Source organism: Pollachius pollachius (genome assembly GCF_949987615.1).
Source record: "Pollachius pollachius genome assembly, chromosome: 7".
Taxonomy (NCBI): domain Eukaryota; kingdom Metazoa; phylum Chordata; class Actinopteri; order Gadiformes; family Gadidae; genus Pollachius; species Pollachius pollachius.
In genome coordinates this window covers 16,082,449-16,226,627 of record NC_136940.1, presented here as the reverse complement: position 1 = coordinate 16,226,627, position 144,179 = coordinate 16,082,449, and the positions used below count along the sequence as shown (strand labels likewise).

The 144,179-nt window shown below is 42.2% G+C and overlaps 8 protein-coding genes and 2 long non-coding RNA genes across 10 annotated transcripts; 7 read left to right on the top strand and 3 right to left on the bottom strand.

The window, feature by feature from the left end:
• The first annotated feature begins 398 nt into the window (after positions 1 to 398).
• Positions 399 to 1,044, top strand: LOC307078499. The gene is made up of 3 exons (XR_013811991.1): positions 399 to 513; positions 602 to 835; positions 938 to 1,044. It is a non-coding gene; the product is annotated as an uncharacterized lncRNA (long non-coding RNA).
• A 3,149-nt stretch (positions 1,045 to 4,193) lies between these two features.
• Positions 4,194 to 16,490, bottom strand: LOC307078286 (uncharacterized protein; the record flags this gene model as incomplete). The annotated part of the gene is made up of 6 exons (XM_079740029.1): positions 4,194 to 4,501; positions 5,055 to 5,255; positions 5,373 to 5,492; positions 5,759 to 5,818; positions 5,945 to 6,023; positions 16,263 to 16,490. 6 exons carry the CDS (start codon positions 16,488 to 16,490, stop codon positions 4,194 to 4,196), a joined length of 996 nt encoding a protein of 331 aa, XP_079596155.1.
• A 27,563-nt stretch (positions 16,491 to 44,053) lies between these two features.
• Positions 44,054 to 54,531, top strand: dsg2.1 (desmoglein 2, tandem duplicate 1). The gene is made up of 14 exons (XM_079739150.1): positions 44,054 to 44,265; positions 45,475 to 45,600; positions 45,797 to 45,955; positions 46,180 to 46,321; positions 46,426 to 46,586; positions 46,826 to 46,960; positions 47,573 to 47,758; positions 48,049 to 48,500; positions 48,718 to 48,860; positions 49,051 to 49,272; positions 50,225 to 50,467; positions 51,258 to 51,388; positions 51,699 to 52,010; positions 52,310 to 54,531. The coding sequence occupies exons 1-14, from the start codon at positions 44,212 to 44,214 to the stop codon at positions 53,501 to 53,503; spliced, it is 3,660 nt and encodes a 1,219-aa protein (XP_079595276.1). The 5' UTR covers positions 44,054 to 44,211; the 3' UTR covers positions 53,504 to 54,531.
• A 2,038-nt stretch (positions 54,532 to 56,569) lies between these two features.
• LOC307078285 (desmoglein-2-like protein) lies at positions 56,570 to 75,755 on the top strand (the record flags this gene model as incomplete). Its single annotated transcript, XM_079740028.1, has 13 exons — positions 56,570 to 56,602; positions 56,902 to 57,051; positions 57,309 to 57,447; positions 58,145 to 58,314; positions 59,551 to 59,685; positions 59,895 to 60,080; positions 60,658 to 60,793; positions 61,031 to 61,190; positions 61,418 to 61,560; positions 62,620 to 62,841; positions 67,439 to 67,557; positions 68,346 to 68,521; positions 75,662 to 75,755. 13 exons carry the CDS (start codon positions 56,570 to 56,572, stop codon positions 75,753 to 75,755), a joined length of 1,863 nt encoding a protein of 620 aa, XP_079596154.1.
• Positions 75,756 to 78,473: 2,718 nt separating this feature from the next.
• On the top strand, positions 78,474 to 90,612 carry LOC307078284 (uncharacterized protein; the record flags this gene model as incomplete). The annotated part of the gene is made up of 12 exons (XM_079740027.1): positions 78,474 to 78,594; positions 78,741 to 78,910; positions 79,431 to 79,565; positions 80,011 to 80,196; positions 80,352 to 80,944; positions 81,863 to 82,005; positions 82,372 to 82,593; positions 83,750 to 83,995; positions 84,336 to 84,469; positions 85,017 to 85,337; positions 85,490 to 87,649; positions 90,598 to 90,612. The coding sequence occupies exons 2-12, from the start codon at positions 78,752 to 78,754 to the stop codon at positions 90,610 to 90,612; spliced, it is 4,314 nt and encodes a 1,437-aa protein (XP_079596153.1). The 5' UTR covers positions 78,474 to 78,594; positions 78,741 to 78,751.
• A 118-nt stretch (positions 90,613 to 90,730) lies between these two features.
• ttr (transthyretin (prealbumin, amyloidosis type I)) lies at positions 90,731 to 93,712 on the top strand (the record flags this gene model as incomplete). Its single annotated transcript, XM_079739508.1, has 4 exons — positions 90,731 to 90,796; positions 91,842 to 91,981; positions 92,736 to 92,871; positions 93,608 to 93,712. The coding sequence occupies 4 exons, from the start codon at positions 90,731 to 90,733 to the stop codon at positions 93,710 to 93,712; spliced, it is 447 nt and encodes a 148-aa protein (XP_079595634.1).
• Positions 93,713 to 99,579: 5,867 nt separating this feature from the next.
• Positions 99,580 to 104,468, top strand: lrrc41 (leucine rich repeat containing 41). The gene is made up of 7 exons (XM_079739479.1): positions 99,580 to 100,337; positions 100,622 to 100,858; positions 101,103 to 101,267; positions 101,650 to 101,748; positions 102,088 to 102,216; positions 103,277 to 103,349; positions 103,890 to 104,468. Exons 1-7 carry the CDS (start codon positions 99,608 to 99,610, stop codon positions 104,107 to 104,109), a joined length of 1,653 nt encoding a protein of 550 aa, XP_079595605.1. The 5' UTR covers positions 99,580 to 99,607; the 3' UTR covers positions 104,110 to 104,468.
• Positions 104,469 to 105,649: 1,181 nt separating this feature from the next.
• rad54l (RAD54 like) lies at positions 105,650 to 111,225 on the bottom strand. The gene is made up of 18 exons (XM_079740309.1): positions 111,104 to 111,225; positions 110,927 to 111,010; positions 110,729 to 110,839; positions 110,567 to 110,627; positions 110,352 to 110,487; positions 110,200 to 110,269; positions 109,645 to 109,933; positions 109,320 to 109,444; positions 109,077 to 109,227; positions 108,841 to 108,967; positions 108,378 to 108,452; positions 108,157 to 108,287; positions 107,680 to 107,790; positions 107,244 to 107,367; positions 107,075 to 107,153; positions 106,804 to 106,983; positions 106,233 to 106,396; positions 105,650 to 105,904 (listed from the first exon to the last, which is right to left on the bottom strand). Exons 1-18 carry the CDS (start codon positions 111,104 to 111,106, stop codon positions 105,703 to 105,705), a joined length of 2,223 nt encoding a protein of 740 aa, XP_079596435.1. The 5' UTR covers positions 111,107 to 111,225; the 3' UTR covers positions 105,650 to 105,702.
• A 15,900-nt stretch (positions 111,226 to 127,125) lies between these two features.
• artn (artemin) lies at positions 127,126 to 134,546 on the bottom strand (the record flags this gene model as incomplete). The annotated part of the gene is made up of 3 exons (XM_079740026.1): positions 127,126 to 127,535; positions 133,475 to 133,664; positions 134,538 to 134,546. The coding sequence occupies 3 exons, from the start codon at positions 134,544 to 134,546 to the stop codon at positions 127,126 to 127,128; spliced, it is 609 nt and encodes a 202-aa protein (XP_079596152.1).
• Positions 134,547 to 136,724: 2,178 nt separating this feature from the next.
• Positions 136,725 to 138,792, top strand: LOC307077744. The gene is made up of 3 exons (XR_013811953.1): positions 136,725 to 136,998; positions 137,585 to 138,123; positions 138,205 to 138,792. It is a non-coding gene; the product is annotated as an uncharacterized lncRNA (long non-coding RNA).
• The last annotated feature ends 5,387 nt before the right edge of the window (positions 138,793 to 144,179 follow it).

Genomic DNA, 144,179 nt, shown 5'->3' with positions numbered 1-144,179 from the left:
CTTTGATAACCCTATAGAACATGTTACTGTATAAAATTTCACTGTACTCAACATTTCCAGGTCAACCTTTTGGCAATTAGACAAAAAATTGCACATTTTTCGAAAATTTGCCAAAGTTCATGTGTTAGGTGGAACCCCTAAATCTCAATAGAATTCCTCAAAACTTTGCAAAAGTCATTTTTATGTTAATTGGAACAAAATGCAATGCCAGCCAAATTGATATTTTGAAATTAAAATTTCCCATTCAAATTTGATGCACCCTAGTGTCCCCCCCAATGTTAAACTCATTCCTACGCCCCTGCATACGGGCATCCTGAAAACCCGCACAGCAATATCCTCCAGATTTTACTGGCTTGGCATGTCAGTGGACATTAACAACTGGGTAGGCTTTTTGTTTGAGTTATGTTGTTTTGTGTTTTATTAACAGCTAGTTTCTTAAAGGTCTTGGAATGTGATAAATGCCAGAAGGTTGGAAAACCTTTGACTGCTGCCCAGCCATTACAGTGTATACAGGTACATGTGTGCAGTGGTATCTTATCCAACAGCTATTAATAAAGAAGTATTGAGTGTAAAAATAATTGTATTTGTTTTACCTTGATAGGTGTCTGCTGTCTGGGAGCTAATTGGTATTGACCTGACAGGACCTCTCCCAAAAACTGTGGATGGCTTCCAGTATATTTTAACAGCCACAGATTACTTCTCAAAATGGGTTGAGGCTTTCCCATTAAAGAAAAAAACTGCAGCTGAAGTGGGACGCCACATCTTCTCGATTATTTATAGACATGGTTGTCCCAAAAGAATCTTATCTGACCAGGGAAGAGAGTTTGTTAATGAAGTACGTGCGTTTTAATAATGCTATTGTGGTAAATACAATTCAGGAATTATTCCTTTCTGCTTGGAATGTATTTTTTTTTTACTGTAACTATTTTTATTTCAGCTCAACACCAGCCTTTGCAGTATTTTGGCTATTCAAAGAAGTGTGACAGCTGCCTATCATCCCCAAACCAATGGTCTGGATGAGAAAACAAACCACAACATAAAGTGGCAAGTTTTTTTCTCGCTTTTATAGTAGAGCTTTGTGGCAGCCAGGCTTGTTTCGTTGACGTTACTTTTAACATTCCACTCTGGAAAAGGAACTGTGTTGCTTTTAACCATGGAAGATATATATTTTTCACAGATTCAATCTATTACTATTTATTCACTATCGATATGTATTTCATATCTATATCTTAGTTGTATGTAGTGCATCGTTGGAGCCAGACATTTTTAACTATTTGTGAGACAGGCTTTGTTTAGTTTGTTTATCTTGTGTTTCTTATTTTATATTTTAGAGCTCTCACAAAATTGGTCAATGAGAAGCAAAACAACTGGGATGTCTTCTTAGATGCTACCTTATTTTCACTGAGTTCAAAGATCCAGACCACCACCAAACACAGTCCTTTCCTAATGATGTATGGGAGAGAGGCTGTTTTCCCTTCTGAGATTCCTGTTGAAATGCCGGTCAGTTTTAATCAGAAGTCCTTTAAAAAATAATCATAATAGCTTATTATTTCTTTACCAGTCAGAGCTACAGCACAGAATGCAAACATAAATTGTACATAAAGGTTGAAACTGTTTTTAATTAGATTAAACTGCTAATACTTGGAATCAAGTTACTATTTTTTTCTGTCATTTCAGCTTTCCACCATCATTTTGCCCGATAAGAGGACTTATTATTCATTTTTGGATGAGAAACTCAAGTCAATGGAGTCCGTAAAAAAAACAACTGCGGAAAACATCTCAAAGTCTCAGGACAGACAGAAGCAGGCATATAATGAACGTGTACAGAAGAAGCACCAAAATACACTATCATATTGGCGATGAGGTGCTTCTGTTCAACACAGAGCGGAAGAGGGGAAGGAAGGGAGGAAGAATCAAACCAGATTTTTCAGGACTGTATGTGATCCAACTAATCAGTGGCAAGCTTGTTACTTTGTCTAACTCCAAAGGGGCAACTTTAAAGACCAAATACAACGTCGACCACATCAAGCCATACATAAGGAGCCAAGCTGACGACAGTACAGCAGTCCCCTGTCAGGAATCACACACAATCCCTGAAGAGAACAAAAGCAGTAGCCCACACTCTTTGACCATGGCAGATAATTTGCAGACTAAAGAAACCTCCATGCCTTCGGTAATTCATTTTGCCCCCCCAAAAGATGATCTCACAATCAAGGTAAAATCAAAATCAATATCTGAAAAGCCTCCATACTTCTGATTTAATATAATGCCCCTTGTTCAATGTTTATTTAATATATTCTGCCATTATGCAGTTTATTCATGTATTAACATATTAAGTACACAATCACTGGAGAGTATGCCATGTTGAAATTTCATGACATTTTACATGCATGGTGTAACTATGTATTACTGTGTATGTGACAAATAATAATCTTTAATATTGAAGCATCCACAAGATTCCGCTTTGAAAAAGCTGAGCGCACAAGAAAGAGGTTTGAGTTACTGAGTTCTGACCTGTTGGTCATCTGAGTTCTGTCCTGTTGGTAATTTGAGTTCTGAGTTCTGACCTGTTGGTCATCTGAGTTCTGAGTTCTGTCCTGTTGGTCATTTGAGTTCTGAGTTCTGACCTCTTGGTCATTTGAGTTCTGAGTTCTGACCTCTTGGTCATTTAAGTTCTGACCGGTGGGTCATTTATTTAGCCTACCCAAGATTATTGTTTGCATGAAGAGGGTATGGCCTGTTCAAACTGTGCATGTGGACTGAAACTGATATCAGATATCTATCCGATACTGATTAAAAAGTATCCGTGGTTTAACATTCATGTTGTGCTTTCAGTTGAAATGCTGTGGGCTGCACAAGATCATGGCCAAGTGGAAGCAGTGGCTGGGCCATATAAAATATTTGATAAATCTTTCCTGTCACTGCATGAGTCTAACTGGCTGGCTGATGACGTAAGAGGCTGAACTGCACTGTCGAAGATGCATTAAAAGTTAACATTTAAAATTGTTTATGTATTTACTATAGTTCCTATTACTATTGTTAATGGTAACACTTTATATTAAGGTACACCTATTAACCATTAATTAGTAACATATTGGCTCTTCATTAGTCATTATTAAGTACTTATTAATGCCTTATTCTGCATGGCCTTATTATACAACCAGTAAGCCATTAACTAAGAGTTTTCCCTCAATAACCTCAGAATTATTGCTTATTAGCAGTAAGTAAGGAAGTTGTTGCATATGAATTATGATCTCAATATGCTTTGCTTAGTATGGACTTTATAAGGTGGTAGTACCACAAGAATAGTTATTCTCCCTTAATAACACTTAATGAATATGGTCTGTTCTTACATAAAAAATACACAAAACTACAAGTGTTAATAGTGTCCAAATAACTTAAATTAAGTCTTTGTTACTTAGAATATGTTCCCCATACTAAAGTGACATCTTGATCATTACTAATTCACTAGTAATTGAACACTTATTAACCAACACATGTTCCCTAATCTAAAGTTGCCTCCTTTTTACACTTAGTTAATATATTATAGCACATAACTACTGCAATGAACAAGCGATGGGTTACACCTTTGAAAAAAATGGATCTATCTATAGGTTCCCTCTCATTCAGTGGTAGAATAACAAAGACAGCACAAGTACAAATACCTCATTTATTAAACCACTGGTTCAGGTTTTCCCAAGGCTGACAACAAATACTGCCTGAAAATTCAAACACTGACAAGTATCAATGTTTATAAACATGTCATACAATATGGTATCAAATGTATAAGCAGGTCATACTGTATGATAATACAGGTACTCTATTGTTGAACATCTGTGTGATCCTTTAACCAAAATCTGCCTGCTTAAAAAAAACACAATATAAAATACTGCACAATATTAAGTACAAAAATACAATAAATTGCACAATCTAAAAAATATAAAACCTGCACAGCTCAACATGAACTTGCTCTTCATCAGCTAAACTACACTTGTCAAAGCTTAGAACAAATGTACTGAACTGTACAAACATTGCACTTTCACAGCCTAAACTTGCTCTATAATTACTGCATCAGGTGATTTATTTCCCCTGTGCACTAACAAGGATATAACTAAATCTGCACAGGTTAATATTTCACGTTTCCAATACAATACAACCGATCTTTAACTGAACAAAGCAGATCACTTAAGTCTTTAATATTTCATCAACAAGGGGAGGAGTTGGCCTTTGGCCTTCATGTCCTCTATAATGCTCTTCTTCTCAGGGGTAATGTGCGTTGCACACCTCTTAGCAAAGGACTGCAGGGTCTCAGTTGCAGGATCATACTTCAGGGTCTTGAAGGTTTCAGGATCCACAATGCTGAGCTCTGCAATTGCAGCAGTCATCTTGATGGTTCCCCGGTCCTCGCCATTGATTCTGAAGGCTTCAGTCATGGTGCGGACTTTGCTTAAGCTTTTCAAGACTTTTTTATATCTGCTGATAACCTCAGCTGGTCCTTTTGCTGAAAAATATATAAAACAAAAACAAAAGAACACGAGAAATGAGCACAAACAACGGCTTAAGGTCAGCTGAAATTGCTCAAACCGGTCACTTCTCTTTTGATAAAAGTATGAAGCATATTCTAGGAATGGGACAATCTGCTCATCTACTGATATGATTACATGCACAATATGTGGTTCAGAATTCAATACAAAAATGATACTCTAAGATCTGTTTAGTTGGTAAGTCTTACGGTTCAGAATTATGTTTACTTCTGAGAGACAAATCTTTCTAGCAATACATTTGACGTTGAATAATAATTAGTGTGAATGCTGCAAAATAAAATGAAGCTTTATTCTTGATGAAAGCCACATTTTTTACTTTAGACATTTAATTTTTATTTATCATCAAATTCCTAGTATATTCAGACTCTAGAACTGAAGATCTGTATTTTTGCCTCATAATTACTTCAGAACATATATTTTTAACAGCTCTTCCAATGCTTTTATTAATAATTACTTTTCATGACCACTTGTTGCTAACAGGGCAGGTGGTTCAAGTTATGCCATTCTTACCTCTCACATGAGCTTTTCCAAGCACAGCCACAGTTGCAGATGCAGGTGGCTGTGTCCAACGTTTCTTCCGTCTTTGGATGACAACATCACTGTCCGAGGACTCACTGATTTTTGGAGAAGATGGGGGAATGACGTCATCTTCATCCATGTTACCATCGTCATCCTCGTCGTCGTCCTCCAAAGTAAATACTTTTGGTTGAGCTTTGATCAAATAGGAGGATAGATGAGACAAAGATCAGATTGTTATGAAGACATATCACACCTTTCATTACAATTACATTACATTTTGCAGATACAAGTTGCTCCCAAATCACTCACATGATTTCTTCTTTCCCATGATTTGCTCACGCAAGAAATTGCGCTCTTGCTCAAGATCCTTTATTATTTTTTCTTGCCATTGGATCCTTGCTTCTAGGAACTCCACTTTGGAGATTGATCCTTAAAAACAAAAATGAGAGCAGGATACAAAAAATATTATGATTTGACAGTATTGAGTGAGTGAGTGAGTGAGAGAGAAAGAGAGAATGACATGCATGTAACAAAGGTAGTGGACCAGATATGGTGTGTGCGGCTGCCTCAACTTGATTTGTAAGCACATGTATACTGACAAAATCTGCCAACAACTTTAATCTCAGGCAGGAAAAATCCCTAGCAAAAAATGAAACTCTGCTAAGATACACTGCTAGAAAATGAGAAATCATTACCTGATCCAATGCTGCTTATGCTGCTGCGACTTGGAGCAGAGCTTCCTTCAACTTCAGGACCTACAGTATGGCATAGGTACAACAAAATCAACATATGAATAGAGGACTTTCAATGTTTAAACACATTTGGACAAGCTAATTATTTAGGTATTAAAGTTACTTGAAAGTTGACAAAGAAAAATTTACCATCCAAATCATTTTTGGTCACCTCTGTCATCGAGTCATTTTTAGGGACTTTAAGGGACATTTTCTTCTTGGCCTTAGGCTGTAAAAATATAAATAAATTCATGTCACTATAACCGGCAAAATGTAACTTAAATAATCTACACAAGATTCAAAAGCTCTTCTTGTTCGAATGACTGCATAGTGCATAATTTATTTTTCATTACAAAATATGGTTCATACTAAAGCATTACATATGCACCTACATTCACATTTTATGTTAATGTTAGTTTCTTTCCTAATATTCACCCAGCTCACGTGCACACTCACGCACTCAGCTAGCTTAACGTTACATTAGCTAATTAGCCTACACACTGCAGATAAATAGGAGGGTTTACTACTCTTTAACTATGTAAACGGCCCGAGGACGGGCGTTATGATGTGCTTACAAAACTCAGGGGGAGTTTCAATTAACAGGCTAGCGCTTAACTTGCAGGACTGCGAGACTGTTTACACATTTAGACATCAAAGAAGACGGGTGCGCGGGGCAATATTATGAGCTTTGAATCTAATATTATTCCATAGGTATAGGTTTAACAAATATGTTGTTGGGTTACGAGTTTTTGAGTCGAATACATTTTAGACGGTGCCCCAAGGAAAACTACAAGTTCACCAGATGGTTAATGAAAGAAGGCCTACTTCGAAAATGGATGAAATGCCCCTCTTGCTCTCATGTTATGAAGTTGAAACGGTCCTACGGCAAAAAGGAGGCAGCATGGTGAGTAGAACAACTAGACATGTGCCTTATTTATTAATTATTTCTTTGTGTGTAAGCATAGGGGAGTGTGCAGCATGCAGCCATCCAATTATATCTGCTAGAATTCAGTGGCAAATCCTATATTTTACGACAATTTTTTTAATACAGAAGTTATGAGTGGTGTACACACAAAATATGCTAAGTCACATCTAGACAGTCACAATACAAATCACACACACAGCTGCAAATTTTAATTTTTAAGTAAGCTACTGTTTATTTGGTAGAGATAGGGGTGTTAATGTTTCCACAAAGTTCTATATGTGTACAAAATCTGAAATGAAAAATGCCTTTTTACCAATTTTAGATCACATTCCTGGTCATATTGTTCACCTATTTAACAATACATGCCACCAATCAGCTTGACTTTAAACTTGTACATGCACAGGGATTAATTGATTGATATCACCCTTTTCATGCTGCGTGGCACGTAAGCACAAGTGGTGACAAGTAGAGTAGAGTAGACACAGCTAAATTTACTCAAATGTCCCAATTTAAGGTGTAACAGTTGTACATATTACTTGTCAAGTAGGCCTAGAAATGGGACTGTTCTGTTGTGCTTTGAGATTGCATGGGGGGAGGGAATCACAAGGACTACTACCTTGTTCAATCCCAATCTTAGCTGTTTCAACACTTATACATAAACATCTATGTCCCCCTCTCCATCTTCATTTATGTTACATTTTTATTAAGTGAAATCAGCACAGTATCATAGGTTTTTATTTTGTTACATTAACCTTTGGATTTAATCATCAGGACATGCCGAGATTCCTGTCACAAAGGGAAAACGGTGTCGAGGTCCATCCGAAGTGGCTCAATGTTTGAGAATTCTCACATTCGACTGCATACGTGGATGCATTACATCTACAGGTGCGTGGTTTTACATTGTATAATCACAAAAGCCATCAAAGGCAAACTCGGACCATATTGTTTTCTTTGAATGTTCTCACTATACTGTTGGTTGGGATGGGTCCTATAAGAGCCAATGCTTACGAGACATGAGTTTATACATTATATGGGAAGAATTCTGAACATTGGTCGAATTTATCAACTATGTGTAATTGTATAAGTACTGGGTTGTGAAGAGTCCAATGTAGTACAAAGGTCTTGTGGATTTTTAGGTTTTAGGTGGTTCCCGGAAATTGTCTCAAAATAACTTAATTCATTGGCGAGAAAAAAACCCACACAAGTTCAAAAGAACTTAACTTTTCTAAACAGACACTTCACTGTGCTAATTTACTCAGTATCCATTTTTTCGGTTGTTTCTTAAAACTCTTCAAAGATACAGCAGATTTAATTTGTTTTGGGATTTTATTCCATTCCTCCCCTCATACAGGGAATGTTCTTCACCCTACTTTGCTTTTGAGATTTGTTGTTTCCGGTTAAATACACTCTTGTATTCAGGCTATGAGTATCTGCTGTGTCTGCAAGTGGGACTGCAAATGAGAAATTATGGTTATAATTATGACAACTTAAGAAATTGGTTTTAACCCCCCACTTCTAAATTGTGTCATTGAAATATTTATCTGGTTGATCTATTACAGATTCGCCCAAGGCCTTCGACTGAGACAAGTGGACATGCTGCAGGAAGGAATTACTCAGAGTTCTGCAACTCTGAGTAAACTTGCAGACAAGCTGCGGAGAGTTTGCAAATCAGGAATGAAAAGAATGAGAAGAAGAGGCAAGCAGACTGTTGGACAAAGAGCAGAGATTGTTATGATAGATGAAAGCAAATTTGGCCATAAAAGAAAGGTATGAAAGTTACTTAAACAATTATGAGTATTACTTTGATGCCAAATACATGATTTTGTGTCTAAAAACATGTATTCGATGTTGGTTAAGTCTGAGCTAAACTCAGCTACTGAAAGTAGAGACAATACATACATTTAAAACCTGTTTTTGCCTGAGGTGCTTGGAGGTGTATCTGCTGTATCTCGAGAAGTAACTACTGCATTATGAAATAAGATACATTGTAGTTCATTGATGCAATAGAGGGGAATGTCAGTTTTAAGAAACCACATTATTCCTACACCCCAGAACAGTTCAATATTTGTAAACATGCACCACTACTCCAAAGCTAGAGAGAACTTTTGAATTTTTGACTTATGATTTATTCTCTCCCATTTCCCACCATTATTGCAGAATCATTGTATTGTGAGTGCCATTGTCCTCATTTTGAAATATTTGCTCTTGTGAATTTCAGTACAACAGAGGACGGGCAAGCAACAGGAGTTCCTGGGTGTTCGGAATGCTAGGGATTAAGAATGACAGGAGGAGACCCATTCTTAAGATTGTGCATCACCGTTCAGTCAGGCATCTCTTGCCTCTAATAAAGAAGTATGTTCGTCGTGGAAGCTCTGTCATTTCAGATGGGTGGAGGTCTTACCGCCGTCTTCAGGATGAAGGGTACAATCACCTGACTATCAACCATCAAGATTTTTTTGTCGACCCTGTTACAGGTGCACATACACAAAACCTGGAGAGATTTTGGGTTATTTGCAAGTCAACTATCTGGAGACAAAGAGGGAACCGCACACAAAAACTGTTGAGGGATCACTTAGATGTAATTGAGTGGACTTATTGGCGTGGAAAACATCACAATAACGGAACACTTGGAATGCTTTTGCATGACATTAGGAAAAAATATCCAGTATGAAACCTGTCTGAAATGTAGATGCAGATATCAAGTTGATATTTATACTACCAGTCAAAAGTTTCGACACACTAAATGTACTGTTACCTCTGAGAAAAATACTATTATCATGGACATGAAGGCCAAAGGCCAACTCCTTCCCTTGTTAAAGTATTAAAATGCAAGTGAGCTTCTTTGTTCAGTTAAAATTCTGTTATATTGTATTGGAAAAGTGAAATATTTGTGCACGGGAAATAAATCAACCTGATGCAGTAATTATAGAGCAAGTTTAGGCTGTGAAAGTGCAATGTTTGTACAGTTCAGTACATTTGTTCTAAGCTTTGACATGTGTAGTTTAGCTGATGAAGAGCAAGTTCATGTGGAGCTGTGCAGGTTTTATATTTTTTAGATTGTGCAATTTATTGTATTTTTGTACTTAATATTGTGCAGTATTTTATATTGTGTTTTTTTTAAGCAGGCAGATTTTGGTTAAAGGATCACACAGATGTTCAACAATAGAGTACCTGTATTATCATACAGTATGACCTGCTTATACATTTGATACCATATTGTATGACATGTTTATAAACATTGATACTTCTCAGTGTTTGAATTTTCAGGCAGTATTTGTTGTCAGCCTTGGGAAAACCTGAACCAGTGGTTTAATAAATGAGGTATTTGTACTTGTGCTGTCTTTGTTATTCTACCACTGAATGAGAGGGAACCTATAGATAGATCCATTTTTTTCAAAGGTGTAACCTATCGCTTGTTCATTGCAGTAGTTATGTGCTATAATATATTAACTAAGTGTAAAAAGGAGGCAACTTTAGATTAGGGAACATGTGTTGGTTAATAAGTGTTCAATTACTAGTGAATTAGTAATGATCAAGATGTCACTTTAGTATGGGGAACATATTCTAAGTAACAAAGACTTAATTTAGAGTTATTTGGACACTATTAACACTTGTAGTTTTGTGTATTTTTTATGTAAGAACAGACCATATTCATTAAGTGTTATTAAGGGAGAATAACTATTCTTGTGGTACTACCACCTTATAAAGTCCATACTAAGCAAAGCATATTAAGATCATAATTCGTATGCAACAACTTCCTTACTTACTGCTAATAAGCAATAATTCTGAGGTTATTGAGGGAAAACTCTTAGTTAATGGCTTACTGGTTGTATAATAAGGCCATGCAGAATAAGGCATTAATAAGTACTTAATAATGACTAATTAAGAGCCAATATGTTACTAATTTGCATGCTAATAAGCAACTAATTAATGGTGAATAGGTGTACCTTAATATAAAGTGTTACCTTGTTAATTTATTTTTTCAATGCAGGTTATTTATGATTACATGCACATCCTTATTGGAGATCATCAGGCAAGTGGAAATTATATTTATCTAACTTTAGATGTTTATTTAACTATAATTCAGCATTATAAACTTCTATTATTTTAAACAGAAGCCTATTCACCTGCTCAGTGCTGTTGTTGCCACGTCATTGTTTGGTGGACAATTCAAGCCCCTCAAAAAGGTAATTTATTTTTCACATTGTCAGGTGCTGCGACCCAATCTGTAGCAATATAGCACTATTGATTATCAATAACAATAACTAACATCATCATCATCATAACTTGGTATTAAACCCATTCCTCAGATGATGTTTCCAGTGGAAGAAATGTTGATGTGCCCTGTAAATCTTGGGGCTCACTGGATTTTAGTGGTTTGGTTACCTTTCTTTGCTTAATTAACAGTGCAATATTATTATTCACATCAATTATTTCATGATCATTGTTGCGGGCTACACCTACCAGACTCGTTCTAACTCTGTTAGCCAGCCCGTAACTCGGCGTCTCTCCCTACGTGTTGCAATCATGCATACAGATATTTCAATTGACCTCTGATGCAGCAGAGCTCATAGTAATTTAGTTATTAGGATCTGCTTAATCAATGTAAATGTCGTAATCTGATGAGAGAATAACATGAATGGATCCAATGGGAAACGAAGATCATCATGCTCGTAAACTCCTACAAAACTGGAGGTAACAGTGCTTGTGATAAAGTTCCAACTTTAAAAACATACAGATTGGTCTGATTTGATGAAGACCTATGCGATTTCAGCCCAGAAATTTTGAATCTTTTTCATGTTAAGAGAATTGGTCTGCTACACAAAAACAAAAATTAGGAATTTCTTGAGGATTACAGACTGTAGAGACAAGGGAGAAACATGGACGGTGCAAACAATGCAGCACAACAAGCAGCAAGATTCCAGCAGCTGTGGGATTTTAGTGTTGAGGGTAAACATGATTGTTCTAATTGTACAGCCATTTATAAGTAACTTACTTATTAACTTACTGTTGCCATCTAAAATGCAATTTTGCAGTTTGCAGATGATTATCTCCGTTAGGGAGACATCAGTGATGTCCAGACATCTCCACGGGCTGTTCTTCAGGCACGGTTGCATGTTGCTACTGCACTGCTTCAGTGTGAAGGTCAGTGGCATCAAACACTGCACGAGAGCAGTGCCATCAAAATAGTTTTGTAGTCAAAATCCATACAAATTCCCTCACCTCAGTCACATAAGGTGATCAGTCTGTGTGGGTAATGTACTATAAAGCAAGGCTACTTTTTAAATTGTTAAGCATAACTTTATTACACTTTTATTTCACGTCATTTGTTCAGTGCTACAGAAAACAAAATGCTTTTAGTGTCTATATAGCATAAACAATAGGGAGGTATTTGTGACACATGTATATATTTAAGTATAATATGTGTGTGAATACTTTTATGAAATGTATTTTCTTTTTCATTCACAAATTATACATTTGTAGTGCACGATGATTTATTTACTAACAGAATGATTGGAGTTTTAAAAGCTTATGAAAACCATTGTTTATAGGGAATGCAGAGGACTTCTGTGTGGGGTTCTCCTTTGCCGAAGAAAATGCAGATGAGAGCATGATTGAAAATGTAAAGTATAACGTAAAATATGTGCTTTGTATTATTAATTGACTCAAAAATGTGTGTGCATAATACCATACAATGTATCTCATTGTAAATTGTAATGCTCTTTTAATTGTTTTATTTGGTAGGTGCAGTGTGGATTGTGCAGTCGGTGGGCACATTTTGAGTGTGCCCAATATGCCCATGAAAATAAGGCTGTATATATTTGCAAGAAATGCCTTAAAATAAAATAAAGATTTGAGATCTTTTGAATAATTGTTATCTATTGCATATATAAACACACACAGAATCCCATTCACAAATATATACAAGTTTTAACAATACTTTGCTACACTTTTCTTGTTGAAGTTATTTATTTAGTTTAATTGATTATTGATGGGTTTTTTGTGTTGATTTTTTTTTACATTGCGTACATTGCACATACTGTACCGCTGAAATCTTCAATATACGTTATAAAACAGCATCAACCGTGTACATAGGGTTAGTGGTGTAAAATAACGTGATTCTGCAGTGGGAGCATTATTTGATAGAGGCGATTGGTCTATCCACATACGGTACTCCTGAAATCTTCAATAAAGACATTATAAGGGACATTCCAGAATTGGAGGACATTTTCTGTCCCACCCATGAAATATTCAATAATCCATGCACAAAATACTAAAACATGCACTTGTGTAAATTATACTTGTCCTGAGACAAAATGTAAATATAGTTGTAGAAAAAGTGGTTCCAAAATATTACTTAAAATACCAAATAGCTCTCGAGCACCCCCTAAAATGGCATTTTTCTCTTGTCCCACCTTCTTGATGACCAACTTGCGTGTCAAATGTAACAGTTAAAATAAGTTTTAAATCTACTTTTTTTGGTATGATTTTGTTGATATATGTCTTTTGCAATTGTTAAAGTAATTTGTTTAATCATCACCATAATTTAAATAATAGTAATTATGCACTGAAGTTGTGTCCCACAACATTCGTGCAACCCTGTTACCGAAACCAATGTAGCCTGACAGTGGAAGAGAAAAATCTTCCACTGATTGTGTCATGTTCCTCTGTGTCACATGACACAGAGGAAACGACATCATTACACCATTTGCTAGCACCATGGGTAGACCAAAGGTACGTCATTTCTTCTATTTTTCATATTTTTCCAATCTTTTCAGCCTTGATTGAGTGTGTCACTCTGACCAATGCAACCCTGCAAATCATATTATCAAAATAAGACAAATTAATTTCTAGTTTTCTTTCTTATTTCTATAACTAAGTTTGTCCTTGACCTTGACAGTAACATAGCATTCCACTTCTATTCCTTAAAAAAAGCTAACATTAGCATTGATTTGCAACCCTGTTACTGTAATTAGAGTAACAGGGTTGCACTACAGTAACAGGGTTGCATCTCCTTCAGTTCACTCAGAAGGGACAATTTATTATCTATAGTAAAATTGTATAATTGTATATGTATCATAGTTTGTGTATAATTTAGCATGATCATTATCATCATCAGCAAACGGTGACAAAAGAAAAGAAAATGCAGAAAAGATTACTGGTGGATTCAATGAAGAACCTCCATTTGAAGTTCCTGGCTGAGCAGACCAATCTCCATCTATCATACTCACTGTTCTGCACACTTCGCCCCTACTGGGTTGTGCATCCAACATTGGCAGATCGTGAAACATGCATGTGCAAACAACATGAAAATCTAGGCTTTCTTGCCAAAAAGCTTCACCAGATGCACATCATCGACACATCCAATTTGGAGTGCCTGACACAAGCCATCACGTGTGACACCAAAAGCAAGCAATATATGTATGGGGAATGTGGGGAATGCAGCAATAATACCTATGCACTCACAAGCCACTACAGAGCCACCGATCGTGTCTCCTACCTTCAGTGGGCCACTGTGGACAAAGAGCACAAAAATGATCCTGGAGCAGCCTCAAAGATGACTTTGAAAAAAGAATTTGAATGCTCCCAAGAAGAGCTGGTGGAAACGTTTGCCATTTTGCTCCAGAAGTTCAGGCGCCATCTCTTTAACATCAGGCAGCAATATGCTTTCTCACGGGCCCTGAAGCTGAACCTCCCTGCAAATGAATGTGCTGTCCATATTGACTTCTCAGAGAACTATGGCTGCAAGTACAGCGCTGAAGTACACGCTGTCCATTTTGGTGCATCACACCAACAGGCCCCTTTGCACACTGGGGTTTACTGTGTGGGGGGGGCATCTGCCCCTACCTCCTTTTGCACTGTATCGGCATCCAGACTGAAGGGATCACCTGCCATATGGCAACACCTGGAGCCCATCCTGAGGGAAATCCGAGAGAGATTCCAGGATGTGACAACCATCCATTTTTTTAGCGACGGCCCCTGCACACAGTACAAGCAGCGTGGTAATTTTTACCTCTTTTGTACTGAAATGTTCAAAAAGTGGTTTACAAGAGGAACCTGGAACTACTTTGAAGCCAGCCATGGCAAAGGTGCCCCAGATGGTGTGGGTGGCACATTAAAGAGGAGGATCGACAGGCTTGTCAGCCAAGGAGTTGATATTCCCATGGCATTGTCCATGTACCAAGCTCTGAGTGAGGGACAATCGAAGGTGAAATTGTTTTACATACTCTGGCAAGCTGTGGAGGATGCAGTAAAAGAAATGCCAGCTGACCTTCCAGCTGTACCGTCCACAATGAGGCTCCACCAGGTGGTCACTCTTTCACCTGGGAAAATTCTCTACCATGATGTCAGCTGCATGTGTTCGGCAACAGGGAATCTGGAGTGTGATTGCTAAAAAACAAAGTGCTTCAGTTTAATCCCACAGATGACCACACAGAAGACCCCATATACAGCACACCAGAAGAGGGGGAGTGGCACACTCCAGAGATTGTGGGGAAATGGTGTGCCCTGGTGTACGACCACACCATCTACCCAGGGATTCCCAAGAGGTGAATGAGACCCACTGCCAGGTGAAATGTATGCATAGAGTGGGGGAAAACCGTTTTTTCTGGCCGTTGAGGGAAGATCTCCATTGGTATCCCTTGGAGGATGTGCTGACCCTCATTCCTCCCCGAGAGAACATTACCTCACGCCACATGGCCATCACAAGAGAGGTATGGGATACTCTGGCCAGCCACGAAAATTAAATCTGAACATTATAGCATCAGCTTTTTAAAATATTGATCAGTTCATGACTATTTTTGATAAGGCTCATTCATTTTAATGCCAGGTTGTCTGCCTACTGTAATATGACATTCCTGTGGTCCTGAGTATTTATTTGTCACATTTATGTCATGATCTACAATCAAAATTAATGTATCCATTCAACCGTTACTTTGCGCAACACTGTTACCCTAATTTCAACCCTGTTACCCTATCATATTTATTAAAATAATCTTAAATTATTTTCTCAGCTCACAAGGGTTTAACCTATTGTCCTTTTAATAGTTTGAATGATCATATGCATAATGTATTTGAGCAAATATTTGAAAATAAATACCGAAATTAGTAAAAAAAAAACATGTGACTATTGAAAAGTTGGGCAAGGTAGATTTCAAAAGTTGCTTAAATTAATATAAGTCAACCCTTTTCTGAAATTAAATGAGCATTCAATGTGAATGTGACTTTCTTTACTTAATGGTAAAGGATTTATTAAACAATATTTTAAAATATACTTTTTTCCAATTCAATTTCGGCCACAGTTCTTTTAGTCTGTTATCAGTCCCTTTGATTTACCGTTTAAGTCCAATATGTTGTAACGGGATTATCTATCCCTTAGACCATTGTTCTCCAAGAAATCAGTTCACTTCTCAATGTCCATTTCACATTTCTTTTCAAGTGTCTGTATGCAGTATAACGACTCAGTATAGCCGACTCTTTACCTCAATCTCTGGCACTGTCCCAGGGCCGCCACAGTCTTCTGCAGGCTGGAGACATACTCACTTGCAGCTTCTCGACAGCAACTTCCACCAGCGTTGGTTCACCCAGGACTCCGTAGGTCAACCTCTTTGGTCGCCGTCTCTCTCGTTGCCGGTAGTTGACTGCAGGCGGGGGATCCGGATCATCGTCCTCTGATGCTGCTTCCTCCGATGCTGCTTCCTCCGATGACTCTTGCAGGCTCTCTCCAGGCTCAACCGCGTTGTCATCATCTGCTCCTGGAATGATGTCCATTATGTCTTCCTCTCTTGCCTCTTGTTCTTGTTCTCTCTCTTGTATGTCCAGGTCTGGAAAGAATGGCTCTGAATGTGGATTCATGCTTGCAGTTCTCTGACTTGGTTGTTGGTGGCATGGAAATCGGCATACCAGCTCGCCGTCTTCACTGCTTCCACTGTCTGACTTCTCCCCTTGCCTGCTTCTGTGATGTTTCCTCGTTCTTGTTTGTGTCTGGTTTCTCTTTTTGTCCTGTTTTGAGCCAGTTTCAGGTCTGTCTAGAGGCAGACTATCACATGGGAGTATGAGGTTTCGATGTAACACACGACTCTTGCCTCCTCCCTCTGGTATCACCTCATAGACTGGACTATCACTGCTCCTTCTCTTCACAATGACATGGACTTTACTTTCCCAATAGGCTCTCAGTTTTCCCGGCCCCCCTCTTTCTGACAGGTTACGAACAAGCACTCGCCCACCTGGTTGTAAGTCAGATCCGTGAACTCTTTTATCATACCCCCTTTTTCCTCGAGCCGCTTCTTGTGCCGCTGTTTTTGAAGCGATTTCGTAGGCTTGCTGCATTCTGGTTTGCCAGTTCCGAACATACTCTGCATAACTTTATTTTGTCTCAGTGGGCTGCAGGTTGAAGAGCAGGTCTATTGGTAGATGGGGAGAACGGCCATAAAGCAGGTAATAGGGGGAAAATCCAGCGGTGCCACTACGGGTACAGTTATAAGCATGCACCATCTTGGGTAATGAGCTTTTCCAGTCAGCCTTTTGTGTGTGTGTGAGGGTGCGTAGCATTGACAGTAGAGTCCTATTGAAGCGCTCCACCTGCCCATTTCCTTGTGGGTGATAGCAGGTGGTGTGAGAGCCTCGAACAGCACAACACTTTTGCAGCTGGTCCTGGTGATCAGGTGATTTTCAAACTCTCTGCCCATGACGTGGTGGATTTTCTCCGGAAACCATTTACATTTACATTTAGGGCATTTAGCAGACGCTTTTATCCAAAGCGACTTACAATAAGTGCATTTGTTACAATAAGTACATTTGTCATAAGAAGTGAAACAATATATCGCTGTCGGTACAGTAAAGATGTTCATAGAACCAAGTGCAAGTATTACAATCGCTAGGCTAACCCATTCCCCGTGTAAAGCAATGATAGCAACTACTGTAGATGCTACACAATTAAGTACCTTCAATAAGTGCAATGTGCAAGTGCCAGGACGTACAACATTCAATGGTGGCTGTGCATTGGTTTCTATGCAGAGTCGAGGTGAACTCTGAACAGGGGAGTTTTGAGTCTTTTGCGGAAGCTGGTGTGCGATCCTGACATCGGTAGGGATTGCGTTCCACCACTGAGGTCCCAAAACAGCAAAAAGTTGTGACTTCGCTGATCAACCTTTGCTTGCTCTTAGCGATGGCGGTACCAGACGTCCAGCTGAGGTAGTTGAGCGGAGGGATCGAGCTGGGGTGTGTGACTTTACTAATGCTTGGAGGTAGGCAGGGGCAGTTCCATCGACTGCCTTGTATGCCAGTACCATCATCGTGAATCTGATACGAGCTATTACAGGGAGCCAGTGGAGGTCTCGGAAGAGGGGGGTTACATGTGACAACTTTGGTAGGTTGAAGCTGCAAGGGTTTAATTGCAGAGGCAGGGAGTCCAGCCAGGAGCGAGTTGCAGTAGTCGAGGCGGGAGATGACCAGTGATTGGACTAGAAGCTGAGCTGCTTCCCTTGTGAGGAAGGGCCGGATCCTGCGGATGTTGTAAAGTGCAAATCTGCAGGATCAGGCCACCGCAGTGATGTTTGCGGTGCAGCATAACTGATTGTCCAACACTACACCAAGGTTTTTGGCAGTTGGAGAAGGAGATACAGTGATGTTCTCAACAGTGACCAGTAAGTCCATGTGTGGGCAATCTTTCCCTGGTATTAGGAGGAGCTCAGTCTTGTTGAGGTTAAGCCTCAGGTGATGGGCAGTTGTCCAGGTGCTGACTTCTGCAAGACATTCAGATATGCGTGTTGCAATCAGGGCTTTGTCAGATGAGGGAAAGGAGAGAAATAGCTGAGTGTCGTCAGCATAGCAGTGATAGGAAAAGCCGTGGGATGTAATTACAGAGCCCAGAGATCTGGTGTAGAGGGAGAACAGAAGAGGCCCCAGTACAGAGCCTTGAGGGACACCTGTATCAAGCGTGCAAGGTTTGGACAAGGAGCCATTCCATGTTACCTGATAAGTGCGATTCATCAGGTAGGATGTGAACCAGGAAAGGGCAGATTCAGCTATGCCAAGTTTGGCGAGAGTGGCAAGGAGGATCTGGTGGTTCACAGTGTCAAATGCTGCAGACAGGTCAAGGAGAATGAGAACCGATGAGAGGGACGAGGCTCTGCCCGCACGGAGGGACTCAGTCACCGCGAGGAGAGCCGTCTCAGTGGAGTGTGCTTTTTTGAAGCCTGACTGGTGAGGGTCAAGCAGGTTGTTAGATGAGAGATAGGAGGACAGGTAGTTAGCGACGGCACGTTCCAATGTTTTAGAGAGGAATGAAAGAAGAGATACCGGTCTGTAATTCTGGATGTCAGTGGTATCAAGGGTTGGTTTTCTGAGGAGAGGCTTTATTCTGGCAGTCTTGAAAGACGTTGGAACAATGCCAGAAGTGAGGGAGGAGTTAATAAGTGCGGTGAGAAATGGCAGGATGTCGTTTGACACAGCTTGGAGGAGGGAGGAAGGGATAGTGTCCAGGGGGCAGGTGGTGGCATGGTTAGATGTTATAATTCTGTTGACCTCGTCTGAGGTGAGAGGGATGAATTGGGTAAAGGCAGAGGTGGGGGTGGGGGGAGGGAGGATGGTGGCAGTGATAAAAGAGGAGCTAATGTCCTTTACTTTCTGGGTAAAGTAGTTAACAAAGTTATCAGCAGTGAGGCAGGAAGGAGGAGGAGGGGAGGGAGGGTTGAGGACGGAAGAGAACAAGGTGAGAACAGTTTCCTGGGGTTTGAGGCGGAGGAGTTAGTTTTGGTCCGGTAGAAGGCAGAATTGACTGTTGACACAGTGGAGGTGAAATCAGAGAGAAGAAAGAAATAGTGAGATAGATCATTAGGACAGTCTGATCTCTTCCATTTCCTCTCAGCTGCCCGCAAGTCTGCTCTATTGGTCCGCAGAGATTCAGACAGCCAAGGAGGGGGGGGTGAAGATCGCGCCGGTCTGGAGTGGAAGGGACAGAGGGAGTCCAAAGAGAAGGAGAGTTTTGAGGTTGCGGCGGGTGGTGAAAATGTGGGGACTAGAGAGGAGGGGGAGAGGACTTTAAGGGGAGAGAAAAAGCAACAAAGTGATGGTCAGACACGGGGAGTGGGGTAACAGAGAGAGCAGAGGTGCCACAGGACCTTGTGAATATCAGGTCAAGCTGGTTCCCTGCCCTGTGTGTGGGAGGAGAAGGGGATGGTGTTAAGTCAAAGGTGGCAAAACGTTGGTTAATTCAGGTGAGTGCAACTTCTCTGGCAGGATGTTAAAGCCGCCAAGTATAACGAGTGGTGTGCCATTTTCAGGAAAGCAGCTGAGAAGGGCATCCATTTCGTCATAGAAGTCACGAAGGGGACCAGGGGGACGGTAGATTACCACAATGAAGAGCTTGATAGGAAGGGTGACAGTGACAGCGTGGAGTTCAAATGCAGATCTGGCCAAGTGTTCTAGTGGAAGGACCTGATAGGACCACATCGGTAGATGAGAAGTCTCTCCCACAGAGAGACTCCCTTAGTCTTTGTTTCCCGGGTCTTCGTTTCCTGGGTCCTGACGCTAAAGCTGACTCTACTAACACTTAGCATTTAAATGCACATGGTAGCTCAGGCAGCCTCAGCTCCGCCCAGTCAATCAAGCCTATTGTTCACACCTTGTGACCGAAACTAGACTCAACGACCTTACTATCAACAACAACACAGCAGAAACTAGGGTTATAGTTAGTACAACCAATTGCAATGCCAAACACCATAATTCTTAGCTTCAAGACTCACCACTGCTAGATATGAGACGACCTTCTTAAAGACAAAATGTAATGTAACTGGGAACCCAAAGCGAAGAGCAAAATCGTTGAACAGTTTCTCAACCACAGTTTTTGCAGATTTGTTTTTAGTGGCGTAGGCATGGGCAAAACGAGTGTAGTGATCCACTACAACAAGAATATACTCAAATCCTTGCTTACAGGTCTCCAAATACAAAAAGTCGATGGACACTAGTTCAAAGGGGCGGATGGTGACAATGGATGTCATAGGGGCTCTGGTGGCTTTGTGCGGCCGCTTTGCTTTAAGGCACTCACACACTTGGGTCACAAAATGTCCAGTGTCACTGTACATCCTAGCCCAATGAAATCGGTCACATATCAGGTTTAGAGTCCTCCAACCCCCAGATGTCCCATTTCTTTGTGTAACTCATGAAACACTGTTTGATGATGCTCTTTTGGTAGGACAAGCTGACATTTGTCTCCTGCCTTTCTGTAAAGGATTCCATCATTAACGCACAGTTTTTGCCACTGCCTCAGTAAAGACTTTTACATCTGCTGATTCACGTTTGAGAGACTTTCTGGAAGGGCGCTGGTTGTTCTTTTTGTACTGCAGGACTCGACCAACGACAGGGTCTCTCTCTTGACTCTCTTTAATCTGCTCTGATGTTAATGGTTTAGTTAAGGTAGGTAAACCTGCATCACTTACCAAGTCCAATGTGTTTATGTGAGCTGTAGTTACCCAGGCTGGCGGAGTGTATTTTTGCACTATAACCCCCTGAACAGACGCAATGATCACCTCTTGGTTCACTTCCTCCGTACACTGTTGCATGAATTATTTTATGTCCAGTGGCATACGAGAGAGGCCGTCCGCATCAGCATTGTTTTTGCCAGGAAAAGTTGAAATCTGCCAGTTCAGCAACCCACCTGTGACCTGTGGCATTGAGCTTGGCTGTCGACAGGACGTAGGTCAAGGGGTTATTGTCTGTATATACCAGGAAGTGTGGGGCATGATACAGATAATCCCGAAAACGTTCACATATTGCCCATTTTAGTGCCAAGAATTCCACTTCCCTGAGTGCATGTGGTAATTCTTCTCAGGTGGCGTTAGTGTTCTGGAGCCATGGCCAATTACTGCCATTTTCCCGTTTTGTCTTTAAAAAAAGTACAGCCCCAAATCCCTCCTGGGATGCATCACAATGTAGGGTAAAGGGTTGTGTGAGGTCTGGGTACCTGAGGATGGGAGGCTCGATTAATTTATCAATGAGAAAGATCAGCGTCTCCTGATGTGTGGTTGTCCAGTGTAAGGGAGTGTTGGGGGGAGGTTACCTTTGCTTCTGGTGGTGTAGACTTTGTTCCTATACTTGGACTTGACAGGTGACACTTCCACAGAAGAGGCAGAGAGCAGCTGGTAGAGAGGCTTTGCAATTTTGGAGAAGTTTGGTACATATGCCCTGTAATATGACAGAAATCCAAGCATTTTTCTCAAATCTCCAACTGTTTTGGGCACTCTCTCTTTTAATGCTTTGACTGGCACCACTTCAGCCGGGTCCATTGTTCACCTCGCACTTCACTTCGAGTCGCGGGGGCTTGCTCATGGTTACTTTCTTCAGTTTTTGCTGTCTTTCTTGCTCTAAGTTCACAGCTTCACTCACTCGCTCAATAAGCACTTCATCTGTTACAGAAGGACTACTAAGGTAAGGCTTCAATTGGAACTTAACTGCATCACTCAACAGTCCTGTATCTACTGAGCGAAGGAATTTTCTTTGAATTAGCTCTGGGCTAAATTGCTCACCTTCATCTTCCTCACTTGATTTCCACAATATTTTTTCTTTCAGTTCAATGGCCCTGAACAGGAAGGTCTGGGCTGATTCTTTTGGGTCTTGTGATACGTTAAGCAGCCGATGCAGCAGATCTGAGGAGGTGTCCACATTAAAGTGACCTCTGAGGATGATCCTAAGTGCGGGAAGTGTCAGTCCTCTCTTTATTTCGAGCATCTCTTTCAGATGCAGGCCTGGACTTACTGCACGGGTGACTGCCTCAATAATCTCTGCTTCACAATGTTGTTTCCACTGCCCAGCATCTATCTGGTTGATAAGACTTGTATAGGACAGTTTGTCCTTCTGACCTGCTTCTCCAATCTGGCCATGGATCCGAAACTCTCGCCTCAGGGTCACTTCTGGCGGTTTGGTTAGTATTGGGGTGGTGGGCGTGACATCTGCTGACAGTGTTTTTGTTTTGAGTCTTTCCTCCAACAGCCCAAGAGACTCTAAGGTAGTCTCAGCCAATCTGATAAGGGCACGGCGAGCTGTGCCGTCAAACCCTCGTGATGGCTCACTACACTTTAGGTGTTCGCACACAGCGATGAGCTCCAACTTCTCCAATGTCAGTAGTGTTCTGCTTACTTTGTCCAGCAACTGTTCCATGGTTCCCTCCTCCTACTGTTGATCCAGGTTCGTCTCAGTCAGGTGGACCACAGGCTGGATCACCCTCCTGGCTAGCTCGCCAAAATATGTAGCGTGGCACAGAATGCAAACCCAAAGGCTCAGTCTGGTGCTACACATTTATTATTTGGGTTCCTGCAAAATGCAAGAAAATGAACTTTTAAGTGACAATGACTACACAGTATTCTTCAATTTTACTCATCTGCAGGGAATCTCATTGTCTGACGTAATCACGCGAGATTACTTTCCAGCATCTCTGCTGCTAATGTAGCGCATTTGCCACCTACTGGCGATTTATGGGTAGTACACCTTCACAATTACACTAACAAATATGTAGATGTGCATGAATGAGGAAGAGTGTAGACAGCGAACGGTGTTACACCAGCTTTATTAGCTCAGTTCAACAACCACGACCATCACCACCAGCGCGCCCCAGCATGCCGTGCGTCCACGTGACGTCAGCACGCCGTAGCAGTAACCATAGAGACTGTCAACATAGTCTACATCCCCCTTCTTAAGTTATATGCTAATATATGCACATAATAACAGATAATATAAAATAGCGCATAATAGAACATAGCACATAATAGAACATAGCACATAATAGAACATAGCAGACTTGCATATAATGAAACCCCAAGCATCTAATACAGAACATGTAACATATATCTGTTTGTCCTCCCTGTGTTCTTTTTTTTTTTTTTTTTAGAAAGAGTGTCCAACAGTCCACAAAGCCAGAACAGGCTATAACATGAGGGGGGGGGGGGGTCAAATGTCAGTGTGCCTGCACATCACAGAGCTGGTCTGTGACAAAGTCCTTGTAGCGAGAGCTGGGCCTCGACGCTCTCCCTGAGCGGGTAAAAATCACAGGCCGCTGCCCCTGTGACAATTCTGGTCCCAAACTGTCATGTTGTGGGCTTCGTGGATCTGCGATTGCAGCAACAGCAGGCGAGTCCCCTGCCATGGAGTCAGGAACATAGGTCTCAGGTGTCTGGAGTAGGTGGCGTCTGTTCCTGACATATGTTGCATCTCCAGCCTTGACATGGTAACTATTTGGTTGTGGTGCTGTTCCTAGCACTGTTGCCAACCTGTCGTGTCCTCTCTTTGTCTGCATTCTCACTGTCTGCCCAGCTCGCAGTGGAGCCAGTGGCCTAGCTTGTCGTAGTAGGCCTTTCCACTCCGTCTCGCCCGTGTCAGGGCCATCTGGACCTGTGTCTCCACTTCAGGTGAGTACATGGCCTTGGTCATGGGAATGAAAGCCCTGGTGCGCCGAGAAAGCAGGCATTGAGCTGGCGACGGCAACCCGTCCCTGGGCATGTTGCGTAGGCTGAGGAGAGCTGCATCTATGTCCGTTCCATCTCGTGCACATTTCTCCAGCAGGTGCTTTGCCGAGTGCACAGCCCTCTCAGCAAGTCCATTGGACTGAGGGTACAGTGGACTGCTGGTGACATGACAGAAGTCCCACTTGCGAGCAAATTCCCGGAACTCCCTACTTGTAAAGTAAGCAGCATTGTCTGTCATGAGTTGCTGTGGTACTCCGTGAGTAGCAAAGTGGCGTTTAAACTTGGCCACCAATGTGGCACTTGTTGTGCCCGGGAGCCGGTCTATCTCGAACCAGCCAGAGTAGGAGTCAACAAGCACAAGATGCTCCTTCCCCTCCCACTCAAAAGCATCGTCTGCGGTGAGGGACCACGGTAGGTCTGGGATGTCATGCAGTTGAAGGGGCTCCTTAGGCTGGTGTGGCTTGAGAGCATTGCAGGGGGCACACCTGGAAACTTCTCTTTCAATGTCAGTGTAGATGGTCGGCCAGAACATTGTCTCCCTGGCCCTGCGCTTCGTGGCCTCGAGACCAGGGTGGCCCTGGTGCAGCTGTTGCATGTAGTAATGTTGGAGGGAGTGTGGAATGACGAACCGCCGTCCACGGAGGAGCAAACCACCGTCACTCGTGAGTTCCTCCCTCATGGCATAGCACGGTCTCAGGTCACGTGGCACCTCCCTAAATGCATTGGGCCAGCCTGCAGAAACGATCTCAGCGAGACGCCGGCACAGAGGATCAGCCAACGTCTCACGCTTCAGTTCCTCAACCCTGTGTGAGGAGAGGACGTCCCCCATCATAACCTCGTACTCCTCCATTTCCTCAGCTTGGTCAGTAGAGGGCAAGTGTGCACGGGAAAGAGCATCAGTGACGTAGAGCTCCCTGCCCCTCTTGTAGATGACGTTGAGGTTGTAACGCTGCAGGCGGAGCATCATCCTTTGGAGTCGCGCAGAGGCTGTGTGAAGTGGCTTTTTTAGGATGGTAATGAGCGGCTGATGGTCAGTCTCGACAGTCACAGCCCGTCCATATATGTAGTGATGGAATCTTGTGCAAGCATAGACAAGGGCCAGGAGCTCCTTTTCAATCTGAGCGTAGCGCGACTCAGTCTCTGTGAGGGCCCTTGAAGCGAAAGCTACCGGTCTGTCGTTTTGGAGGCAGACAGCACCCAGTCCGTGCTGTGAGGCGTCAGCAGACAGCACAACAGGTTGGTGCACATCAAAGTACTGCAGCACCGGGGGACCTGCGATAAGTTCCTTGAGCTTTGTGAACGCCGCTGTGTGGAGCTCCAGCCAGCACCAGTCTACATCTTGGCGCAACAGCTCGCGCAGGGGTGCTGTGGCCTCGCTGTAGTCCGGTACAAATTTGGCCAAGTAGTTGGTCATGCCTAGAAACCTTTGGAGACCGTTTTTGTCCTCCGGCGGGGGAATCAGGCGGACGGCAGCGGTCATGGCAGGGTCGGGTTTCACACCCTGGTCGGTGAGCAGGTGACCGACATAAGCAACCTCAGTGACCCTGAAACGGCACTTCTCAGGGTTCAGTCTGAGATTGACAGCCCGTATCCTGTCCATGACTTGGCGGAGACGGAGGGGGCGGAACCTGCCCTGGCCTGTTGGGGGCAAACGGTTTGCCTGATCTGCAGCATCTAGAGAAGTGGTTCATTCTTCCACACGTGTTGCAGCGGTGTTGAGTGCTGGACATTTGTTTCGGTCTGGTGCGTGTTGGCCACCAGTTTGTGCATGGGTCGAATTGCACTGTGCACACCTCTGCTTCCTTTTGTAGTTCCCTGTTGCCCTTCTCAGATCGTTCGTGTAGCATGCAGATCTCAACGGCCGAATTTAGCGTCAGTTTCTTCTCCTTTAAAAGCTGTGCACGGACAGCGTCACCGTGAATACCACAGACCAAACGATCTCGAATCAGTTCATCATGCAGTGTCCCAAAATCACATTTCTTGGCCATGACCTTCAACGTGGAAACATATGACTGGATTGACTCGTGCCGTTTCTGGTCAGTCGTGTTGAATGCATGTCTGTCCATAATTACGTTCTTTACCGGCAGGCATAATTCCTCAAATTTCTTTACCAGCACGGCAGGGTCCTCGCGATCCTCGTCGGCGGCAAAATCAAACGTGTCGAGTTTATCCAATGCCTCCGGACCGGCGAGGTTGAGAAACGTGTAGGCCTGCACTTTTGTACTAGCTGTCACTAGCCCGGCATTGCTATAGACATGCCATTCCCGCTTGAATTTCTCCCAGTTGTGAGCGATATCCTCATTAACGACGAGCGGGTCGATCCGGCGGAGTCCTTGTGCCATCTTAGATTAGATTCGGCTCACTTCTGACACCATGTAGATGTGCATGAATGAGGAAGAGTGTAGACAGCGAACGGTGTTACACCCACTAGCTTTATTAGCCCAGTTCAACAACCACGACCATCACCACCAGCGCGCCCCAGCATGCCGTGCGTCCACGTGACGTCAGCACGCCGTAGCAGTAACCATAGAGACTGTCAACATAGTCTACAAAATATAAATACTGTACACTGTATTTGAACTCAAAATAATGACTCTCTATCCGTAAACACATATGAACAGATGGAAAATTTATACACACATTGAATTAAAGAGATACTCATTTAATGAGCGTCAACAGACTTATTGCGCCACACAAAGCGTTGCTGAAAATGAAGGAATGTAAAATGAATTGAAGAATCTGAAAGTAGTAGTAGTAGATGCTGAAGTAGTAGAAGCTGAAGTAGTAGTAGTAGTAGTACCTGAAGTACTAGTAGCCAGTGTTGGGAACGTTACTTTAAAAAAGTAATTAGTTATAGTTACTCACTTCTTGTTCCAAAAAGTAGTGAGTAACTAAAAAGTAAGAGTTAGTAACTGAATTACTAAAAGTAAGTAAATAGTTACCAGGGAAGGTAACTATTTGCGTTACTGTAAAAAAAAGAAAGTTGCTATAAGAATTTGGATTTTTCTGAGTAGTTTTCACTTGGCCTTAATGTGTAAAATGGTTGAACTGCCCATTCAAGGCCCTGATATGCTTCCAACTGAGGCCCCGTCCAAGTTAACCAGGGTAAATCTACAAACGCATAAATATTTATCCGTTTAGCCGTCCACACTAAAACAGAGAATTCCGACACTATTCCGACACCGCTCATCAAAAAAATGGCAGGTGTAATGTAAATGATGATCTCTCTGTACAATGTGTTACATCTGGCGATTCACGTGACCGTACCTGTTTTCAGCGAGTTGCGTTTTGGTTAATAAACGGAGAGCATGCTCCAAGTAAGCTCTGGCTTCAGTCTCCGTTATTCAAACATAACATTGGCGACGAGAGATGGCTGATTGCTCCCTACCACCACCCTCCCCCTTCCTAGCCCTACCGGGAGAACCACCGGTGCCGTGGCCTCGCTGGATTTCCTCGTTCGAAACATATATTCTAGCTGCCGGCTTAGAAGATGCTTCAACAGTAAGGAAACGTGCACTCTTGCTGCACTGCCTAGGAGCGGAGGGACAGCGCGTGTTTGGAACTCTCGGCAACGCAACAACTTACACAAATGCCGTGGAGCTACTAAAAGCACATTTCGCAGCCCCACAAAGTACTCTGCTCCATCGCGTCATATTCCGACGGAGGCACCAACGGTCGGGTGAGTCAGTGACGCAGTTTGTGGCGGATTTACGAGGTTTAGCTAGCTTGTGCAAGTTCGGGGCCTTACAGGACGAAATGATAAGGGACCACCTGATACTGCACACGAACTGTGACAAAATAAGGGAAAGACTCCTACTGGAAAATGATGATTTAACATTAGCAGCAGCTCTACACCTTGCAGTTCAGGTTGAATCTGCTCTGGAATGTGCAGCTAGTTTATCCACCTCTTCCAACTCTCTAGCACTGGCCAAGGCAGCGGGCCCACTCGAGTCACGGGTGCCCCTCCTCCACGTGAGTGTAGACAGCAGCGAGGAGAACATATTACTAGCCTCTCAGTCACGTGACCGCCCACACCAGCCATGTGGGAATTGTGGCTCTTCTGCGCACAATTCAAGAGCTCAGATCTGTCCTGCCCGTGGTAAAACCTGCTCCAACTGCGGGAAACTCAACCACTTTCACAAAGTCTGTAGGTCTGCCCCAGCTAGAGCCTCCCAGCCACCTACCACAAACATCCACAATGTTAGCTCAGGACGAGCGCCATTTAAAACATGCTCGTTGATGGTTGGTGATGTTACTCTACCGCTCCTCCTAGACACTGGAGCCACGGTGTCCCTCCTGAACTTGGCGACTTACACACAGTTTTTCTCCCACAAGCCACTGGGGCAGCCCACCACCACCCTGCGTGGCTATGCCAACTCAAAGATTGACATCGTGGGCTCCCTTCAGCTGCCTGTGAAATACGGAGAGAAGACACTGCCACTCTTCAGGTTCAATATTGCATGCCACGAGACCAACCTCCTTGGCCTCGACCTTTTCAACAGCCTCGGTTTCACTCTGCTAGACACCGCTGGCTCAGAGATTCACACTGTTACCATCCCCTGGCAGCAACAGTGGCCCATGCTGTTCAGCGGTGTGGGCTGCCTCGATGTTTTTGCCCACCAGCCCTTGTTAGACCCGCAGGTGACGCCTGTCATCCAGCCCCTCCGCCTCTCTCCTCTGGCCCTCCGCGATGACATCTCCTCTGAGCTACAGAGCATGCTCGATGGCGACATCATCGAGCAGGTGAATGCATTGCCCTGGATCTCCAACATTGTGGTGGCAAAGAAGAAGTCTGGGGGGCTGCAACTCTGCGTGGATCTAAGAGCGGTAAACAAGGCCATCATCCCAGACAAATATCCTTTGCCAACGATAGAGGAGCTCACCGCCCAGTTCCACGGGTCCACCACTTTCTCCAAATTAGACCTCCGCCAGGGTTACCTCCAGGTGCCACTAGACCCTGAGAGCCGCAACCTCACCGCGTTTATCACCCACAAAGGGGTCTTCCGTTACAAACGCATGGCTTTTGGTCTAAGCTCTGCCCCCAGCTGCTTCCAAAAGATAATGGCCTCCATCTTCGCTGGGATCCCGGGTGTGGCCATCTACCTGGACGATATCGTGGTTCACGGGGCCACTGTCGAGAGCCACGACGAGCGCCTCCACAGAGTGTTCAGTGCACTGGCCAAGCACCACCTCACACTCAACGGCGAGAAGTGTGTCTTCGCTGCCCCGGCCATTGAGTTTGTGGGGTTCCGTCTCTCGGCTGATGGCATATACCCTCTCCACTCGAACACAGAGGCCATCCACCGTGTCCCGGAGCCCACCTCAGCCACTCAGTTGGCCTCCTTCCTGGGTATGACAGCATTCTACCTACGTTTCCTGCCACAGTACTCGGCCACGACTGCACCACTGCGACAGCTGCTGAAACATGGTGAGCCCTGGTTCTGGTCGTCTGCCTGCTCGGGCGCTGTGCGCCTCCTGAAGTCCCAGCTCACCACACCACCGGTCCTGGCGCACTTTGACCCAGCCAGCCCCACCCTCGTCACATGTGATGCCTCCGCCATGGCCATCGGTGCTGTGATGTCCCAGCTGCAAGGGGGTGTGGAGAGGCCGATCGCCTTCGCCTCACGGGCTCTCAGCCCCACGGACAGAGGTACTCTGTAGGGGAGCGGGAAGCCCTAGCGTGCCTCTGGGCATGTGAGCGCTGGCACATGTACCTCTACGTACGCGCATTCACACTGAGGACGGACCATCAGGCCCTCACCACCCTCCTAGCCCGTCTGGCACCGGCCACAAACCACTCCGTCTCCATCGTTGGGCCGACCGCCTGTAGCAGTACAACTTCCGCCTGCATTTTACGCCGGGTCGGGACAACGTGGTGCCTGACCTTCTGTCACGTACAATCCCCAACTCACCCCCAGATCCATATCTGGCCCCCGGTCAGGACCAGGCCGAGCACGACCTCGTCCAGCTCCTCCACACACCCCTCCAGGAGACAGTGTCACTGAGGGAGATCCAGGACGCCTCAGCTGACGACCCCACCCTCTCTACACTCTCGACCTACATCAGACAGGGCTGGCCGGTGAGGGTACCAGATGAGATGCTCCCCTACTCCAGGGTCAGGGACGAACTGTCATGTTGGAACGACACTTGCATCGCTCGTGGGCTCTGCACTGTGTTCCCGAGTGCCCTTCGGGCGCATGCTCTTGCTATGGCGCACGAGGGCCACTTGGGCATAGTCAAGCTCCAACAGCGGTGTCGCGACATGGTGTGGTGGCCAGGCATCGATAGGGAAATCGAGAACCTGGTCAAGGACTGCACTGCTTGCCTTCTTAGTGGTAAGACCAGGGCCCCAGCCCCACCCCCGCCCATGCAACCACTGGACTGGCCATCCAAACCCTGGGAGCACCTACAACTTGACATCTGCGGCGAGCTGCATGGAGTACCGCATCACCAGAGGTTCCTCGTCGTTGTCTACGACCTCCACTCTAAGTGGCCAGAGGTAGCGCCTGTGGGCTCGGTCACAGCCAAGGTGTTGGTTGACATTCTCGAATCTCTGTTCGCGCGGTGGGGCCTGCCCAAGAGGATCACGACCGACAATGGTCCCCAGATGGTCTCCCACGAACTGTCCTCTTATCTGGAGGGGAAAGGAATACGCCACATTCGCACAGCATTCTACAACCCGGCTGCGAATGGGGGGGTGGAACGGCTGAACCAGTCATTGAAAAATGTCATCAGGGCCCATCTGGCACAAGGGTGCACACTCACCACCAGCCTCCTCCAAACGCTGCTGCATTACCGGGCCACCCGACACGCCACCACAGGAGTCTCCCCAGCCTCCCTTATGCTGGGACGGGAGCTCCAGCTGCCTCTGGATAGGCTCCGCCCTACAGCAGTTTGGGCCCCAGCCCACCCGGTTCGAGCCGCCGTCGACACACGCCAGCGTCGGATGAAGGACCATTTCGACAGGGCCCGACGTGCTAAGCCACCTGCCATCGCTGTTTTGGACTGGGTCAGGATTCGTCTACCTCATCGGGACAACAAGCTCCAGTCGTTTTGGTCGGACCCGGTCCAGGTCAGCCAACAGCTTGGCCCGGCTACATTCAGGCTCGCCGACGGCACACGCTGGCATGCTAACCGCCTGGGCAAGGTACACGCCCCCCCGAGCCCAGACCTGGTGGTGCCCGCTGCTAGAGTTCTGCCGGCTGCATGGTTAGAGGCTGCACCAATCTCAGCTCCTCCGGCCCAGCCCGACGGGCCAGTGGTTGTTGCTGCACTTGAACCCTGTCCAGCTCGGGCACGCAGCAGGCCCAGCACCTGTGTGACTTTGTGACTGAGTATCACTCCTAGTTCTGTGAGGGGGGGGGGGGAATTGTTACATCTGGCACTTCTGCGTCAGTGCAATGTGTTTTACGGTAACGTGCGATTCACGTGACCGTACCTGTTTTCAGCGAGTTGCGTTTTGGTTAATAAACGGAGAGCACGCTCCAAGTAAGCTCTGGCTTCAGTCTCCATTATTCAAACATAACACAATGTACTAATTTATCTCCAGAAACAACTCAACATAATGGCTCAAACATATTCGTTGCTCCAACGCCGGAGGCGAGCGCTGTACTTGATGTTCTTCAGTGATGGTAGAAAACCCGAAAGACAGTTCAAACCGTACTTGGAGCGGCGTTTCTGGGCAAGGCCGGGTCGAAAATGATTAACCAGCTGATCAACAGAGAGGCGTGGCAAAGTTACGTAACCATGACCACTACTGTTTATCAAAATAATTTCAGTGTGGAACGTGGATGCAAAACATTCCGAAAACGATATGAAAACGATAGTGTGGACGGAGATCGTTTTCATTGCGGATGTGCGTTTTAACATTTACCCAGGTTAGTGCGGATGGGGCCTGAATTTAAATTTGCTTGGTTGCAAAGGCTGTGGAACATCTGCCGAATACTACAGAAAATGCCAACTTTTCATCGGATTGCTCCGGCATCGCCATTTCTGCTGCTTCATCGAATCTGTTTGGTGTGTGCGTTTGGGTGTGTGTGGCGCGCGTGTCCTGGCTTGTGTGTAAAAACACTGGTTCCGATTGGCTAACATGAAACATGACTCTGCCTTAGCCAATCATAATCGCTTATCTCGTTGTTAACCCACCCGGTCTCCTCACTAGCAGTTTGTGTTTGGAGCCAGGGGTGCGTTCGGATTACGCAGTTTATTAATCAATTCATAGTAACGCACTGCATTTATCGTACAGTAACAGTAATGGCGTTGTAACGACGGAAAGAGTAATTAGTTAGATTAACCCGTTACTGAAAAAATAACGGCGTTACCTAACGCCGTTCTTTTAAACGGCGTTATTACAAACACTGGTAGTAGCTGAAGTAGTAGGTAGTAGCTGAAGTAGTAGTAGTAGCTGAAGTAGTAGTAGTAGCTGAAGTAGTAGGTAGTAGCTGAAGTAGAAGTAGTAGCTGAAGTAGTAGCAGTAGCTGAAGTAGTAGGTAGTAGCTGAAGTAGTTGTAGTAGTAGTAGCTGAAGTAGTAGAAGTTGTAGTAGTAGTAGTAGTAGCTGAGGTTGTAGTAGAAGCTTAAGTAGTAGCTAGTAGCTTAAGTAGTAGTAGAAGCTGAAGTAGTAGCTAGTAGCTGAAGTAGTAGTAGTAGCTGAAATAGTAGGTAGTAGCTGAAGTAGTAGGCAGTAGCTGAAGTTGTAGTAGTAGCTGAAGTAGTAGTAGTAATTGTAGTAAAAAAAAAAAAATCGAATTGGAATCAAGCTGTGTGTGTGGGGGGTGTGTGTGTGTGTGTGTGTGTGTGTGTGTGTGTGTGTGTGTGTGTGTGTGTGTCTTTAAGAGATTGGCGAGCTACTGCGCGTGTGTGTCTATGTCTATAATATGTCCATGGTCTGTGTGTGCCTGAACGTCCTCACTACTGACGTCAACGGAAATCACTGATAGCAACTGAAAACTATGCCGGTTTGAAACTAAAACTGTGATTCTGAAAAAAGTATAAATGCTATTGAAACTTTGGATAGTATTGAAGATACAAATGTGTAGATTTTTCTAACGGTTTGAACGATGGTGAACGGTTGAAATTTGACCGAGTTACGATGTCCTAAGTAATTTAATAGTCAGAATGGGCAGACGGCTTCAATGGGACCAACTGTAGAATATGACGGTTTGAAACTAAAACTGTGATTCTGAATAAAGTATAAATGAAATTCCGTTTGGATATTATTGAAGATAAAAGTGTGTAGATTTGTTAAATGGTTTGAACGAAGGTAAACGGCTGAAAATCAATTTAGTTAGGTCTTAAACAATTGAAGTTCCAGAGGAAATGGGAGGACGGCTCGGCCGTCCTCCCATTGACTCCTATGTTAAAAAAAGTGGAAAAAGCTGAATAGTTTAAAGAGTTGAAAAACGCTGAATAATAGCCACATGTCGTTAAAGAGCTGAACGTTTTACAAGTTTAATGGCTTCTTTAGCTGAAAGTATGGCGGAGAAGTTGAAGACCAAAAAACGGCGGAAGAAGAATAATAAAGATTTCAATATCTAGAGTGTGAATGCTACAGCATTCACACTAATAAAGATTTCAGTATCTAGAGTGTGAATGCTAATAATAATAAAGATGTCCATAGTGTGAATACTCCAGCATTCACACTAATAAAACTTATGAAGAACAATAGTTGAGCGCTGCATGCAGCACTCACCTAATAATAATAATTATTACACCGTTGGTCTCCCACCATATGCGCTGTCATCAGCACAAATGATCTGTCCCTAAAAGTTAAAATCCACCATCACGTTAAAATCCACCACCATCATGTACTGTATTGACAAACCCTACCCAACAAAAAACGAATGAAACAAACAAAAATTACATTTGCAGATTGACTTTTATTCATATAAATATATTACTTGGAATGCTAGATTTTCAAAACTGTCCGAAATCAATGCTTACCATCGTCATATATTTTTTTGACTCCAACGACTGCTTTCTCCATACTGGCACCTTTCTAAGATAAGAACCTATAGCCACAGGCTAAAAACTTTTTTTTTTTTGTGGTTAGATCGTTAAATGAGTTAATAAACGTATACTTCCATTCGCAAGCCAAGTGAAAGAAAGGAAAGAAAGCAAGCTTTCTGTCTGAGCGCCATGTTAGTTTTTAAACTGAATATCTGGCACCCCCTAATGATGTAGTTGTAGTTTATAATCTGAAGTAAACAAATGTATTGTCAATTGTGTTGTCTTTGCCGCCAATAGAAAATGTGGATAACTATTTCATAGGACAATATATTATATATCTCTATAATCATTGGTAAGTTTTTTTGCCACCACTTGGTTAAATATGCCTTTACATGACATATGACAGCAAAATACAGTATTCTCACATAACCTACTATCAGTTAAGTAGTTTTACCATATTCTGGTAAACTATGCATCAATGTATTCTTGAAGCCAAAATAAATAGTTTATAGTTAAACATAGTAGACAAAGTAGTACAAAGTAGTACAATTATAGCAAGTAGCAATTCATATTATTGTCAAATTATTTAGTTTGTTTTTTTATGAATACTTGTGCTATATCTTGTTATGTCAAAGTACTTATCTTTAAGCATTCTATATGATAAACCTACATGATTATTATGACTTTGTGTGAATGTCATTCATTATCAGAAATGGTCAACGTTTTGCAATCTACTGAGGAGGTGTACAAAGTCATGAACTTTGACCTACTAGTTTTTTCTTGCAAAAAGGCAGGTCGGTTCAGTCAATATGCTATGACAACATTGTTAAAGTGTCACGCCTGTCCACGTCCCCTAATGCAGAGAGAGTCATGTATGACTTTTTTCATGGTCATTGCTGGTATGTTCATATGCCTCTAGCTTTCTTGTTGTAATCTGCCACCTTTTGTGAATTTGAATGGACACTGCCTTATGTTTGTGAATAGTAAGATCCCTTGCATGCCATTTTCAAACACATTTGCTTTGCTCATTTCCTTAATTGAGCGCTCCTCTCACTGGAGGTGTTGTGTTGAATAATCTACCTGACATGTTGTTGCGCTTTGTAGCTGATTATGTCGTACATGTGTTATCGGTTGTGATATGAGAGTGGATACATAGGTTGAACTGAAGATATGCAGTATACACACACAACATTTCCCCTCCAACTATTAACATACGTCCGGGCCGCAAGAAAGCTGGGAATTTCTCCACTTGAAACTCGGAAGGCTGGTGTCCAAGGCATCTGGAACACACCATAAACTTACTAAACACAGGCTCTTTGTTTTCAATTGCTGAGCAGCTTCCCAGATTACAGTAGCAAGTCTACCGTAGCCTAGAGATTGTATTTCAGGAAAAGTGTTCAAAAAGGGGCAAAAGAGGAAGGGAGGGCCATGGGGCAGATGAGGAGAAAATGAAAGATAGGAATGTAAAAGAAGATAAAACCTGCTCCATTCATTACGCAGGTCAAACTGTCCTAGCGCTGTGTAAACAATATAACACACGTCTTCTCAACATTACCTTGCCGAAAAACTCCCTTCCCTTTTCTCTACCACTTTCTCTCCCTCCCTCTCTCTATCCCTCCCGCCTATCTCTCTCTCTCTCTCTCTCAGAACGCCCACACAAAAAAACTGACAACATTGCTGTTGTCAGGGTAACATGCAAATACAGGTTGCAAACCTGTCATGACCATTTTGAAATCGAATGGCTTTGTTCAGTTTCAATGTGATTTTTCTTTTAGTTTGATTGAATTATTACCGAAAATACATTGCACAATGCAGATCCTCTTTGATTACCTTTAAAAGCCTAAATCACAAGCAGGCCCACAGTTGTGCCCTTTGCCTTTTCTGCTCCACACAAACAATGTAGGATAGTAACAGCAATACTCTACGGCAGTTAACAATAGCTTTTAGGAGCAGATCCAGCTTGGTTTAAGGTGTGTCTCTCACTGAGAACTGGTTGTCTTTCAATGCAGGTAAGCTCCACCTGCTATTCGTTAATTTCCCATCATGGGACATGTCTAAACTCATTGCACCAACTCATATACTGTGGCATCCCGGCCCCCACCGGGAGGGTCTGGGGGCTTGTGGTGGAGGGCGTGTACCACCGCCATCCACCAGCCGGCGGCAGAGAGCAACACACCCCTCACCCCCATCAGCCGGATGAGGGACACCTGGCCGGAGGGAGGACACGTGGGGGCAGACCTCTAAAAAGGGAGCGGAGGGCTGACTCGAGGAGAGCAGGGATAAGAACGACACGGAGGCGCCCACAGAGGCCCCAGAGACTACGAGGCTCGCGGAGACCCTAGCTCGCTATTACCGTTCTTGTTTTGTTGAACTGCTCTGAATAAACGCCGACAACGGCTTTCACCCTTGCTTTCCGCGCTATTCTTACCGGGCACCTGACACTTGGGGAAACGGGCTGCCACATATGGTGGAGAATGCAGGCAATCTGACGAACCCCTCTACAACCCCCCTCGGCCGACATGCAGAACCCGGAGGAGAGTGCGGCGACGTCCGCCCAGCAGCAGCAGCGAAGGACCGCGGAGTGTCTGGCCCTGCTCCGCGAGGCAGTTCTACGGCTCACCCAGCAAACCGCCGCGATCGCCGCCGCAGCCGCCGCCGCGACCACCGCCGCGGCCGTCACCGCGACCGCCACCCCGACCGCCGCACCGGCCAGCCGGCTCTCCAGGCTGGGTCCCGACGACGACGTGGAGGCATACCTCGAGATGTTCGAGCGGACCGCCCAGAGGGAAAGCTGGCCAGAGGAGCAGTGGGCCCATATTTTGGCCCCGTTCCTCACAGGGCCCGCCCAGCAGGCGAGCCAGGACCTACCGGCGGAGGCCGCCCGGCAGTACCCGGCCCTCAAGCAGGCGATCCTGGCCTACTACGGCCACAACCTCGCGGCCCGCGCGCAACGCGTCTCCGACTGGCGGCTTGACGGCCGGGACGCCGTCCGAACGCAGATCGCCCTGCTCACTCGGCTGGTGAAGCGGTGGCTGACGGCGGGGGAAGGGCCCAGCCCCATCGATCGGGTGATCATCGACCACGCACTCCGTCGGCTCCCGCCGGACGCGCAGCAGATGATGGCCCACCACCACCCCGACACAGTCGACGACCTGGTCCGGCGACTGGAGAACTGGCAGGTGGCCCAACAGAGCGCTCGAACCGGGACCACCCCACGACGCGCCGAGACCCGCCGGGACCCACGAGGACCCGCGGCCGGGGCCACGGGACACCTCCCCGACCCGCCGAGCTGGAGGCAGGAGAGGAGCGAGTGGAGGCGCTGCTACGGGTGCGGCCAACCCGGCCACCTCGCTCGCGACTGCCCGGGGAACCGAGACGTGTCGATGCCGTCGGCCTACGCGGACCCGGGGACGAACCGGCCCTGCATGCTGGCGAACTGCTGGACGCAGGGGACGTCAGGAAGCCCGACCATACCGGCGCGGGTGATGAACCGGGACACGCAGGCCCTCGTGGACACCGGCAGTGTGGTCACTCTCCTCCGCCCCGACTTGGCGGGCGGGAAGGAAGGGGTTCCCATAGAGGTGGCCTGCGTGCACGGGGACACCCGGACGTACGAGACCTGCCACGTTGTCATCCGGACCCCGCACGGGGTGTTCACGACGCGGGCAGGGATCGTACCCCACCTCCCGGTACCGCTGCTGATCGGGAGGGACTGCCCGATTTTCCACCGGCTATGGGACCCAGCGCGCGAACGCCGGAGCCGGAGAGAACCACCCCGCAGAGGGCTGAGGGGAGCGCGACAGGCCTACGGGGCTACCAGGCCTCCGTCCTCCCCCGGAGGGCGAACGGAGGAAGACCAGGACTCGGCGGGGAACGGGCCCTCTCCACCGGGGTCCCCGATCCGAGCGGCGGGAGGACCCACCAGCGCCAGGCCGCCGGACCCCGCCGACACCCCGGAAACCCTCCCCGCCCCCTCCCGAACGGACCCCACGGAGGCGCCGGAGAGTTCCCCCCTCACCGAGTTCTCGGACTTCCTACCGGAAAGGTGGGAAGGCTCGACCCGACCCGGCCAATTCGCCACTGCCCAGCTCCGAGACGAGGCGCTAAAGCACGCATGGAGCCACGTCTTGGCCCACGACGGACAGGCACGGGACTCGGTGAGTCACCCACCGCACCCAAACTTCAGCACCAGGGGGGGGCTGCTATACAGAGTAGTGGCAGGAGAGGGGGGGGTGAGGGAACAATTAGCGGTCCCGCGACCGTACGTCAGCAAGGTGCTCTTTATGGCCCACACACACCTCCTGGGGGCCCATTTGGGCATGGACAAAACCAGGGACCGGGTTTTAGCGAGGTTCTACTGGCCAGGGGTAAAAAGGGACGTAGAACGGCACTGCCAGGCGTGTCCCGAGTGTCAGCGGGCAGCCCCTCGAGCCACGGCCAGGAGACGCAAGCCCACCCAGCTGTACCACATTAATATTCTGAAGCAGTGGAGGGGGGGAGTGGACCCGCCAGACCCGGCACCCCCGGCGCTGGCGGCCCGATGCCAACTCCCGGTGGTCCCGGTAGGGGAGGACCTCAGCCCGGCCCAGAAGCAGGACCTCGATGAGATAGTGTTGCAACACCGGGACGTGTTCTCGGAGATCCCGGGGAGAACAACGGTCGCCCACCACGATATCCGGACGGCGCCAGGGGAAACGGTGAGAGTCCCCCCGTACAGGGTCCCAGAAGCTCGGCGGGAGGCCATCCAGGAGGAGGTGGGACGAATGCTCAAGCTCCGGGTCATCGAGGAATCACGCAGCGCCTGGTCCAGCCCAGTCGTCCTCGTGCCCAAACTTGACGGGACGGTCAGGTTCTGCAACGACTTCCGGAGGCTGAACGAGGCCTCAGAGTTCGACGCCTATCCCATGCCCAGGGTGGACGAGCTTATCGAACGACTCGGGCCAGCCAGGTACCTCACTACCCTGGACCTAACCAAGGGGTACTGGCAGGTGCCGCTGACCCGGACCGCCCGGGAGAAGACGGCGTTCGCGACCCCGGGGGGCCTATATCAGTACACCGTCCTCCCCTTCGGCGTCCACGGGGCCCCGGCCACGTTCCAGAGGATGATGGACCAGCTCCTACGGCCTCACCGGGCCTACGCCGCCGCCTACATCGATGATATAATCATCCACAGCGACAGCTGGGATGTCCACCTCTGGCAGCTGCGGGCCGTGTTGGGGGAGCTACGGAGGGCCGGTCTAACCGCCAACCCGGCCAAGTGCCGCCTCGGGCTGGAGGAGACGGCCTACCTGGGGTACCGCGTAGGGCGGGGAAACGTCCGGCCGCAGGAGAGCAAGGTGGCCGCCATCCGGGACTGGCCCCGCCCCACCTCGAAAAAGCAGGTGAAGTCGTTTTTAGGGCTGGTAGGGTACTACCAGCGGTTCATACCCGGCTTCGCCACGCTGGCCAGCCCCCTCAATGACCTGACCCGGAAGGCCCTGCCCGACCGGGTCAGGTGGTCCGAGGCAGCCGAGAAGGCCTTCGGGACACTCCGGGAAGCCCTATGCTCGGAGCCGGTGCTCATAACCCCTAACTTTGCTCTCCCCCTCATTGTACACACAGATGCTTCGGAAGTAGGGCTGGGGGGAGTGCTGTCCCAGGTCCGGGCCGGAGAGGAGCACCCAATCACCTACATCAGCCGGAAACTCCTGCCCAATGAGAGGAATTACTCCACGGTCGAGAAAGAGGCCCTGGCCATCAAGTGGACCGTGGGTAAGCTCCGGTACTACCTAGTAGGTCGGGAGTTTACCCTGGTCACCGACCATGCCCCCCTGAAATGGATGGCCAGCGCCAAGGACACCAATGCCCGGGTGACGAGGTGGTTCTTGGCCCTCCAGGACTTCCACTTCAAGGTGGACCACCGACCGGGCAAGGAGCACACCAACGCTGATGTCCTGTCACGCCGGGATGCCTGCCTGGGGTGGGACCCAGCCAACCGGGGGCTTCATCAAGCGGTGAAGGAGTGTGGCATCCCGGCCCCCACCGGGAGGGTCCGGGGGCTTGTGGTGGAGGGCGTGTACCACCGCCATCCACCAGCCGGCGGCAGAGAGCAACACACCCCTCACCCCCATCAGCCGGATGAGGGACACCTGGCCGGAGGGAGGACACGTGGGGGCAGACCTCTAAAAAGGGAGCGGAGGACTGACTCGAGGAGAACAGGGATAAGAACGACACGGAGGCGCCCACGGAGGCCCCAGAGACTACGAGGCTCGCGGAGTCCCTAGCTCGCTATTACCGTTCTTGTTTTGTTGAACTGCTCTGAATAAACGCCGACAACGGCTTTCACCCTTGCTTTCCGCGCTATTCTTACCGGGCACCTGACACTTGGGGAAACGGGCTGCCACAATACCCATTGGTTTAGTGTGTATTTAGTGTGTTTTGTGTTAGTATGTGTGCGTGTGAGCGAGTTTGCGTGTGTGCGTGCGTGTGTGTCAGACATCTTGCCCTCATTTATGTATGATTCAGTGTTTTCGTGTCCACACAGTTTTGTTGTGGACACAAAAACACTGAATCATACAACAATTGCCAACGGAAGGATGGAAAGTAAAGGGTGTTACCTGTGGAACCTGTTCTCCAGTACAAATTTTAAGCATGCCAAAACCATGCCCTGGGAGTGTGATACCACAGTTTCTGTCTTTGGATTTATTTTTTCTGTTTGTCATTTGGGTAAATAAGATAATTGTATGACCAGACTATCATATGTGCGTTGATGAAACAAGCTACCTACAACTCCATACGATCTGCAGAGTCCTGACTGATCTGACAGACCCATATCCTCCCAGAACCTCTTGTTGAATGACTTCTTCACTTCGAGGTTGGAGCACTATGCAGATCATGTAAATAACCTTCCTGAGATGCATTCTGCACTTTTTTTAAAAGGCTTTTTTAACTAAGCCAAACCGGTTGAATGTGTTTGTTTGGGGTCTGCTAATTGACTACGTAAAGTCAACGTAACTTGGCTCAGGTGTTTTAAGTCATTCAAGCTATACTCTGAGTCTGAATAGTTACGATTGCAATGGTTGATTCGAGTACCCTTTGTTTTAAGTCCTTGTTACGTGTTTGGTTGTTGTCCTTGTGTTTTCCTGTGTCTCCCCTCTCGTTCTCTGCAGGTGTCACACCATTGGCTGTTCCTCCACCATCCTCCAACCCCCTGTCCAATTTGGGTGCTGTCTGTCGGCCAATTAGTGTCATCAGGCCTTGATAACTTGCACCTGTTTTCTCCATTGTAACACTCCGTTGTCTGCCTGTTTGTTTGCTGTGTCATGCGCCCTTATTTCCTTTGTGTTTGATATGCCATATGGGTTTAGGTGAATAGGTAAGATACCCTTGGTGTACATTACCATCAAATAGTTTTTCTCTGTTATCACATCAGGTTAGAAGCGGGCCGCCCTCTGTATGTATTAGCTAGGTTTTGTGTGTGCACTAGTTAGTTGTCACTTTATTTTTGCTTTCTTTGATTTGGCTCCGCTTATAGTTCCCTATTCCCCTTGGCGCAATACTTGCCAAATAAATACACCTGTGTATTTAGTTTGCTGTTGTGCCGTGCTTTATTGTTCTCCCAGTCAGTCCAACGGCAACATGTGTTATGGTTGCCCCCCTTAATAAGTCTTTCATGTGATAGAGGGATTAGATAGCATCCCATTCTCGCAAGTTCACAATTTGGTCTGCTTTGGGTGCTAGGTCTTATCAGAGCATCCGTTCACACACATCCAGACTGAAGGACAGTTTCTATTTTCAGGCCGTCAGGCTCTTGTCCAGACTCTGACTGCCAACTAGCTGTTACTGTTACTCTGCTCATTCACTTTATTGTCACTTTAAATAATTGTTATATTATTGTATATGCTGCCATTATCCACCCTATGCTGCTTGATATGTTGTCCGAAAGATATTAGTATATTTCTTTTCGATAGTAGTATATATTTATTTGTATATGTACTATATTATATGCAGGGGTTAGGAAAGGCATAGGTTTTCACCAAGTTGGTTTAGATGACATGGTGCTCAGGGCTTGGGGCCTAATGCTGGTGCGATCTGGTAGGTTGCCGGTGTTTTGCATCGTCTAAAGCTTTTCAGTGCCAAGTTTGATCCTGTGTTTCTCTTTGTGCCTGGCAATAAAATACTCAAACTTGAACTTGCAATGCTGATACCATGCTGTTAATTTAGAAGTAAGTAACTTACAGTAAATGTCCTTCAAGTTATACCAACAAGAATTAAACATATTTGAAAAATGTCTTATAGTAACCAGTCAAAATATGAACACAAAAGAAACTATAACACATGGCACAAAGAAGCCACTGGCATTTGTTGGGGTTGTTTCAACATCATCTGATTCAAAGCAGCTGACTTTTTATATTTCCACATGCAGTATGCATTATTGGCACTAACTGCCACCAAATGTGGCTGCGATGTGCTATGAAACCACAGGCACAGCTGTCTTGTTCAGAATTTATATCTATGCTTATTTTTTGCTCTATTTTTGGTCCCATTCCTCCACCCTTCAGTGGGGAATTGGAACCCAGCTGACTACTGCAGGTTTCACATGTAGGAAGCATTCTGAGATTCTCTGGGCTGAGTAGTCAATGGAGAACAGTTTACTACTTTTACTCATTGTTTTTTTTTTTGATATTATTCCATGGCTTTTCATTTTTAATAAAAAAAATATATTCTCTCTTTGTGTAGTAGGCCTCGGAGTGTCTGTTCACAGACATCCAGACTGAAGGAGAGTTCCTATTTTCAGACTGTGACTGCCCATTAGCAGTTATTGTTACTCTGCTCATTCACTTTACTGTCACTTTAAATAATGGTTATATTATCATATATGCTGCCTTGCAGCATATATTATCCAATCCATGCTGCTTGATATGTTGTTTGTAAGATATGAGTATATATTTTATTTGATAGTAGTATATATGCATATGTTTATGTACTATATTATGTGCAGGGGACATGGAGAGGAATAGGTGTTCACCGAGTTGGATTATATGACATGGTGCTCAGGACTTGGGGCCTGATGCTAGTTCAATCCGGTAGGTTCTCGATAAAAATGTTACTAGTTTTACTCATTAGTTTTTTTCAATAATATTCCATGGCTTTTCATTTCATTGTTAGTGAATATATATGTATACATTTGATATACTCCTAATTCAAGGAGTGCAACTTTTGTTCACCCTATATTTTAAAATATTTGATAGCTAAACGTTTTTCCTAATACATTCAAAGAAAGAATGTGCTTTATGCCCAGGAGTATCTGTGCCAGGCCTTCTGTATCTGTTTTTCAACTCTCTCTCTCTTCCTCTTTCCCCCCGCCCCCCCCCCCCCCCCCCCCCCCCCGCCCCCCCCCCCCCCCCCCCCCCCACTTGCACGAAACAGTGCCAGGGGTGACTCATCCTTGCCTTTCCAGACACGCCATCAGCTAGAACCACACCTCGCCACGCCCTTCTTTCTCTTTCTCTCTTTCTGTCTGTGCCAAACTAACAAATGATCAAAGTCAATATTTCAAATAGGTTTTATGACATATCCATACCATTGATATGTCATTATGAATATATCATTATTAATATTATCTTACTGTAAAGCACAACATCCATTACATTAGGCCTACTTTGGAACAAAAGAAGACTTAACGAGAAAGATTCACACGCTATAGCATACCCCCTTCTTTGGCGTGACCGAGTTTGTGCCATGCCTGAGGGCCATGATGAATGACATGATTATTAGATGAGTATGTCTGGATGTTTAAAGTTATCTGTACACAGACTACTATGCCTCTCTCTCTCTCTCTCTCTCTCTCTCTCTCTCTCTCTCTCTCTCAGAGACGCACAAACCCGTTCTGCCCCACAGGTGAGGGTGTGTGTCGAGAGTCCGTGACGCTGTTGACATGACAAGCGGGTGTCCTCATATTACCGTCGTAGCATCACTACCTGCTCACACACTCTGCACTGACTCCTCGGGACTTCTGCACTAAAGACACAACTGTGGAGTAAGAACGGCAGTGGATTTCCGATTGGACCCTGTCATTTCTTCAGACGTTTATAGGACATCCTTTCGGTCATGGTTAGAGTTTTTTCGTTGATTTCTGTTTTGTCGGTGATGGCGGCGCTGGCGGTGAGTTTCTAAAACATTTGAATTGAACCAGAAGTAATAGGCTCATGTTTAACTTGATCGTTTGTTCTGTTGTTTCTGTTTAATACATGTCTTACATTCAGCGACTTTAGTTATTTAGCCTGTCGATCGATGACAATAAGCGACTTTATCGATGTCACTTCGTCGACACGGAATCCCTTTCAGGCAGGTTGGTAACGCTACCTGCCGGAATCCAATCCCTCTCGTCCTGTTGTACGCTCAGTGAAAGGTTGCCATAGCAACGCAAGTGAAGGAGGCCTGGAGCCAGAACATAAAGCATATTGTACTGCAGAAGACAGTGCTCAACACGTCCTCACCCAGGGGAAAACAGCAACCCCTGCTTGGAAATGTTAGCTGTTGTTCAGTGTGTATTCTGACTGTGGTCCATGGTATCCGGCATACTTCTAACGAGAAAGAATTCTCCAATGGATAATTTAGATCAGTGTTACTCAACTGGTGGGCCACGCCCCAAATTTCGGTCAGGGACTGTGTCTGTGACCCACATTTGTATGCAAAAAAATAATAGGCCTAAAGAGATTTATGTGCTTTGAATGCAGGTTTGAAAGTGTTTGTTTATGTTTAAATAATGACATTGTGTATGAGCGTTTACTAACCCATTTTCTGATCAAAACATTTACTTGGTTTGAATTGGAGAAAAGTGGGTCGCGACTTAATGAACATTGTAAATTGTGGGTCCCAAGCCCAGAACAGTGGAGAACCACTGATTAAGATGATAAAATAAATGTAAAACTAGCCGCAACTTTATGCCATGCTGCAGACGATATTTCCGTTGACCAAATACCACACGACTTCCCTTAAAGTTGCCACTCCTTAACTTAACCCACAACCAGTTTTTCTTTCTTTTGTCATATTCAAAATGTATGGTAGTCGAGAAATAAGCCCATAATTTTTAGGAGTGGCAGGGTGGTGCCAGACATGCCTCAAAGAATTAGTCGATCAGGAAGTGTTTTGACTAAACAAAAACTTCTTTGTGTTGAAACGGCATTCTGATATATATATATCTATAAATGTATCTTACCTATAAAATTACCAAGCACTTTTATATAACATAAGACATAAATTAATAATGACACGCAAATACATTTGTTGCCCCATCTAGGAGTCATCCTTATCAAGATGATCTCAATCAAGGCATATCTTAACCTATAACATTTTTCTCCATTGTGGCAGATTCTTGCCAATGTGGTAAAGGGTAATTTCCCAGACCAACTTGTGAGAAATAAAAGAGAATGGATCATTCCTCCAACCAAACTCTGGGAAAACAAAGACTACAGCAGAGAAAAGTATATTGCCAAGGTAGTAAAAAACACGTTCATTGTCATTCCTAGTGTGTGAGGTGTGTTTAGCAGCAGGCTTTAACCACTCAAGCTGGCACTGCCAATTTTAAGATAAATCTGATTAAAATATGAAACCTGTAAACATGTAAAAGAATACTTACAAAACACTGACACAATACAAAGAATGCATCAGAAAAATTGTCTTTCTTTTTCAGATTCGATCAGACAACCAATACAACGTTGGGGATGTACAGTACTCTCTGCATGGAGTGGGGGCTGACCAGTATCCCTACAACGTGTTTTTTGTGGACCCTAACACTGGATTTGTGAAGATGACGCGTTCTGTAGACCGAGAGATTTTCCATCAGTACAATGTCTGTAGCTTTAATGTTCATTGACATTAATAATTTGACATTAGCCCATACATTAACTCAATCAGGTGCATGTCACTCATGTGACATGTACCCATTGTGTAACAACCAAGTTATTTGATGAAAAATACAAATAAATAAATATGAGTGTGAAAGATAAATGGTGGTTGGAGGGATGAAGCGGTTATATGGATAATTATGACAATTCATGTCCCAATGTTTTTTAGCTATCCGGCATGGCAACATGGAAAAATGGAACAAAGGCAGAGTATAAAATTGATCTCAGGGTTGTCGTAATGGATGAAAACGACTGCTGGCCCACTTTTCCTAAAACCCAAGAAGGGTCGGTCTATGAACTCAGCCAACCAGGCAAGTGTTTGAAACTCTTCAAAATAGTTTGCAATAAGATGAACTACAAAAAGAACAATTGAATGACCAGTCAATTTATATTGGCTTTATTCCTATTTTCGCAGATACCTTTGTAAAGCAAATTGAAGCAACGGACGACGACGAGCCTAATAATCCAAACTCTAAGATCCATTACAGCATAATAGAGCAAGACCCACCAGGAGACATGTTTTACATTGATGACCGAGGACGGCTCCTAGTCAAACAGTCCACCCTTGACAGAGAGGTACACATCAGCATTCCAAGGCAGATATAAAAACATACTGCTAATCTCTTACAGACAATAGTATTTGTTTTATATAGAGTTGGTTGTATTATGATGAGCACAAGTAGGGATGTCACAGTACGGATGCAAACCTCAAAGCTAGGATAACTTGCTGGAAAGATGCAGGAATTTGGCACTTTGGAAAAAGTCGACCGACTTTTAATACTTCTGTTCAATTAAAGGATTGTCTTTGGTTTCAGCATCAAGACACTTACACCCTGAAGGTGCTTGGAAAGGACTTGAACGGTGCAAAAGGAGGGAATGAGGGAACAGGATCCGTCGTAATAAAGATCAAGGATGTGAATGACAACGCCCCGACTCTGGAGAAAGAAGAGGTAGCTTTGTTTGATACAAGGCCTTCTATATATGTTTAGTCTGGTTGTTGCACTATCTAGACAGCAGGAAAATCTCAGCCAGGTTTGTGTGAGTGTGTGTCTGTGATTAGCCATTATACACCGTTTCAAAATCTACCCTGCCTTTGACTTGTTGACAAGTGGGAGACTACACCTAGATGTATGCAGGATAGATCCGTTAACCAGCCTACCCAGTGGACTGTAGCAAATGTTGCTTATCTATCCATCATACATCTAGGTGGACTCTTCCATATGTGATGTCCACGGGCAAGGCAGATTTTGAACAGCTTGTAATTGCTAATCACTTTCACATCTGGTGGGTAATAGGGCCCCTTTTACACCCATAACCCTTTTGATCAAGGATTACCATGTTCACTTTACAAATAAAGTGGGGTTATAGCTTTGAAATAAATGAGATACAAAAAAACACACACATACAGATATTTCTGTGCAAATCACTCTATTCTTAATTTCAAAACTTTAAGCACATTGAGACAAAGTAATTGATTACCGAAATATACTGGGTGGTACCACCTCAATGTTGAATACTGACATTAGGATTGTCCTATTTGAAACATGTGTTTCACCCTGCAGTACTCTGGTAGCATTAAGGAAAACACAAAAGGCGTGGAGGTTATGAGAATAAAAGCACAGGACCTGGACATTGAAAATACTGAAAACTGGGAAGCTGTGTTTGATATTGTCAAAGGCAACGAGGCTGGCTACTTCAGCATCACAACAGATCCCATAACCAACGAGGGTATCCTCATGCTTGACAAGGTAAGCGATTTTGTGCCAAAAGTTGAGTGTAACTATGCATTTAATATTTGGTTGTACGATTAGCATTTTCCGTATTTTAAATAATATGGTGTAAAAATGTTAAATATACCTAGCTTACCTAACCTAAAAACAAATATAAAAATCATCAATACAATTAACTGAACAAAACTGATGTATTAAGTCATGTATAGGCTACTATCATTCAATGTCCTGATTTTTAACCATATTTTTTTGTTTTTGTTAATCAAGTTTTTGTATTGGTGGTGTCTGATTTTGTGTCACTAAAACAGGCTGTGGACTTCGAGGACGTAAAGAATATTCAACTAGGATTGGCTGTGAAAAACAAAGCCGATATTATCTGTGGGGTTGGTGGGTCAGGTGCTGGAGTGGGTGTAGGCGGGGGTGAAGGCGGGGGTGAAGGCACGGGTGGAGGCGCAGGTGGAGGTGGAGGTGGAGGCGGAGGCGGAGGCACGGCTGGAGGCGGAGGTACTGGAGCTGGAATTGGTGGAGGAGGAGGAGGAGGAGCAGGAACAGGTGGAACAGGAGGCACCAGTGGAACTACCTCCACCAAGTCCTACCCAATAAAGATCAATGTTTTGAATGAACCCGAGGGACCACGTTTCGACCCTCAAGTCAAAGCCATTCCCATCTCCGAGGGCGGAAGCACTTTTAACGTTTACGATGTCATCGGCAAATACCCAGCGATAGATGGAGATACCGGAGAAGAGGCTGAGAATGTCAGGTCAGCTCAAATATATGAACATATATTAGATATACAATATATATTCTATGTCTTCCACCCCACCTGTACGGAAGCCAATACATTTGCATGGTAAATTCAGAGTTCAAATCTCATGTTATACGGATTCATCTGTATAATATTAAGCCTTTTGTATTAGACTACAGGAAATACATTTGCTCATGACAATATTCTGAAGTATTTTCCTGCCTCTTCACAGATATGCAAAAGGACTTGACCCTGGCAACTGGCTAACTATTGACCCATTGACCTCAGAGATTAGACTCAACAAGATGCCCGACAGAGAGTCTAAGTATCTGCAGAACGGGACATACTACGCCAAATTACTCTGCATTACAGAAGGTATATGCTGCCGCATCAGAGGCATAGCACAAAATGGGATATTACAAAACGGCATATGATAAATAAAGGGGAATACAATCAAAATAGCAAAAAAATTACAAATCTACGTTATCTGAACTGCTGTAAAAATTATAAAAAGTAGATTGATATTGATATTATTTCCTTCATTGCCTTGTTGTGCCGGGTCTAGACATGCCCTCAGTAACAGCCACGGGAACCATAGCAATCCAGGTGGAGGACTTCAACGATCACTGCCCCAAGCTGATAAGCAATGTTGAGAGCATTTGCACCACCGCTGATGCCGTCACTGTGTTTGCCGTGGACGAGGACGCAGACCCCAACTCGGCTCCTTTCACCTTCTTAATCCTCCCAGAGGGGACCACGGGCAAGTGGGATGTGGAGCATTTAAATGGTAAGGGGACCAGGATGGTATTCTAATCATGTCGTTATCCCCCCAAAAGGGGTTTGCAGGCTCATATTTAGTCTGACAAATCAGACTATAGTTTCATATCTAAACCCTGGGTTATCGAGCAGCAACCCTTGCAGTTTTTGTTTACCTATACGCAGGGTGCGATTTGTGAAAAAACCAGAGGGGGGGATAATTTTGAGAAACATTTTAAAATGTTTCAAAATGAAGACGGACCCTGTGTATTTTGGTTGTTAATTATTACGATGTAATGGTGAAAATACTTTGGGTGGGGGGGATAATTTTTATCTCCACCGAGGATAAAAAAAATTCAGCAGAGGGTAGGACGTGTAAACCAGAGGGGGGGATAATCCCCACCATCCCCACCGGCAAATCGCACCCTGCCTATACGAATCCTACGAATCCTATATGCAAATAATATACATTAACCCCCTAATCCTAAACAAACTCTAGACTAAAAAAACATTGGGACAAGAAAACAATCTTGAGAAGCAACTCCCAATCTGATGTTATTAAAGTTTGATGATGAGAAGTGCTGAGATGAATAGACACGAGACAACAATAAAGCAAAGGTGCTAAAGAGGATAATTCCGAGCTCTGCAGTTCAAAATATTTAAATTACACTGTCCTTCTCAATTACATCCTATAGGAATACTAAATAGTTATGTGTGGTAAATGTTTGACATTTGAATTACAGTTTACTTTGATAATAACAACATAATCACAAAGTGTAGGTATGGCATCTAGGACTCTTTTTTTAAAGGCTAGAAATGTTCACCTTGGGATATTTGTCCCCATATAAACTTTAATAGGCTGACATGGAACCACATAAAAGAAGCTTAGAAACACTGAAAATAAATGCCGGAGGAAGTAGCTATTAATGACATGTGCTACATGAATAAACCATAACAACATGAATGAATGCCTGTCCTGGCAGGAACCTCAGCCATCCTGAGATCTCACGAGGCCATGTGGCCGGGCTCCTACGAGGTGTACGTGGAGGTACAAGACCAGCAGGGCGAGGTGTGCCCCGAGCGGCAGAAGGTGAAGGTGGAGGTGTGCACCTGTGTGGATGGGAAGACATGCGGCCCACTAGGCTTTGGCGGTCGAGTCGGCAAATCGTCTGTGCTGGGGCCGGCGGCCATCGGCCTGATCTTTTTGGGATTGCTCATGCTGCTGCGTGAGTGACATTTACATGGTATAACGTACAGTTTAGCATAACCTTCTTCCAGAGGATTTTTTTTCCAAATTAATTATGAGAAGATATGAACTACAAACAAAAAAAAGTATGGTTTTGAAATCTTCATTTGCTCCATGGTGTCACACATGAAATACCATGAAATGATTTATTGAATCTTAATGACCAGTTTATTCTTTGACACTCTATACAGTTTTGTTCAAGTTCAAAACACATCACAGGAGCAGACACAGATGTGTCACACTGACGTCCTACTTGACTTTGCACAGCAAACACAATTTGAATCCAACCAGCCTAGCTGGTGTTTCTCAGCCCCACCCTTCCTTCAAGTCCAAACAAGTAGTGCTAAAGTACAACTGCCGTGTGTCGGTTGCATTTCCCACACTGTTGAGTTTGGGATATGTTTAGGAACAAGAAAAATGTAAAAATAGGCTTAAAGGAACAGGACACAAAGTTGACAAATTAACATACAAGGTCAAATGAGACCACAGGATTGATTTTATGACACATTTTTCATGAGTAGATGTTTTGATGTTTAAAACACAATTAATCATGCATCTTGAAGAAATGTATTTCCACATTTACATTGGTTACATACAAATATTCTATTATATTCTATTCTTATTCTACCAGCAAATTATTTTGCACAAGCTGCTGATATTGGGATTGAAACACAGAAATGTTTGTCTTGCAGTCCTTAAAATAGACTTACCTTAATAATTATGTGGTATTGATTGTATCCCAGAAACTGAATTATTTTTTTGATCCATAGTCATGGCTCTGTTTCTGCTGTTCTGCCACTGTGGAGGCCCTGGGTCTTTCCCAGGGGGCTTTGCGGAGATGCCCTTTGACACCAAACCAAACCTCATGTCATACCACACAGAGGGACAGGGCGAAAACACGGTAATGCTTGACTTTGTTTGAAAACATTTGCTGCCAAAAGCAGTTTAGGGTAGTGATCTGAGTTCTTGCAATGACATAGCAAATTAGCAACCCAATCCAATGTTATGAGTACCTGTGACAACATATGCTCATATTCAAGATTTGCATGACGTTAGTTTGGCCTACTGCAGATTGGGATGGACTACAGTGTTAATGCAAGTCTTAAGAGAGCTCTCCTGCATGATATCAGATTTTATGTAAAGAATAAGACTCCCCATGATTGGACAATTTCTGGAGTTCTAATGTTTATGTTTGCTCTTTGTTTCAACAGGAAATCCTGTTGCTCAATATGCCAACACAGATAGATACTGAGGTTACCAAAATGGCTGGGATGGGAACCCAGCAGCCGGCACCTGGTTTCATGATGGGAGGGAAGTTCCAACAATCCACTTCCTCCATGGGAGGTGCGTTCTACCAAGACGGCAATTCCATAGCAGGCGGCTACGGAAATTCGACGTTGAGAAGAGCTCAGGAGGCGAACGGCTACTACTCCGAGTTTGACGGCAGGGAGAGCGCTGCAGCGGTAGAGAAGTACAGCGGATTCGCTTTACCAGAGAGCTACCTGGGAAACTATTATACACAGGTGAGGAAAAGTGCCTGTTTGGACGAGAAGATCATTGAAGTATTTCGAAAAGTCCCATTTTACACGGGGATTGCAAACCTCCTTTCCACCAGTGATTGCCAACCTGTTGTGGTCTTATTAGCGTGGTTGCAAAGCAAGTCCCACTATTATTATCATGTTTCTGATTATTTCCTCCCACAGTAAATGCGCATGGCGACATGTCAGTTTTATTTGTGTGTCTCCAGTATTAATACAACATTCCTGAAGTCTTATTGTCTGCTAACGTTCTGTTCTTGTAAATTGTGTTTTTCTTTCTATAGAAGGCAAGTTTTGCACCAGAAAACCAAGCTGTGAAGGACAGCCTGCTTGTGTACGACTATGAGGGCCAGGCCTCCCCTGTTGGGTCCATTGGCTGCTGCAGTCTCCAGGAAGCTGACAATGACCTGCAATTCCTGGACAACTTGGGACCCAAGTTTAAAACCCTTGCCGAGGTGTGCGGTGGCAAGGAGGAAACAACTGAAGTCAAACCAGTGCTCCGCGCTCCTCTGAACACGATGACCACTCCAAGAGCCATTGACACCACAGCCACACTGAGAAGTACCATCTCTACTCAGCAGCAGCCTCAACCCCAACCCCAACCCAAACCTCAACCATTGCCCCCACCCCAGCCCCAGACAATTACTCAGAACACAGAACACAACAACAACAGAGCGGTCCGGAACACAACCCACAAATCAAAAACCGTGTTGGAAGGTGTAAACTCAGTGGGAGGAGGCATGGCCGGCCAAGGCCAGACGCTTCTGATGCAACAGCCACCTGTCTACTACACCACTGCACCTGTAATGCAGCCAATGCATTACATAATGCAGCCGCAAATGCAAAACACCATGTACCTAGCAAACAGCCCAGCGACCACCAACATGCAGGGAATGATGTTGGTAAATGGAGGCACACCCGGAGCTACTCAGGGGCTGATAATGCAGGGCCAGAGTGTGAGCCAAGGTGGCGGGGCTGTGATCCAGACAGGCACCCTTCCCCAGGGCATGATGATGGTAGAGGGCCAGGTCCCTGCGGGCTCCCAGCAAATGCTTCAGGGGCAAACATACCTGGTCCAAGGTGGTACACTCAAACATGGTCTGTCGGCTTCCCAGAGCAGGTTGGTGGTGGAGGGGCAGAACATGACCCCCGTTGGCCAGGGGATTCGCATAGAAGGGGGTGGTGGTGCCAACCAAACAGGAAGCCTGCCCCATGGCGTGATGGTGGTTGAAGGGCACGGCGGCTCCCAGCAGATGCTCCAGGGTCATGGACAGACGTACGTGGTTCAGGGTGGTTCACTCCAAGGGGGTCTGGCTACCGTTGGCCAAAGCAGGATGGTGGTGGAGGGGCAGAACATCGGCAAAGGGTCACTGGTCCACAACAACGGCACAGCCTTCGATCCCTTGCTACAGATGGGTTCTATCAAATCCGTTGTGCACAAAAAAAGAGTGGTTACTACTGAGAAAACAACTCAGTAAAAAGTGGGATGCTAATGTGAGTCAATCGTGATGTTTGAACATTGTTAAGTATTCTGGCAAATTTAAAGTATTCTGGCAAGTTCAGGCAAGATAAGTTCTCGTTTTTTATTAAGATTTTTAGAAGTTGCAATAAAACTTGGCATGTTTCTTTAATTGGTTGAGGGCAAGTTACAGCATATTTTTGTTGAAATATTTATCATGCACGCAGAGCTAATTATTGGTATATGTGGGTAGATAATCATTTAATATGTGCCATATGTCTATAATAAATATAGACATATTTTTTATGCTTTAATCTTTTTTGACAAGGTAAACATGTACTATGCAATGCCTGTGAGTCGTTTGTCTTACTCTTTTGTATTCGCATCCAAGGATTTTAATGGAGATCATTTCTTAACCAAACCACTACCTTGCATTGTAAAAAGTAGTAGCTCCTGCGTTTTATAATGTCTTTGTTCACATGGAAACATGTTATATTTCATTCATGAACTGTAAGGTGTATTTTAATACCCAAAACAACTATTGTAAAATGCAGATCGACCTCTTGAGCTATGTTGCCTCATCATAAATTGTATAATAGTCATATCCAAAGCCATCAACAATCCAATTAGAATAAGCAGTTTAATAATGGGAAACATTCCGGAACAGAAGCCACACATTATCCACCCAATGTGTGCAACAGGCAGTTATGTATAAATGTATTTAACTGTCAATCACAGTTTTAAATCGTTACTCAGCAAATAATGTTTACTGTAAGCATATTATTATTTTATGAATATTATTTTATACATGTACATTAGATTATGCTGTAATGGGAAATGTTAACAGAATGATGGCTTTTTTTGTAGATCGTTTCTCTAGTTTGCGCCATGCTTGACCAAAGCCAAATGAGCCACACTCTGGCAAACAGTACATACACAGCTCTGTTACTAAACATTTTTTTTCAGCACTAAAAAGCTTCAGTATTCTTTCGAATTTTGACAAATTGCAATAAAAGATAATCAATAAACTACAGATTGCTATACCAATTATTATACTATTTTCAAAATTGCTTTTGCTACTCATCTAATGATGTTTTCTGTCTCCTTCTCGAACAGTAGCGTGACTCTATCTCGCAGCTGATCTTCCCAATGATGCTTGAGTATAGGTTAGACCCTGAAGGATATACATTTATTGGCAGGGTTTGGAGACTCCCGCCAAAGGCATGAAAAGTGTTCAAGACAGGGCTTGCACAATGGAGAATACAGCTTCTTCTGAAACTTCATCTCAATGGGATAATGTAACTTGGGGAATACTTCTGCATGTATATGCATGAGAAACTAGTACAATAACATTTTAAGTATGAGGAGTTAATGGGTATTGTTAAAGCCTTGCTGGAGAAGGTATTAGTAAATCAAGAACAATGTATTAGTAGTAGCAGTTTAAGTAGTGAAGAAGTCTCTAAAAGTCTGTAATGTAAAAGTGCAAAGAACTTCAGTATTAAAATCGACCTTACAATAAGAAGGAAAACTCAAATTTGTATAGTAACAGAAACGTATAGACTACAATAGATAAATCAGTGTCCAGCCCCTCCATGTCACATGCTTTTACCCTTTCGTTTAGCAAGTTACATCAAAGTCACAGGTAAATGAAGGTTGCTGAAATGGTCACATATGGGAGGGGATAGGTTCTGTAAGATGGAACGTCTACAATGAAGGCAAGAAATGGGTGGGAGGCAAACAATGTGGGTGGGAAACTGAGAGAAGGAGAGGAGGGTCTAGTGACCATACTTAAAAGGAGAAATTGTTTTGGTGAACAATCATTGAAGCCGAGATATTCCACTAGCAAAAAAGCCTTGTTCCCTATCTGCGAACAAATAGAAACATAGCCCTGAGGTGTGTCTGCAGCAGCAGCGCCATGATGTCTTTTCCAGCAAACCTTTTGGTGGTTTATCTGGCTATGATGGTGAGTTTTCCCTTATATTGATCTGACTACATCATTCCTCAGGCATTAATACAATTGTAAGCTACTGTATTGGTATAAATTGTATTTTCTACAATTTAAGATAAATTCAAGATACGAACTTGAAAGAAATGTAAAATACTTTGGATCATTTAAGTTAAAAGTGTGTTATTTGTAATACTAGCCGTCAACAGTAGCTATATGTATAAACATATATATACTGTTGATATGTTTTGTTTATGCATATCAAATTGTATACAAACAATATGAAATATTGTTTGAGAAGCAGTTGCCCCTCCCTGCTCAGAGGCCACTGCAGCAAGCTCTTATCATAGTGGACCTTCAAAATTATTTTCTTTATTTATCAAACCATGAGAAAAAAAACAAGTTGTCAATAAACAGTTTTACGCTACCTTATAGTATTCTTTTTATAGAATATTCAGATTTGTGCACCTTTATCTTAGTGAGTTCACTTTGATACACATGAAATACTGATAATGACTTTTTAATTAATATTGAGATAGGAAATATTTAATATTGTCAATGTAGAATAATATCATCAATATCATATCAGAAACAATAAAGGCGAGTTTTAATGGTCAGGTGGAGGTTGGGCAGCTGGAATAAGGAGGGATAGGACAACTCATGAAACGTAACAAAAAAGATTCTTAAATAAAAAAAAATAATACTTCCAAATCCATGAAAACAGAAAAACACTTAGAATTTGGGAAACCACAAGGAACAAGAGACATGACAAAAAACAAAGAACCGACGAGGGAACAAGTGAAGTGAACTGGTATATAAAGGGAGAAACTATCGAATGAGGTGGAAATATTGACAGGGAGGTTCAGGTGAGGGGAATGAAGTAATTGCAGCTGTGAGAGGCAGGATCTGTGAAGTGAGGGAAAAGTCGAAAGACATCTGGTGGACGGGGAGAATAAAACAAGGAACAAAATAAAGAAAGACAGAGCATGACAGTTGAACTATCAAATAAACACGTAGGGCTATTAATTACTGTTCTTGCAGCTCTCTGGGGCAACCAGAGGTGGGGAGAGCCATGTGCGTGGTGTTTTGAGACGACAAAAAAGGAACTGGATTATCCCAGCGCAAAAACTCAGAGAAAATATGGACTACACGGATAGACTATATGTGGCCAAGGTAGGGTTCCATTTGTAATGATGATGTATGAGCTGTTTCTCTAATGCCAGGTTGGAAAAAGAGTTGTATTAAAGTCCAAATAGGTAAGATTGAGCCTCTCAAGACTAGATTACTGTCCAATTGTTGTTGTTTTTATTTTTATTAATGATCCACCTAGATCTTCCTGTTTTGACATTGCTATTGGCTATTGCTCACTTTCTACTTGCTTTGGGTTCTTTTTTTTTCAAACAGAATTGGATAACAAAGAATTGTTATCCAATTCTGTTGTCACCAAAGTGACATGTGTGCCTGATCTCCAGATAAAGTCAGACATGGATCGCACCATGTACTACACTCTGTTTGGACACGGGGCCAGCGAGGAGCCCTATAATCTGTTTGTTGTGGAAGAGACCACCGGGCAGGTCCGCATCTTTGATGTTCTCGACAGAGAGGAAAGGGCTTCTTACATTGTGAGTGCAATCCGATTATCTTAATGAATAATGTATGATCATTATATATGACATGATTAAAGGGTTTAAAGGCTGGTTCAAGTCTTCGGTTTTCACATATACTTTCTAAATCTCAAATTAATTGGTGCTGCAGTGCTGCCCATCTAGTGCTGTGATCAAAACAAAGAAAACGCTAAAACTCATTTCCCATATGTTTTTGCTTGGAAATATAGCAGGCATTTAGTTTCTCTGAGAATAGATTGTCTTCTGTGCGACAGCTCACTGGAGTGGCCCGATTCCGCAACGGGACAGTGGCCGAGAGGATCGAGCTGATGATTGAGGTGGAGGATGAGAACGACAACCCACCTGTTTTTGTGTCAGTGCCTGCAGCTAGAGTCATTGAGTCGAGCCCAGCAGGTAGGGCCCTTACATGTGTACCATTCAGTCCATTACATGTCGATATATAAATATATGTATATTTATAGCGTGTGTATTTCTTCTGTTCAATGATATCAATGAGCTGTTAAATAGGTTGGAGAGCGTAGGCATTGTGAAAAACCCCAACCATGGCTGTTTCCTGACCATTCAATTCTAAAACTAAAGTCATACACACACACACATACACACAAACACACACACACACACATACACACACACACACACTTACACACACACAGACTTCGGCATCATCTCACCGGCAGATATTTCAGGCACACCTTTGTATATTTAATCAAAAGCTAGGTTCAGTCAGAGCACATTGATTTTCACTCCAAAACGTGTTGCTGCATGTTGTTGATGTGTAGGTGGTAGAGGTTTTCTAAATCATCATTTTTATTTCCTGCTTCCTTGCAGTAACACTGGTTTATTCAAAGCATAGCACAGCTTCCGTTTTGTTGTGAGCTTTGTTTACAGGTGTTATAAGGTGTAATTACATTCTGAATTTGAATTTTGAGTAAGAGTGTATTTCATATCCGCACATCATTTTGTATAGAGAAGCCCTTATCTGTAAATTATAGTGCATTTGCTTAAAGTTCTAATAATTCAGTTTGGCTGCAGGTTTTAAAACCTTGACTTGCATTACTGTAAGGCAAAATATTTCCATTTGTTCAAACAGGCACTCTGGTGGCCCAGCTGAACGCAACAGATGCTGACAAGATCAACACGCTCCACTCAAAGATCGCCTACAGCATTATGAAGCAAGAGCCCAAAGACAGCTCTAACCATTTCTACATAGAAAGAGGCACAGGATTAATCTATGTCACAGATGCAACCTTAGACAGAGAGGTAGGCCTAAATTCCTCAAACTTTTCAAAGGCCCTATAAAGTCAGAAGGCCTTTTTCTAACTTCTTTCATGAGGCATCTCCATGAACTGAATGTTAGGGCAGGAAAAAGTGGGAGGGTTGGTACGGTAGCAAGGGTAGAGCCAGCTATCACTTGCCCTGCTGTGGTTTACAGTTTACCATAGGGCAAAGCTAATGAATAAAAAACATTGTCAGCTAACGCTGGTGAAGGCAATTTGCGGTTAATACATAATATATCTATAATGTGCTATCCATTGGCGTCCCTAGGCTGTTTTATTTGGGGCTAAAGCCCCGGATATTATTTAATTAGACCCGAATATAATTTTTTAAAAAAAGAAAAAAATAATAATGGTATATTTACTGGTAACTATGGAATGCATTTATTAAATTCAGTCTAGAAAGGATGAAATGATTCTGATGGTAGTTAGTTATTTTGAAAGAAACATTGGGATTCCAGGGACATCTCAAAATAAAGTAGCCTATTCCTTCTAGATAGTCCTTCTGGCAAGAGAATAAACTGTTTAAAAACATTACCAGACTGTTTACCACCTCAAGTGAATTAACCTATCCTATCCCCAGTCAGATCCATATATATATATATATATATATATATATATATATATATATATATATATATATATATATATATATATATATATAACTTGAATGGAACTTTAGATGTTTGGGGATAAGCAGCACAGCAGTCAGGTAGCTATTTAAAGCTATAATAAACTGTGTATTTTGTTTATATAGGTAAAGCATTATGAAAATGTTGCATGCACAATAAAGAAAAAAAATACAAAATATTTGCCGCACGCTATGCACACATTTTCATTTTCCCTGTGGGCTAAGCCCCGGATGTTTATGAAACCTAGAAACGCCCCTGGTACTATCATCAAGTCATTCAACTTAAGGTAACCAATTAAATCCACCTTTTCATTTTGTGTTGGCCCCTTTAAGACATGAAATGGCATTGAGAGTGAATCATGATCAACATAACATGACACATTTCCAAATAAAACCGAACATTAGTGTGTGACCACACGCAGGATGAAGAATGTTGCCAATGTTCACTACATTTCAAAAATTAGTTTTACTTTTAATATGCAAGTCTGGGTTCAAGCAACACATGTGGCAGTTGGATATTGACCTATATGACACCAAAAAGGTCCTTCAATTCAATGTTTTTTTTTTCCTGTTATATATTTTTGTGTGCAGCGAGTGAGTTTCTATTCGTTGACCATCGAGGGAGCCGACATGGACGGAGCGCCGGGGGGGAATACCGCCACTGCCACGGTCAATATCGAAGTGACAGACATCAACGACAACATACCAACCTTAGAGAAAGATGAGGTTCAACCGCTTTTCTTATCTCTAGATTCATTAGATAAAAGGGATTGGGAGTTAGGATTTAGTGTAAAAGGAATGAATGTTGGTGCACCCAAATGTGCTTTCAAATTTAATTATTTTGCTAAAAAGGGTGCTAAATAAATTAGTTAAGAGTCAAATGTTTATTCAATTCTCTTTAAAGATTTTCTTTCCTTTTGTTTTGGTGTCTGCAGTACTCGTGCAGCATTGTGGAAAACGTAGCCCACATAGAGGTTATCAGACTGAAAGCGCTGGACCTTGATGAGGAAAACACAGAAAACTGGCTTGCTGTTTTTGATATTATCACTGGAAATGATGACAACATTTTTAGCATTAAAACTGATCCTGTAACCAACGAAGGAATACTCCGGCTGGAAAAGGTAGTTATGCGCCTTTGAAAATGTGCAGAACATACATTATAGTACTGTGCTAAATGCTTACAAACCGAACCCTATACGTGATATACTATGTTACTGGGTCACATAGTTATCCAATTGAAAGCCAACTTGATCAACCAATGAAACAATTGAACACACCATTGGCCAACAAGTGGCCTATCGAATAGATATATGTTATGCATATTTTGCTACCATGTTGAAAGCATACATGCATTGATGTTGAACAAACTTTCAAGTAAAATTACTATACTAAAGTACTAAAAATTCAGATATATCTTTTACTTATAATATATTGTGTATATATTCCCACCCGTTTCAAACATAACTGTATAATAGCTTAATATTAACAGTGCAACCCCGGCCATCCTGTTTATATCATTGGGAAGATGAGCTATATGATTTGCATTACAAAATATTTATATTTTGTGTGTTTAAATGTGTGCAGTCAGTGATAACGTTTTTGGTATGGCCTTGCTTTGGTTACAGATTTTACAGTATTTATCAGATTGCTACATTGAAGACCAATACATAGCCTTCGTGTTTCTTTCTGCTTCTCCAGCCCGTTGATTTTGAAGAGACTCCTGACATTAAGCTTGGTGTGGTTGTGTCCAACAAGGCTTCACCTGTTGTTGGTTTGGGCGGCGCTGCAGAAGGGGGCCTGGGACTAGGAGTAGGTGGAGGACTGGAAGGAGAAGGTGGAGGAGGAGTGGGAGGAGCTGGAGAAGGAGGGGGTGAAGGAGAAGGAGAAGGACTAGGAGTAGGAGGAAGAGGGTCAGGTGTAGGGGTTGGCAATGTTGCAGGGGGAAAGGGTGACGGAGAAGGATGGGCAGACGGTGCTGTAGCAGCAAGTGGAGTCGGGGTTGGGGCTGGTGCATCCATTGGAACTATCACACCAGTAAAAAAGAATAAGCCAAATGTTAAAAGTTACCCAGTGAACATAGTAGTGGAAAATAAGCCAGAGGGGGCAGCCTTCACACCCAAAGTAAAGTCTCTGCAAGTCTCAGAGAACCCAGACTCAGATATATTGGCAGAAGTAATCGGCATCTACTCAGCTACTGATGAAGATTCGCGAAAGCCTGCAGAGAATGTCCAGTGAGTTGAACTGATTCCTTGGTGATCTATTTGGGCTATCACAGTAGGAGACAACTTTAGCTTGGATGGCATAAACTATTTGTTAGACACTGATTTACAGTAGATATATTAATTTGCAATTAAGAATTACGAGTTGAAGGTGATTTGTTTTATTATTATTTATTTATATTATTACAGGTATTAAGGAAAAAATATATATTTTTAAATGCTTCCTTTAAATACCACAGATATGCCAAAGGTGAGGACAAGGACAACTGGCTGACTGTCGACCCTGTAACAGCAGAGATTCGACTTAATAAGGTCCCAGACAGAGAGTCCCCATTCTTGAACAATGGAACGTACTATGCTACAATACTTTGCTTGTCACATGGTAAGTTGACATGAAAGAATGTTAAGAATGTGAAAAATGGAAAATATAGATTGTACCAACCCTTTGCCACTCACAAATGGTTCATCATGGTAAATAATATCTTATGAAAGGGCCTCTTAGTGGATGGGCTTCAGATTCCACCTCTTTGCATACATTACATCAGTAAGTGGTATACAATAGGGCGATCAGGGCTTTTTATACAATTTACTTCAACTGTTGATCATCAAACATCTCCCTGTTCTTACTTGTCTGATTCTGAGTGGTATTGGTGAAATTATTAAAAGAGTTCCACCTTTATTATTACACCTTTGTGAGTTAAAGGTGAGGCTACGTAGTATATGCTCAATTGTCTTTGCCATTGATTATTTTCTATGGTTCCAAAGGCATTGGCTCTGGCACTAATCAGAAGGTACACACTGCCATTCATTTGCTTAAATTCCAACTTGGATGTAATCCACTAGGCCTGAGAACTTGAGAGTAGAATGACCTTTGGCTGCTTGGCACCTTTACCCATTGTAGTTGATTTGTGGTCCTTCATGGTCTAGTATAATATGTACCTGTACTTCCACTGTCAATAAAGGCTTATGTATTCACAACCTTGTTTACATTTCACCAGCCTCAGTAGCTCCGCGACTTTTAAGATAATTGCACTGGACAAGCATCTTGGCAGTTGTGACAGTTATTGCTCACGTTTACTTATAAGGCATCGAAAATGGAGCCCTTTTCTTTTGAGGAGTTCAACAATCTGTGCTTCAACTTCTTCAGACAGCAACCTGTTTCGCATTTGTCACAAAACTTGAAAGAAAGCTTTGAGGCCATGTTCCTCGGATTGGCTTTATTCTCCGACTCTAATATGATACATGTTTTCCGTTGTGGGACATAAATTTGTATCCTCTCCATGAGATAACAAAGTTGTTTACCAAGCACAGATACTTGGTGAGGTCATTACATTTGAGGATTGGATGACGAACAAAAACACACAGACCATTAATGCTGACTTTAAGGGCTGTGTATTAACAAACGATTGTTGTCATTCATCTTTTTGCTTTTTACCTATAGGTGTTCCCTCCATGACAGCCACAGGGACCATAGCAATTCGTGTGGCAGATGCCAACGACAATTGCCCCACATTGACCAACAACCTGGAAGACATCTGCTCCAACACTCAGGTGGTCATAGTTACAGCAACGGACAACGATGCAGAGCCCAACGGTGCCCCATTTCTTTTCAGCATTGTACCTATTGAAACCACAGGATTATGGGGTCTTGAGCCGCGCAGTGGTAGGAACCCTCCATTTAAAATATGCTTTAGACTAAATCAATTATAGTTTTAATTGAATAAGCATGAATTACCTTAAAGGATTTGGAAGGCTTGCTAAAACTCCATTTTAATTGTTGATCTTTTCTGTGTCAAAATGAAAATCAGCACATCAACTCAACCCCTTTCAGGGTGTATGTTTTTTTCGAACAGAAATAAGCAGATACAACCTGTCCTGGATAGGTAGTTTTATGCAATAGAGCCCACAAACAAATGCAGATGTTTTGACCATGTGTTTACACACCACTGCCCATGCTCACAGACTTAGATCTAGATAACACACAGTTTGAATTCTGATTGAAGATTAGGGGTAGGGGGAAAAAATATGCAGAGCCCAGGTAAGACACACAATAATTATCTTCTATGAATTTCCAACTTCCAAAAATCCCAAAAACTTATTTTTGGGGATTTAAAATAAAGAAAAAAGAAAAATTAAAATAAAGAAAATATATATTTTTATTTGTACACGACTCTGCTTTCGACACAGTGTAGATGCCCACCTGTATACTGAATCGAGTATCGACTTTTAGTAAGAAATTGTTTTGAATTAAGAATCTAATTTTGAGATATACACATACAATATAGATGTACAAGATATACACCTAGCATTTCAAAATCACATGCATACATGTATTATCTAGACTGTTCAAGCAATCGATTTGCTGTGTCCGTATGTCTGAGCATGCACAGTGAAATGTAAACACAGAACCAACACTTTTGGATTATTCTGTTCTTTGGCGCTATTATTAGAAACAACATATAGTCGGGGAAGTATTCTATGCACTTACCTGTGTTAGGCAAAACTAATATACAGCCATAAAGAGCTGCTAAACACTTGTTTGAATAGAATGGATGTCAATGCCTCACTTACTGCCCAATTTCAGAATGTGTGTACACTACGAGAGAGGGGATGAGGTGGAACAAATCATGGCTGATTAGCAGCTCGACATAGACAACGTCAACAATGAACCAGGGGTCTTAAAAGAGCGGCCAATCCTCTAAGCCATTATGGCTGGTCGGACTACATGATTCTTAGATATTCCACGATTTAACCTGTCACACTATGTGATCACAGAGCCAGGAAATCGGGCCTTATCTCGTCGGAAGACTGGCCACACTACAAGATTCGAGGGTGCGATGCTCTAGAATCTTTACGCCCTTTCCACACTAACCCGGGTAAATATAAAAACGCACATTCGCCATGAAAATGATCTCTGTCCACACTATCGTTTTCATATAGTTTACGGAATGTTTTGCATCCACGTTCCACACTGAAATGATTTTGATAACAGTCGTTGTCATGGTTACATGACTCCCGCCACGCCTCTCTGTTTATATTACAGGCGCGTGATCAGCTGTGATAGTTGCAGTTGATCAGCTGGCTAGTCATTTTCACTCACAAGCAAAAATACGTCTCAAGTCAAAAGTACAAAGGCAAGTTTTCTTTGTATCGTTCACGATACATGCAGCCGTAACGCAACAACAAAACACTATTCACAGTGTCAATAACAATGGATCCCAAGTTCCTATAGTAGGCATTATGATGGTGGTCCTCTGCGTAGTGCAGTGAAGTCTAGTTAGTAGATACGCGGCTCAGTTAGAAATACGGCTATACCAGCCTAAACACGCCCGATCTCGTCTGATCTCGGAAGCTAAGCAGAGTCGGGCCTGGTTAGTACTTGGATGGGAGACCGCCTGGGAATACTAAGTGGTGTCGGGTGGTGGCCAATAGGTGGCACTCTTCCCTCTGGCCTCTTCGCTCATCAATCCCAATGCCCCAGTGCAGTGACGGGGGTGCTGTGGAAGGTGCCGTTCTTCGGAGGAAATATAAAACCGAGGTCTTGACTCACTGTGGTCATAAAAGATCCCAGGACACTTATCGCAAAGAGTAGGGGTTTCCCTGGTGTCCTGGCCCAACCAGGCCAATTCAATCTGGCCCCCCTAATAATTCTCCTGTACAATTAATGAGTCTGCTGACTCATTAATTCTCTCACTCTCCACCTCAAGCTGGTGTGTGGTGAGTGTTCTGGCGCAGATTGGCCGGCGTGCATCACCCAAGTGGGTGCTACACACTGGTGGTGGTGAGTTAGGTCGCCCCCTTTCACTGTAAGTGTCTTTTGCTCATTGAAAAGCGCTATATGAAATAAATAAATATAATGAATTATTATTAATAGAGATGCGTGGAGGAGCTGTAATGTCATCCCGATTTTGAGTGTTCCGCGTCCCAACAAAAGCCTGTCAGCTCGCTAAAATGTCCAACCACTATGAAATGTCCCCTGTTGTCAGCGAACTTAGCCAATGAACTAAAAGCCACATAGAAAGAATAAAGCATCCAGCATATGATTTCAACAATGTGTGAAAACATACGCAGCAGGGATGATCGCACAGTGGAATGCTTATGGAAAACGGACGAGCGCTGGGCAGAGATTTCAGAAGCAGGGAGATTATAGAAAAATATAATGTCAAATTTGTCAGTTTGCCGTTTGTCTAGTCAATATGTTAACCTACTTATTATTTATTTATTTATTTCAACTGCGACCCGCCCGCAATTCCTCCAATTATTAATTTCTTTCACGCAATCCAGCCAACCCGTGGATTATTCATGGTGTCCGCCAACCGCGCATCTCTACTAGTCTTTACTTTACTAGTTAGTTCTTTACTAGTTAGTAAACACTGCCTGTGGGATTCTCGCGGGATTCCCTCCAGGTCAACAATGGATACGTCATTCGATACCCCCAACTTTCTGGCATGCCAAACTTTTGTCGTGGCGTTTTCGAACGTCGCAGACGAAAAAAATGCAGATCGCAAGCATGTCACATTACAAGACCTTGTCTCGTCGCCGACTTTTCAAAATCGTGCATGACTCGCAAATTTGTTTGCGACGAACAAATCGGGGCAAAATCAGTCTGAAATCGTGTAGTCTGAACCAGCCATTAAGGGGAAACATTACACTCAGCTACTTAATTATTTAAATAATCCCAAAATATTGGTTAACTGGTTAATTTAATTGTTGTTTATTGATTTATTGACGCATCACATGTCTTTTCATGATTTTAATGTTTAATCATGTTGCAAAATTTCTGTTTTGGCATTTTGCCAACATCGACCCAAGAAGCTTTTCTCTTATCACAGATACTAGCGCTACCCTGACGCCCTCTGAATCCCTCTGGCCCGGCCGCTACACTGTAGGGCTCATGATCCGTGACAAGCAGGGGATGTCATGCCCCAATACCCAACTCCTGGATCTGAATGTGTGTTCTTGTGTTGAGGAAAAACTATGTGTTGGTGGAAGAGCTGCCATCAGAGCTAAACCTTCATCGTTTAAGTTTGGGCCATCCGGAATAATGGTCCTGTTCCTTGGAGTTCTGCTTCTACTTTGTGAGTATAGCAGTCACATAAAATCAATGGCAATGAAAAGAAAATTACTAGAGTTGAGACGAGATGGTGGAAGCTGGAAAAAAATATTGAAGTGTAACCTATAAAACTCATACAGCTCAGTCCAATATAAGAGACCTTTCCCCAAACGCCAATGAATGCTAAATGTTTCCGCAAAACAGAGCATGCTGGTGAAGAACAAAGGTGTATTATAGTGTTTCTCTATTTTCTCGCTAATACTGACTTCCCAGACAGCTAACCCAATTGAACTCCATTACAATTAACCTAAAGTAGGTTTAGATGTTTGGTTGCGTTCACGCCCGGTTGCACCTTGCCGCACATGTAGAGGACTTAATTTGGTTTACTGTTGTCCAGGTTAATAACTTGACAATGCCGCTGGCTGAAAGATTTGGGCCATACTGTGTGTGTGTGTGTGTGTGTGTGTATGTGTGTGTGTGTGTGTGTGTGTGTGTGTGTGTGTGTGTGTGTGTGTGTGTGTGTGTGTGTGTGTGTGTCTGTGTGTCTGCGGGAATCCTGCAAACAACACCAACATTTGTGCAGAGTTATTTCTGCCAATGAAGTAGAAAATGCTGGACAGATAAAAATCTACATTAAATCTAAATCTAAAACATACATAAGCAGGAATCAGAACCCAGAAATCAAAGTTTGGCCGAACCCTTAAAGTCATCAACCTGCTCGACTGAGGTGGGAGGCCCTCCCAATTCTGGCTGGTCTAGAGTGCATTGGCTCCTGGCCACACACTGTGAACTCGGGCTCCTCCCACAGTCTACTTCCACTATTTCCAATCGCTCTTCACTTCATCCCCATCCTATTCACCTATTAATAGGGAAGCAACACACCCGCAAACACCTCTCCTACTTCCCATGGTACCTCACCCCATAGGCTCCTAGCTGTCCTCTTGGTCCAACAAAACACTATGCCCCCCTGCGACATAGACCACGTCCATAAATGTCATGTTATTTTAGTAGATTCAGAAAGTGAGATGAATACGTATCGGCAACATGGTTCTCCTATATATTTCTTAAATTATACCTCAGATTTGAAAATATATTGCATTTAAAGAGGAACTAGCGCTGGCATTTTTTGCTCACTCTGCAGTACATTGTTTTTGGTTATGTAGTATTTACTAAGGTTTTTCTATGTTTGGTGGCCATTTTGTTGCAGTTGTAGGTGTGACACTGATCACCTGTTTGTGTGGTGTGCCGGCGACCTTCACTGAACTTCCTTATGAAACCAGAGAACATCTGATTGCCTACCATACAGAGGGCCAAGGAGAGGACAAGGTCAATACCTGTGAACTATTGAGACTTTTTCTTTTCCTTTTTTTTTCAAGTCAAAATGCTGTTTATCATCTGCATTATTTTTTTAAGTTAACAATAACTACATTTCAGAAAATGGAATCATTTTCTTTGTTTGTTTCTGTACTGTCGGTTGTACAGAAACAACATAACTAGATGGTCATGTGACCAGAGATAAACATTTCAAGTCTTAGATTTGATTCACTCAAATAAGTATTTTTAACAACATTATTAGCCAGATGAGTTTATCGAAGTAAACAGTGGTTTTATCTATTTTCTTTTTAACAAATCTTTCTTGTCTTGACTTACAGGCCGTCCCTCCATTGAGCTCTCTGAGCCTAAAAACAGATGCCAGGCCTTTTGCCCACATGGCCAGAAACTATACATCCAATATAACGTTGAATACGACAACTCTCAACTACCAACTGGCCAATAGCATGAAATCTGTTCATAAGTCAAAGTCTTTAGGCAATTTGAAAATAGACAGAGGTAACGAAGAGACCCATCGGTGGGATATGACTTCATTTACAAAGGAAGATGAGAAGTCCTGCTATGAAGGCATTGCCCTCTCAAATACCTATTTATATGAATACTACTCACAGGTGAGGGATTGCCATAGCCTAGCCACCCATTTTGATAATAGGTAAAAGGGTAAACGTTGGTAAAAATACAGAAACATACCACATGGATTTATACATTATACATAGTAACAGGTATGTATGACAGTGAATGTTATAATCTTAGATTAACATTTTATGGCCGTCTTTTCACAGAGGACTAGCCATTCGGCTGATAGCCATTTTGCAATTGACATGCCGTTGGTCTACGACTATGAAGGAAAAGGCTCTTCAGTTGGCTCTGCAGGCTGCTGTTTCAGCCTCCCGGAATTTGACAATGACCTGAAGTTCCTAGACGACCTGGATTGGAAGTTCAAGACTTTGGCTGGAATGTGCTTACCAGAACCCCTGCATCCTCCAAATCCCCATAAAACTGTTCTCACACACAAAACAGGGCTGCTCAAGGCTGAATCTAGGCAGGTTCAGCATAGGGCAGCTAGGCCTGAAGTCAAAGAGTCAAAAACAGTTAACATAAACAATGACATCATCACCGACAGCAACAGCACTAACTTTACAAAATCGTCCACCGTCAATCCAGGCTACATCAACACATCATCCACTGTCAAGAGCGCCGACCGCAACATCACATCATCCGCTGTCAAACACATCAACAGCAACAGCGCTTACTTCAGACAATCATCCGCCGTTTATCCGTCCTATGCATCGTCCACTCTCAAAAGCACTAATAACACTGCTCCACCACCAGGCCCTCGGGCCGCTGTTAGCATGGCTGTGCTCCCTTCCGCTAATCAGCTAGTCATGGTGCAACAGCAGCCCATCTTCTACTCCACCACTTCGATACCTGTCGCCTGCTTCATTCAACCACAGATCCAGTGCAATGCCCTGCTGGCAAAAGGGCCAGCTGATGGAAGCTTGCCAAGTGTAGCACTATTCAACAGTAACCACCAACACATGGAGTATATCTCAGGCGGAAGACAGGCAGCGGGGGTATTGACTTTGCCCAGAGCAACAGCAAGGAAAACAGATAGACATAAGGTCAGATCTAGCAGCCAAAGACATGAGGACATCAGGCTTGTAGTAGATGTAGATCATGGGTGTCAGTGCATGGCATCTTCCATGTCAATTGCCGGCAACTCAATGTTTGAGTGTTAGATATTGATATTTTATTCTCCTTTACTGTAAAACGTGATCCCCAATCTAAACGATAAAGTAGGTTTGTATAGGTCATCATAAACAACCTATTTGAACGTTCAAGCACTCTATCGACTCATTGAAGAAATAGCAATACGTCACGCATGTCAAAGTTCTGTCTGCCATAACAAAATGGATGACAATCAATATATTCTAAGTGGAAAAAGCAACATTTAAAGATTTCTTTTTTTCTTTGATAATAATTCTAGCGATAAATGTGCATTTTATTTTGATAATCTTCAGCCGTGCAATGTATATTATATTTATCTTGGTAGTTAAGGCAATGTTTCCTATGATTGCGATGGGGATTTATGTAGACGCTGCTGTCCCTGAAACCAGGCAGCTTGGATATTGTTGGAATCATTTTCTTTGCGCCACCTGAGGTCAGTGGTGGACGAAGCACTCAGATCACGTACTTGAGTAAATGTTGAGATACGTAGTGTAAAATATTACTATGTATTACTATATAATATTACTCCAGTAAAAGTGGAAAAAAAATGCTAACAACACTCTAAATACAATGTTTGCTATTTGTGATATCTGATACTGATATCATTTGAAACTAGAAAATGCATTTCCTGCATAAAATGCTGTCTTGCTTCGCCCTGAAGGGTATTATTTTCGCCGGTCTATAATAATGTATAGACCAGCGACGTTCTATACATTATTCCGCTTATTACAAGGCTCCTTATCAAAACGAAACAATATCTTCTCACAGTGTGTCTTTTTACAATTACCATTCATAGTGTTGATCAGTATGTATTCCGATTGAGGCATATATATGATCCTTTTCTATTCCGATTGAGCAGTTCTTCCACTACTAATTCAATCAGATGTGTCCATGTAAACGCGGCTATTGTTTTTAGCGAGGGGCGGGAATGCGCGTTGCGCTCATATGCAATGAAAACAGTCAGCTACAGCAATTTATTGATATTAGAAAATGTAATTTTTACTTTTGAATAATAATAGGATGTATTGAATAATTTAAGTGATATATAGGCCTACACATACAAATCATAAGACAAAACGGGCTACATTTGGCTGAATTATAAAAGGTATAAGTGGTAATATGAAGAGCCGTTTGGGAGCCGAACGGGCCTACTCTTGTTGGTGAGCTGATCCAAATGATCCGCCTCCCTAAAAAGAGCTGAAATTCCCATCGCTAATTGACGTTGTACAGATACGCAAAAAAGTTACTTAAGTACAGTAACGAATTACTTGTACTTCATTACTCTCCACCGCTGCCTGAGCTGCTACGTAATGTGTTCTTTTCGATTTTCTAAAAAGAGGTTGACTTTTCTTATTCTTTCGGATGGACTAGGACAACGTATTTTTGTTGCGCACAACAGAAGTTTATGTTCGCTTTGCTTCCGCAGAAAAATCTATTGCAAATGTTAATTTTATATATACATTTTGTTTAACAGAATAATCAGGACAAGTAATACCACTGTTTGTTTCTCTTTGTTTCGATAATGATGGGACGGACCAGGCTGGCTTTGTGGGCCAAACCGGAAGTTTATTTCTGCTTTGCTTCCGCCATATCAATTTGATATATACATTTTGTGATACAAGATAATCATGACATGACATTGGAAGTGTTAATGAATCAATAAAGTAAAAGGAAGACAAATTTTATTTTCAAAAGACTACTGAAATGATGAACATGGGGCTCGTAGACCTACAGGAAGTGATGCAAAGACACCATTCCCGGGGTTACAGAATGAATAATATTTTATTTAGACTCATCCAATATCAACAGATGAGTGGAAAGCAGAAAGACGTTGGAAAGAAAAATGCAGGCAAGAAGAGAAAAGAACGAAGCAGCCACACATTTACATTTATATTTAGGGCATTTAGCAGACGCTTTCATCCAAAGCGACTTACAATAAGTAAATTTGTCATAAGAGGGTGAAAAACTATATCACTGTCGGTGCAGTAAGGATGTTCATAGCAAAAGCACCAATAATTGCTAGGTTAACCCATTCCCTATATGCAACAAAGATAGCTAGGATAAGATGCTGCATAACAGTACTATAACTAAATTCGAAACACAGTAAGTGCGTACATTAAGTGCCAGGACGTACAACATACAACAAGAAGGAGGGGTGGGACGGGATGGCTATGCAGTCTTCTGGGTGAACAGGTGAGTCTTGAGTCTTTTGCAGTAGCTTGTGAGCGACGCTGCAGTTCTTGTAAATGGCAGTTAATTTCATCTATACGTTATGCCACTTTAATTGTTGTACTTTTATTTGACGAGCACCACTCTTATTTTGTTACTTCCTGTTATCAAAGACGCTAGACTTCCTGCTCCCCAAAAACCACATGCTACAAGTTAAAACTTGTAAAGGGTTATTTTATTGGTTCGCTCTGTGTTTTTTGTGTCATTGTATTTCTCGTGTAAGGACTGTTACCGCGAGGTGTTTGTGTGAGTAAGAAGGGCTGCTAGCAGGCTGAGCTCAAATTGAGTGCCCTTGGAAGCAGAAGGAGGTAGTAGGAGACTAATGGTGTATTCATTGTAAAAAGAGTGGTTTATTTATTTAAAACTTATTTAAAACAGTCATTATTTTTATTTGAACAAGAGCTGCAACTCATAGCGGTTTAAAAACGGTAAAATTCATTGCTTAAGTTTACTAAAAAATTGTTTGTTTAAGTTTAAAATGTGAACATGATTTCTATGGATTATTTACTGAATCTGGTTCTATGGCATTTGTATTTCTGTCCATTTTCATAGTTTTCACGGTGTCAGAAGGCGTTAAAATGCTAGTGGTGAAAGGAGGAGAGAATTAAAGTGACTGGAATTAAAGTGAACACCAGTCGAAGCTCTCTGCATCCTGTGTAATAATTCCAAGTGGGCAGCTACAGTTCTTACATCAGCAGGGAGCTCGTTTCACCATTGCATTGACCACCTTGTATGCATCTTGAATCTGATACGAGCTACAACAGGGAGCCAATGGAGGTCCCGGAAGAGGGGGGTCACATGGGAGAATTTAGGTAGGTTGAACACAAGGCACATTGCAGCATTCTGGATACGCTGCAAAGGTTTAATCGCGCAGGCAGGGAGTCCAGCCAGGAGTGGCTTGCAGTAGTCGAGGCGCGAGATGAGGAGCGCTTGGAACAGGAGATGAGTTGCTTCCCTCGTGAGGAAGGGCCGGATCCTGCGGATGTTGTAGAGGGTAAGTCTGCAGGATCGGGCCAACGCAATGATGTTCGCGGTGCAGCACAACTGATTGTCCAGTACCACACAGAGGTTTCTGGCAGTTGGTGTTGGAGATACAGCGATGTTCTCGACAGTGACCAGTAGGTCCATGTGAGGGAAGTCTTTCCCTGGCATTAGGAGGAGCTCAGTCTTGTTGAGCTTAAGCTTCAGGTGATGGCAGTCGTCCAAGTGCTGACGTCTGCCAGACATTCTGAGATGCGTGTTGCAATCAGGGTGTTGTCAGAGGAGGGGAAAGAGAGGAATTGCTGAGTGTCATCAGCGTAGCAATGATAGGAAAAACCGTGTGATATGATTACAGAGCCGATGGATCTGGTATATTTGGAGAACAGAAAGGGTCCCAGTACAGAGCCTTGAGGGACACCAGTGTCACGAGGGCAGGGTTTAGACAAGGAGCCATTCCACTTGACCTGATAGGTAGGATGATCTGGTGGTTCACGGTGTTGAACGCCTCGGACAGGTCGAGAAGAAGGAGAACCGATGAGAGGGATGAGGCTAGGGCAGCACAGAGTGACTCAGTCACCACAAGGAGAGCTGTCTCACTGGGGTGTGCAGTCTTGAAGCCTGACTGATGAGGGTCAAGCAGATTGTTTTGTGAGAGATAGGAGGACAGTTGGCTAGAGATGGCATGTTCCAGACTTTAAGAAAGGAAAGAAAGAAGAGATTATGTAGTTTTGGATGTCGGCGGTGTCAAGGGTCGGTTACTTGAGGAGTGGCTATATTCTGGCAGTCTTGAAGGACACTGGAACAAGGCATGAAGTGAGAGGGGAGTTGATAAGGGTGGAGGAAAATAGCAGGATGTTGATCGAGACAGCCTAGAGGAGTGAGGAGGGGATTGGGTCAAGGGGGCAGGTGGTGGCGTGGTTAGACGTAACTAGTCTGTTCATCTTCGGAGGAGAGAGGGATAAAGTGGGTAAAACAGGTGGGGTAGGGTGTGGGAGGATGGTGGCAGTGGTAAAAGAGGAGCTTTACTTAGATAGAAACTCCATCAATAGTCAGCAACACGCCTGGTTCAAAGTTATGACCTAGGGCTCAAGGACACTCCCAAGTGTCCTTGTGGTCCAAGGTTCTGTAATAAGTAGGTCCCCTACTAATTAGTAGGTCCCCTACTAATTACAGAACTTCCTGTAGGGATAGATTTATACTATGTAATCTATAAAGTGTAATAAACCTAAATGCCCTGATTCATATAAAAGAGACCAGAGCTCTCTCTCACTCCCAGATCATTTTGTCCCCAAACATACAATAATAGGCCTTTCACACATGAACTCTGGATTAGCTCCAGAACTATCAATACTGCATATATTTAGACGGATCAACAATATCAACAGAAGAGTGGAAAGCAGAAATAGTTTAGAAAGCTTAATACAGGCAAGAAGAGAAAGGAGCAACGCAACTACACTCTGTGCTATTTTTAATTGTAACGGCAATATTTGATTTTTATTCAATATTTTTCAAAATAGATTCAGTATTATTTTATGTGGTGTATTAGTTTTACTTGACATTTGTGTATTTACAATCATTAACATTAATCACATAAAAAAAGTTAACACTAAGGTTCCGTTGAAATTCATTTTCTCAGACCCAGGGGGTACTACAACACCACTTTGGGTATGCCTGAAAGGTAACATCTCCAAACAACTTTCTCCAGAGCTGACTCTGATAGGTCGAAGATTTTATGAAAACAAGCTTACTCCTCCCATAACTGCTGTTATGTAAAGAAGACATTTTGTGGATGAGTAAAGTAAAGCGACCGAGATGCCACAGGGAAGCTTGCCCTGTTTTAACTTGAAATGCATTCCTTTGTAATAGCACTTTCTAATGGTGGATTGTGTATGATCATACAATGAATTACAATTAATAACAAACAAAAAAAGATCAGCATAGGATTAATATTCTCACTGCTATTCTGTACAACTAAACTAAATAAATCAAGAATAGTAACACTTTGTTGTTGGGTATGACTTTTAATGTTTAGAAGAGAAAAATGTTTAGAAATCTATTCATACTAATCTATCGCCTCGCTATTTCTATGTCTATGTCTACCTATTCTTTGCTAAAACCCAACACTCTGACTCCAAACCCAACACAATGAGTTATGTCTGGTGACATGTTGTTTTTGCGTGAGTTAAAAGCTTTGAAAGCGCTGGGGAACTAGCTTTGTATTGTTTGCATTGTAAACGCAGGTTTAAAAATATCTTTCCAAGATTTTTGCAGTGGTCCATCAAAAAAAAAAAGAAGCTGATAAACGTGCTGACCTCTGCAGTAAACTGTGTAACCTATACAAGTATGCACAACTTGTTGGAGCTTGAACTTGAACGCTGGGCTGAGTTAATAAAAGAAGACTGCCTTTCGAAATTTAGACATCCTATACATAATGGTAGTGGTTTTATGAGCTGCGTGAGGCATGTTCCCACGGCATACATTGGGTTCCTCTAGGGTTTCCCACATCACTTTACAGTTTAGGCGGCCGCCTAAGCAACACACGCCTTCCGCCTTAACTACAATGTCAAAAATATTGAATTGTAAATATTATACAAAACTATCAAATAATCTAAACTTCATTCACTCTCTGTGTATAGATCAGGCTGCAGGGCAAAAGTCTGATAGCCTGCATGAAAATAAGCATTAACGGTCCACCTTTAAAAGAGTTCATCCAGGCATCTGTCTTCAAGGCAAATACATAAAATACATCATAATAACAGATAAATAATAGATGATTTCTAAACTATGATTTGCACATACTTCTTAATAAGCACTCCCGTTTTTTGTTGTTGGCATATCATTTTGAATCATGCAGATGATCGAAAGAGCCAAACCTTCAAGTGTCACGGCCCGAGGCCATCGCGTTGCACCTGTTACACCAGGGACACACCTTCTCGAAGCATGCAGGGGAGTTCCACGGAACGATGAAGGGAGTGGTGGGAAGGGGGGGATGGGGGATTGAACTGGGGTGGGTGAATACCTTAGGGGGCTGTACGGTAGTAGTGGTTGTAGCCTCTCAAAGGAGGAGGCCAAGGTTGACATAGGCGTGTCTTAACTTAAGGTGACATTTATTTAAGGCTTTAGACGCCACTCTTTGTGCTATTGATCACCCATCCCCCAGAACACAAAAACAGGATTCTGCAGAGCCGCTGCACCTAAAAGCAGCAGAGAGAAGGACTGGTGTGGTGGATGTTAAGGTGTTCTGCACAGGATGATGGTGAGGGTGTTTGGCTTGCTGCTTCTGTTATTCCTAGCCGTGGTAAGTTCACACACACGCACAAACAAGCACACAGATGCAGACATGCACGCCCACACGGACAGGCATGTGCACACACACACACACACACGCACAGACTTAAAAGTCTTAACATGGAATGAAGCCAGTGAAAGAGCAAATGTTGTGTATTGTCAATGGTGTTAAAGGATAATGGTAGAGATTAGGGATTGCATGGGTGTTAGAGTTACGTACAAAGTTTCAATTGTCATGATGTTATTGTGTTAAGAAAATGATTACTAGTAAATGTGTTTGTGATTTAATTTTAAAAATATATATTTTGTACGAACAGGCAAAAAAAAAGGCAATTCCACTAGATGACAGAACAGGACTTTTTGTCTGCATTGAAAAAAAAACAAGCATTTTTCCTGATACTGCTTCAGTTGTTGTTGAAGTAACTAGTTGAACCATCATAGATTTACATATTATAATGTCACAGACTTCTAGTCTCACATTAAAGGGTAAAGGTATAACCCCACTGATGAATTCCCGACTGGGAAAACAGTATTTTCCCAGTCAGCTAATAACCTTTGTATACGAGTTGTCTTTATCAAACTTATCTAAACCCAAAAACAAAGACCAAAGTTAACTCCTTGATTTTTAGGAGTACAAATAAACCCATAACATTGCAGTAAAACCTTCCGAACAAGTCTTTTTGCTGTGTTTATTATATGTTTTATTATAAATCATTGGGCTGTACAGGCTAAATGGAACTTTTGCAGTGTCCATACAGAGCTTCATGAATGTTTGCAAAAATTGTACACTGTGTTCTAAAATGTTCAACACCTGTCAAAGTCTGAAACCCCAAGGCAGAATATTGCCTGGGTAGTTTTCCTCCGTCTTTATGCTTGATTCACTGTCAGCAAGGAAGAGAGTCCACAATTCTGTGTCTTTCAGCCTCCGAATTTTGGCATTACATTTTCCCGTCATGCAATTTAATTGAAAATTGTGTTTTCATCAAATTGACCAGCATTGTTAGCCATTGTAAACCCAGTACTAAAGCCATCTTAACCCATTAATCGCATCATGATGTGCATTTCATGTATGATATATAATTATCTTAACCCGAAGGATAGTTCTCTTAAGATAAACCATTGCCTAAAATAATCTATCATATATAAAAGGAGAAGGAAGCTGAGGAATGAATGCAGAAGGAGCACAACAAGTGTTACAGAAGTTCTATGGTTTGTGTTGCATTTTGCGTCACTAAGCTGTTTTATTCGGGGCTAAAGCCCTGGATATTATTGAATTAGCCCTGAATATAATCTTTTGGTAAAAAAAAAAAAAAAAAAAAAATTTCCTGGTAACTATGGAATGCATTAATTCAATTCAGTGTAGAAGTGGTTAAATGATTCTAGTCACTAATGGTAGTTGGTTATTTAGAAAGAAACATGGGGATTCCAGGGACATCTCAAAATAAAGTAGCCTAGTCCTTCCTTCTGGCAAGAGAGTAAACTCTGGCCAGTGTGGTTATGTTTAAAAACATAACCAGACTGTTTACCACCTCAAGTGAATTAACCTATCCTATCCCCAGTCAGATCCATATATATATATAGATATAGATATAGATAGATAGATAGATAGATAGATAGATAGATAGATAGATAGATAGATAGATAGATAGATAGATATAGATATATAGATAGATATAGATATATATATATATGTATGGTCTGTCTCACTTGTATTCATTTTACTCTAATATAACTTGAATGGAACTTTAGATGTAAGGGGATAAGCAGCACAACAGTCAGGTAGCTATTTAAAGCTATAATAAACTGCATATTTTATTTATTTAGGTTAAGCATTCTGAAAAAAATTGCATGCACAATATAGCATACAAAAAATGTGTTGTGCATTTTCATTTTCCCTCTGGGTTAAGCCCCGGATGATAATGAAACCTAGAAACGCCCCATTGTAAGCTACTCTTGTAAATCTGAAGTGGTGTATTATTATCTTCCAGATTCTAGAAACTGATGCCGAGGCAAAAAGTTCAAAAAGAAGGAGGAAGAGGGAGTGGATCCTTCCTCCTGCTATGCTTATGGAAGGAAAGGACTACACTAACAGAGAATATATTGCCAAGGTAAATACCATGGACATGCTCAGCTTTGGCTGAATCTCCCCACTGACTTTAGATCACTGCTTGTTCATACTGTTATATACTAAAAGCTACTATTTGGTCAACCAGATCCGCTCAGACATGGATGTAAGAGACCAAGTGGAATACTCTCTTACTGGAGAAGGAGCTGACAAGCCACCCTATAACCGGTTCACTGTAGACGCAGCCACCGGCTTTGTACGCATCCATGATATCTTGGACCGAGAGGAAAGGGCCTGCTACAATGTAAGTTCAACTTGGATCAATCAACCAAAAGACTGAGCCTGAATTTCAGAAAAGTATATAATTGTGATTATTTCAATATATATGAATATTAACTGAAATCTGATTCAAGGCAAATAACTGGACAAATAGTTTTAATTTTAAAAGTAAAATATTTTTTGCCAAAAACCAGAAACCACACAGAAGCTCAATCAATGCCTAAATCAATTTGTTCATGAGAAACAAGCCTTAGATCATCATATTTCTAATCTCTACCTTCAGGCTTACATTGTTTCATTTAAAAAACGTGCCATTTTACAGCTTTCGGGAATAGCCAGGTACAGAAACGGGAGCCAGGCCGAAGATCACATCCCACTGAGGGTCATTGTTGGGGATGTGAACGACAATGAGCCAACTATAAGGTTGCATGAAGGCAACACCACAGAATCCAGCAGAAAAGGTACAGCTGAACTCTACTTTAATCATTCATCATTAAGATTCACTAATCATTAAGTTTCACTTATGACAAAAAAATGTAATATCTTTATATATATAAGTGTCCTGAAGATAATAGAATTTACAAACACATCCCTCCATTCATTGTAGGAACATTTATCATGCAAGTGGAAGGTGAAGATGCTGACGAAGAGGGAACTGTTAATGCTAAAATGGCCTATACAATAATAAATCAAGAACCCAAAGGCCATGGCAATATGTTCACTATAGAGAGGCTTACAGGCAAATTATATGTCAAAGAGCCTACATTGGACAGAGAGGTAAGTGGCAGATGTATCAGTCTGACGCCGATGCTGCCAAAAAAAACATTACATTTTTTGATGCAATCATGGGCTCTATTAAAATTGAGCCCCTCCCAGTAAGTGCAGGAGACTTACAGAAGTAAAAAAACTCAATAACATTGTTCTGTCTACTCTAACTGCAGCACAGCTGTGAGAGGTGAAGTAGCGTAGCTCTGATGACTCAGTGGCGTGAGAGGGTGGGGTTTTAGGAGATTCTTATACATATTTCTACAATTTATCAGATGTGGTTTTACCGATAACATTACTGTTACCCCTATCAATCAGCATTGCCTACAGATGTATCCAGGGAATATTTTGCCACGAGCACGTTCGATAGTTTCTAGTAGGCTATTATAATAACACAATTTTCATCTGTAATCTGTCGTGCAAAGCAACTACAGAATCAACTATTTGGTCTTTTATGAAACAGGTATTGTGAGATGATTGCAGAGAAGGAGATATTTTGGTTCAAATAATCTTCTGCCTCTTCCCCTGCCAGACGATTGACTTCTATACACTCACTATAGAGGCAACTGATATGGGTGGGGCTAAAGATGGGCTTAAAGGGACAGGAGCTGTAAAGATCAAGGTGCTGGACATCAATGACAATGTGCCCGAATTGGAGCAAGAGGAGGTCAGAGGCACAGATATATGCATTGTATCATATAAACATATATACACATACACATATATATATATATATATATATATATATATATATATATATATATATATATATATATATACATATATACACATATGTATTTGTATATATATATATATATATATATATATATATATATATATACACACACACATATATATATTCACATATAAATATATATACGTACACATATATACATAAATATACATACACACATATACAATATATATATAAATTACCTTCAATTACCTTCAAGTAAATTAGACTGTTTATTACTATTACAATAGCAATTACTATCTTGGTTTTAGCATTATATTTTAGATGTAACATTAGTGTAAGGTATCTTATTTCTTTAGCTGCTAATGCTTGATTTTGTTTGTCATGTTGTAACTATATGACGTATTTCTGTCCACAGTATGATGGAACAGTGGACGAGAATGTTGCTGATGTTGTTGTGATGAGAATCAAAGCCATAGATAAAGATTTGGAGCACTCAGACAACTGGCTGGCTGTATTTGATATCATCCAGGGAAACGAAGATGGCCTCTTCTCAATTGAAACAGATAACAAAACTAACGAGGGTATCCTTAAACTGATAAAGGTATTCCAAACCATGCAGCAAATTCTAATCTAATCAGTTTAAGTTTCAACACATTGCTAGTATTAGTGTATGAGTGCTTGTTAACTAGTAGATTTTGCCTTGTTTTGATACACTGTTTTCAATTGGCTTGTCTCTTACGCCTTTTTATTGTACAGGCTGTGGACTTTGAAGAACTCCAGAAGCTGGAGCTGGGATTGAATATTTCGAATGTGAACCCTTTCACCAGTGGCATTCATGCCGTATCTTTAGAGGTGCCAGTGGAGATTGGGGCTGGCGGACCAGTTGCTGCTGGTGCTGGGGCCGGGGCAGGGGCCGGGGCCGGGGCAGGGGCCGGGGCAGGGGCAGGGGCCGGGGCCGGGGCCGGGGCAGGGGCTGGTGCTGGGGCTGGAGTGGGTTTGGGTACAGATTTGGGTTTGGATATAGGAGTAGAAATTGATGTGACTGCAGGGGTAGATGCTGGAATAGGGCTCAATCCTGATTTGGGACTTGGACTAGAACCAGGACCAGGACCAGGGCTGGGAGTTGGGATAGGGCTCATACCCGGGGGAAAACCTAGGCCCAAAAAAAAAAAACCAAAGAGCTATCCAGTTAAGATCTCCGTCAACAATATGCCTGAGACCCCAGTTTTCAAACCCAGCACAAAGCTAGTTCCTGTGTCAGAGGACCCCAATTTGGTGACAGAGGACGGAGTGATTGTAGCATACCCTGCCACTGATCCAGACACAGGGAAAAATGCTGAAAATGTCAGGTAATTCAAATTCATATATGCAACTTCCTTCAATCAATTTATACATCTAGCAGTCATTGCCAATCACTTTTCCCCCATTTATTTACTTTTTTCTTTTCTTTTTGTTGTTGTAAGATTTATATATATATATATATATATATATATATAGTAACTGAAGTAATGGACACTATTTTATTTTACTCAAACAAAGATACCTACAAAGATACAAACACAACATTAAATTCAATTCAATTCAATTTAATTTGTATAGCCCTTAATTACCATTACAATCTCAAAGGGCTTAACAGGGCAAATATTTATGACATCCCCCTGACCCAAGCCCCCATACATTATTAGCTATCGCCATGCCCATTCAAAATATGCCTGTTCAAAGCATGCCTGTTAGGCCTGTTGCATGGCCTCCTGTATTGCTGCTGTCAGCTTTCTCGGGAACAGCTCATCAAAATGTCACGCTTAACAATGCTCTTTCTTGAGACCTCAGCCACACACCCGCCAAGTGTGAAGTCAATCGGATGAAAGATTGTATAGAAAATCTAAAGACAGAGAGACAACCATACAGAGACTCAGAGATAAAATTCAAGGCTTTCTAACATAACCATTAATAGTGAACTACATTCTCACCTTTGCTTTGATATCTTTGAAATCTCTTGGCATTCACCCTGGAACACACAAGCCTATCTCTAGGGGTACACATGGAATGGATAAATGTGCAAAAGGAATTATGTCTATGTGTATGTTAAAAAGGATGTAGCCTAATTGGCAGATTGTTGCAAGAGCAATGTATTTCAAACAGATGCTCATGGCAATTTGGAATGACAGCACTAGAAATTTGAAGAAAATACAGAAAATGACAAAACATAACATACAAATAATAAATAAATGTCCTTTATTACTCAACTGTAAAACTCTTTCCTTTAGATATGCCAAAATCTATGATCCAGACAATTGGGTGTCAATTGATGAAGAAACTGCTGAGATCAGACTCAACAAAGTCCCAGACAGAGAGTCAAAGTTTATAGTAAATGGAAGCTACGTTGCCAAGATACTCTGCATGACCCAAGGTAACGTGTTTTCCATCTAATTCAAATAGAGATTTGCTAGGTTAAACTAATTCTATGATATTTCTCGCATCACTATCATGTTTCAAATACCAAGATTTGTAATAGTTGCAGTAAATGGGTGAACATTTCCTGCAACCTAACATATATATAGACAACTCTTTCTTTTAGAGTTCAGATGGTGTTTACTTGCCAAAGTAGTTAACTACCTCTAACATCAAAAAGTCTGTTAGATTCAACCAGTTGTACTTTCAGTGTTACGTAAACTTGAGGTTGCTTTAGGATTAAAATCAATTGTGCAAAAATGTTGTATGTCATATTAATAGTAATGAATAAAAACTATTAACTATAATAACTGTGATTCTACAGACAACCCATCTAAGACATCAACCGGAACGATAGCTATTCATGTGTTCGATTCAAATGACCACTGCCCTACGCTGACAACCAGAAAAGATTCGGTGTGCTCTGATGAAAAGACGGTATACATCATCGGCTTTGATGAGGACGTCAAGCCCAATGGGGCTCCTCTGAGCTTTAGAATTGTCCCTGAAGGAACACGTGGCGATTGGGACATTGAAATAATCAACGGTAAGTACACTTCAAGTCAAGTCAAGTAAATTATATATGTCCTTAAAATGCCAATCTTGAGAATATTCCAAGACAATGCCACTTTAACCATAGTTGCGGTCTCAAAGGGCTTTACAATGCACTCCCCTAACCTTGTCCCTCCGAAGAGCAAAGAAAAACTCCCTTCCCCTGCATGTTATACTACAAAACCATATTTGTATTGTTTCCATAAAGTTAGACACTGATGGTGGGATATTCAACTTATGGTTGAATATGATTAGTAAATTAAATCATTTGTGACTCAGAAGCCTGACCAAGACCTATACCAGAAACCCAGCATGGGTACCAGAGTACACTAAAGTGTATGCTTTAAGTGAAATTGACAATGTTTCTAGATCGGTTGAACATCACATAGGCCTAGAGCAAAAAATGTTTAAATAGTCTCTGACATACTATGTCAATACACAGCATGTATGGACATTTCAAAAGATATGACGTAAATAAGCACAAATATATCATATATGTTCTTACTATAGGGGGAAGGATACAGTACTTTAGAGGCACTGGCTAAGATGTTTGACTACAAGACAAATGTTATGGGTCTGATTTCCAATGTGCCCAGTACAGCTGTAGTCATCACGAGTAATCATGAATAATAATATATTGTAGGACCCTTCTTGACAGCAAAGTATTTAATAGTGCATGATCATGGGAGGACACACTGGGACCATTTGCCAAGCATCTTCACATAGACAATGAGGAGGATTCTTAGAAAAAACATTCCCATTGGGAGCAGTCACAGCAAAGGATTTGAGGTTGGATGTTATTCTAGCTACAAAAAAGGTGAGGGAAGTGACCATCATGGAAAGTTAAGGATTAGCTTCCATAGGGGAAGAGGACATTTCTGCAAATATGCCAGAAAACTTGCCAGACAAGAATCAACAAAATTAAAAGGTCAGGAGATTTGCAATCGCCTCAGTTTCAATATTTGAGGTTACAGTGGGAATGCAAATGTTTACTAACATAACGCCTTTAAGTTGGAAAGAGAAGAACTATCTCTAGGCACAAGGCTAATTGAGGGCCTTCTTGGGATCAATATTTCCGCAAGAGGAAAGACGCCCTAACCTCTCTGTGCTCTTTACTGAATCGTTCATGTCGGTTCTCTCGTTCTCTGCAGAGACCACTGCAGCGCTCCACTCCCGTGAGTGGCTTTGGCCCGGGGTCTACAAGCTAGAGGTGGAGGTAGCAGATGAGCAGGGCCTATCCTGCCCTGACAATGAGGAATTTGAGCTGGAGGTCTGCACTTGTGGACCATCACAGCATTGTGCGCCAAAAACAGCAGAAAGAATTGGCCAGACCACATCCACACAGCTCTCTGCCCCAGCACTCGGACTACTTCTTTCTGTTATGTGTCTGCTTCTGTGTGAGTGAACCAAGTGCATTTGTCCTATTTATCATGGGAGAATAATAACTTTCAATACACAGGTGTGCTGTAGGGAGGGAATATTTTGTTCATAATTCAAGCAAACATTAAAGAGCGAGAGAGAGAGAGAGAGAGATTCCCTTAAATGATTCTCTCAAACCGAAACCACATAAGTTAAATTTATGCATATTTAATAGACATTAAAAACATTAATATTTATTAGAGTTATTAGAGCTCTTTAAAAAGTTAGCTCTTTAGAAAAAAAAGTACTTATAGCTGGAGATAACTAAAGTTAATTACATTGCTGGAACATTATCTCATTTAATTGTCTTCTTTGCAGTCATCCCTTTATTGCTCCTGTTCTGCCAGTGTGGTGGCGCAAACTATATCTTCCCCGAACAATTTGCCGACCTACCATTTGACGCAAAAGAGCACCTCATATCATACCATACAGAGGGAAAAGGCGATGACAAGGTGAGCATGTACTTTGATTGTACAATGCGGCCAAGGGATACTTTAAATACATACAGTGCATTTCAATGCATACAGGAAAGGACATGAAAACCCATTACTGTCCTAAACAGGTTTCTTATCTGACTTGTAAACACAGAAGTGTGTTAACCAGGTTTCTACCCAGAGCGAAACCCGGTTAACCTGAACCTTATCCTATATAGAAAAGAGTTTCACAACTCAGCCACGGGTAAATGCATGTAAATACATAAATATAGTTTACACTAGTTGCTCTATGACAGCTTGCAATTCCAGACAATTCGGAAGATGCATTTTTGAATTCATTGTATCTTTTTTCCTGTTAATTGATAACAAATATATATGGCAGCATAATAATACTTATATTAATAATATACAACCTTAAATTAATCTTTGGAATGGGTTTGACATTGTTAGGTTACCAGTCACCCAATCATTATCAATCTGTTACATTTCTGAGAATAAATTGTTTCCCTCTGATTGACTTTATACCTATCTATCTACTGACACCGGTCTATTGTGATATCTACAGGAGGTTCCCCTTCAAAGTATCCCAATCATGATGGGGTCACAAAAGACCAAAGGGGCCATACAGTCAAAAGAATTCAATATGGTCTCCTCAACAATAACGGCATCTCATGAAACAAATTACAACGAATCAAGAACTCACAATACAAACCAGAGTTTGATGGACGTGGACAATGCTTTTGGTACCTCAAGTGATCCATTCGACCTTCGATATGCCAGTGCATCATTCAGCAGACACACGGTCACAAGGTCACAAATGCATGCCTCAGAAATGTATGAGGAAATAGCCCTTCCTGACATTTTGCTTAATGACTACTACTCCCAGGTACTAACAATTGTTGTTCAATGGAGTTATTCTAATATTGTTAAAAAAAAAAGAGGCACATTTTTTATTGCTGCATAATAGAGCTCAGCATAGAGAGAGAGATATTGAAAAAAGGATTAACCTCACCATATTTTCCTTTTGTTTTATTACAGAAAGCGCAATGTGCTCTCCCAATGAAGGACAGTCTGTTGGTATTTGACTATGAGGGCCAGGGCACCCCTGCCGGGTCCATGGGCAGTGGCAGCCTTGTGGAATCTGATGATGACCTGCAATTCCTTGATGACCTTGGAGCAAAATTCAAGACCCTTTCTGAGATCTGCATTCCTAAAATGCCCGAGCCACCTGCATCCAAAGTTGAACATGTTTTCAAACAAACGGTTAATCGTACCATTGAGACACCTATTGTAAAGCCAAAAATAGAGCATGGGAACAAGACCACCGATGTAAAAATGACTACAGTAAACAAAATCTCCTCCGCCAGTAATGTTAATATTTCCAAATCATCTAGTAACACCTTAAATACTTCCCAACAGTCCCAAAAGCAATCGCCCTCAACTAGCACTAGCTCTCAAGTAACCAACGTTAAAAACATTCAGTCTGCCACCCTTTCCCCTCCCGGTCAGATGGTTATGTTCCAACAGCAACCTATATACTATACGACCATGCCTATGGTGCAGCCTTTGCAATACATTCCTGTGGGCCAACCCCAGCTTCAGAATATGCTATTTGCTGGGTCCGCTACAGGGTCCATTGGGGCACAGAGTGTATTTGTAGTCAATGGATCTCAGAACCCACTCCCTGGAATAGTGATGAATGATGTCAAAGACTCTGCAGGCTCTTCAGGAGTCACATCAAGTGCAGTCAGCCCCACAGTGTTTGGACTACCAGGGAGCCCTGGAAGTCCAAGCTGGAATATGATGGCACCAGGGGCAGGTGGGGCCTATACATTTGTAGAGGCTAAGATCAGTTCAAGTGGGGCACAAGGGTTAAGCCCTGTGTCAGCTCAGGGTACTTTACCCAGAGGTGAATTAGTTGGCCCTACAATAGTGATGCAGGGCAATCCAAACTGGAATCTAATGGCACCAGGGGCTGGTGGGGCCTATACACTTGTGGAGACTAAGCTCAGTTCAAGTGAGGCACAAGGGTTAAGCCTTGTGTCAGCCCAGGGTACTTTAACCAGAGGTGAATTAGTCAGCCCTACAACGCTGCTGCAGGGCAGTCCAAGCTTGAATCTGATTGCACCAGGTTCTAACACGCTTGTAGAGACTTATGTTTGTTCAGATGAGACACAGGAATCTAACCAAGTGTCATCTCAGGGTTCTTTGCCAGGAGGTGGCAACTTGGTAAAAGAGGCTGCTCCCCCTCAGTGGGCATTAAGCAAAGCAGCCAAGATCGGTGTAAATGGCATTCTGCCAGAACATACCATTAGTACAGCGGGGCAAGTTAATGTTAAAAATAATGTAGGGGTTGATTTGGTTGGGAATACAGACCAGATAATGTTGGAGTCATGTCGGGAAGTTGTGCCTTGTGCTAAGCAGTCAGGGGAAGGGAATTTTTTGGCTCGGGAGTTGCAGATTGCAGAGGCTGAAGTTTGTCCGGCTGACATTAGCCATTCAGTACCAGAAACGTTAATTTCTTCCCAAAATGAGCTCACTGCCAGGCCAGTGGATACAGAAGAATATGTGCAAACTTTTGAGTCTTCAGATACAAATTTAAAGAAAAAAATACCACTTGATAACCCTGTTGAGTCCAATACGGAAATCTGTGAACCTCTCGAAGACTCATTAGAATTGAAAGGAATGTCTATATCCAAGCGTGAATCACTGAAAGATGATGATGTGAGTCTAGTAGTAATAGAGTCAACTCAGCACTTCACACCCACATCTGTCATTGCCGTGTCTGGAGAGTTTAAAGAAAACATTCAGGAATCCCTTTCAGACGTAATACTCCAGGAGTCAGAAACACACACACTGGGAGAGGAAAATGCTGATCATGGTTCCCCACTAAATGAAACTGTGTCCAACCAACAGATAAACCAAATGCCTGAGGAGCCATGTGATCAATTAACAATCATACAAAGTGAAATTACAGAAGAAGCATTGATGGGGATCCCCAAAGAAGAACCAGAGCTCTTAGTACCCTCTCTGAGTCTCTCAGAAGACGCACCAATTGTTGCAGAAGTGTCCCCAATAGAAGGTTCCTCGGATTTGGCTGATATGGCAAATAGCACATTATTGCTTACTCCAGAAGATGAATTGGGTTTGCCTGTAAAGTACCAAGAAATATTGCAGTATCAAGAAGCAGATGAACATGTACCAACTAGTGAAGCTAATGAGCTCATACTTGAGAAAGTGCAGAGTAAACCTTGCATCCCTCCAAATTCAAATGATTCCACAGCCTTTGGATGTGCCATTGAATGTGCAGATGATGAATCAGAAGTATTTGAGAATGACCCGAAGAGCAGACAAATTGTTGAGAATATTAACGAAATTCAAGCTTCAGCTCTTACAACAAATGAAAAACAGGAACCTGTTCTTTACACAGATGAGGGGGTAAACATTGAAGACAAAGCAATCATTGCGCCTCCCTTAAACCAGATAGACACAGATACCGAAAAGGATTCACAGGAGGTTAGCAACAGTGAGGAGAATGCAATTCCTGAATTGCAGTTGGATCAACGTTTAGAAGACAAGTATATTGAGTATTTTGATGAGGTAAACGCAAAGGCAACATCACTGCAAAATCTGACTCAGTTGAATACTATCTCAGGTGATCAAATAGAAGATTGTGACAGTAATAGCATGTTAGAATCAGCTCCAGTAATAGCTGATGAAAGCATTGAAGAAGAAGTGAAGGGATCCCTCAATGACATCTCAATGTTAGAATATCAGCACACTGTGGAAGACATTACTGGTAGTTGCTCAGAGAAGACTAGCTTAGAGTTGAATACAGCGATGAAACCCGACATACACTTATCAATTGATGAGGTGAAAGAAGGCAGTCTGACATCAAACCTTGACTCCCCAGTTCCCCCAACATCCTCAGATATCAAAGAGAATGACACTAAAATTAATGTTCAGGTAGAAGAGTACAACATGCTGGCAGAAAAACTTGATAGTGATGCCGTTGAATACCAGGAATTACTAAAATAATTATCTCAATCACCAGGTTGTCATGCATTGATGAATTTGGATCAGGTAGGAGGCGAGGATGTCAGTTGTTTGGAAGATGAAGTAAAAAGAGGTGAACCCAATCATGGTGTGGTATCTGCCAGTTATTCAGAGGGACGAGATCATTTGCGAAATAATACAAAACCCAGCTATAGTTGACACGTTGCTGACATTTCGAAGGATTGCCCACAGACATTAGGACAGATTTAGACTTTGACTAAGTTGTGCAGACATCTTGCTACCTGTCCAGCAAACACAGAAGGACTCAAATATGATTGGTCGATTAGCTTTAAGGATGAACAAAATGTATAAACAACTATTTAGTACTTTCCCTTTCTCTTGCAATATATAAGGCAATTACTATGTGGAGTTGGAGAAGGTGGTGTGGGTGTATTCTGACTTTATTCTGCATTCATATAATCAATGATTTGCTGGTCCAGTGTGAAGTGTAGAGTGCCAGAGCATTTCTTTTTCCAGTAATTTCAAATTCATTCAGGTGTACTTTAAGGGATTTTTTCCATCTTTGTTTTTGTATATCATTTGGTGAACATATGTTTCCCTGCTTGATGTTCCTTTTGTGAAGAATTTTAACTTTGTTTTGAAACAAGTGCCTTGAATAAAACATAACTTTGTCACAACTGCAAATCTTTACTGCATCGGAATTCTGGTTATTATGCATTCGATTATTTGTGTTCTTGTCAGCGCAAAATTAATTAAAGACTAAACGACTAACAGTAAATCACAAAGTGCCTGTTCTTTTTTCATTGTGTTGACAACACCTCTAGCTATCCTCACAGCCACTGAAGATTGTTTTCCCCTGAGGGCTGTGACATGTTGTTATCTTAGGTTCAGATCTGTCACGCATAACTACCTGCTCCAACAAAGTTAAGTACGCCAAGTGGAGTGGTGAAAAACAAAGGATTCTTTCTTCAACTGGTTTTTCGGCGTGGTAGAGACATCCAGACGTCACTCAACCATCACAATAACGCATTCATTAGTTAATTCGGCAGTAGCAGTGTCTGCTTTTGTGGTCACTTCTTCATAGTCAGTGGATAAAACCCATGAATTGATTTTAAAAGTTGCAAAGAAATGATAAAGTATACTAATTACAAGTAGACATATTTATTTATATTATTTTCATTTTTTTTGTCTCTATACCTTTATAGTAATAATAAACTCACAACAGTAGTAACTTTACTGTTTAGCTTTCAGTCAATTATATTGCAATAGACATGTGCAACCTTCTCAAATTTCATACCTTTCCCATATTTCATAATTCGCATGCATGAACCAAATGGAAAGGTCCAGGCTTAAGTAAATCATTGGTGACTTCAACTGAATTGTACCGCAATCTAGGTCACACAAAATCACTTTTTAACCCGAAGTAACAATCGATTGAACACAACTTATCATAAAATAATTGCGGTCATCATTCATAATGTAGTAGCTGCAATTTCTTAATAGGTAACTATACCCTTGTCTAACCAAGGCCATAAATCGTTTGTTAGCAAGGCACTGGATGTAGCTGGAACACAACTATTAAAACACGATAGACAGTCTCGGCTTAATTTTTTCCAGACATCTGCTGGTATAATGTCAAATACTGAAATAAACACTGCAGGATAAGTGATGAATTGGTGAGGAATGGAGGTCAAGGGCACTGGTTGAGGTAGGTGTGTAGTGCCCAGTGGGTCTATTGCCAGCTACTTCCCCCCATAACCAAAGCATTAGTCCGCTTTTATATGATAATACACAGACACTAAAATGCTGTTCAATTTTGTTGTTCAATAAAATAAAGCAAATTTCAAACAATCAATAACATATTTAGGCAATGATAAATGCAAATCGTTCAATATATGACGTTATATTATAAGATTTAGCTCTAGACTGCTTGTCATTTATATGCTTAGATGCTTTTCTTTGTATTAGTTTAAGTATCCAATATAATGTGCTAATGGTATATGCTAAGCAATGATGAACCCCCTATAGTTATATATTTATGTTCTAAAATGTACACCCTAAAATATACAAGAGGAGATTTATAAAGAGACCTACTGGTCTGTGTAATCCCTGTGTGGGTATCTGGGTAGGGTATCTCTCAATGATTTCTACCGAGTTACTTGGTAACTGGGTAGGCGGGGGTAGAGATTGGGTACCTAGTTAGAAAGCGTGGTGGTGTTGGAGCATGTGTGTTTTCCATCTGTTGACTTCAGAAGCTGTGAGATGATGAGGCCACTGCTCTGGCTGCTTCTAGCCTCTATTGCCCTTCCCTGTGACACGGCCCCTGTGGTAAGAGTGAGTATTTTTTGTTAGAAAAAAGGGTTTATTATTATAATTCAAACAAATTGTATTATTATAATATACTCTAATATATATGCTTTGTGCGGTATTACACATGTTTATTTTTGCTTAATTTATTACCATTTTGTATTTCAGTCATTTTCCAACATGATTCAAACAAAGTCTGTCATCACAGTGGACAAAATACGTATAAACCATTTCAAACGTATAATATAATATCATCTGATGGTGTGTATCTATCAAAATGTTGACCTGATCCACTCTCAAGCCAGATAGGAAGTGTTTTGGATTCATAGCCCATTGTTCAACACAAACATGCAGATGGTGTTGACATACCAACATTAAAAAAAAACGGTGTAGAATGCATCTTCTTAATGAGTGCAACATCATATAATGTGAGGCAGTCAAGATCTATGCACTTGAAGGGTTAATGTTAATGTTGATGTTAAGTGTCAGTTATTTTGAGCATATATCTTTAATGCTCTTTAATATCATGTATCTTCTTCCAGACAATGAATTTAGATCAGGGCAACAAGTAAAAAGGTTGGCTTAACATGGCTTAATAAATGTAACCCTGGTATCACAGAGTCCTTACTTACTGAGAGCATAGTGACTCTTGATTGCTACTCACCGTTTTTGTGGTTTCGCTCATTGCTGAGGAACTCGTTTTGATTTTAGCACAAGCCTGAAGGCTTTTGCTTCTGATTGCACATCACATGACGCATCCAATACAAATAATCTGTCAATAATGAATGATTAAATAAGTAGATTTAACAATCTTTCCAATTATAATAATAAAAGGCTTTCCACATAAAGTTGGATCGGTTCCTAAAATGTTCTGTGTACCACTAAATAGCACATTGTGTACAAGTTTGAGAACCACTGCAGTAAAGAGTTGTGTGCTTAACCAAATTGTGATCAATGGATTGTCAATGGGCAATGCAATTATGTAATGTTTAGTTAAAAAAAAAAGATAAATGGGTGTAAATGCTTTTCAAAGGTACTGTATGAGTTGTTTTGTTCGGTGCACCAGCAGAAGCATGGAGAGTCAGATACCAATTGCCCTCTCATGGTGAAGATTCTGGATGCAGTCAAAGGCCTTCCAGCGGCCTCTGTGGCACTCAAGTTGTCAAAGAAAGGCACAGATGGCGAGTGGACTCATGTTGCCAATGGGTAGGCATTAAAATACTGTCATACTTTAGTCTGTTGCTGTCTAGAGGTTACAAAGAATGGCTTCATACATTTAGGCAGATTTATATGTACTGTAAGAATATGTGAGAGGAAGAACTACATTTGCATCACTGAAACAATAAAGGCCACCAGTAGTATTTTGTTTTTTAAATCTAAATTTACAATTTATACAGGAGATGAGGATAAGTCCATATCCACTCGAATATCCCACTTAAAAAACAGTTTCCTCTCACTGTAATTGTGGACACTAAATGCCCAACTTCTTCTTCCATCCACATAAATTCCATACAATATGCACTGCACTTAATACATAGTTGTGTGTGTGTAACAGGTGTCATGTCTGTCTCTTTATTGAGTTCAATGTTGTCTTCTGCTGTTCTTTTTTATTTTTTTGTTTAGAGCCGTGTGGTCATTTTGTATTTTAATTCCACGTTTTAATTAAATGGAGGTTAAAAGTACATTTTAAGAGTTTATTTAGATTAGATTGCATTTATTTGGCTTAAAGTCATTAGAAAGTAATTAATGTAGCTTTTATGTATAAAGTATGATTCACAGATTTGCTGTACACAATTAACATTGATGATTAAGTGCCTTGATTATTATTAACTTGTAGATGATAGCAAACATTGAGTTTTTTCCCCCCTGATAGATTCTTGCTAAGTATGGAAGAAAAATAATGAACAATCAAATACAAGGTTTTAAAATACAATATTTTGATCGAGACATGTTTTTGAAGAGTGACAGATGAAACCGGGGAGGTTCATAATCTCATCACGGATCAGCAGTTCCCTGCCGGTGTTTATCGTGTTGACTTTGACACCAAAGCCTACTGGAAGGCGCAGGGCTCAACACCCTTTCATGAAATGGCAGAAGTGAGTATGACTTTTCAAGGTTAACAGGATATTCAACAATATAAAAAAAATCTTTAAATTCCCCTCATATGGCAAATATTCTAAATGATTGTATACGTTTGCAACACATTGCTCAATAAACCCGTTGCACTCACTGAAGACTCACATGCTCACTGAATTATTACAAACTGCATCTGGCTTGATCTTTTGGTCGTTGGCCAGAGCCTGTTTGTTCATTGGCCTGGAGTTTATTACCCTGAGCATTTTGTACCGAAGGGGGAAAGCCGAACTGGAAAGGTTCAAAGAATAATTGGGATGACAGACTTGTGATTTATGCATCAATTCACAACAAAGAATACTCTCATAGAAGATGTACTTTTTCAATCCCACATGCATTTGAAATTTGGGAGAACAAAAGTATCTGTACAGATAATCTAACCGTTCTGATGCGAGTGATCTAAAATGTGACTAAAGCTTTGTTAAAGGTAATGGAAATTGAGAAAGATTACACAATTCATACATAAATAAGGCAGGCTGGAGGTCATTGAACTATCAGAAGAAACATGTTTGCAGTACAACTTTGTTGGCAATACTAACCGTTGTCCCCCAGCAGAATGGGAATAGTTCTCAGAACAGCAGGCCGAAAGTCACTTGCTGGATCAGAGGACACTCTTTCGACAGATTTAATTGGTGGGTTCATGTTCCCTAACTGACATGTATGGGGCTTTTTTATCTGTCTTTGTTTCTCTGTGTTTAGGTGGTGTTTGAGGCCCATGGGGAGGGTCATCTTCACTACACTTTGGCCCTGCTCCTGAGTCCATACTCCTTCACGACCACTGCCGTCGTCAGCACACATCAATGATCACTAACAGAAAAAATGAGTGCTAGTAATGTTTGAAAGCCGTTTGAGACACCTTTATTGAGCTTGAAATGAAAGCTGTAAATTGTGTTGATTATCTAAATAAATCTTCACAAGGCAAAATTAAGCAGCAATCATTTGAAATTAATTCTCAAAGATATACATTGTTGATTACAATCACTTAACTTAATTTGTAATTAAGTTACAAATCAAATATCAATGTCAGTTTACAGAAACATTATACATTGCCTTCTACTTGAAAATAAGTAATAATGTAAAGGAATTCCCTTTTAAAAGAAATGCCAATAAATAGCAATTGTCCTACACTAAAATAGTCTTTATGTGTTAAAAATGTAGGTAAACTAAAATGTGGAATAGATTCATTCCAGTTATAAAAGTAAACACATAAGACCTATAATCAAATCAAACAGAGAATATGTTGTAGGCCTACAGCAGAGCATTGGTTAACTAATGAAATGTTAATTGAAATGCACCAGGGCTGAATTAAAACAAGTCAACGATGGTGCTCCAGCAAGGTAAGAGAGTTCAAATAGGTTCAATAAGTTACCTCGATATATATATATATTTAGGTTGTAACGTGGGATGGTGCAGGTTAAGGTTATGGTCGTTTAACAATAGCTCCGGTCAACATGAAGTCACGGTAGGCAACAGGTGGGATTATCCTCAAGGTACTTTTATTATATACATTGACAGTATCAAGTCAGGTCTCAACAGCACCAATTCTATTCAAGCATACATGCGTTAAAATACATAGTTCCGAGATCCCTGCCAAAACCAACTCATTACAAACTAAATAGATATGAAAAGGGGAGACTTCACTGGCAGACGCCGGCAGTTACTCGTAGCAGAGCGGAGGAGCACGCGCACTTTTTCAGGTTCAACGTTAAATTGCACAACAAACAAAATGAAGGCGCCACCTAGTGGCGCTATATGTTATAGACCTGACTGTTACAATACCTACTGGAAGAAAACAAAACCATACGATGCATCCTCGATGAAACCATGGACCTATTAAAGAATGATGAAACGGCCAATTTAAGAACGCATCGAGAACACTTCCGGGTTTTACGACAGTACTTGACTTGATGCGTACTTTGAATTGGTACAGTAGGCTACTTGGGCTACGACTGATGACGTTTCACAAGAAAGCAAATACACAAGTACAGAAAAGAACGCGAATTGAGAAACGTCTCATGTTCCTGGCAGCCATGTTATGAGTGGAAGCATGCACATGTATTTCTTCAGTATTATACAATCAGTATTGCACCCTAACAAGGAATTATACAGCTTCTAGCGCAGAAACTTCCCATTTGTACCAGAACGCACCAGTCCCATGGTTGTACCAAAACGTGTATCTCTAAATTGGTCGTTTGACATAATTTGGGGTAGCAAACATTGTTTTTGGTTTGCTAAAGTTAACTTGTAATCTAATGGATATCTGATCTGTGAATTGAAAACAATGCAGACTACTGACAAATTATGAAATAGTATTTGATCGATATTCCGTTTGCACTTGAAGGGAGCATAATTGCCAAGCGTCAGTAGCATCATAATCACACATCCACGAAGGACACCGTTACCGATGATTGTGATGCCTTTGTGAAGAATGCACGAAGCCTATGCCGAAGAAGTCCTGCAGTTAGCAGCGAAGACTGAGCCCCCGAGAACTCTCTCCAGTCTGAAGCTGATCTGCATCCGTGTGGCTAGTAGTCATGTAGCTGACATTGACATGGATGCTCTCATAGGTAGGCTATTTGTCACTGACTGTTAGTATTCTGTCATCATCGATATCATTCCTTTGCATCATGAATCCGTGTACAGATGAGCACTGGGACGAAATTTTGAAACACGAGGTCCTGATGGTGATCACACCAGTAAACGTCAACACAGAGCTAGACGGAGTGGAAGTCGATTACTCGTTTTTAAAAGACACTACGATACAAATACACTGAAGTGGTGTCTCCGGAACATATTGAATGGGGTGGTCGTGGTTAATGCCAGCCAGACAGTTAAATATAGACACGCTTACCCGCAAATTGTTTGGCGTTCCTGTTTAACAGGTATTACGGTAACAGTGTTCCACTGCAAACATGGAACGTTAAAGGTCCCATGGCATGCTGATTTATGGATGCTTTTATATGGAAGTTAGTGTGCCCCTAATACAGTACTTGAAGACGCTCAAGAAATTCAGCCTTGGTTCAGAATTACAGCCACTACGAGCCAGTCCCACAATGAGCCTTCAACAAACGTGCAGTTTTTTAGAGGCGGGTCACGATGGAGGGTGGGGGCCTGAGCAGCTTGCGGCCACGGTACCATGCGCTAGCGTTTACAGTGGATGCATGCAATGGCTCGGATTCATAATATCATCCGGAGGCGCACACAGCTCTTGGCCGTGTTCTAAAACGAGACTCGTAGAGGGGGTTATCTTGGCGGCCGACATTGAAGAGAAAGGGAGCCCCGGCAGGGGCTCAGGTGGGAGACAAACGCGAGCAACGATCCCTTTCTCACCGGGGTGAAATTGGTTTTATATTCGACATTCTCTATTTTCCGGGGTTGTATTTGTAATAGCGTCACGAAAACCGCACCAATTTCCTCCAGGATGGTATTATTTTGTACAGAAAACTAAGACTGACATTTCACAGGCTTGATCAACTCACCAAAATCAGCGAGTCTGGCGAAAGATCAAAGAAACCGCGCCGAATATACTTCCTAGTGCCATACGGTAGCGGAGTGCTTAGGGACCGTCAAAAAAGTGCAAAGTCCTTTTTTTTCCATTCTTAGTAACTCAATGAAAATTCATCCTATCAACATCAAACCACTTCTGATGTGTTTATGAACTCGTTTTGTAGTTCCCAAAACCCTTTGTTTTAAAGAAAAACCTTTTAATTGAAAAATAGGCAAAAGTAGTCTGCGTATAATGCATTCATATGTAAGGCTTTATTTTGTAATAGCTCACTTATTTTTATAGATATCAACACCAAACCACGTCTGATGTGTTTATGAACTCATTCTGGAGTTCCCACAACCCTTTGTATTAAAGAAAAACCTTTTATTTCTTTTTAAAAGGCATACGTAATCATTGGGTATAGTTAGGCTAATTCATATTCAAGGCATTTATTTTGTAATAGCTCACTTGTTTTTATAGATATCAACACCAAACCACATCTGATGTGTTTATGAACTCATTGTGGACTTCCCACAACCCTTTGTTTTAAAGAAAAACCTTTTAATTTAAAAAAAAGCCTTAAATATAGATGCAATATATTCACTGACTACTTTTGCCTTTTTTTTTAAATAAAAGTTTTTTTCTTTAAAACGAAGGGTTGTGGGAACTCCACAGCGAGATCATGGACACATCAGAGTTGGTTTGGTGTTGATATCTATTAAAACAAGTGAGCTATTACAAAATTAAAGCCTTAAATATGAATCCATTATACGCACTGACTACTTTTGCCTTTAAAAAAATTTTTAAAGGTTTCTCTTGAAAATAAAGGGTTGTGGGAACTCGACAATGAGTTCTTGAACACATCAAAAGCGGTTTGGTGTTTATCTATAAAAACAAGTGAGCTATTAAAAAAAAGCCTTAAATATAGATGCAATATATGCACTGACTACTTTTTCCTCTTTTTTTTAAATAAAAGTTTTTTTCTTTAAAACGAAGGGTTGTGGGAACTCCACAGCGAGTTCATGGACACATCGGAGTTGGTTTGGTGTTGATATCTATAAAAACAAGTGAGATATAAAAAAAAAGCCTTAAATATGGATCAATATATGCACTGACTACTTTTGCCTTTTTTTTTTTAATTAAAAGGTTTTTCTTTAAAACAAACGGTTGTGGGAACACCATACCGAGTTCATGAACACATCAGAGTTGGTTTGGTGATGCTATCTATAAAAACAAGTGAGCTATTAAAAAGAAAGCCTTAAATATGGCTGCAATACATGCACTGACTACTTTAGCCTTTTTTAAAAACAATTAAAAGGTTTTTCTTTAAAACAAAGGGTAGTGGGAACTACAACACGAGTTCATAAACACATCAGAAGTGGTTTGATGTTGATAGGATGAATTTGCACTGAGTTATTAAGAATTGAAAAAAAAGACGTTGCACTTTTTGCTTTGTGCCATACTGCCGTATGGCACTAGGAAGTATATTCGGCGCGGTTTCTTTGATCTTTCGCCAGACTCGCTGATTTTGGTGAGTTGATGAAGCCTGTGAAACGTCAGTCTTAGTTTTCTTTGCAAAATAATACCATCCTGGAGGAAATCGGTGCGGTTTTCGTCACGCTATTACAGTTACAACCCCGGAAAATAGACGAATGTCGAATATAAAACCAATTTCACCGCGCCCCCTTTCTCCTCCTTGTCGCGGTTCAATCTGGACTTCAGGGAATTAAAGCCAAAGTTCCTTACCCCCAATTCCTTCTCAACCATGGCCGAGATAACCCCCACTACGACCAGAGACGCCAGAGAACCCGACGCAGTCTAGTCTTTTCACCAAAGGTGAGCTTTACGCAAACCTTACCTTAAGTTGCGTGTTATGCGTTATTACACCAACAGCACAACTGGGAGGGCAAGGCAGAGAAATGGGAGGCAACTTGGCCCCTTATAAAGACATATGGGGCCAAATTTGAAATTGGAGCATATAAGCTTGAATTTTTCAAAGGCAGAGCAGGATACCTAGTGCCCGTTTTACACCTAATGTCTTTTCTAGCCACTGGGGGACCATATGGCAGGCTAGGGGAACTAATATTAATGTAAGAAAACCTCATTAAGTGAAATTGTGGACAAATTGGACCTTTTTAAAAAAGCATTTGTATATGAATTGCATAACCTTATGAGAGAATAATGGAAATACAATTAGAATTTAATACATAATACAAGAAGTAGCTGTGCATCTTACTCAATTATGATATTCATGTTTCTTTTCATATTGAAGGATATTTTGTTGATGAAGTAATTTGGGATCAAAATGCAGGAAGGGCAGAGCTGACAGATTTTGAGCCGGGATTGCATTATTCATGTACAATCAGTGGTCGATTTCTGTTTACATGCCATGATGTGCGAAGATACAAACCCTGCTGGAATCAAGTTAAATAACAAAAAGTATAAAATTGTCTCTACCAAATTGATGGGGAATCCACTCGTCCATCACAGGGCTCCCTGCGTCTCTGATAAAGGACCTTCTGCCTCATCTGAGTATATATGACCTCATAAGGCTCCAGCCAGCCCTGAATCAAAGAGGTACGTGCTTCTGATGAGCTTGATCTGGCTGTTACACACATTGGCACAACCTCACCTCAACACTAGTCCCAAACATGCCCTGAAGTCTCGTCTCACAGATCACCGGAAAGTCTCTTACGTGTGGATCCTCCTGTAGATTGAGATAACCGATGTTCCTGATTAAAATATGTTTTTTACATTACACACTTTTTCTTTTAATTAAAAACAAAGTCGTTTTTAACCTACCTGTGTAATTGCAAGATCTAATTTAAAGGGGATTCTACATGATAGATTAATATACTATTTGAATTTAAATGGTGTACAAATGTATACTGAGTATATTATAATATAAATATGTGGGTGACTAATATTTTAATTCCATTGTACTTTTTTATAAGGCCCAATGCATTTGTGTTTACTGACTAAATAACTGTCCGTATCTGTAAAGTGTTCTATATTTGTGTGAATTGTAGGAATATCTACTCAATCAGCCTGGGTTCTGATACTACAAGACATTAAAGGTGCCCACCGTGTAAGTCTAAATCATTAAAAAATATAAAGTAGGACCTAGCCAATCCTACGTTTATCTTAATCTGTGATCTTTTGCTTTCCAGGTTCTAGACTTGCATTCAGAAGATGGAAGTAAGCAGGAAGCCATGGATACATGTTTTCAGTTAATGTTTTATGGCTTCAAGTACAAAGGGGTTGCCAAACAAATTTTTAATGTCAATATCACCACCTTGTTCTTGGTCATGGCCAAGTACATCAAACGGTTCTACCTTAGACCCTCCCAATTCCTTCAAACATTTGCCAAAGAGCAGAGAGCTCTGTTGACCATTTTAGAGGGTAGTGTAGACATTGTAGATGTTAAACACCACAAAGATTTGTTGAAAACTGAATCGCAGTTTGCATTATATGTGCTGCATAGGCTCCTCGACCACGGGCAGGCCAAAGAGCTTATCATATATGGCCTAGATCCAGCCATGCTTAACTGGATTCTTCAGGACAGAGGATCTCGGCATGCAGATCAGCAGCTGACCTCTGTTCCCAGGTCAAGCTTAGTTGCAAACCCAACAGCAGCAGCTGACAATAATGCAACATGCACTGAAGTTGATCTGGAAAACGAGGAAGACGTTTCGCCGTGCAAACGCCCAAAGTTGGATGACACATTCCGGGAACGGGAGGCGGAAACACTGCAGTCCCCTGTGGAGCCGGAGCTGCTTTGTCAAGCCTTCGCTCTCTACGGCAGCTGTCTGACCGGCTCGTGTCCCCGTGGACAGATCTGTTCATTGCAGATACGGGAGTGTGGAAGGAGCACACTCGGTGTGCTTGTTCCTTTTCTACCCACATGGCTCTGCCTCCGGTCTCTGACTATACAAAGCTGCTGTAAGTACACAGGAAATAAATATTGTTTGTGTGGACTGGACTGAATGCACAGATAAAACTCGTCTCTTACTATGCTGTCGTTAGTTTACAATGTAGACACAATCTATCAGTTGATATCAAGAGTGAATCCAACTTTTAGTTTAAACTTCTTCAACAGTAGAAGTATGGTCAGGGAACATCTGAACACTTCTGAACCCTAATTTAACTGTTATAATTCTCATGTATATGAGATGTATGTAATTCATGAAGGAAATGATTTATTCTGCTTTTATGTTCATGCACAGGGATCTTCAGGGTGTCTGAGGTGAAGTCGTTGGCCAAATCTCTCAAACAGCTGTGGCAGACATCCAGGAGCTCCCTGGTGGATCTGGGCGTGGCTGTCCTACCCCAGAGCGCCCTCATGGAGCTGCTGCTGGACGCCTGCCCTGGCCTACATTCACTCTCCCTGGAGATCCATCCGCTGGATGTGGATCCCGGACCACATGGATCTGGGATGACCCATGAGCCCACTTACCCCCAAGGTGATCAGAGTATAAACAATATATTTATTTAGTGGATCTCAGGCAGGAAGTTCGGGTAAAATGTTTGAAAAAATAAAATAGCAGTCTTGGCTTAGCTTTTATGATGAACCGAAAACAGGGAACCTTATTATTGGGATGTCACCGTTTATCAAATTCAGCCAACGATTTTTGGTCTCCATGCTAAAAGGAATTAGCCTTTCCTATCAAGTAAAACTAACTGACATTTTTTGAACCATTTTAACAGAGTTGTCTCTAAGGAAACTGTCTGTGAAAGTCCCCCAAGTGATAGCAGACATACACAGCATTACAGCAGTGTTGAAGCACTCTCCCCATCTCACATCGCTTCACATCTCCGGGATCAGGCTGCCCAATTCCTCTTCCCACCGGGATCTCCTCAATAGCATCTCAGGTATCGTTTGACCTCTTGTGTAGGGTGACTGCATTTATGCATTTGCTGTTCATTAGTTGGAACACTGTACCCCCCAATACTTTCTCTTTGTGAAAGGGAAATCTGGTTTAATCCTTAAAAAGAAAAACAGTAGCCTGACAATCAACCTCGTTTATTTAGTCTGAAGTTGCTTCCTTGTGAACCATTTTCAGAGACCATGAAGGCTTAACCAATCTTCAAAAGCGATTCCACAAGCGATGTTGCTCTTTATTTGAGCCAATATGTCTCTATTTCCAAAGAGCCTACAACAGCAGAATCCATCGCGTTCCAAGATACATTGAATAAAGAATCCAACGTTTTTGACAAGGTCAACAATGAAATACTGCTGTTTCTATCTGTTTAGAGTCCAACCATCGCCTGCGAAGTCTCCACTTGGAGGACCTTAACCTAGCTGATTGCCACCAAGACATCTTGAATCTTCTGCGAAACTGCATGTTGGAAGGTAATGGATCGCTCACTTCAAGAAGATACATTATTGATATGCATTTGTACAATCATGTTTAAATTTAGAAGTTGCTTCAAAAAAGGTTTTCAATTATACTGAAGGTACAGCAGTCCAGTGATTACCAGTCAATTATCCTTAACTCTTTCTGAATCTTGATCCCTGATTAGGGTTCACCAGATATGTGATGAAATTAGCATTATGCTATTATCGGGTACAACAAACTTCCTCTTGTTGAGACTAAAGGCTTTTGTACGGTATCCATGACAAACTTAAATTAAACAACAAAGTAAGGAGGATACAATACATTGAAATCAGCCTGTTCCCTCTTCTGTCCAGAGCTGTCGTTGAAGGATTGCAGGCTGCTCGAAAGGTGCAGCGACAGAGAGTCCTATTTACAACAATTTATAGATTCCCTGAAGCAAGTGCGTTCCCTTCGGTCCCTCGACCTGTCGCAGAATCGCCTCGGTAATCACAATTTGAAATCTTTTTTTTCTGTTGATTTCTTTAATAATACCAGGGCATCTGCAACAACCTACCAATACAAATTGTACTTTCCTTCCCTGCATAAATCCCTTTTACTGGAAATCTTGGAATGTCATCTTTATAATTTTTATGAATACATTTTGCTCATGAAAAGTTAAAGGATTACTTCAGTGTTTTTCAACCTTGACCCTATTTTGCATTCATTTTGGGTCTTATTAAATAATGCAATAATGACAATTTTATGAAAATCCAGCAACAACTGATAGCGTTTCAGCCTAGAACCCAATAGGTTAATAGCGCTCTTTCAATGCATGTCCTCTTAAAGTGCCTGTTTTTGCCACTGACTGAGTGGCAATCTGAGCCACAGGCTCAGATTGTCATTAATGTGTCTGACAACATTCCGAAAGGATCCTTACTGAGTAATTTAACCTTTCTTTACCTAAGGCTTGAAACAGCCTGTTTAACCAAATCTCGCTGAAGGAAATTTAAGTTAAGTTGTTGCAGGACATTTCCCTGTCACACACCCTCAACCCTCATATCCTAAATCTATATTTTTGATAACACTAAGCGCTTCTTTCTGTAGTCCAACACAACCTCTCTTGCCAGGCCTCCCCCTCTAACTCTCCTTTCCACCACTCTTCTTGCAACAACTTAACTTTTGCGAGATATCAGAGGGACTTCTCCCTGAGCAAGACTTGGTTAGACAGAATAACAAACAAACCAGATCAAGCGAAAGGAAAGAAGTTATTTTGATGGAAGGGGTAACTTTCATAAAGTTGTCACAACAATCTGAGCCGATCACTGGCAAAAACAAGCTATTTTAGAGGTGGTGCATTGACAGGTTGCTGCTGCCCCATAGCGTTACATTGCTGCCCGCTTGCAGCTGCAACGGCTGAAGCAGTCTTGCTTAATACTGGACCAATTTCCAAATGTTTGTCTGCATTAGTCAATTAGATCGAACATGATGGGGAAACAATCCCAATGTAATTCTTTAAGGGCCTGGTAAATTAAACAGAATCCTCATGTCTGCTTGCACCGACAGCAAAGAGTGCCCCAACGCTTGCAGAGCTCTTCACGGGATCGCCTGCCAGTGCGGTGAAAAGGTTGGACATAAGGCAAGTGTTGGAATTATGATCCTTTTAGAAAGGCTTTATGAAAGAATATTGCTATGTTCAAGACTGCTGAGCAGGGACTGAGAGTCTGTAGCCTTGATAGAGATTTCATGACTGGTACAATCGAAACCACAAAAGTGGAAGCTCAAGGAGCTGTGGCATGTGGCGATAGGATGTGTTTAGTTTTCACGTAATGGAAGCCTTATAAGTGAACGGATAAACAAGGGCTTTTTTAGAGGAGAATATATTTTTGCTTTACTCAAGAGTCCAACCAGATTTTTTGAAGAGATCAAGAGCATCACTTAATTATTTTAAGCCGATTGGCTGGAGTTTTTTGAACAAAGTAATGCCCATATTTGGGAATCAATTGCTGTCCATTGTGTAACGCAAACTTAAACACAAGGTTAGGATAGGATGACAGCAACCTACTTCCAGTGAAATTCAGGGGTGGAGCTCATTTGCACGTTCCACGTTCGTCTTCACGCTAGAACCTGATTGTAACAAGCCATTTTCTTCCTTAACTTGTCTTTTGACCCTGGACAGCTCAAACTTTATACAGCCAGCTGAGCTGTTGGAGTTAGGACAGCGGCTGCGGACTCATCCTCCACAGCAGCGACTGACCCTTGACCTCAGGAAGAACCCTTGGGACCGTGACCGAGAGACGTGGCATGATGCACTCCGAACACTTCGCCCACTCTGTGACTTTCAGACTGATGGATGGAAATCCAGAAACACAATGGCTGACCACATAAGCAATATGTGAAACAAAACTGGTGGCCAAATATGTACAACCCAAAAAACATTTTGTTTTGTAAAAAGACCAATCAAAATGGTTTCAGTTTTTTTGGAGATATTCCAATGAGAATGTGAGGAGCTAAGAATCTGCAGCTCTCACATCCACCCCATGCCCCTTTTCTTAAAGGTCCCATGACATGCCACCAGGTGTGGTGTGATAAGCTGTTACAAGCCGTTTTGGAAAGCTTTGGAAATCCGTCACACATCTAGGTGGACACGCCCACCCGTGATGTCATAAGGGCCAGATTTCCAAAACGGTTTGTAACGGCTAATCACACCACACAAGGGGTAAAATGCAATTAATTGCTCTCGTTTTTCTGTAATGGAATGGTATTGTACTCAGCAATAAAACAAATGAATGTTATAACATATTGACGACATGGAACCTTAGCATTATTCTGTTATATGAATGTTTAATATTTTATTTAATAAGTTAATTTTAATAACTTTGTTGAGGTCACAGCCTTAAGAAAAATGCAGGGTCAATGTGCCTAAGGTCTTTGCTGATGGCACACATTTGTAACCGAATTTGAAAAATAAAATTTGGACGGTTACTATAATTGTAGAATTAAACTAGAAGTTGGGGGTAAATAGGGTTTCAGTTGCATTGTACTTTCACAAATCAGACTAGATTAATAACTCAGATCTCATAGCAGACCAACACAAATCTGGAAGAATGTGGCATTAGACTTTATTTCGCTCCATAGTTGTTTTGATCAATGGCGTTGTGGGGACTGGGCTCTGTAGGCACATAATTGCGCAACACAATCTCGGCCAGCAGAAAAGGTGTTTGTCCAGTTTTAAACCAACAACGTGTAGACTGGCTTTCTCCTGTAAAATATCTCAGTAGCGAAACGGGATGCAAGGCATTACTCCGCCTCTTGCCATTTCTGTTTTCCAGCCCAGGTTCCATGCCATCTGCCCCCAGCGGTTCTGTTGTAACAGGACTGCTGGATCCCAGATTAGTTGCAATGTAACTTATCGGAATCGTACAAGACTCCACTTCAGTTATCTTTTTTTCTCTAAATTTCCACACACCTAGTTAATTTTATACAGTGCGTTTGTAATAAATACATTGAAGCATCGGTGTGGTGAGGCCAATTTCAAATACGACATAATTTAGCCTTTGTTTACAATTTTTTGGGCAAAATATAATTTGTGGCAGGCAATGTATAGCCTACATGTATGCAAAGTAGCCAACAATGATAAATATTTATCTGTTATAATTTTGAAAATGTAAATAGATCAGTCAAGTTTGAGGTCAATTGTTATTTTCAATGCTGAACCTTCTCATATTATTAGATTGTCATATGTCACAACATGTAAAATGAGGTTCTATATGTTTTTTTTATTAAGATATACTATAGACAAGGGCAACAATTCCGTAACAGAATTTCTTTTTACAATATTTACATGAATGACCGAAACATGATGCCTCGCTTTTTTTTGGGCACTTTCTTCAAAGTTTTAGATAAAAAAATAACTAGGAAAAGATTAGGTCTCAACCTTTGCATCCTCAAATGTCCAACTCTGCAAAAGAAAACCTAGGAGCAGCCTGCCCTCACACCAACCCTTTCTGGTCGTCGTGAGAGTGCTGATGGAAGACGAAGGACACGGCAGCGTCCCAGGAGGCCTGCAGCACCCGGTCCCTCAGCCCCCTCTTGTCGGAGCAGTGGTGCCACTGGGACAGGTCACCGGTGCAGTCCGAGTCCTCTGGGGGCGCCCGAACCTGCCTGCCGTTGACGCAGCGCCGACACTTGAACCTGGTGAGAGGGAGAAAGGAAGGGGAGATGATATTACACTGTTACAGGTCTTTAGGGAACATGTATCACAACGTACACAAACACCCCTTTAAAAAAGAACGCTGGTCTGGTTGATGGTCTCGCCTTGCTTCACTAAATCATCCATAAGCAATATCATTTGTCAAAATCACCTACTTGTACTGATTCTGCCGAAGAGGATTTAGCGTGAGCTACCCGCTTCAAATGTAAACAGTAGCAACAGAGCACTTCGGCCTTTTGGAATCCAAGTGCATTTATCTTATAAATAAAATTAATAATTTTAATTAGGAATAGAGTATCAGTGTTTTACTTGTCGTGGGTATCGCTGGTCGTCTCCTCATTGAGCAAAAACAGTTCACGCAGCTCGCCCAGGGAGAAGTGGCGCTCTACGTCCTGCTCCTCATCCACCACACAGCTGCTCAGGGCCTTTTTATGGGCTTGCCTCTGCAGAATCTTCTCCTCTATTGTTCCCGTCTGGCACACACATACAGTCAAATGAGATTATAGCAACAACACACCATCGATTCAGTTTCATTTCCTTAAATTTAGTTTCTGATTTTTTTCAAGTTTATTTTACTTTATAAAAGGTTTTATAAAAAAAATATAAACCGTGTCAAGTATTTGTGTGTGTGCTGCTCATATAAAGGACACAGTATAATTCCCAATGAAACCAAGTGGAAATACGAAAACATGCTGAAAAGGGACACATTGTAGGACCTCTTTCTCGGATGGTATGTTAAATAGGTGCTGGTTTGAGCAGATGAAAAAACAGCAATTTTGCTACATTTGGAAAAGGTCAATTTTGCTACATACTGTCAGGTCACGAGACCTGACAATATAAAAGTGTGTGTGTGTTTGTGTGTGTGCGTGGTTCTTCTCACAGATAGCAGTCTGTAGATGTAGCAGGTCTTCAACTGACCGTCTCGCCACACACGTGCCATAGCCTGCTCATCATTGGCTGGATTCCAGTCGGGATCGAACATCACTAAGCGGTTGGCACCAATCAGATTCAGGCCACACCCGCCAGCCTTGCTGCTCAGCATGAAAATAAACTCTGGGTTCTAATGACGAGGAGAGGAGTTACGGGAGTCACATTTAATTACACAGAGATTTATTGTGAATGAAGGTAGAGCATGTATGGGTGTAACTCACGGATGGAGTGTTGAATCGTTCCACAATTTTGGCCCTTTTCTTAATGGACATTGTGCCGTCTAGTCGAACATAAAGATAACTACAAACAATAACAAATGAAACACAAGTATTAACCTTGACATTTACTTCATATAACTATTAAAAAGGCACCTTCATGGGTTTGGGTTACCTACGACATCTGCACAGCTTTTCAAACAGATCCAGGGTTTGAGTATAGTTGGAGACTAGCACCACTTTGTCGCTTGTTGTGGATCTCGTCATTGCCAGAATGTAGTCAAGGACCAACATTTTACCTGAAATAAGGCATCTTAATGTTATGAACACATCATCAAGGCTGATGATGTGAAATCCTCATCAGCTGTGTGCACATTAGACCATATAAATAACACCCTGCCCTTTTCTCCTTTATTGGCTTTTGTTGTAACTAAAATTGAGTATGTATTCACATATCCCCACATCCCCCACAGTTAAAACTATGATAGGACATGCCAAATCGGCTATTAAAGGGGTTAGGGATAAGAATATGTAAATTTATCACCAAATAATGTGAACACCAAACTTCAGACAACTAATTAGAACGGCATCGTGGTGCTAATAATTCTTACCAGAAAGTTGAGGTTCCACAGATTTCAAACTGTATCCGGCAGGGAAGATATCCAACGCTCCTTCAAAGCCCTCCGCACCCTCCATGCACTTCTCGTAGATTAAAGCCGGGTCTGGAACAAAAACGCTTTTTTACCTTGTTCCTCCTTTATATTTGACCTCTTAATGGAACCTTCTATTTTGTATTTAGATGAGTAAAGGAATGAAAGGCCATCAGAAGAAGGTTGCTTGGTAGGTTTTGGTGGCAGTTACATCTTTGTCCAGTTTTACTTTATCAAAAGGGTGAGCTGTATGTAATATTCTATGTATTGATCCAACATATAAATGCCCATGGTGTATATGTATCTCATGGACATAAATGTTGATTAGGCAGACTTTTGAATGAAATAGTAGCATGTATTCCTTGTGTCATATATCTGACACTGGTGTAATAGAGAATAGAAACGGTATTGTTACTATGATAAATTGCAAAAACTTACGATTGCACAGTTTCTTGAGTGTCGTGATGGATGACAATGAGGACACACTTATTTTGCCTTCCTGGAGAGTTTCAACTGGCTTGGCCTGCATTAGAAAACGCTTGTAAAGCTCTGACTGAAGTGGGGTCAGCCTGGAATAAACCAAAATAGAGACTGGTTACCACACACACACACACACACACACACACACACACACACACACACACACAAAAACACAATACCTGCAGCAAACAACTTGCTCGATCTTCACAGGGAGATACTTGGAGAGAATATCTGACGTTCTCCTTATCAGGCACCTGTTGTGAAAAAAGTATTGTAGTTAACAGATGTATTTGCTGTATAACAAATTCTACAAGGGTTGATAAGATAAAAAAAATTGTCACAGTGTCTCCCCTCAAACAAAGTATAGTTGCAGAATGTTATTGTTGCAAGGGAATTCCAGTGGAAGCAGATGGACATGTCAGAGTGCTGGTCAACCATCTAATTCCTGCTTTTTAAACCTTACAACTATAATGATACAATAGCAAGATAATTCAATAATGAATAATTTCATGTATTATATAACCACTATTAGTAGCTGGAGCAGCTCATTGCCAAAAAAATGAAAATTGAACTGTAAAGGCATTGTGAACGGTTGCTAAAATGGGCTTTGTGGTTTCATGTGATTTAACTTTTTAAGCTCACCTGTTGACTACGCTGATCAACTCTTTGAGTTTCTCCTCTCCAGCTTGTCTGTCTTTATCACTGGCATCAGCATCTCTACCCTTCAAAATGGGAAGCTCAAACCGCTTTTTAAACTCTTGGGCTGTACCTGTATGAGGGAGGGCAGGGTAAAGACAAAAAATATGGAATTGACAGATATCAGGAAAAAATTAAAATTCCCTGGTATGCATTTCAATCAAGTACACGATGCCACTTACCAAGGATACCAGCACTGACAAAGTGCACCAGACTGAAGTATTCAAGCAGGTCGTTCTGGATAGGGGTGCCTGATATTAGCACTCTACGCTGGGAGCTCATAGCATTGAGAGCCTGGTACGTCTGGTTGTCAGAGTTTTTAAGCCGATGACCCTATAGTTTGCAATGGCAAAGATAATCTCCTAAAAAACGGAATCATTGGAGCCGTAACTGTGGATATTTGAAGAAGGCGCTGAACAAGTTACCTCATCGCAAATGATCAGTCCAACCTTTCCCTTGTGTAGGACCTCAGCGTGAAGACGGAAGGTTTCATATGAAATTATGAGTATTGGTGTCGGCACTCTCAGGCCATGCTGGCACATGAAGCTCACTGGAAACCACAAACATCAAACCAGTGTGAAAAGAGGAACATCACAGGTACTTGTACTGACACAGCATCCATGTCCATGCTAACTATATATATATTATTTGCTTTTGGCAAAAGCCTTTTCACAGCACAGTCATGATTTGTCTTAAACACTGAGTACATATATTTGGCCTACATTTATATGACGCATGAGAAATGCTTACCTAGCTTTCGGTCTATTTCTTCCTTTGAACCTCCATCAATGGCCACTGGAGTGATCCGCCCCCCCAGCCACTTGCCCACCTCGTTGCACCAGTTGCGGACCAGGCTGGAAGGGGAGACCACAATGGCCTTGTCTATTTCTGGCTTGCAATCGGGGCTCTGGCGGAGCAGTGTCCACAGGAGGGCGATGCACTGCAGCGTCTTGCCCAGCCCCATCTCATCAGCCATGATACAGCCATAAGAGTCCGGGATGCGTCTCCCCGTCACGCAATCCCACAGAAACTTCACCCCCTGAACACAGTTTGGATTCCATACGTTTGCAATGAAAATACTTAGACTTGACAGTGACATTTTTTGTCAGATTCATCTCAAATTATTTAAAGAGCAAACAACCGGACATGGGGATGTATAGTTAAATATAAAGAAAAAACTATTTCTCCCATTGGCCTTCAGTAAGCACCATTTGATTATGTGAAAGATTATTGGTTTAAAGTTGTTAAATTAACCATCATTATATTCATTATTATATCGTTGTGACAGTGTACGAATGGCTTTACCTCTCTCTGGTGAGGCCTGAGTACAATTCCCAAGACTGGATCCACAACTACATGCACTGGCATTTTCTCCCTGGAGGTTAAAGACACAATTAGTATAAGGTTATGGTGTATATTACATTAAGTGCCTGTAATCAGCTGTGTATTTCACTCACTTGTCTGCTTTAAGCATGTCCTGAGTATTCAGTGTAGGGGGCTCATACAGAACCAACGCACCCTCTGCAAATGGGTCATGAAGTGCACGCCTCACTCCAGCACGCTTCAAACCTAGTGCCCTGATTCCCAGGGGACCTACAGGTACAAGCCAGCATAAGTAGCTATTGATAGAAGTACAATGTAGAGCATAAAATGAGAGCTTACTGATCTTTACCTGTGTAGTTTTGAATGGGGATCTTAAATGGTTTGGAAAGGATACTTCGGATGAACGCTTCCTAAACAAATATTATGAAAGTCAGTTAAGTTGTCTGATGATTATAGGTCAGCAATCACTGAACTGTAGAACAGGACGTGATAGAGAGACACCAATCCTCACATGCTGGTTGCTGTCTACACACAGAGGTGGGTTGGTCAGCTGCGTTAGAGGCTTTCTGAAAGGGGCGACATAACGCTCTCTGGAATTGCTATCCCCTTTCGTTTGTTTGTCCTGCGGAAAACCAAAACACAATTACATCATTAAAATATAAACATTAATTGATGTTGTTATAATCATCATATACTTGTCCAATCCCACCTGGGAAGGGCTCCACTCTTCCTCCTCGGATGAATCATCCGCTTGTTTCCGTTTGGCCACCTGGCTGGGAGCACGACTCCTTCTCTGGGAGCAGATATTTTAAAAGGTCGATTATTTATCGTCATCAACGTGACCATTGACATATAAATAGAGCTCAATTGTCACCCGCTTCCTCACCATTTTTGTTTCGTCTTTCAGTAATTCAATGATGACTAAAACAACACTGCATTTGTTAGCATCTCTAATCTACTGTCTATATTTCTGGTAATAGACATTGTTGTCATGGCTTGTTGGCTAGGAATTACCCTTGTTTTGGGATTCAATTGAATGCTAACGTTTACGTTTGAAATAAACTACCTTTTTAACTTACTACCGTAATAACCACAACTACTAACGCCACGGACAATTCACAAATCGCGCGCAGTGTTTTCACATCTCTACGGAAAGCCTTGAAGGACAACGGGGATCTTTCGCTTTTCTTTTCCCATACCCGTGGCTAAAAGTTCATTATATAACTCTATTTATATATAGACTATGGCAGTGGTTCTCAAATTTTTTATACCGCGTACCACCACAGAAAATATTTGTCTCCCCAAGTACAACCATTATGACAGATGTTATCAATTATAACAACATACAGTAGCGTAGGCCTGCGGCCCTATTCAGTTACGCACATATCATGCAGGAGGCACATTTATTCTTAAAAATAATATTATTTATGATTCTTTATCATAAGTTATTGGAATTCAAAATTGTATTGATTTTGTTAGCTGTTTTCAGCTGTACAAACTGGTAGCACAAGAACAGAGACACGGAAATACATACACATGCACACACAGCAAGTGAGAGCATGATCTCATGGTAAATGTATTTCCATTCGTACTGTGGCGGTTGGTGGTTTTAAAAGTGAGGGAGGTAGGACTGCGTGCTTGGTTGCCATTGGCCGGCTTCTACTGTTAGTGGCTATGGTGGCATAAGTATGTGAGATTCATGTTGGTTCAGGGTGTTTTGGGGAACTACAAAGTAGAAAGGGAGGGATGATTATGTGAATTGATACAAATCCACCAGTGGCAGCTTTGAAAAATTTGTACTTTGAAAAATGATGGGCAGCGTGTCTTGGACTACAAGGGCAGAAGGAAAGGATGCAAAGCCAATTAGTCAAATCTTGATTTGTAAAACTAAATAAAAAAATCTGGGCCTAGCATTGGGCCTATTTTTCCTTCAATTACTGAAGTTAAAAAAAAAATAAGAAAAATGAAGACACAAGACCAAAAGTGATGCCATTTAAAATACATCATGCTCTGAATCATTCACTAACATCCTTTCCACAATATCAAACAGAATAATCAGAGTAACAAACAATTAAAAGAACAACAAGAACATTATTTCACAACTATTTGCATGGGCTGTAAGCCTAACATTGTTTGAGGCAGATGTGGATGTTAATGGATGTTCCAGAATGTTTGTCATGGTGTTAAGCCAATTAAGATTGAGGGACTTCATTTATAGATCAAGTCAATCCTCCTCGCAGGCTCCGCAGCCCGGCCGTGGGCAGCCCTGCCGGCAGTGTTGGGAAAGTTCACTTTCTACGTGAACTAGTTAAAAGTTCAGTTCACAAATTTAAAATGAACTAGTTCAGTTAAACGTTCATAATTCAAAATTTTGAACTAAGTTCACAGTTCCAAAAAATGAACTAGTCCATAGTTCTTTTTTTCAATATGTTGCTGTGAGCTATTGGTTTTTTGTGGTATTTTGAACATTGAGCCCCCTTTGTGGTTTATCTATGATGAAATAGAGTGGTTGAATCAAGTATCGTAGCCAAATACAGTTTCTATCATGTTCTATTGCAAATTTAGCGCATCTTGTAAATCCCATTGATTTCTGTTGGAAGACTCATTGCTCGTTGGCCGGAAAAGGAAAGGGGGGGTGTTCACGTTTGGTTGTAGTCTTTTCGCTCTGTTCTAGCCCTACTGATGAGACGGAGAACCGAGCGAAAAGACTATAACCAACTTTCCGTTTCCGGCCAACAAGCAATGATTCTATGAGGTATTCTAGTCCGATGAGCTATGAGCCAGAGAGCTAACGTTATGGATTGTACACATTTATAATTCGAAATTCGTCTCAGCCTTTATACCACAGATACTCTAGGGTCTATAGCATATAACCGCGTTGTCTGATTACAGTTTAATTCATTTTCACAATTTAACAGCTCTCGTTTTGAAGAATAATCACTGCGCCATTCGTTTCAATGGGAATTGTGCCGGTCTATACTTTCAAAATAAAGTGTACATATTTATAATTTGAAATTCGTCCCAGCCTTTATACGACAGATACTATAGGGTCTATAGCATATAACCGCGTTTTCTGCTTACAGTTTAATGTAACAGTAATCTGGCAACACCACAACTGCAAATTAATCACACAGAGATTACCATGGCAACCTGTCAAACAACACGGCGATCTGCACGCGCATCCACCGTGTTGATAAACAAATAACCCCCCTATTGAACGAAGTTAAACCGAGTGAGGGTGCAGTTCACAGACACCAGAATGAACGAGTTCACAGTAACTTTCATCAGGCAGTAATACAGGACGTTCAGTTCACGTTCGCCCAAAATATGAACGAGTTCACGAACTATTGTTCAATGAACGCGTTCAGGCACAACACTGCCTGCCGGAGCCCGGCCACGGGCTCCAGCAGGCCGGCCGCGGGCTAAAGAATCGCCAATACAACCAAGTACTAACGGCTGCGGCCTGCTGCAATGCAATGGGAGGCGGGGCTTGACCGTCCAGCAGGTCAAGCCCCGCCCATGACACACGCTTGCCCCGCCCATGACACACGCGTCACATGCCAAGCTCTGCGTAGAAGTTCAGGGACAGTCGGGATTTCGGAAACTCAGGATGGAGGATATTGTGTTTTTGCAAGTATTAAATAGGTAGATTTCATCAAGGAGAAATGATGTCGGTGAGTGAAATTACGTTGCTACAATAAATGCATTAAATGAAAAACTTTATTCACATCTCTCGACTCGACTCGTGAACAATCACTATGTTTTCATTTGAAACGTCTGACATGCAGTGAAATGTCTCTAGTGGGATGTTTTGCACTAATTGCACAGGGTGTCCGCGCATCCTTAAAAAGTCTTAAATTTGTTACAAATGTCATATGCTGGTCTTAAATACTGTTGCTCAAGGTCTTAAATTTGTCGGGGCAGGACTATATTTTTTTATTTTTCTCGTGGGACTTTTCAGGAAGGACATGTAGAGAGGCTTCTTTCTTGCTAGCTGCATATATAAACGATTATCTGCGTGCTTGCTAGCTAGTCTGCGACAATGGGTAGGTGCAAATTCAAGGACAGTTGGCTGGAAGACATGTTTCCCGATGGATGGGTCTGCAAAGCAGATCATTAAAGGAACGAATAACCAAGGCAGAGCCTGTCGCCAAACCTGCTGCAGCTATGCTCAAGGATGCCTCTGCTGTGCAACCATGCTCAAGAATATGCTACGGCAAATCGAGTAACATGTTATGCTTTCCTTTCAGGAGGGACAGAGATGACAGGACATGACCCTCTCTCATCATTCATGCTTAATTTATTTGTTTTCTACTGCTTATATTGGTCAGTTATATGTTGATATGTTTAACAGGCCAATAAATGAAAATAATTTTCTTGATTCCTTGAGTCATTTTATCTGTAGTTAGATGCTGCAGATGATTTTTCAGTCTGTGGTGGCAAGATTGTCGTTTTCTTTTCTCATTCTGCTGGTGAGGTGGCATCAGACACAAGGATGCAAGGCAAAAAAACTGGGAAAACTACTTGGTGGTGGAGAGATGTACACTGAAGATGAGAGGCCATTCAGAACAACCAACAGGATCATCCACTTCATAACATCTTTATGGATCAAGAAAAAAGGCATTGAAATAACTTGGTCTGCATGAATGCTGCACCAATATTATATGTGTGTATACATATATATATATAGATGTATATTTTATTTTTTTTGCCTGACCTACTGAAACATTTCTTTTGGTAATGATTTGCATTATTTGCTATCACTGGCTTTTTCCAATCATCTATCATTATGATATTCCATGCACTTTTTTACTTAACCAGTCAACTGAGAACCACTGCCCTTGATTACCTGGACAAGTCCCAAAATACACTCCACATAAACGGGCACATACAGTAACAAAGGCAGTGACACATCAATACAGGTCATGATGCTGTATAGGTGAGAAGGGGTGAAAAAAAGTTTTTCAAGGTATGTTTTTTAGACTGATGCAGACCTACATCATTGGAAGATAATAAAATTATAGAAAAATTATATAATGCTTTCTTTGATTGTTGTACAGTCTAATTTTTATAGCCTATATAATTGATGTAGCCTATAAAATAATCACTCACTTCTCTGCATTTTGCTGTTCTCGGGTTTCCGTTAATGACAAACAATGACAAACCTATCTATTAATAGCAAAAACACAATATGTCGCTGCAAAAGACATTGCAAAGACAGTTTTTATAGGGTAGTAGTAGGGGAAAATCCTCCCCAGGCGCTGTTTCTACTGAGTTTCCGAAATCCCGACTGTCCCTGAACTTCTACGCAGAGCTTGGCGTGTGACGCGTGTGTCATGGGCGGGGCTTGACCTGCTGGACGGTCAAGCCCCGCCTCCCGCTGCAGACGATTGTATTGCAGCAGGCCGCAGCCGTTACCCACTCAATACAACCGAACAGAGCCGCACTCAGGGGCGTAGCCACATGGCAGCCGGGGGGGGGGGGGGCCACGGCCCCCCCTGGCCAGATGTTGGCCACCCCTCTGCCCCCCCCCCCTATGCCCCTGGCCGCACTGTACTGCAACGAACAGTGGCGCACCGCTCGGTGGAAACGGGGCATACGACTGAGCGGGTTTGTTGGTTCTCGTAGCATAGACTTGCTACGAGAGCTGCTCCACAGCCAGGGCTCCTGCTTATTCGTTCATAGCGCAGCCATGCGCTATGAACAGACGTAGGCAGGATCCAGATCCCTTAGCTAGTCACATCCAATCGGAGGAGGACTTTCCTCCTCTCTCCATAGGTCCATGATTGAACCCCATGTTATACACCGGCCGCCGACACTTTAGGGGAAATGAATGGGAGTCAATGGAGGCTGAGGGAGGAACTTCCTCCCTGAAGTAATTGTCAATAGACGATAGGGGGTGCTAATGTCCCTTTACCAAGGGAACCGAACATTACATATACAAAGGCATTAAAGTAGTCATATTTAAAGGCATTAATTCATTAGTAGTCTGGGCAATCTACATTTTTTATTCTCAACAATGTTAAGGAAGACCTTCCTCCCTCTCCTCACTGGAGAAGCCACCACTGCATTCATACTAGTATTTTGATAGTAGCCTATTGTTTTTAATTCAAAGATTTTTTTTTTCTAATTCCTCTGCGTACCACTTGATAGCGCATCGCGTACCACCAGTGGTACGCTTACCATAGTTTAAGAACCACTGGACTATGGTATTGCGTGCAATTTAGAGAGATAGGCTATGGATTTATGCGTAGGTTAAGATAAATAAATAAATGTTGTTGATTATATGCATCGTTCATGTGACATATCATTATAATTAGAATATCTTTCCCACAATCTCTTTCAGAATTTGAATTACTAGAGGAAATCTTTGTATGTCATAGAGTACTTAAATTTCCCACATAGGTCTATATCGGTTTATATTATTATATATTATATCATTGATATCATAAGAAATCGACAAATATATACCTTTAATGATGCCTTAAATGGACATTCGTGAGGCATAATATAAACCAAATATAATCATAATCATGGTTTAGTATTGGCCTACTTAGGGAGGATAACTAAACAAAGAGCAAATACATCCTAATTAGCTAAATAATCCTTATTGGGAAAATTTACTTGAGTTATAAATATATACAATAATTTAATTAATCAATACTATAACTACAATTGATACGTTATGGCAAGTGATGCATAGCATATTACAAAAGTTAGGGTATGTTGTTGTTGTTGTTGTTGTGAAGAAAGATGAAGGCTTTTGAAAATATATTGATTCTATTTTTGCTTTTATAAAATGCACAGATTTAACAATTTAAACTGTATAGATTAAAAATATATTCGGAACTGTATTGTAAACATGAACATTGTAAAGCAAGTTATCACATAGTCAGCAACACACTTTGCCGTTCTCATGGTCTGCCTTTGGGTTGAATGCACATACCACAAAGACACCTTTATCCTTACGGACATTTGAGCATAAAATTTGTCACATATCTGTCTACATTCTTGTGACTGTTTAAAAATGTGTTGTAGGATGTCCCCTTGAGGTCCTCCCCCTAGCTCCTTCGTACTCCTCACATATAGTCACCACCCGTCGTAACCTGATATCTCTCTCTCTGTCTACATTTGCCTCAACTGTCTTGTCTTCACTACCTTCTCTTGAACAATTCTCTCAACTGTCCACAGAGGAAGCCTCTGACACTATGCTATCCTCCCTCTCTTCCTCTTTGGACCCACTTCTGTCCCTTCCTCTCCAGACGCCCTTATTGAGCAGAGTTGCGGGCAGTTGAGAGGAAATGGAGATCAGACTGTCCTATTGATCTATCTCACTACCTTCACCTCCTCTCAGACCTCACCTCCACTGTGTCGTAGGATGTCCCCTTGAGCTCCTCCCCCTAGCCAACAGCCAAACCTGCCCTCTACCGGACCAAAATCCACTCCTCTGTCCCAACCCCAGGAAACAGTTTTCCATGTTTTCTTCCCTCCTCACTCTTCCCTTCCTTCTTCCCTCACGGCTGATGACTTTTTTACATACTTTACCAAGGTGAAAGACATCAGCTCTTTTACCCCTGCCACCATCCTCCCACCCCCTATCCCCATTCCCCACCACTGTTTTTACCCACTTTAACCCCCTCTCCTCCGAAGATGTCAAAAGAAGTTACATCTAACCACGCCACCACCTGCCCCCTTTACCCGATCCCCTCCTCACTCCTCCAGTCCATCTCGAGCGACATCCTGCTATATCTCACCATCCTTATCAACTGCTCCCTCACTTAAAGCCTTGTTCCAGCGTTCTTCAAGACTGCCAGAATATAGCCACTCCTTGAGAAACCGACCCTTGACACCACTGACGTCCAGAAATGCAGACCTATATCTCTTCTTTCATTCCTTTCTAAAACACTGGAACGTGCCATCTATAACCAACTGTCCTGCTATCTCTCACAAAACAATCTGCTTGACCCTCATCAGTCAGGCTTCAAGACTGCACACTCCACTGAGACAGCTCTCCAAGGGGTGACTAAATCACTCTGTGCTGCCAGAGCCTGGGCCCTCTCATCAGTTCTCATTCTCCTCGAAACTGCGTTTGACACAGTGAACCACCAGATCCTCCTCGCCACTCTCGCTGAACTTGACATTGATGACTCATCCTCAACACAACTCATCCTACTTAACGAATCGCACCTATCGCATAGAATGGCTCCTTGTCATCACCCTGCACTATCGACTGGGACCCCTTCTATTTTCCCTATATACCGGATCCCTGGGCTCTGTAATCACATCACACAGTTTTTTCTATCATTGCTACGCTGACGACACTCAACTATTCCACTCTTTCCCTTCCTCTGACAACACCCTGATTGCAACACAAAACCCTAAAATGTCTGGGAGACATCAGCACTTCGACGACTGCCCATCACCTGAAGCTTAAGCTCAACAAGACTGAGCTCCTCTTTATTCCAGGGAAAGATTGCCCTCACATGGAATTACTGGTCATTGTCGAGGACATCGCTGTATCTCAATCACAAACCGTGAGAAACCTTGGTGTGGTACTTGACAATCAGTTATGCTGCACTGCGAACATCACCGCGGTGGCCTAATCCTGCAGATTTACCCTCTACAACATCCGCAGGATCTGGCCCCACGAGGGAAGCAGCTCAGCTCCTGGTCCAAGCACTCGTCATCTCCGCCCCGACTACTGCTACTCGCTCCTGGCTGGACTCCCTGCCTCTGCGATTTAAACCTTTGCGTTGGTCAAACCACACACCCCAGCTCGAGCGTCCCGCTCAACTACTTCAGCTGGACGTCTGGTACCGCCAACGCTAAGAGCAAAAAAAAGTCTATCATCAAAGTCAGCAATATATTCTGACAAATGTGTAAGTCGCTTTGGATAAAAGCTTCTGCCCTAAATATAAATGTCGATATTTGGAAAAAACATTGAACCTGATCATCACAAGTGCCTTTGGCAGCTGTTTTATACATGTTTAATTGTACAAATGCTTTATAAAATATGTACTTTTACAACTGTTTTACCTTTCTCCATAATGTCACTGAATGGTATAAACATAAACATCACATAATTTCCAATGTTGAGGTTTTCTACAGAATTCAAACCTCCAAATGATTGTACCTACCTTAAAAAAAAAAGAAAAGTTCATGTCATAAACTTACCATTTATTTCATGAAATGGTAATACAATTTACTTTGGCAGTATAGTTCCGTTCTTTTTCTGGTGCTCCCTGCAGTAGAATTTAAAGCATGACATACAGATTTCGGATACAGAATACCATCAGCATGCCATCATTTGACAACAGGGAGCGTATTTTTCAACTATGTAGAATAATTTTGACACACATACCACGATACCATCACTGATGCCCCACTCATCTGCGGTATTTCTACATCGCTCTCTCTAGTGTTCATCAACAGCCCACACAGTTGTACGCAAAGGCAAGACATAAGCTACCTTAATTTGTCTTGATACGTGAACTATTCTTGTCTTGTGTAAAGTGATGTGTACAGACGAAGCGCCCTCAGTTTCCTGGATCCCAGGGTGTCCGGTTTGATATCTTGAGGCGAATCGATGGCTTTGAGACTACATGTCTCAGAACACGCCTGAGGATCACCAAAGATCTTACTGGACATGCTACTTTTAAATGAAGATATGAACCCAGCCAGCCACCAGCAATTGTGGCTGGAGTCTGGCAGCAGTCAGAAGTAGTCTTACTTCGATAGCAATACCCAACTTTTCAGTGATTAAGCATGTGATGGCCACAACCAACATCCTCTAAAAGAGCTTTGCAGAGAACCAGTACCTCAAACACCACTTCTCCTTTTTCGTTAAGGAGCAGTTCAGGAGGAGACTGATAGACAGGTGGACAGGCAAGCATTTTGGTCCATGCAACTAAGGTGCTGGCACTGAATCCCGGCCAGCAGAGCTTTGTTGGAGACAGGTTGCATTTCCCGAGACACAAAACAGTGTGTTAGGAAAGCACAGACTATGTAAATATTGATAGGCAAAGTAGCCTCTGAAAAGGCGGTGCAAATTGTTGAATAGTAGAACCAGGCAGAATCTGAATCTGCAGAGTCTGTTTCCCAATATCTTCCTGCTGAAGACATATTATTTATATCTCGGGTTTAATCTAAAACAGTCAGTTTGAATGTTGGGCAAGACAAAAGGGATTAGAGTTTAGATTCTCTGCCCGAGCCCGAGCCCGACCCGACATTAACATTTTCCCCCCTCCCCAGGGGAGACACAACTCACATCCCTGATTGAAACACAGTAATAATTAGAAAACCCGTAGTAGGCATCCATCGGATTACATTTGTGAATAACTTCAGTCCAGCCTGAACAAATCGTTACAAGACTATTTTGAACCTGACCAGACTCAGTAACTGGAACAGTCTGGATGAGCTTAGAACCTGCAACGCATATTCGATTAACAGTAGTATGAACAGTAGTGCGATTAGGAATCTACAACATAGTCCCTAAGGTAGCCCGGTTTGGCGCGGGCACGGACTGGTCGTGCTGCCGGATCAACTGGGCCTCCAAAGTCCGGATCAGGATCTCGGCTAACCTCCAGGTCTGCCGCAGAAGGTGGGGCCAATTTGCGGAGGCAGCATGCATGCCACCGCGTTCCATCTGAAAGGCGAAAGGTGGCAGGTCCCAGTTGCTCAGTCACCTTGAGAGGCGCTGACCAGAATGACAAGAGCTTATGGCCCCGTGTGGACCTCCGGACCATGACCCAGTCCAGAATGGTGAAAGCTGGGTGTTTGGCCCTATGGGACTGGTTAAAATGCTGTTTAGCTGCCTGCTGTCGGGCTGAGACTCGGTCGCGTAGCTGGCCAGTTGTTTCCCGCTGGGCCCCCTGTGATGTCAGGTGAGCCGGAACACGCAGGCGATCCAGGGGCAATGATAGCTCACGCCCTAACCTCAGGAGTGCTGGTGAGCTGTCCGTTGTAGTATGTTGAGTAACTCGGTAGTGCAGCAGGGTCCGCAGGAGTGCTGCTGAGAACTGAAATCCCTCTGCTAAGTGAGCTCTGATACCGTTCTTCAGCGTCTGATTCATGCGCTCCACACCCCCATTCGCCTGAGGGTTGTAGAAAGCCGTGCGTATGTGTCTGATTCCCCGCTCACTCAGAAAAGTTGTGAACTCTGCAGAGATGAATTGCGGCCCATTGTCTGTTGTGATTGTCGTGGGCATGCCCCAACGAGCAAAAAGCACCTCCAGAAAGTCAATGGCTGCCTGTGTGGTGACTGACCCAGTAGAGACTGCCTCTGGCCACTTAGAGTACAGGTCATAGGCCACAATGAGGAATCGTTGGTGATGTGGGACGCCACGGAGCTCCCCACAAATGTCCATTTGGATGTGCTCCCAAGGCCCAGCTGGCCACTGCAGAAGGGGAGGAGCTGGTGGGGGACCGGTCTTTCCACTCACCAGGCAGGCTGTGCAGTCTCTCATCATAGCCTCCACATCTCCATTTATGCCTGGCCACCAGACCACTTCCCGGCACTGCTGCTTGACCTTGTGTAGCGGAAGACCCCTGCATGTGTGACGAAAGCGGTGAGGTTACAACTGTCTGGGTGCAGAGGTACCTGCAGGTAGCCTTGGCGGAGGCCAAGCTTGGAAAACATCTTGGAGCCGTAAAACTGAGAAGTCATTTCCTCTGCCGTGGGCAGCGGGTATTTGTTGGGTACCACGGCCTTGTTCACCGCCCTCAGGTCCACACACACACGCAAACCACTTGACTTTCCTTTGCAATGACCAGGGTAGAGATCCAGGGCGAGGCTTTGAGTGGCTCAATGATGCCTAGTTCCAACAGCTTTGTCAGCTCTGCTGTGACGTCATCGCATAGTGCTGATGGGTGAAAGCTGAGATACAGCCCAGACCAGGAAAGCGTGCCGGCCATTGCTGTTCCCATGTTGAGCTGACCTGGGGAATCGTAGCCCCACAGCTGGCCATGAATGTGAAACCCAAGCTGGTGATGAGGTCCAGCCTCATGAAGTTAGCTCCATGTCGCGCCACCCGAAAAGTGAGGTTAGCCAGGGATTTGTTGCCATGGTGCACTAAACAGCTGAGGGAGCCCACTAAGATCTTTAAATTGCCATATCCATGGAGAACAGCTGAAGGCATCTGCAGCGGGATGTGGGGCAGGAAACGCTTGACTGTAGCCCAGTTGAGAAGAGACAAAGCCGCTCCGGTATCCAGCCACAACGGTACACAGACCCCATCTAATTCCACTGTGCACGTTTTGAAGGACACAAGGCCAGACCTGACTGGGTGTAGTCAGCTCTGACCTTGTCTGAGGGTGTTGGGGCTGACGAGCAAGCCCCAGCCTGTCGTGGGCCTGTCCGTCGGCCGACCACAGCTGCTCATGTGTGAAGGGGAGCCACAATTGCCACAGCTGCGACGTGGCTGGCTATGTCGCAGGATCCTCCACATGCTGAGTTAAGGCGGGCTGAGGGGAAGCGCGGGAAGCTAGCTGTGATGTCAGCTCGGTAGCTTTCTTGATTTGCAAGGCTATTTCCAACGCTCTTCCAAGATTCAGATCATCCGGTTACATAATTAACTTCTCCCGAATTTTGGGATGGGTTGCATGTTCCGCGAGCTGGTTCCTCATTTCCTCCACCAAACATACAGAAAACGGCTAAGCTGCGGAGGTCGGCTATATAGTGCTGGACTGACTCACCCGCTTTTTGCTTGCGCTGCCGGAACACTATCCGGCGGAGAATTACCGTCTGTGGAGCCGCAAAGTGCGCTTCAAGTAGCTTTGTAGTATCCTTTGTAGTATAATCCTCCAGTCCGAGAGCTGCATGTATGTCTCGAACGACTCCAGCCAACGAATCCAAGGTACCGGAGGCTCGCCTGGTAGAGCAAGGCTAGGTGTAGATGGTGGGAGTGCAAGCTCCATCTTCATCGCCAATGTTGTGTGTGAAAACACTGAAAGAACTACGAGAGCTGTGACATGTTTTACTTTTTACTTAAACTTCCTCGAACACAAACACAGACCGGAAACCAGCATCGGTCCTATCAAAATAAGGGCACACCGTAAAACACTGTCATGCAGACATAACATGCTGTGCAGCTAAACTGCAACATGGAGCTTGGAGATGTTAAGGACAAAATAAAAACAGGAAAAATAACTTTGAGCAAGTCTGGAGGAAAGTCTTAGGTATGGAACCATTTCAAACAAGTCGTGGCCAGTGACAAGTGTCGGCTTTGTCCAGTGCATTAAGTGCAGCACACTGCTAGCCAGCAAAAAAACAGGGACGTTGACGATGAACAAACACATAAAGCAGGCTTGCATTGCCAGAAAGGATGATAGCCAGCCTTCAATGTCCTCTTTTGTTAATTTACCGAGTATACCCATGAGGGCGAGGCAAGCCCTCACAGAGAAATGCATTGAGTTTTGCTGCAGGGACATAAGGCCATTTTACATTGTAAGTGGCCAGGGCTTCCAGGCTATAGCTCAAGAATTGATTAATGTTGGTGCTACATATGGTCGTGTGTCGGCCCAGTATGTCCTGCCTCAGCACAGCACCGTTTCCAAGGCTTGCCTAGAAAAGTCTGATGAGAGGAGGGAGACTCTCAGAGATGCTCTAAAGAATGGAGACATAGGGATGAGCACGGATATGTGGACGGACGACTAACGAAAGCTAAGCTATATGGCTATAACGTGCCATTATATCTCCAGCGAGTATCAATTAGTTTCCAAAACTCTAACCACTGCAATGTTTCCCGTTGAGGAAGCGAAAACGGGAAAGAACATCAGGCGCCTGTTAGTGTGCCTGCTGGTGAATAAATTTGGCCTTGACTCTTGCTCCCTCAGCCGAATAGTGTGGGTGACCGATCAGGGCAGTAACATCGTCAAAGCCCTGGAGCCGTACAGAAGGCTTTCCTGTCTAGTTCATCTAATAAATACAGTCCTTCACCATACAAACAGACGCACTTGCCGACAGCAAGCCTGACATAGGTGAGACTATATCGGCTGCCAAAGGACTTGTCAGATATTTAAAACAATGTGGCCTGGTTGTGCAATTATCAAAGACGGTGCTACAGGTGGGGGAGACACGATTTAGCACAGTTTATCTCACACTCAAGTCAGTGCAAGACATATACCCAGAGCTACGGGAGAAGCTGGAGACCCACAGTGAGATTGCGCACATCGAGAATATTGCTCCTGATACATTGAGCTTTCTGGTAACCTTTTTGGAGCCATTCTATAATGCCCAGAGAGAGTAGGAGGGCGACAAATATGCAACCATAAACCTGGTCTGCCTCTGGTTTGAGACATTGCCAGCCCTCTCCCACCGACTCTTCGCAGCAAGCCTTTGTGCGCCAGAGACATGCCGAGTATTTAGTGCAAAACATCCAGGTGAACATGACGCAAAAGGTTGCTCTTTTCCTCTGGCCCAAGTTCAACAAACTGAGGATGATGTCCCCTGTAGATATATCTGAATTACATGCCCACGTTCGCACCCTACTTTTGTCTGTGGAGGAAGATGCTGCAGCGGCTGACGGTGCAACAAGCAATACTGGCTTTGAACGACCAGCAGCAAGGCCTAGGAGAGACCCAGACTTTGTAGAGTGGGAGAACCAGGATGATAACGAACCAGATGACGATGAAGTGGCCATGTACATTTCACAGAGGCATGCCATGGATGATGATAGGGAGCTACTGAAATGGTGGAAAGTCAATGGATTGGTGTACCCAAACCTAGCCAGGCTGGCAAGGTCCGTCCTCTGCATTCCAGCAAGCAGCAGCAGAAGCAGCAGCGAGCGGGTGTTCAGCGCAGCTGGCCGAACTATAGAGCAGAGAAGGACCGCTCTGAAACCAGCAACTGTGGACGATCAATCTTGTTCTTGCGTGACGACATGTAGAACCATGTAAGTAGGCTATTGCTTTGTGATTACTATGCTATTATATAATAGTTACATTTATCTACAGCAGGCAGCATATAGCCTCGCTTTAATCGATCCCCCATAATTGATCTACAGGGCTCAGGCAGGAGGCTACCATCAGAACTGACGGGACCATCAACCTGGACTGTTTGAACCTGCCCAGTTTAATAAGACATTTTTATTTAGTCTAATCCAACATTAGTTTGTTAATTTTGCATGTTCATCTTTTGGTATTGGAGTGTTATTATTGTAGCCCACCCTGCATCATTAGCCTATCTCCTTGATCCCTCGACGTGACTCCCCGTTTTTTCACTAGCCTTTGTAAAATATCAAAATACGCCCATTTGTTGTGTTCAAATTATTACATTTATCTAAACTTTTTTAATTTATAGGCCTTTAAGGCTAGCCCATCCAAAGGGTTCATCCAATGTTGTTGGATGAACTTTTTTGTGGCAGCACAAAAATATCTCTTCATCAAGGCCAACAGCAGAGTAGCCTACGAAAAGGATAGACTAATATGCATGCTTAAACTATTAAAACACAATTGATTAGGCCTAGGCCGACATATGTTATATATGTCCTAATCCTGATCGCACCGTGCATACATTTTTCATGGCATTTTCCTTCCTGAAGTAATTCCATATTACAAAAATAAAAAATAGCTTGTGTCTGTTTGACAACTATAGCATTTATCTAAATGTGCTGATTTCTGAAACATGCTTTGCGCAGCAAAGAGAGCAAACATTCTCTGATTACGCATAAGGTTTCATTGATTGGCGCGCACTCTTTAGTCTAGAATTTTTGGTTTAAACATTAAAGATGCAACGTTCAGTAATTTGCCCCATTTTATTCAAGTCGAATTTGCTTGATTGATTCCCAGAAAAACCTTTAATCCATCGCCTATCAGTGTAAGTGCATTAGATTGGTCAGCGTTAGCCGTCAGCTGATGGGGTTCATGACTGTCCGGCCAGAACTAGCTACGCCCATGTTACGTTTTATTTGCCATACCTTTAGCAGAGATCCCTCAAATGTTGTTATTTGATATAGGAAAGTATACTACTTTTTTTTAAGATGAACATACTCTTATTATAAAAAAATTCAGTGCACTGAAAACATAAGAAAATACAGTAAACTTCAAAGGAAATATTGAATATAAAGAGTAGAATACAAACAAAGATTTACCAAAAAAACTGTGATTTACAATGAAGAATTTATGGTTTTATGCCTCAATGAAAAATAGTTAATGAATAATAGAACAAGTGTAGTTAGTTGCCCACTTAGTTATTTCAGATGTAGTAACAATGTGATTGCTTAAAGGAAAATAATATATATATATATATATATATATATATATATATATACACACACACACACACACACACACACACATGAATTCGGCTAGTTAGTAGGTGGATATATCTATATCCCAATATCTGTATATATCACCCTAGTCAAATGCATGTATTATATGGGCCAGAACAACATTACTTTCCTTGAACCAAAGTCACAATCACGATCACAAAAGTAAATTTTTGCGGTTTGAGGAAAAGCTTTTCTTGTAATTTGTATACTTTGTGGCTTCTTTCATGAGTAAAATGGCCTACAGAAAAAAGTCCTTGACCAACTATTCGACATTGACATCAGCCTCTCAAGTTTGTTTTAAAACAAAGCACCGCTTTACTTAAGAGAGTCATAACACTCATAGCCATTCAATGACTTCATGAGGTGCTGAGGACGTCAAACTTTCACACTTTGCTTTTAGTCAAGACAGATTTTTACCTACTGGTAATATGCTTTGCTGTCTCACATTTATGGTTTATGCTCCTGGCAACTACAAACTGGGTATCAACCTCTGAAACACTAGACCGTACCCAGACCCCGGTTGTCCGCTGCTTGGACGGGTGCTGCTGGTCTCAGGCAGGCAAGTCTGCTGCATCCATTGCATCTCTTGTGGGCAGGGTGAACTAACTGGTGTGTTATGTAGACACGCTCCCCCGACTACTCAACCCACACAGCTGCAATTGGCTGCTGAGAGCCTCCGTATGGTCTGCCAAATAGTCCGAGCATCCATGAAAGACACGGTTTCGTAGCGGGTGGGGCGGCAGCAGGGCTGGGTGCTGAGCTTCCTATGGGACATGCTGCCGTTCTCAATCATGGCTTTGAGGGCCAGGTCGTAGTTGCCCCGTGCACCCTGGCACGTGCCGACGCAGTACTTGAACAGCACGATCTCGTCCGAGTCGAAGCCCAGGCCCAGGTCCCGCACGCGGATCTGCTTCTTCTCAATGCGGCAGTCTCGGAAGACCACGTGCTTCTTGCGGTTTGGTTTCCGCCGGGAAGTGCTTGGGGAGGTAGTCTCTGCAAGTGGGGACCGTCGCCACCTGCTGCTTTCCTCTCTGTCCAGCAGAGGGCGATCTGTAGGGGCCATTGAGAGGCACACGCATGTCATTAACAACATGTCACAACATAGAAATCAAAATTTACCACTGAAACTAAGTGTAACTCTTGATTTTGATGCCTTTGTGTTGCTACCAAGCAAGCAGCCTTGAGAAAGTCTAATATTCTCAGATAAATAATAAACAAGGCTATGTATGTTTGTGTATATATATATATATATATATATATATATATATATATATATATATATATATATATATATTGTGGCACACGCCAGGGAGGAGTGAGGGGATTGGGGATTGAAAGGAGACATTTGGCAACTTGCTGGCTCCACCCCCAAGCCATACATGGACTTCCTCCAATTAACGAGGCAGGCCTGAAGGCCATTAAGCTAGAGCACTTGCTTTAAAAGAAAAGAGCAGGCTACCACGAGCCAGAGCTAGGGTGGGAGCTAGGGCTAGCAAAGGACAGGCAGGATCTGGGTGATTGCCTGGAAGTGCGGTATGGCTGATGAGCAATGGACAGGATTGAACTAATCAAGGATTACGGACTATATCATAAACGAGGTGGATGACCCTTTTCCTACCCTGGTTTTGTTTACGAGGTAAATGAACCATCCTGAGTTGGACCTGCTCTCTGTGTTGTGTGATTTTTAACTTGGTGATGTGGAAACCCCACACCCACTGGCCCGCTACAATATATATATATATATATATATATATATATATATATATATATATGCACACTAAACATAATACATGCACACTAAACATAATACAATACATTAAATGTAAGACAGCATTACATTACTTACTTTACTTTTTTTTTTTACTTATGTGACTTATATTTAAAAAGCTATCTTGTCAGTCTTTACAAGCAGAGTATCTTTATTATTACCTCAACCAAGGAAGTTGTTTGTCTGTCTCAGTGTCTGTGAGGCGGATAACACAAACGTGCACCTATGGAGCCCCTCTGGGATCATATAGTAGGAAAGAAAATCGGATTTGCTATATTATACACAGCAGGGATTCCTTTGAAGCATTGTGACGGCGAACAAAATTTTTTATCAGACCGACATCTATACAGTTTGACTGAATGTAGTTTTTATCTTTTCTCATTTGACTTAACAGTTACGTTGGCTTTTCAATCATGTTAGAGCCTTCTCAACTTGTGTGCTATAGTTTAATAGAGTTGCAGCATGACAAAAAGCAACTTCAACCAAAGTTTTCTAATTGTGTCTTTAAACTCAACCAAGAGAGTTTATCACTGTGGTTTTCATAAATGTTTTAACATTGTTTTGAATATATTGTTGAATTAATTTAATGATGATATTTGAATGTTTGTTAAAAATAAAGTAATCTCTGACTGACACAGAATATTGTTCTCTTCTTGAATATATCTTGTATTCATGCATTAGGCCTGTGTAGGACATTATTTGCAAATGTTAATTTTATAATGGTTGCCCTCTGGCCTACACTGTTGCAAGAGATGGTTTACAAAATAAACTACTGGCCCCAGACTTACAAAGTGAGGGAATTTATGTCCACCTTCATGTGTGGATGGACTAAGGAATAAGGAATAGTTCGCTCAAAATATATTATGTAGTTGTCTAACCCTATTCTCTATGGATCAGTATTGATTACAAAATATACATCTCTTCCGTGACTATTATTAATTTCATAATGATCCTTACTCCATGAAGTCAAGCAGCAGAAGTTAGGTGACAATGTGCAATTACTACTGGCCCAATTTTGGGTGACTGAATGTGAATAGTCTTGCATGTCACTATTTAAAACACATGAAGTTTATCCTTTGCTGGACGGGGCGCTTAGAAAATCAAGACTTTATCCCCTTGTTGCTATGACTCAGCTCATAGCAACAACTTGGCACCCTCAAAGCCAGGCCCACTTGGATCAACCTGATTACCTACCAGAGGCTCGATTGATAAAAGATCTCAATTCATTGTGAAGGTATTGTGGCACCCCTGGTTTGTATGAGGCACTTGAGGTAAGGCAGAGTTCATGTGGTTGAAGTAAATGTAGAAAAGAGGAAACTATTGTTTTTTTTAATCTACTTTCACAAGCGTGCTGAAATGAATAAAGATACTCTACAATCAATGTTTTTTTTTTCCAACTGGCCCTACAGCGCCAATATACCCTTGGTAGGATGATCCCAAGCACTAAACAGATTCTAGTCAGTTCATGCCTCATTGTTGTGTGTGAACGTGGTTAGAAATCAGGGCATTTGTTGGGGTGTGGTGTCGGCGCACATAGGGGGTGGGCAGCGTAACTGCACAAAAATGTTCCCCAAGGCTAAGGAAAGTGGGCCTTTTCAGTTGAACCTATAGGTACATATCAATCCATGTTGAAAAATGTCATTAGAGCTTTTACATTAATTCATATAATTATAGAAGAAAAGAATGCAACATTATTTTTCATGAAACTGAACTGTTTTTATCTTTGGGGCATTTTTATCCAATAGTTGAAATCACTTTGTCTCGGAGATTGTGCAAACCATGGATATGAAACAAACCTGTGGCCCCTATTGTACGTGTGATTATCAGGCTGAGAGCGACTTTTGCCTTTAGTGTAAATAAAGTTTTTGCGATCTATATTCAATATAGATAAAAAATGGTATCATCCACATTTACCACAGGACATATTTATAGTTAGCTGAATTCTATAAACCATAAGCATGTTATCTTTTATAACATATTGTAAACCACATTCTATTAGGAATTTTCTTTCTTCCGTTAATTACGAATTTAAGATATAATTGTATAATTGTTTTAATATTTCAATGAACCAAGCTAATTCATGTATTTGTTTAGTATGTGGGTCACCGATAGTTTTATGAATTGATGTTTCCTTTCAATCCTTGGTACTTCATTTGTATTCAAAAGGTTAATATCACAACCACTTCTATTGAAATCGAAATCGGAATGTTTTATTTTAATCAGATCCTTTTGTATTACATTGGACCCATTGGACTACATTTATAACATGCTTTTCCACATGTATTGTCTTTGTGGACATACTTTATACTCGGCACAAGGCCCTGTGTTACATCAAACAAGTTCAGTGATATAATCCACCATTGACAGGCCATGGTGGATACAGTACAACATTAAATGTAAATGTCATGCCCCTGGCTGTCAAGTAGACAAGACAATGATGAATGACGGCAATCAGCACACTGGACAGGTTATTTTTAACGTCATGCCTGGGGGTCCATTCTATGTTGACCAAGGCTATACATGTATTATGCATTATGACAACAGTTCCAAGGCATACTTGCTGAGGTTATATTAGTCATGGGGGAGGGACTATTTAATGATCACTACCAGTTGAAATGTGTTCATAGAACAAGCACAAAATTATTATGATCAAATTTAAGAATGTACGGAATGTCGCCATCTTAATAGATAATAAAAAACACCTATGTTTTAAGGGTATGTTACACGATACGATGCAATGCAACAAGAATACTAATGTCACAAAAAATAGTATAAAAATATTTTAAGTTGTGTGTTTTCCTGTCTAACTAAATGTTCTACATATGTAAGGCCAATGCAGAAATTAAAAAGCTTTTAGCAGACGCCTTGTACTGGACCCCTTTGACCGGTAGTTGTCAACTGGTCTCGCCTCAGGGCCCCCATGTGTGACGACCCAAAGAAAATCAGTATTTGCCAAGATCACAGTAATCATCCAGGCCTTCATGTTGTGTTACAAACATTGAGCCAAAAAAAAGCTTCAACAACTTGGGCTCAACTCAATTCAATAGTCAGCCATTGAAACATGAATTCACATGGAAACATTAGTTAATTAAAGGGCTTCTTTTCAAAGATTAAGGTTTGACATATGCTCTGCGACCCACTCAAAGGGCCCACCAGTTGAGATGCACTGCCTTTACACTGCTTTTAATTTGCACTTGTTTGCTGTCCTGTACTTATGCGTATGTTGTCTCTGTTACATTGGGCAATGTAATGAAAGATTTAAGTAATTTTATTGAATTAGAATATAATGGAATGGAATCAGGCGCGTGCTGTCTATATGGGCAGGTAGGGGCTGCGAACTACTTGCCAAAGCATGCTCCCAAAAAGATAGTTCCTCAGTAAATCATTGCTCCAAGTCTATTTTTAATAACGTGATTGTCACATAACTATCTATAGTTTCTGTACGCTTTCCGATTTTTTTGGTCTGTTGGGGCAGGGCAGCTCAGTGACCGTGTTACTCCGTATGTTTATCGCATAACCCTGCTAGGCTGCAATAAGAATTGCAAGTCTGCCCTACTGGTCATATTCTAGAACTGTTGTTTTAACTCAAATTATTCCGCCAGTGTCTTTCGTCATTTCTATATCAGATGCAGATATGGCGAGTGGTGTTGCACCTGTAAGCACTTTGAGTCTGCCTTGTGTATGTTAAAAGCTATCTTGTTACTATCTTACTACTATAATAGCAGGCCTGTCGCACCAGTGACTCAAGTTACTCATGTGCGCATGTGCCAAGTAGCCTGCAGCTCATACACACACACACACACACACATGCACGAGCACACACTGCACGTCAAGACAAAGGCAGCGACACACTCGCCGACGTAAGACATTATGTTTTTAAACATAACCACCATCGACACACACGCAGGTAAGAACACAGATGCACGCGCACACACCGCAGCGCACTCGCCCTTAAACATAACGGCTTCGCCATCGACACACGCGCAGGTAAGAACACACACGCATGCGCACACACCGCAGCAACACTCGCCCAGGTAAGACGTTATATTTTTAAGCATAACGGCTCTGCCATTGACACACACGCTGGTAAGAACACACACGCACGCGCACACACCACAGCAAGACTCGCCGTCGACAAGACGTTTTGTCTATAGACTATAGAAATTGCGATAAAATAAGGGAAGAGACAATTTCTCACCTAGACAAACGGCAGGTCGTTCATTTTTTCATATAAAAAACGTTAAATTCAAACATCGCGCCGACCAGCATATCAACACACAAGTGAGGTGATAGTGAGAGAGACAGTGTCACTATAACAGAACGAAAACATGTCAATAACACAGTATGGTGAATTATGTCTATAGAGTCCACCAAAAGACAACACTTTACTTTTCCTCCTTGAGCCTCCCGAAATGTCTTTACACTTTGTTGCGCAAACTTAATATTACTCTACTCCTTGAGCCTCCCGAAATGTCTTGCGATATTGATATCCCCCTTCCCCCCTGTGGACTGTTTTAGTTGTTTTATTTTTCTTGTGTTTTGTGTGTATGCTATGTTTGACTGTAGGCTACTACTGCCTGTCTTGGCCAGGACACTGGAAGAGATGTTTAATCTCAATGATGATTATTATTTTCAACTAACCAATAGTAGTTGCATTTTAAAATGTCAATGCACTTATCAGCCCTGAATAACAGTAAAAGCTATTTGATAATTGATTTGCATGCATAGTATACTACACTTTCCATTGAACGACTCCCCCTGTTAATTACAACTAGAGGTTGAGCGAGCGTAACGTGCACGCGAAAACTCTAGTATAAATAAAGTTGCCTTGCCTTGCCGGTGATTAAAAGTGTTGAGTTTCTGTTAAAAAAAACATTTAAGAGGTTAAAATTGGAAGAGAAGTTGGCCATCAAACAACTTAGACAGACCGTACATAAACATTATCCAACAAATAAAGGAAAGGGGGACAACTTACAACAGAACTTTCTCCCAAGCATGGTATGAAAAGGAAAAATGGCTATGTGGTTGCTCAAAGAGAAACACGGTGTTTTGTTTCCCATGTGTACTTTTTCGAGCAAGTGTGTGCACAGGACAATATAGACCAAGGGTGTGAGTGGTGTGAAGCATATGTATATACATATTTAAGAAAAACATAAATTGTGGGTGTGGTCATACACCAGTAGTTTCTGCCTCACTGAATTTGAACTGAAGCAGCTCTTACCCAGAGCCGGCCATGGGGCATTGGCCCCGTTGTTCATGTCTGCCGTCAGCTCCTCCACCATGGCGTCGTGGCCAGCGGACCAACTGAGTTTTCTGTAGATGTGGAGGAGCTCTGCAGGTGTCTCCTTCTTCCCTTGCGAAAACACGTCCTCTGCTAGTGTGAGCAGAAAGGCCACAAGCCAGAGCATCACCTAGCAGCAACGAGGTACATCACAGTCAGGACAACAGTCTGACTGAAGGTGAGCATTCATTTACAGTCATCGCTGCACAGAAATCTACCTAAAGTGGCGTACTTGTTCTTAAATATTTTGGTCAGTTTGTTAAGACCCAAGGGTAATGGTTGACATTGTCTATGCCCAGATGTACATCTATGGCCAAATCTAACCGACTATCTTGACTCAGAATTCTAAAGGCACGCCACGGTCTCTAAGTCTGTGAGCATGTGCATTGGCGAGTAAACACAGAATTCAAAACAGAATTGAAAAGAGGCGTGGATTTCTTTGTTTGTGGCCACTATTGGAGAAAGCTACCTAGCCAGGGCAGTTTGTATGCGCTTATTTGTGTTTGAACAAGCAAGATAAAGCTATGGGATGTGCTAAACACTTGTTTTGAATATAATGGAGGTCAATTCATCAACAACTGCCCAATTTAGGAATGTGTTGAGCAGAAATTATGGCTGATTTACATCTGGACACTGAAAATGCAAAAAAAAATACCTTGGGTTTTTAACAAGCCATAAGGTTATTTCAGGTCAGCTACAGGCCTTTAAAACAATAAATATATCATTGGGGCAGGGGATTGGCTGTGTAGGAATAGTGCTAGGAACAGTGGTTTCCAGCCTGTAGGTATCATTGAGCAAGACAGTTTAACTAGGCAGCTCAAAGGTATAATATGTTACATTTCTGCCTTCAAATAACAAAAAATGACTAGACCCATGTTGCATATTTTTTTTCAGTTGCATGCTTAATGCTTAATGAATGTTTCCAGCAATGTTCAAAGCCAGGGAAATCTGTTTCATTCAAGGTAAGGATGTTTAATTTGGTTGCCTGTCAAGGGCGTCATACCCCCTCCATCGCCTCATTTACGGGGTACACGGCAATATGTTGATATAGAATATATGATAAAAATAAAAGTACAAATATATGATATAGCACAAACAGTGCTCTTTGGTAGTATAAAAGCTAGGAATACATAATGTTGAATAACTTGAATATGATACTGAATTCACAATTATTCAAAACGAGAAACGTCAGAACCTGGTGATTGCAGTCAGGAACGAAGGAACGTACCAAGTCGATGACAAGCCTATACACTATATGAAACACACTATACATACACATACACACATTATATATGACACAACTTGTATAGATATAAATATACTTGTAATATAAACATTATAATAAATACATGCAAGAAGATGCGGTTGCTCTACAGAGCTCAGTAGAGCTTAACAGTGATAGCCCCCTTTTTGAACAGCTCTAGTTCTGGGAGTAAATTTCCCATTAATTTCTCCATTGACTTTTCGTACAATCGTTATATATAGAGTTTTAGGCTGGAACCAAGCCAATCGTTCGTCAGGCTAGTCGTGACCATAAAACATTTGATTCGGGGCAAAAAAACATTTAGAAAAAGGAAGAATAGGGAAAGTTACAATTTGTATATACTTTTTGTAATATATTCTTTATCAACATATTTTTCAACATGCAGAGCTAATTTCCTCCACAGCTCTTACAACAACTCTCTAACTTGCCATTCATCGAAGTGAAATCATGGTGGTAAGCAATCAAGTTCATGGCAGCAGCAAGCCCCCAGGAACAGTGCATAGTTCAGCAATCCGCCAGTGCTCAGCGACCAAGCCTGGTATTGCAGCTGTTTAAGCGGGCTGTGGACGGGTCCCTCGATTAAAGGGGCCCAGAAGTAGATATCTCTGTTCACTGCAATACAAGTGGAGAACAGGAATTTGTCTGCGCAAAAAATGTCTGGATATCAATCAAACAAGTTCTCTCAAACAAGCCGTTTTATGTTATTATTTTTTGCTGGAGAAGGAGGGGTGGGCAGCTGAAAGGAGTCGTAGTGAAACAAATGTTGTTTCGGCCCGGCATTCGAGAGGGCCAAGTGCACGGCTCCGTTAACTTCTCTTGTCCGAGGTTTTTCCTTTTACTTAACATGAATGACGCTGATGGTTTTTAGTCACTGTGGTGACTTTTTACCACTAAAAGTGTTTTAGTGATGAAGGGATTTTTAGACTGGTTCAGCTGCTGCTCAATGACTCTCACGTTCCTCTGCTTGCGTGTATTGATCCATTTATTCAAAAGATCCAAAGACAAAGAAAAGAAAATTATTGATTGCATTTTTTATGAATAGTTGGAAGGAATCTGTTTCTTAAGCAATAACATTGAACTGTATTTTTCTCTAGGCCTACATACATTTACTATGTTGTTGGTGTTATCTGGAACAATCTTTCATATTTATGAAGTAAACTTATACTTCCATGGTCGGTAAACAATGCGACTGCGATCGCTCAGACCTCTCGCTTATGATGCTACAATGCTAACAATGCTAGAAAACAATGAATATTGCTGCATCCGGTACGTCATGAACTAGGGCGTGGCTAGGCTCCCGTGATGCGGAAGCAAATCTCTCCTTGATGTTGCCCTGCAACATTGAGCAGTATTTATAGGAATGAATGGGCGCCATTTTGGAATCCGCTGTCCATTCTATAATATGTCCATGGGTGTACTTCTCGTTGTTTGTACCATGGTTTGAACAAGCATAATCTGGGAGAGAGCACGCCTCTTTGAAAAGAGCTTTGTCATTTATCACGTGGGAAATTCCACGTGGTAATTCCAACCAACCAGGGCAACGTTTTGATATGTTGAGGGGAGTGTCATATGGCCGCACTTATTCTAGAGCAAATGCCCAGAAAAGCAGAAGTTGTTTTCCTGAAACTACCGCGAGTTTTGAAAGCCAGGTGACTCGTCGCATCGGAAGTTATCACAGGTATTTCTGACGTTTTTCATCCCAGAATGCAATCGGAAGCATGGCAAACGAAGCCGCATGCCTCATCTAAAACTCGCCTAATGCTAGAAAACAAGAATATTTCTGCATCCGGTACGTCATGAACGTGGCTAGGCTCCCATGATGCGAAAGCAAATCTCTCCTTGTAGACGGTGGGCCGAGACGCCGTATCAGCTTTAGTTTTTGAAAATAATGATCCCCATGGAGGGAGAACCTGGATCTTTGAAGTTTTAAAGTTTATTTTTTTCTCAATCAGATTTTCCTTGTTGGCACTCGTAATTCTTGCACATTTTTTCATAATCATAGTTTAAAGTTCGTTAAATTTTCAGGCAAACGCGGCAGCCTACTATGTCAGTGGAACCAATGGCACGCAGCGCTACAAATCACGTGATGTTATTAAACCAATCAGACGGAGATGCTAGGAACAGCTGTTGATCTAAACATTTACCTGGTGGACACATCACGAAATATTATAAGCTAAATAAGAAGCTTACACGTGTGTGGGTAAGTATTAATGTTGTTGGAAAATGCTAGCTATGTGCTAGTTATTTGTATAACCTTTGCGAGGCGGCGTGAGCTTCACGCGTGAAGCGTAGGAGACCTGAATCTATATTTCAATATCACTGACTATTCTCATCGAGTTTATATTAACATTATTCATGTCACACGATGTGAATAACCCAAATTGTTGGAGGTTAAGCTGTGGCAATTTGGCAGCTGGCCAGCGTCATTAAGAGCTTGTTAAGCCACGCACTCAGTATAAGTGTGTGAGTATAAGTAACGTTACTGGTTATTATATTGGTGTTGCCGTTATACCCAGAGAGAGGGATAACAGAAGGAATTTAAATGATCTAAAGACATGGTTCTCTGTGGTATACCCCAGTCAGCAAATTTCAAACAGTGAAGTAAACCCCCCTGAAATGTTGTTGAGCATAATGGCATGTTTTAATAGTTAGGCTAATAATGTATTGATTCATTAGATAAAAATGGACCTTTCTGTCTAAGTTTAAATTGTATTTAAACCAGCTTCGTGCCATATCAATTATGTGAAAGATGAATTCAACTAATGGAGTAACAATATTTCCACTAGGTGATACTCCCATGGCAGACAATGAGAAATGGTGCTCAAACCATACACTGTTGGTGAGTTAACTTTTATTCTAATATCTAACTGTTAATAAATCAGAATGCTTGGTAACATATTTACAGAAACAAATAACATTAACATGAACAGTACTCTTGTTTTCACCATGTGTTCTTGAACACGGCACTGGTTGATGAAGGGTGTTAGCCTCTCATGCTGGCCCTGGAACCACTAGTCATCTTCAAATGACCTATTGCCACAGTTTGTGCATTGGCACAGGTTTGTACATGGCAGCTCATGCATTTTGCAAGTGCACCTGCCCTTAACACAGTTTGTTTTTTTACAAGAGCAGTGCACCAGTTCAAGGATTGCCTCTGGAGCTGGGGGAAGGGTCATCCAGTCCACTTCTAAGAATTCTCCTGCCATCTTCCAGCCATGACATTCAGGGGCAGGAATATCAGGCCTACAGTCAAGGCTCCTTCTGTGGACTGCAGCCTGATAGTTAGCACGCTGGATGTGCTTGTCCAAGCAGTCTTTGTTTGGAGGTAAGTCTCTCTCAGAGCACTTTCCTGACTTGAACAGCTTAACTCTTGCCTTGTTAACATCATACACTCCTGATCATACAGGTCACATGTGAAAGCCTCCACTGCCTTGCAGAACTCTGGGGATGGAGAGAAACTTGTTCCTAGTTCTCTAAACAGGGTGATGTATTGTCTCTGGGAAATGAGCTTTTTATATGCTTTGGTTTTCCCCACCCCATATATAGCGCTCACAGTGTCACATCCAGAGAATGCATGCAGACCCACAAGCGCATCACATTTGTCTTCCCCGAGGTGGGCATGAAGCCTATTGATGTCAATAATATGTGGATTTCTGCCTTTGACTGTGTGAAAGTACAGGTGACCATCAATTTTGCTGCAGAACCCAAGAGCCAGCACAAAGACATCGGTGTCTGGGCTCTTGATTACCAGGTCACTGCTGTATTTTGCTGCATAAGCTGCATGCAACAAAAGTCTGGTGTCTGCTTCCTCCTGACTTGTCTCCAGGTCTTGAACCCGCAGTATTTGAAGTTCGTTTTTGCTTCCATTCATCTTTATAGCATGACATTTGTCCCCATGCCCAATAATGACTGTCGTGTTTCCTATTATTTTTTTTGCAGATGTGCTCCAGTGATGGAAGAAATACTCCAACAAGTTTTCTTTATTTTGCCCACATGCCAGGAATTTCACATTGACATGACTATTCTTTTCTTATTGGACACCTACCCTCTTTTTCTGCCTCCTTGTAAAATAAAGGCGCCTTTTCAAATCTTCTCTGGGCTCGTTTTATGTTTGTGATGTTGGTGAAGTGGCTGTAGCAGTCTCTGTGGTAGCCACAGTTAGCTGGAATAGCAGCAGGTTCCTGAAGTTTGAGGTTCACAGTTAACTTATTTGAAAGGACAGATAATGAAAGCACACATAATAAATAAAAAGATATATAGTCAAAGTTAATTTCCATTTTCAGTCTCTTGGCAAGCCAAAGCCAGCCATATAACTACTGTATAGTATGACGACAAACCTGGGTTCTAAGATTAAATCTCAGCACTGCCTCTTCTGCCACAGTACTCTCTCTGGTACCAAGGTCTTTCCAGAGAAACAAGGCAGCAATAAATTTCCTCCATCCTGTGTCTGTAAACGGGGTTACAGGACCATCTTTTTCCGAAACATGCATACAGCACTCCATTGTTTGCTAGCTAACGTAGTTTCAACAAGAGAAATGTAGTGTGGCTAATTGCGAAGTCATTTTTGTCGGATTGACAGGTGGAAAGAACTGTACTCCGATGCCGGTACTGACAGCAGTTAAACAAAATATCCCTGGTAACCGCCAGCAAACAAAGAAAAAACTTAAACCCCCGGGAAATTTCGAGGCTTGTCATTGGACAATAACTACAATGACATCATACATGTCGGACCCCGAGTATAGCTGCCCGCTCAGTTTGCCGGAACCAGTAACTCAGACAAAGTTACCGATAAACAAAAAATGTGCAAGAGGTAAGAGTGCCAACAATTTTTGTTTAATTTGTTGAAAAATGAAGATGTTGTACACAGAAAATTACGTCCTCCCTCGGTGGGGATCGTCTGAATACACGTAATCTCCCCTTGGCCCACCATCTATTGATGTTGCCCTGCGACATAGATCTCTGAAGAATAAGTCCCGCCTCCGAGGCTCTTGGTTCCATGTTTAAATGTCTATGGAAAATAACATGGGGGTTTTGAATTATCGTACGTGACAAACTCTGTTGGTGGCGAAGAAGTAAAAGCTGCTAACGTTTTGAACTACACACTTTTTCCATCTCGATTCCACTTGGGTCTTGGATTGTCGGGCCGTTAAAGTATGAATCTTTGAGCAAGACAATTTAACATTGCACCTAATTGCGTGTTGATTTGTGATATGATCTCGCTAGTGATGCATTTAGAAACTGTCACTGCTACTAATACAAATAAATATATTTAAAATGATCGATTAACTGATTCCTATGGCTAGTCTGCACTCTTGTGTTTTTTAAGTCTTGCAGCATTTGGATCTTCTCCAATTTTGATTGTATGCTTCGATTGTTCTCAGCCTCACTTCTTGGACAAGCACCTGCTAAATGACGACATGACCACATACAACCATGTTTGTGGTTTATATGAATGAAAACGTGTACATACTGTTGAAGTTGATTTGGTCATTCACTGCCCTCTGAAGTTTTAGAAATGTGATCCAAAAATACTGGCTGGGGGTAAAATAATCTCTGCTTTTACATTGATACTGTTCGGCCTCTATGCTAACCAGCTTTAAAGGAGGTGCGATCTCCGTCACGACTACATGTCTATTGAGAAGACGGCAGCCAACACCTCAGCGTCTTTAATTACTAAACTGACATGCGATACGTATCTCTGCACTGCTGATGAGGTTAATATTTTAGGGGCACTTGCAAAAATGACGTCTGTGGTGATGTCTGTCGTTGCCACCTGCAATGTGTAAAGGGCCTGGATCAGATGTATGGCTCATGTAGTGGAAACAAGACAATGCAGAAACATATCTGTATCTGATAAACAGGTGCACTGAGGAGGCGGCACGCTTTAGCATCCTACAGTCTAGTACCTCGTAATGTTCTCATTGGTCTATTCTGGCTTCGCTAATTTTTACTGTTAATTACAAAACTCCAAAACAATTGCAATAAGGTCAATTATTTGCCATAATGCAAATTAAAATACTTTGTTCTATTCATATTTTATGCTTCACACTATCTGTTCATAATTTCAATAGCATGAACTGAACATGAAATGAAGAAGACTGAACTAGTATACATAGATATAATAATGAATAAATACGCGACTGTCCTTCATTTGAATACATACAGCATGCCACCTCATCTGTGAAACATGCTGACGGTATTTGCAATGACTTCTCATGTAGGGCTGGCACAGTGAACCGCTAGTTCAGAGAAATGGTCGCCTGGCAGCTTAAGGTTGCTGGTTTAACCCTTGGCTCCTGCTGGCTTGACCGTCTTATTGTACTGGAGCCACGTCTGTAACTGAAGAGCTTTCTCAACATGCAGTGTTGACACTGGCATCGAACAATGTATGCCCAATGTATGCCTTCCATGCCTAAACATTTTTCTGATTTTAAACTGGCCAAGTTGGATGACAATTTGGCCAGTCTTAAATCCAGCTCGTTCATCCCCTCTCCAGAAAGGTGCGTCATTTCATAATCAACACTTAGAAATCAGATGAAAGGGTCAATGAGTGTTATACCTATATTCCTCCTAAAAAATACCTATAAAATGTTGGGTAAAATCCAATAATATTAAAGGCTGAACACGCATATTGCTTTTAAAAGCTTTGAGTATTGATTCCTCTGTGTGCATTTTTCTGTATGTTTTCTTTAAAAGCTTGTGATTTTGAAATAGTCACTACTTAGAAATACTAAGAAATAGTCAATATCAACGGTGTTTACTAATGTACACATAGTATATAGACTAACATATGGTGGTTATATTCACCATTGGTTGACCATGTATTTTGTAGGTGCTTTTATCCAATGAGACGACTGCAAAGGGGTTATAAAGAGGTGGGTAGCGATAAAGCCTCTTCCTCAAGGATGCTCACAGATAGACTCTGTGTATTAATCGTGCTGAAATTATACATTGACTCACGGAGATCATCTAGGCCTATATCTTACGTTAAAGAGTAATTTTATGTTGAGTTAAGGGTTTTAGACCCCCTGCTACAAGGGGTCACATTTCCTCAATGGACTGTGAAAATTACCAAACTAAACAAACACCAAATTCTATGTTGGCTTGGTCCTCATTTATATGTTGCCATCAATCATTGCGCAGTAAATGATCAAATTAAATAACAATATTGTTACACTTTTGATATTGAAATGTTGTTATAGAATGAGTTAGGTTGTTGTTTATTAGGTATAATAAGTTATTTATAGGTAGGTATCTATTAGGTATTTATATAGGTCTACTGTGTATTCTAAATTATTTCATAATTTATAACATAGGCACAACAGAGCCGTTTGTCTTACAGACAGCATATATAACATTATCGACAGTAAAACATGCAACAGATGCAATGGCCTTTCTAAAATGCTTTGATCGTGTTTTATAATCTCAAATTAGGCCTACTGTCCGTTTTTCTGAATGAGGAGAAAGAAGGGTGGATCCACATTCACGGCTTAAGGAGACCATAACCTTTCACAGTTAGTAAAAATAAATAAAAAGGGATAAGGCAGGATAGACACTAGTGGTGAACTCAAAACTATTGGCGGTTGAATCTATTTTGCCTCACTTCAATGTTTGCTTCCTAAAACAGTATGCCATTACTGCGTCCCAAACCCCCCCTTCAAATGTAAACGAACCCACCTTTGTGGATTATGTTGAGGCGTCCGATCACGGCGACGAAAGCAAAGCAGTCCCTGATATCAACTAATCCACCGGCGGACCAAACTTTATATTTCGGTCTGATCTTCGAGTTGATTCCACGACTGCGCATCGTTGCGTGCTTCCATTCTCCACGTTTCAACCCAGACGTTGAGCCGTTGTGTGATTCCTAATATTAACGAAGATATACAAAAATGTAACCTGGAGAAATTCGATTCATCTTAAGACAGAAGTGTAGAGCCTATAGAAGATGGATCTGTTCTGGAGATCTGGTCCTAGGTGGAACAACGGGCCAGCGGCTCCCCCCGAACTGAGCTCTTCCAGTGAGGCAGGTGTGTGTGTGTGTGTGTGTGTGTGTGTGTGTGTGTGTGTGTGTGTGTGTGTGTGTGTGTGTGTGTGTGTGTGTGTGTGTGTGTGTGTGTGTGTGTGTGTGTGTGTGTGTGTGTGTGTGTGTGTGTACGTGTACAAGAACGTCCAAACACACATGTGCCTGCTGGCTCCCGCTCCTTTTATTTGTTTTAATTTTTAAAGCAGGCGGCATTACATTACGACATCCATGCCTATCATATGACGCCTTAAATACTTTTAGACAAAACTGTTTTCCATGCCAATGTGTGGCTAAAAATTTAATAATCAAAAGCCAATCGGACTTTATTTGTTTTCTCTTAAAGCGTCACATGGACGTGTTGTCTTTCGGTTATCCTCTGCAGCGATGCTCATCTCGAAACCAACGTGTGGGAGCGGCTATTGCAGCATGGCATTGGGCATAAAGACCCTTCATTGCGAAGCAACCATTTGTTTTACTGGGACCACCTTGGCTTGGCCTGTGACCTGTCTATCCTCCGCAACCAACCGGAGGAATTGGCCCTCTTCGAAGGATCCATCACGATCCCTTGCAGCCTTGCAACTACCCAGTCTCTGGCCAACCCCAACCAGATTGGCTGCTGTGTAGTTAAAACCTGTGTCAAACTAATACCTTACATTCGTCATGAAGAAAACCAATCTACACTCAAAAGTACAGCTTTGTCTTGCCATTGCCCAGCACAAAATAAAATTAATTAAGACAGACGTGAGTCACATTCAGTTCACGTCAACAGCTGTTTAGAGTATAGGGTTAGGCCTATGGACACAGATTGTTGGAGGTGCCCCTCTGTGTGTTGTGGAGGAACTTCAGAGGTTTCTAAAGAGAGCGAGTAGTTTGTGAGATAGCTCAGGGGTTCAACATTTACTCTCTATTGCTTCTGTAAGAAGAGAGCAGCAGATGTGAGTCAAGGGTCAGAGGAGCTAGCCAGGCTACTGGACACCTCACAAGATATTCTCACAGGAGCCAGATAAGATGATTGTTGATGATGATTATTTCTCCTTAGGAGTAATATAAGTGATATAGGGCTATAAGACAGTTCCTTTTAGCCAGGTGTTAGGATGTCAACAGTCATATTTATTTAATAATTATTTTTTTCAATATAAAATATAACAGTGTTATGTTAATATCTTAGTAAATAAACATTGAATTTACTGTTTGAGGGGACTGTTTGAGAACTGAGTGTTTTGGCATTGTTTTAGGGGAATAAAAGTCAAAACTAGTTTAATTTGGGTTAGCACCGATTAATAAAGGCAAGGTAATGATGGAGGTAAAGGTTATAAATTGAATAAACAAAGGCAGGTTCGTCTGCTTCAACACATCAG

Bases quoted from the DNA above. Each gene is read 5' to 3' on its own strand.
- dsg2.1 (XM_079739150.1), top strand. From the start codon at position 44,212: ATGGTTAGAGTTTTTTCGTTGATTTCTGTTTTGTCGGTGATGGCGGCG. The intron at 46,961-47,572 runs GTAGCTTTGTTT...TTCACCCTGCAG, and splicing joins CGACTCTGGAGAAAGAAGAG to TACTCTGGTAGCATTAAGGA. The intron at 49,273-50,224 runs GTAAGGGGACCA...CTGTCCTGGCAG, and splicing joins GGATGTGGAGCATTTAAATG to GAACCTCAGCCATCCTGAGA.
- lrrc41 (XM_079739479.1), top strand. From the start codon at position 99,608: ATGGATACATGTTTTCAGTTAATGTTTTATGGCTTCAAGTACAAAGGG. The intron at 102,217-103,276 runs GTAATCACAATT...TTGCACCGACAG, and splicing joins CCTGTCGCAGAATCGCCTCG to CAAAGAGTGCCCCAACGCTT. The intron at 103,350-103,889 runs GCAAGTGTTGGA...GACCCTGGACAG, and splicing joins GTGAAAAGGTTGGACATAAG to CTCAAACTTTATACAGCCAG.
- rad54l (XM_079740309.1), bottom strand. The intron at 110,628-110,728 runs GTGAGGATTGGT...ATATTTGTTTAG, and splicing joins GTGTAGACAGCAACCAGCAT to GAAGCGTTCATCCGAAGTAT. The intron at 110,488-110,566 runs GTAAAGATCAGT...TTGTACCTGTAG, and splicing joins CCCCATTCAAAACTACACAG to GTCCCCTGGGAATCAGGGCA.